The 144,179-nt window shown below is 41.5% G+C and overlaps 1 protein-coding gene across 1 annotated transcript; it reads right to left on the bottom strand.

Annotated features, from left to right (window-relative positions):
- Nucleotides 1-41,509: 41,509 nt before the first annotated feature.
- Nucleotides 41,510-106,512, bottom strand: LOC136885175 (maltase A1). Its single transcript, XM_067157612.2, has 10 exons — nt 106,221-106,512; nt 90,400-90,579; nt 79,076-79,239; nt 67,880-68,005; nt 64,945-65,183; nt 62,216-62,414; nt 56,403-56,658; nt 52,409-52,604; nt 45,257-45,397; nt 41,510-41,706 (listed from the first exon to the last, which is right to left on the bottom strand). Exons 1-10 carry the CDS (start codon nt 106,402-106,404, stop codon nt 41,640-41,642), a joined length of 1,752 nt encoding a protein of 583 aa, XP_067013713.2. The 5' UTR covers nt 106,405-106,512; the 3' UTR covers nt 41,510-41,639.
- Between the last annotated feature and the right edge of the window lie 37,667 nt (nt 106,513-144,179).

The raw sequence follows: 144,179 nt of genomic DNA, 5'->3' as shown, positions 1-144,179 counted from the left end.
ACTGCGCGGTCACAATCAATTTGAGGGAATTTTCGTTACAATGGCATGCCCTCTTTCCTACTTCCAGATACATTACAGTTGAGGAGTTTTTATTATAATGGCAGGCACATTCTGTGCTGCCAGCCAAAACTGAGTTGTGCTGTTATCATTATATTGACAGTCCCCTTTTCCTAATTCCACTCAGCTTACTGCCAGTCACACTCGAGTCGGTGAGGCCACTTTGCCTAATGCCAGTCACATTTTAGATGGGTCAATTTATTTTAATGGTAGGTACCCTTGCCTGCTGACAGACACAATCGGGTAGGGGAGGTTTGAACAAAAATGCATGCTCCCTTGCCTTCTACCAGTCAAATCGAGAAGGAAATTATCCATTACAATGGTAGGCCCTCCTTACTAATGCCAGTTACACAGGAGTTGGAGAAGGACCCGTTTCCTACTGCCAGTCAGTCTATGTGGGAAGTATTTATTATGATAGCAGACGCCCTCCTACTGGTAGTCACTATCGATTTGTAAAGTATTAATTATAACGGCAGATTTCCCCTTTCTTGATCGCTACAAATCGACTTCAGTGAATATATATCGCTCATTGAAGCTGATTCCTGCTCGTTGTGCCCCTGCTAAGGTAGTTGGAATTAAATCTCCATTACTGAACTGAACGTCAGTATTCCAGAAGCACTAAACTAAAGATATACAGATCCAATCATGGGACCTGATAAACGGTTCTTTTCAGAACCTACTCTGACTGTAATATCAGTGAATATCGAAGGCTTGTCATGACCGAAACAACAATTGCTATATGAACTATGCCAAGAACAGAAATGCGATGTTTTATGCATTCAGGAGACTCATAAAGATAACCATCAAAATCGACCATGTATACCAGGCCTGGAGTTAGTTGCAGAAATACCACACCCTAAACATGGTAGTGCCGATTTTGTCAAACCAGAGATCCAAGTTGAGAGTGTCCACTGTACAATCAACCACAACATTGAGATAATCTTCCTAGAACTCAGCAATTGTGTAATCACCTCCGTCTATAAGCCTCCTTCAGAAAGATTCTCCTTTGCCGCACCTAAACATTTCTATTCAGAGAAGACATCTGTGGTAATAGGAGATTTCAATAGGCACAGCCATGTGTGGGGATACACACATGAAGATGAAAACGGAGAAGCTGTTCTTTCCTGGGCTGAAAGTAACCACCTCTCTCTCATCCATGACAGCAAACTACCTCCATCCTTCAATTGTGGAAGATGGCAACGAGGATTTAATCTAGACCTCCTCTTCGTAAGCGAGAGTATAGCACAACATTGTCATAAATATGTGTGCTCACCGATCCCCAAAACATAACATAGACCAATAATGTGTCAGCTACTTCCTGTAATAAGACCTCAAGAAACTCGCTTCAGGCGGCGATACAACTTTAGAAAGGCTAATTGGTCTAAGTTTCCCGAAATGTTGGATGAGAAAGTTCGGACTGTCCCAGCTGTACCTGAAGAATATGAACGTTTTGTTGATGTTGTGAATCTATGCTCTCGGACATGTATTCCAAGAGGCTGTAGGACAAACTATCTCCAAGGGGTAACTGCAGAAACAGCAGTATTACTAGATGAATATTACAAATCATGCAACAAAGACCCATTTAGTGAGGAAACCTCCAACGTTGCAACGCGTATTCTCTCTTCAATCTCTGAGGCAAAGAGAGACCAATGGGAGAAACTGATGGCAGACTGTGATATGAGTAGAAGCAGCCAAGGGGCTTGGAGATTGCTACGGCGCCTAAATAATGAGCGTTCTCAAACAAGTACACATGCAAATCTCAAAGCCGATGAAATTGCAGACCAGCTCATCGAAAATGGGAAAACTACTGGAACCATCAAGACTAGTAAAAAGACATTTGAGAGAAAACCTGATCAAGAAACTAGCATTATATATCAACCTTTCACTCAGGCTGAGCTTGATTATGCATTGAGCAAAACCGAGAATGGTAAAGCTGCTGGCCTTGACGATATAAGAGTTGAGCAAAATTAAAAAACTTCGATCCAGCCACAAAACACTGGCTAATAGAGCTGATGAACAACTGTATCCAATCATGCAAGATCCCGAAATTATGGAGGAAAGCCAGAGTTATAGCTATTCGTAAGCCAGGTAAGGATCCAAATGATCCAAAGAGTTATCGGCCTATCTCGCTCCTTTGTCATCTGTGCAAGATCCTTGAAAGACTCATACTACACAGGCTAACGGAGAAGTTAGAGGCAATCTTCATACCACAGCAAGCTGGATTCAGAACTGGGAAGAGCTTTACATCTCAAGTGTTGAAGCTAACGCAGCATATCGAAAATGGTTTCGAAAGGAAACAGATCACTGGAGCTGTATTTGTCGACCTTACAGCTGCTTATGATACCGTCAACCATAGACGACTCCTTATGAAACTATACAATGCTACTAATGACTACCAGCTTACATGTTTCATTAGGAACCTGCTTGAAAATAGATTTTTTGTTAAATTTCAGGGGAAAAGAAGCAGATGGAGATCACAGAGGAATGTATTACCTCAGGGAAGTGTGCTCTCTACGTCATTGTTCAACATCTACACCAATGACCAGCCGCTACCCGAAGGAACACAGAGCTTTATCTATGCAGATGACTGTGCCATTACCACTGAAGACACCTGCTTTGACGCTATTGAGCGGAAATTATCTAATGCATTTTCAGTGCCGTCTGCTTATTACAAGGAGAATCATCTGAGACCGAACCCCAGTAAAACTCAGACTTGTGCCTTCAGCCTCAAAAATAAAATGGCAAACAGAATTCTCAAAATCACTTGGGAAGGAACCACATTAGAACACTGCATCACACCAAAATATCTTGGAGTTACCCTTGATAGCGCTCTCACTTACCAGACACACTGCTCGAACACAAAGCAAAAAGTGGCAGCCAGAAATAACATTATAAGGAAGATAACGGGTACTATCCGGGGGGCACATCCCAATACTGTGAGAACCTCTTCCATTGCTCTATGTTACTCTGCAGAGGAATATGCATGCCCAGTATGGTACAAGTCAAGTCATGCCAGGAAGGTGGATGTTGCTCTAAACGATACCTGTCGCATCATTACCGGCTGTCTAAAACCTACTCCGTTGAACAAATTGTGTAGTCTTTCTGGTATTGCCCCTCCTGATATCCGTCGAGAGGTTGCAGCAAAAAACGAGAGAAAGAAGACGGAACAATGTGAAGCTCACCCTCTGTATGGATACAGGCCAGTTACTCCAAGACTCAAATCAAGGAAAAGTTTCCTCAGAACAACAGAGGCTTTTAATGGGACACCTCAGCAATTCCGAATTGATATGTGGCGCGCAAGCTGCACTCGCTCCGAAGAATGGTTGACACCAAGTGAAGAATTACCACCTGGTCACATGGAGAAATGGAGTACTTGGAGATCACTGAACAGATTACGGGCAGGCGTGACAAGATGTAAAAGCAACCTGCAGAAGTGGGGTTTCAATATCGAGTCATCATTGTGTGAGTGTGGTGCAATCCAGACGACGTCTCATTTGTTGCAGTGTAGTAAGTGCCCTAAAACATGCACAGTACAATATCTACTTCAGGCAACAGAAAATGCACTGGATGTCGCCAATTTCTGGGCAAAAGTAGTATAGACTTTTTCTTATAAGTGTTACTTTGTATATAATGTATATAATTCAATAATAGTAAATATGTATTTATAGTATTAATGCTTCTGATACGAATAAATAAATAAATAAATTAAATACAACAACGTGATAACTCAAAAACAGCCAGTTTTGAGTTATGCATACCAGTGTAGGTGTTATCGCATGCACTTTTAACTGGCAGAACGTCATAATCTGAAGTTCAATGACGCGGCTAGGGAGGGCAGTTGTGTCGTTATTTCCCCTTCTTGCTTTGGTCCTTGAGCGCGCAGCAATAACGTACCATTTGAGTTCAGACCTTGGCGCTCTGTGGAAGGCATGCGCTTGTGGTTGTGCAAGAGTGACATATTTGGAGTTGTGACACCCTTGCCGTGAGGAAGGTTAGTATATTACGTTATATAATTTCCCATGTCCGGCTCCATGGCTAAATGGTTAGCGTGCTGGCCTTTGGTCACAGGGGTCTCGGGTTCGATTCCCGGTAGGGTCGGGAATTTTAACCAACATTGGTTAATTTCGCTGGCACTGGGGCTGGGCGTATGTGTCGTCTTCATCATCATTTCATCCTCATCACGACGCGCAGGTCACCTACGGATGTCAAGTCAAATGACCTGCACCTGGCGAGCAGAACATGTCCTCGGACACTCCCGGCACTAAAAGCCATACGCCATTTCATTTTTCATTTCCCATGCATAACGTATTATTTAGACTTAATGCAGTATGCACTGCAAATCAACCAATGTTATGTGTGTATTATAAAATATGACCATCTTGCTCCCAGAAATAGTTATTTTATTTGTACTATTTCCACATTGTGACATTATTGCTACAAATCAAAGACATCATTTCGGGTAGAAATCTATCTGTCTTAATCTGTTTACCCTCCAGGGTTGGCTTTTCCCTCGGACTCGGCGAGGGATCCCACCTCTACCGCCTCAAGGGCAGTGTCCTGGAGTTTCAGACTTTTGGGTCGGGTACAACTGGGGAGAATGACCAGTACCACGCCCAGGCGGCCGCACCTGCTATGCTGAACAGGGGCCTTGTGGAGGGATGGGAAGATTGGAAGGGATAGACAAGGAAGAGGGAAGGAAGCGGCCGTGGCCTTAAGTGAGGTACCATCCCGGCATTTGCCTGGAGGAGAAGTGGGAAACCACGGAAAACCACTTCCAGGATGGCTGAGGTGGGAATCGAACCCACCTCTACTCAGTTGACCTCCCGAGGCTGAGTGGACCCCGTTCCAGCCCTCGTACCACTTTTCAAATTTCGTGGCAGAGCCGGGAATCGAACCCGGACCTCCGGGGGTGGCAGCTAATCACGCTAACCACTACACCACAGAGGCGGACTCGGGTAGAAATAAAGGTACTAAATGCTATTATGTCGTTCTTGCTACGAAGACTGTCCAGTTATGCCGTTATTGTTAGAATAAGTTGTAACCGGTGCTCAGATAGTTTAATGTTATTCTTTATAATCACCACTGAATCTCCCTCGCTGATATGGAATGTACTGAAACAAAGGAGGCAATTGCGAAGGGACCGGATGTATAATGAGCCTGTCGTTTCGACATCGTTAGCGGAACCAGGTGTACAGTGCTCTTAATAAGCACCATCTTCGTAGCTATAGTGCAGTGTTCATATTTTGTCGAGTTATTAATTAGTAAACTTTTAAAGTATTTAGTAGTGTTATTCCTTTCTCTGTTTTGATCCAAGAACTTCGAGTTGCCCGATTCCTGCATCTGAAGCTTCGACAAGGTAGTCAAGTTCTCGTACCAGATCTTCATCTTCCTGTACTTCGTCATCAAATACATCATCAAGTAGCACATCTTCTGAAGACTGCGATGACGTGTTTAATGACAAAACGAATTCTCCCAAGGATGATGGTGGACATGATAGTGAGGACAGTTTTGATACTGCTATTTCTGATGTGCCTGAAATCCCTGGAAATCCCAGCTGAAATATCTCCAGTAACAAACACTACGTCCTCTTCCACTGACGTTAACAGTGGTTCAATAACCGACGTGCAGGTAACATCGACCACCATATTAGCGATTCCTTCAAAGAAAGGTGTGAAACGGCAGAGAAATGATGCGAAGCGGAAGAGGAACCTTTTGAAGGAAGCAATAAATACTGGACAGGCATATGAAACCATACACAAAGTAAAAAGATACGATCCCAGAGGCAGATGAAGGCAGGGTGTAAGGAGCATTGCAAGCTTCAATGCTCATTTAAGTTCAGTTCAGTAATGAGTGTCGACTGCAACTGTTTTCGGCCTACTGGTCATTAGGTGATGTAGATCTCCAGCGGCAATTCATGACCAGTTCAATGAAGCCTATTGTTCCTAGGTATCGCTATACTCGTGCTGGAGGAAGCAGACTTCCACGGTAACATAAATATGCATTTTATTTTTGCCTGAATGATGAACAAGTTCGTGTTTGTAAACCATTTTTAAGAACATCCTCAATATTAATGATCGGTCAATCAGAACAGTTCTGGAGAAAGGTAATAAGGTCGCGGAGACAATACTTGTGGCAGATAAATGAGAAAACATGGCAAACAGAAAACACTGGATCCATGTATACATGCTGGTATTCAGCAGCATATTGAAGGTATACCTAAAATTGAAAGCCATTACACCCGGGTGAACACTTCAAGGCAATTTATAGATGGAAGCAGGTCACAGAGATTATGTTGCCGTCTGCGAAACAAGAAAAAAAAACCTCATGCAAACTATACAATGTTTCATCGTGTGTTCACGTAAGAGTACAATTTACCTTCTTTTATGCCTAACAAGGATTTATGTGTAACATGCGTTGCCTACGAAAACTCTGATGATCAAGAAAAGGGACATCTGAAAGCGAAATATGATGAACATTCGGTTGAGAAAAATTTGTCCAGAGCAGAAAATAAATATGACAACGTCGATGGTATAGTAGGAGTGTATGACCATTAGGCTGTTGTACAGTTACCAAAAGGTGATGTTCCCATATTTTATTATAAATCAGAACTGAATGTCGTAAACTTTATTATATATGACCTCAAGACAAATTCATGTGATTGCTATGTGAGGGATGAGTCAAACGGTAATCGGGGAGTGAATGAATTAGGTTCAATCAATCAATCAATCAATCAATCAATCAATCAATCAATCAATCAATCAATCAATCAATCAATCAATCAATCAATCAATCAATCAATCAATCAATCAATCAATCAATCAATCAATCAATCAATCAATCAATCAATCAATCAATCAATCAATCAATCAATCAATCAATCAATCAATCAATCTGCATTTAGGGCAGTCGCCTAGGTGGCAGATTCCCTATCTGTTGTTTCCCTCGCGTTTTCTTAAATGATTGCAAAGAAATTGGAAATTTATTGAAAATCTCCCTTGCTAAATTATTCCAATCCCTAACACCCCTTCCTTTAAACGAATATTTGCCCAAATTCGTCCTCTTGAATTACGACTTTACCTTCATATTGTGAACTTTCCTACTTTTAAAGACACCACTCAAACTTATCCATCTACTGATGTCATTTTATGCCATCTTTCCACTGACAGCTCGGAACATACCACTTAGTCGAGCAGCTCGTCTACTTTCTCCCTAGTCTTCCCAGCCCAAACTTTGTAACATTTTTGTAACACTACTCTTTTGTCGGAAATCACCCAAAACAAAAAGAGCTACTTTTCTTTGGATTTTTTCCAGTTCTTGAATCAAGTAATCCTGGTTTATGCGTGTTAATGCATTTAAAAATGAAAGGTAACTCAAGTGATGATACTCTGATAACTGTGCCGGCCAACAAAAAAAAAGTTGGGCCTGTATGTTTATGCTGTTAGTTCTCTTGGAATAAATTTCATAACCCACAGTCAGAATGAAGGAGACTCGGCTTATTCTCTGACTGAGAGACAGATCGAACGCCAATTGAGGGGTGGACCTATCTATACCAATGAACAGTTTATAGCTGCTATTCGAGCTGCAAAGAAACAGGGTGAACCTTTTCATGTGCACGAATTGTGCCATGAAGATTTCTCTGATGTGAAAAACATTGTTTCTATGGTCGGTCTTAATCTGACCGCAGTGAAACTGACAGATGTGAAAGTTGTTAATGTTATGAGTGATTCTCCATATTCTATATTTGCGAAGAAGTCCTACAGTGAGGATCTTCAAGAAATAAGTGTAATTTAGGAAAGGGAGAACATTGCAGGCTGCAGCATTTCTTTGGGAACGAGGAGTAGCTCCTAAGAAGAAAAAAGACCTTAAAGATTTCACTTCTGATGACCCTCAGCAGATGCCTATGTTTCGTTGTACTGCATGATACTATTTCAGTATGTTACGAGACATGGACGCCGGTGACATAACTATCGCCAATATGATTCCAATTTCTGTCAAGAATATCACATTTTGATTTATGTCGTACTTTAAGCTTAATTTTTGTAGCAACAGTGATATAAGTGCGCATGGAGTCTACTCTTAGGCTCATATTGTCGTTTTTGGTAACCGTTAAAATAAATCTGACACACCCATAATTATTGCAATCGTTTACTTTGTCACATATTCAAACATGATGTTTGTAAATATATTTGTCTTGAAATGGCAGCCCTTTAAAATCATTCAAATACTTCTCCTGAAAATTAACTGTTTTTTTGTTTGACGTTGTTGTATTTAATGAGCTATATATAGATCAACATACGAAATTATATGCAGTTTACAATATCGTAGAACTTCATTTACATATTAACTGACCGGGCGAGTTGGCCATGCGGTTAGGGGCGCCCTGAAGGTGGTTTTCCGTAGTTTCCGATTTTCACACCAGGAAAATGCTGGGGCTGTACCTTAATTAAGGCCACGGTCGCTTCCTTCCAACTCCTAGGCCTTTCTTATCACATCGTCGCCATAAGACCTATCTGTGTCGGTGCGACGTAAAGCCACTAGCAAAAAGCAGATTAACTGCTGCTAAACAGTACGTCGTATCGACTAATAGATTGCACCATAAGACGCCACTTTTAGTGGTCTAAGGGGTTGATCCTATGAAATTTTCCCGTATCTACTCTATGGGTTAAATTGAGTTAGTAACGATGAATAGGGTATATATGTGACAGATAGAAACATAGAATTTACCTCACATACCTCACATACCTCACATACCTCACATACGGCCATTGGGTGGACCAGTGTGCGTGATGAATTTGATGATTCTATCCTGACTATAAACGTGTCAAACTATGAATTATACAAGTAAAAAGTACAAAATGTTCGCACAATCGAGAAATACAGCCAAATCTAACGTATAAGGGATAGAGATACGACAAACATTCATAGGACCAAAGTTGTAGATCACTCCAAATTGAACCGAGATTCCGTTAGCCATTCTGTGATAGGAGTTACCGTTTAGCCACGAAATACCTCGAAACGAAGGTCTGCACCGTCATTAAAATTGCCTCCGTATTTCGACATTCTTTGGGGATAGAAAGTGAAAAATTTAAAGATCTTGGAAATTTTCCGTAGGTTACAGGCTAAAAGCTAGAATTTTGCCAAATGTCAATATTTTAGCTCGTCTGGCAGATTATGCCGCCATCTTGATTTGGGGGAGGGGGTAAAAAATTAGGACTTTCAGGAAACTTTTAAGCCCATGAAACCTACAGGTTATCGTTTTGGATAAATATAACCGACTGCGTCCTTAAGCTGGGCTCCAAATTTGAAACTCCCAGCATAGCCCCCTCAGGGAATTTTCAGAATTATCGACTTGTCTAGGGATCCTGAAGTCGTCAGCTTCTCTGGTACCAAGTTTTAAGTTTCTAAGATGCAGGGAGTGCGTCATTAATTCACGTCTAATTTCATTTTTATACCTTAATTCATATAAATACTGTACAGTATTGTGACCGTGAGGCCACAGAGGAGTGAACAGGTGTTGGTGCGGCTTGTGTTCGCTTGTCGGCGAGATGGGGTGCGCGCGACCTTGGACAAGGGCGAGAACGAGTTTTTTTGTGCGGAGAGCGGCCGGCTGGCTAACGGAATAAAAAAAAAAATGAAGGTTGGCGAGTGAAAGAAGGAGGCCAGCGCGTGTCACCTGTAATTGCGAGGAACGAAATGAATGAAATATTTGTAATATCTTTGGTGGCGACGTGCATAATTACGGAAGGCTCAAGGGCTAAATTAAAATAAACTGGATAAAAGAATAGCACATTTAGAGGATATAAATTAAAAACTGAAATTTTGAAATAATTTGCACGACCTTGTGGCTAAAATGGTGATGAAGTTGTAGATGCGTACAGTAGAAGAATTTAGTGTCTAAATTGACTTTACTTCCGTGCATGTGCACCAGACATGATATTTAAGTCATGTGATACGAATACTCATTCTCACACACACTCTGGCGTGTCTTGGACTATCACCTTCAGTCGCTCAGCGTGGAACGTCGTGAATACTGGCTTAACTCCTGTGCTCTACGCCTCCGATAATTGGATACAAGTTAGGACAGTGCTGTGATCAGACGTCGAATGTGCAGATATTAATCCCTTAAGTACGTGTCATTTCCAAAATACAGTTACGTGTGTGTTTGGAGCCTACTCTAAAGCATTTTGTGTAAGTTTCAGCTTTCTTACGAGTGGACGCGGAAGACGTGGACGTGAATATTTCCAGAAGAGGACGGAATCTCACATCATGGATTACCAGTGCTTCACCATGAAGTTCTAAACCTTTGACCATCGTTGGCGGCGTCGGGATGCAGATTCTTTCATCCTGGCATGGCTGATTGAGAACCCAGACTTCCAGACATGAAGATTTCTCTATAAGTTAAGTCGATTACGTCTCATTTATATCTGTTCTATGTAGTTTTGTTCTATTCTTTCTTTCTTCTTAGTAAGCTATTTTGACACATTTTGTGGTTGTTTATTTGCTGGAATACGTCGTAAAACTGACACATGTGATTACTTAATGACCATGTGGCCATGGATTTGACAGTGAGGGTTCTGATAGAGTTATCCATGTGTTATCGACACCATCTTTGCTTATTGAGTAAATTTCGTCACGAATATGAATTAATTTATGTCCGATGGATTTAATGGTAGGATATTTCGTCCACATTTTCTATATTTTCCTTGTAATGGAACTTCTACTTGTACCTCGTGTCTGAGACAACGTGTCATCGGGATATTGAGTCCGAATTCTATGTACGAATTTAATGTGAACATGTGCATTGGGAGCATGTGATAATTAGTTGGAGTAATTAATCATCGAGACACTTTTAAGTGGATATTATGTATTTGTAGGACGTTGGTAGGTCCTGATATTTCATGACTACACATATTTGAGATTAGGATGCGACAAGTTAGGGTCGTCATTGTGGTACACTGTACGTGTAGAGTATATGGAATAATTGTGCATGGCACGAATCTTCGTGAAACTGAGCTTTTCACATGTTAATGGATTATTCGCGATAAATGCAGTGTAGTCTAATGTTAGTGTCTTCAGATGAAGAAAATGAAAGTCCATGTTAATCGATGTAATTTTTAATTCGTGGGAATATCCCAAATTTTCTCAAGTAATCCAGTAATTTCAAGCTCAAGGTACAGATGAATGTTCGAGAAGGCCTTAGGTCTAAAGAACAGGTCTTCGACGAAATATCTAAATAATATCTGATTCGTGACTATATCAGCTCATTCGTTGATGCAATTTTTCGCTCTCATGTGATAACTCAATCTTGCTGTAACTCAATAAATTCGTTAACAGGAGAGTAATACGGTTAATCGACACTCGTCGACGTGTACATAGTGTAGATATTTTCTTCTTGGTACTTACAGTCTTCTTGACAATTTCCGTAGTTAGCTGTAGAAGTAGTTATTTGTTAGTATTTAGAGGATTATTTTTTTTTATGTGTTCTGTTCTGAAATATGTGACACTGATATTATCGATTGATAGTGGACAGGATTTCCACATGGATGGTATTCTCCCCATTTACTTACGTTTGCAAGCCCAGGAGGAGTTTTATTTTGTTTAATTATTGGTCAAATACTTAACGTTCAGTATAATTCTCACGGAAAGAGATGTGAGACGACGTGAACAGGTATATCCGACGTCTCGGATTAACTTAGAGAAAACCAAGGCAAATTCAACTTTTCATTTTATTGTTAAGACAACGACTGTAAATTTTATTTTTGCTATGAGTGTTAACTTTTGAATCTTGGATATTTCTTTATTATACTCGTTCTTACAATTACTGCATTTTTTCCAGATTATCGATGAAGGCTTGGCCCAGACCTCATTTTTCTGAATGAAAATTTTAATTCAACTTTAAACCAATAATTTAATAACTTTAAAGACGAGAAAAAAAATTTTTCACAATGTAAATACTCTGTTAGAATGTCAGGGAAATAACTGTCGTGTACCATCCCATCTGATTGTGCCTAGGTTTGTTACATCAAGAGCCATATTAAATTCCATAACGTAACGATCATAATCATAATCACAGATTTCAGGATGGCCAATATTGCATTTAATTAAATAAAAGTGTCACATTTGTTCTATACTTGGAACGTGCTTATTTGATGAACCCTATGATAATCCTGCCACATTCATTTATTTTATAAGCCTACAGCCACCGAACTGAGCACCCCTGGGGTGTCTCGTGTTCGCAGACTGACTAGGACGGGCACAGTATATTATATAGATCGCTCCAAACCGACTTCCATTAATATAGATTATACTTCGCTCCCTTCCCTAGGGGTTCTAGGAGCGTCTTGCCTCCACAGTATTTCTTCCGGATTAGTAGGTAATATTTGTACGGCCCCCCACCCCAACCGAAGTTGTACTTTAAAAATATATGGAGTGTTACTACTTATCTCAATGATCCCGAAAACTATGGATTCGACACTACGATTATTCTTATGTCTCACTGCCCCCTAGCCCCCACCCAAAAAGAGGCTGAACTTAGACTTTAAAAAATCCGGAGTGTCACTATTCATCTCAGCGATCCCGAAGGATTCAACACCCCTAGAAGTGCTAGGGATGGCTTACCCCCACAGTTCTCGTCTCCAGATAGTAAGTCATAAGTGTACCAAGTTTGGTTGAAATTGCTCCAGTGGTTTAGGGGGAGATGTCTCATTTGCACACACACACACACACACACATACACTTTTATATATATACTAGCAAGATACCCGTGCTTCGCAACGGTGTTATACTGAAATATGTAATTGAATGCTTAACGTTTTATATATAATCCTCCGGAATTCGCGATCTGACTCGTTTACTGAGAGAATCCGCCAAAATTCGCGATCTGACTCGTTTTCTGAGAGATTACGGCAAAGTTCCTCAAATTTTTCAATCTTTCTTTCCAGCAATCGATTTCGTACTTCCCGGGCTAGGTATTCCACGCGGTCAGTTGGGTCCCAAAATCTTTGCCATCCTTTCCTATACGCATTTTTAGTGTGGATCAAATCCTGAAGGAGATCCGGCGTGGTGTCGTCTTGGGTGCATTGGCGGTACTGAACCCGCGGCCGGACTATATTCGAAGTCACTACCAGGCCAGGACCCGTTTCCAGCGCGGTCCGCACAATTTGACGACGGTCCAGAACATTATTATTATTATTATTATTATTATTATTATTATTATTATTATTATTATTATTATTATTATTATTAGATGTTCTGGACCCCACAGCAAGATGCAAGAATGACATACTTCCGTGCATTATTGACCTTATTATAGAGGTGAACAATTTGACGGTCAATCTCATTCCTATCGTTTATTTCAAATGTGTTTACATTTTTATTTATATGCCAGGAGAGTCTACTGTAATCTAAGAACGTTCTCCGAAGAAAAAATGTCTGTTGAAATCGAAACCAGGAAAGATTAAAAATTATCGGTTTACGATCAGAATAAGTACATCGAAACTCTACAGCCTGTTTCCAGTCATTCGATAGGGTCAGGAATGGAAATGAATAAAGCCCCATCTAGCGGCGACAATAGGAATTGTGCCGGCTGCCGAAGCACTCCTCTGGGGGCAATGATCGATGAATGACAAATGAAATAAAATATTGGACAGTATTGCTGGAATGAATGATGGCAGGGAAAACCGGAGTATCCGGAGAGAAAACTGTCCCGCCTCCGTTTTGTCCAGCACGAATGTCACATGGAGTGAAAGGGATTTGAACCACGGAACCCAGCTGTGACAGGCCGGCGCCCTGCCACCTGAGCAACGGAGGCTCCTGATAAGTACATTATGAACAGTAAAATCAATTGGACTCACCTCCTATTACACCCCACCGCCGTTAAGTTTATTTACACCCCCCCCAAAAAAAAATTAAAAGAAGGCGTGTTTCTTTATGTTTAAAGGAGATTCCAAACACCAATGTTCACGTCTATTAACTTCAGTTTTGAGATATAAGAATCCCCATAAAAATAATTCACTTTTTTCACTTCCTTTCACACTCCCCCCCCACCCTAAGTGAAATATCCGGCAAAAAATACTTGTTTCTTTAATAGTAAATGATCTTCTAAATACCAATTATCACGACTCTAACTTTTTCAGTTTTTGATTTATGTGTCCCCGTGAAAGGTCAATTCCTTTTCACTCCCGTCTCGCAAGATGGTTCTTCCCCTCCCGCCCCCCCAAAAAACAACCTTTTTCTTTGTTTTTAAACGAAATCCAAATACCAATTTTCACGCCTGTAACAACTTTATTTTTATTGGATGCATGTAGCCTATTCTTATACAATTAAGTCAATTAATTTATCAATTCTTTCAGCCCCTCCGCCTTCATTGGATTTTCCGAAAATATGTGTTTCCTTACTTTTAAGGCAGATTCCAAATATCAAATTTCACGTCTGTAACATCTTCATTTTTGAGATATCAGTAGCCTAATTAAAAGGAACCAACACCATTTTCAGTCACTTTTACCCCCCCCCCTCCACCCAAGTATTATTTCCGAAAACCAAAAATACACGTTCCTTTATTTTTAACAGAGATAAAAAATACCATTTTTCACTTCTGTAACATGTTAAGTTTTTTTGATATATACTGTAGATATTCTCATTTTAAAATTTCACCCCTTTTCATTTCCCCTTAAGGGGAGTTTTCAAAAACAAAGCACCTATGTTTCTTTACATTTAGAGGAAATTCCAAATACCCACTTTTTACGCTTGTAACATTTTACGTTTCTCACATATTCTGTAGATATAGTCTTTCGAAAAATTCACCCCAATATGTCACTCCTGTTTAATCGCCATTAATTGGATTTTCCAAAAAACAAAAAAATACGTGTTTCTTTATTTTTAAAGGATTTCCCATATTACAAATTTTCAGTTCTGTAATATTTTCAGCTTCTGAGATATGTGTATCCTCATTAAAGGCATTCAACCCTTTTATACCCCTCCCATTGGGATTTACAGAAAACAAAAAAATACGTGTTCCTTTATTTTTAAGGGAGATTCTAAATACCAATTTTTACATCTGTAAACTTTTAAAGTTTTAAGATGTAGACACACTCATTTTAAAAATTCACCCCCCATTAGTTGGATTTTCCAAAAACGAAAAAATACCTGCTTCTTTATCTTTAAAGTAGATCCCAAATACCAATTTTCAGGTCTGTAATATCTGCAGGTTCTGAAACATGAGTAGCCTCATTAAAGGCATTCAACCCATTTTTCACCCTATTCCACCCTTCCTTAGAATTTTCCGAAAACAAAAATTACGCGTTTCTTCATTTCTAAAGGAGATTCTAAATACCAATTTATACATCTATAAACTTCAAAAGTTTTTGAGATATAGATGCACTCATTTTAAAATCCACCCCCCTTTTCACCCTCCCATTAATTGGATTTTCCAAAATCAAGAAAAAACTTTTTTCTTTATTTTTAAAAGAGATCAAATGTACCAATTTTCAGGTCTGTAATATCTTAAATAACTGAGATATAAGTATCCTCCTTAAAGGCATTCAGCCCATTTTTCACCGCTTTTCACCCCTCCTTTTGGGATTTTCCATAAACAAAAAAATACGTGTTTCTTTATTTTTAATGAAGATTTTAAGTACCAATTTTTACATCTGTAAACATTAAAAGTTTTGGGATATAGATGCACTCATTTAAAAAATAACCCCCTTTTCACCCTCCCATTAATTGGATTTTCCAAAAACAAAAAAATACGGTTTTCTTTATTTTTAAAAAATATCAAATGTACCAATTTTCAGGTCTGTAATATCTTCAGTTTCTGAGATATAAGTACCGGTATCCCGATTAAAGGCATTCAACCCCTTTTCCACAGTTTTTCACCCCTACTATTGGGATTTTCTGAAAACTAAAAGTACGTGTTTCCTTATTTTTAATGAAGATTCTAAATATCAATTTTTACATCTGTAAACTTTTAAAGTTTTGAGATATAGATACACACATTTTAAAATTTCAACCTCCCTTTTCACCCCCTTAGCGAAAGAATATCCAAAAATCCTCTCTTAGCGAGCACCTACATCTTAATATGAATCTATGCCCAAAATTTTATTTCTTTATGTCTAGTAGTTTTGGCTCGGCGATGATGAATCAGTCAGTCAGTCAGTCAGGACAGGTTATTATATATATACTAGCAAGGTACCCGTGCTTCGCTACGGTATTATACTGAAATTTATAATTGAATGCTTATTCTTTTAGATATATCATCCGCCGAAATTCGCGATCTGACACGTTTTCAGCGAGAATCCACCAAAATTCCCGATCTGACTCGTTTTCTGTTAGATTACGGCACGTTTCCTCCCATTTTTCAATCTTCCTTTCCAGCAATCGATTTCGTACTTCCCGGGCTAGCCTCAGGTATTCTTCCCGGTCAGTTGGGTCCGTAAATCTTTGCCATACCGTATTTTCCTATAATCATTTTTAATCTGGATAAAATCCTTCAGGAGATCCGGCGTGGTGTCATATTGGGTGCCTTGGCGGCACTGAACCCGCGGCCGGACTGCATTCTTAGTCATTACGCGTCCAGGAGCCGTTTCCAGCGCGGTCCGCACATTTGACGACGGTCCGGAACATTATTATTATTATTATTATTATTATTATTATTATTATTATTATTATTATTAATGTTATTCTTATTCTTATTATTATTATTACTATTATGTGTTGCTGGGATGAATGATGACAGGGAAAACCGGAGTATCCGGAGAAAAACCTGTCCCGCCTCCGTTTTGTCCAGCACGAATGTCACATGGATTGACCGGGATTTGAACCACGGAACCCAGCTGTGAGAGGCCGGCGCGCTGCCGCCTGAGCAACGGAGGATCCTTATAAGTACATTAAAAACAGTAAAATCAATTGGTCTCACCTCCTTTTACACCCCACCGCCGTTAGTTTTTACTGCCACCCCCCCCCCCAAAAAAATTGAAAGAAGGCGTGTTCCTTTATGTTTAAGGGAGATTCCAAACACCAATGTTCACGTCTATTACCTTCAGTTTTGAGATATAAGTATCCCCATAAATATAATTTACTTTTGTCACTTCATTTCAAACTACCCCCCCCCCCCACTAAGTGAATTTTCCCGCAAAAAATACTTGTTTCTTTAATAGTGAAGGATCTTCTAAATACCAATTATCACGACTCTAACTTCTTCACTTTTTGATTTATGTGTCCTCCTGAAAGGAATTCAACTCCTTTACACTCCCGCCCCCCAAGATGGTTTCCCCCCAAAACGCGTTTTTCTTTGTTTTTAAAGGAGATCCAAATACGAATTTTCACGTCTGTGACAACTTTAGTTTTTATTAGATGTATATATTCTCATAAAATTAAGGTCAATTAATTTTTCAATTCTTTCACCCCCCTCCCCCCGCTTCATTGAATTTTCCGAGAATACGTGTTTCTTTACTTTTAAAGCAGATTGCAAATATCAAATTTCACGTCTGTAACATCTTCATTTTTAAGATATCAGTAGCCTGATTTAAAAAATTCAACACAATTTTCAGTCACTTTCACCCCCCTCCACCAAAGTGGTATTTCCCAAATTAAAAATACACGTTTCTTTATGTTTAATAGAGATAAAAATACCATTTTTCACTTGTGTAACATGTTAAGTTTTTTTAGATATATTGTAAAAATTCCCATTTTAAAATTTCAACCCTTTTCGGTTCCCCTTAAGTGGAGTTTCCAAAAACAAATCACCTATGTTTCTTTACATTTACAGGAGATTCCAAACACCCACTTTTTACGTCTGTAACATTTTACGTTTCCAAGATAATCTTTCAAAAAATTCGCCCCAATTTGTCACTTCTGTTTAACCGCCATTAATAGGATTTTCCAAAAACTAAAAAATACGTGTTTCTTCATTTTTAAAGGAGATCCCATATACAAATTTTCAGTTCTGTAATATCTTCCGTTTCTGAGATATATGTATCCTCATTAAAGGCATTCAACCCATTTTTCACCCTTTTACACCCTTCCTATTGGGATTTACAGGAAACAAAAAATACGTGTTCCTTTATTTTTAGTGGAGATTCTAACTACCAATTTTTACATCTGTAAATTTTAACGTTTTAAGATGTAGACACATTCATTTTAAAAAATTCACCCCCCTTTTCACCCCTCAATATTTAGATTTTCCAAAAACAAAAAAATGCGTATTTCTTTACATTTAAAGTAGATCCCAAATACCAATTTTCAGGTCTGTAATATCTTCAGGTTCTGAAATATAAGTAGCCTCATTAAAGGCATACAACCCATTATTCATCCTTTTACACCCTTCCTATTGGGATTTTCCGAAAACAAAAGAATACGTGTTTCTTCATTTTTAAAGGAGATTCTAAATACCAATTTTTACATCTATAAACTGTAACAGTTTTGAGATATGGATACACTCATTTTAAAAAATCACCCCCTTTTCACCCCCCCCCCATTAATTGGATTTTCCAAAAACAAAAAAATACGTGTTTCTTTATTTTTAAGGGAGATCCCAAACACCAATTTTCAGGTCTGTAATATCTTCAGTTTCTGAAATATAAGTAGCCTCATCAAAGGCATTCAACCCCTTTTTCACCCCTTTTCACCTCTTTTCACCCCTCCTATTGCGATTTTCCGAAAACAAAAAAATACGTGTTTCTTTATGTTTAATGTGATTCTAAATACCAATTTTCACATCTGCAAACTTTCAAACTTTGGAGATATAGATCCACTCATTTTAAAAATTTACCCCCTTTTCACCCTCCCATTAATTGGATTTTCCAAAAACAAAAAAATATGTGTTTCCTTATTTTTAAAAGAGATCAAAAGTACCAATTTTCAGGTTTATAATATCTTCAGTTTCTGAGATATAAGTACTGGTATCCTGATTAAGGGCATTCAACTCATTTTCCCCATTTTCACCCCTTTTCACCCCTCCTATTGGGATTTTCTGAAGACAAAAAAAAGTGTTTCCTTATTTTTAAAGAAGATTCTAAATACCAATTTTTACATCTGTAAACTTTTAAACTTTCGGGATATAGACACACTCATTTTAAAATTTCACCCCTCTTTTCACCCCTTTAGCGAAGGAATATCCAAAAATCCTCTCTTAGCGAGCACCTACATCTTAATATGAATATATCCCCAAAATTTCATTTCTTTACGTCCAGTAGTTTTGGCTCTGCGATGATGAATCAGTCAGTCAGTCAGTCAGTCAGTCAGTCAGTCAGTCAGTCAGTCAGTCAGGACAGCAAGATACCCGTGCTTCGCTACGGTATTATACTGAAATTTATAATTGAATGCTTATTGTTTTAGATATATAATCCGCCGAAATTCGCGGTCTGACTCGTTTTCTGCGAGAACCCACCAAACTTCCCGATCTGACTCGTTTTCTATTGATTACGGCATGTTTCCTCCCATTTTTCAATCTTCTTTTCCAGCAATCGATTTCGTACTTCCCGGGCTAGGCTCAGGTATTCCTCCCGGTCAGTTGGGTCCGTAAATCTTTGCCATCTTTTCCTATAATCATTTTTAATATGGATAAAATCCTTCAGGAGATCCGGCCTGGTGTCATATTGGGTTCCTAGAAGGCACTGAACCCGCGGCCGGACTGCATTCTTAGTCATTACCCGCTCAGGAGCCGTTTCCAGCGCGGTCCGCACATTTGACGACGGTCCGGAACATTATTATTATTATTATTATTATTATTATTATTATTATTATTATTATTATTATTATTATTATTATTATTATTATTATTATTATTATGTGTTGCTGGAATGGATGATGACAGGAAAACCGGAGTATCCGGAAGAAAACCTGTCCCGCCTCCGTTTTGTCCAGCACGAATGTCGCATGGAGTGACCGGGATTTGAACCACGGAACCCAGCTGTGAGAGGCCGGCGCGCTGCCGAGGATCCTTATAAGTACATTAAGAACAGTAAAATCAATTGGTCTCACCTCCTTCTACGCCCCACCGCCGTTAAGTTTATTTACCGCCACCCCCCCCCCCTCCACAAAAAAATTAAAAGAAGGCTTGTTTCTTATGTTTAAAGAAGATTCCAAACACCAATGTTCACGTCTATTACCTTCAGTTTTGAGATATAAGTATCCCTATAAAAATAATTTACTTTTTTCACTTCATTTCATACTACTCCCCCCCTTCCCTAAGTGAATTTTCCCGCAAAAAAATACTTGTTTCTTTAATAGTAAAGGATTTTCTAAATACCAATTATCACGACTCTAACTTCTTCAGTTTTTGATTTATGTGTCCTCATGAAAGGAATTCAACTCCTTTACACTCCTGCCCTCCGAGATGGTTTCCCCCCAAAACGCGTTTTTCTTTGTTTTTAAAGGAGATCCAAATACGAATTTTCACGTCTGTAAAAACTTTAGTTTTTATTATATGTATGTATTCTCATTCAATTAAGTCAATTAATTTTTCAATTCTTTCACCCCCCACCCCTTCATTGGATTTTCCGAGAATATGTGATTCTTTATTTTTAAAGCAGATTGCAAATATCAAATTTCACGTCTGTAACATCTTCATTTTTGAGATATCAGTAGCCTAATTAAAAGAATTCAACACCATTTTCAGTCTACCCAAGTGGTATTTCCGAAAACTAAAAATACACGTTTCTTTATGTTTAATAGAGATAAAAAATACCATTTTTCACTTCTGTAACATGTTAGGTTTTTTGAGATAAACTGTAAAAATTCTCATTTTAAAATTTCACCCCTTTTGAGTTCCCCTTAAGTGGAGTTTCCAAACACAAATCATCTATGTTTCTTTAGATTTACAGGAGATTACAAACACAAACTTTTTACGTCTGTAACATTTTACGTTTCCAAGATATTCTGTAGATATAGTCTTTCAAAAATTCACCCAATTTGTCACTCCTGTTTAACCGCCATTAATTGGATTTTCCAAAACTAAAAAAATACGTGTTTCTTTATTTTTAAAGGAGATCCCATATATAAATTTTCAGTTCTGTAATGTCTTTCGTTTCTGAGATATATGTATCCTCATTAAAGGCATTCAACCCATTTTTCACCCTTTTACACCCCTCCTATTGGGATTTACAGGAAACAAAAAATACGTGTTCCTTTATTTTTAGAGGAGATTCTAACTACCAATTTTTACATCTGTAAGTTTTAAAGTTTTAAGATGTATACACACTCATTTTAAAAAGTTTACCCTCCCCCCTTTTTACCCCCCAATATTTGGATTTTCCAAAAACGAAAAAATACGTGTGTTTATTTATTTTTAAAGGAGATTCTAAATACCAATTTTCACATATATAACCTTGAAAAATTTTGAATTAGATACACTCATTTTAAAACATTACTGCCTTTTCACCCCCCCCCCTAAATTGGATTTTCCAGAAACAAGAAATACGTGTTTCTTTATTTTTAACGGAGATCCCAAACACCAATTTTCAGGTCTGTAATATCTTCAGTTTCTGATATATAAGTAGCCTCATTAAAGGCATTCAACCACTTTTTAGCCCATTTTCACTCCTCCTATTGCGATTTTCCGAAAACAAAAAGATACGTGTCCCTTTATTTTTAATGAAGATTCTAAATACCAATATTTACATCTGCAAACTTTAAAAGTTTGGTTATATAGATTCACTCATTTTAAAAATTCACCCCCTTTTCAGCCTCCCATTAATTGGATTTTCCAAAAACAAAAAATTACGTGTTTCTTTATTTTTAAAAGAGATCAAAAGTACCAATTTTCAGGTCTGTAATATCTTTAGTTTCTGAGATATAGGTACCGGTATCCTGATTAAATCCATTCAACCCATTTTTCCCCATTTTCACCCTTTTTCACCCCTCCTATTGGGATTTTCTGAAAACAAAAAAAAAAAAAAATACGTGTTTCCTTATTTTTAAAGAAGATTCTAAATACCAATTTTTACATCTGTAAACTTTTAAAGTTTTGAGATATAGAGCAACTCATTTTAAAATTTCACCCCCGTTTTCACCCCCTTAGCGAAGGAATATCCAAAAATCCTCTCTTAGCGAGCACCTACGTCTTAATATGAATATATTACCAAAATTTCATTTCTTTATGTCCAGTAGTTTTGGCTCGGCGATGATGAATCAGTCAGTCAGTCAGTCAGGACAAGTTATTTTATATATATAGATTGTAAGATATATTAATGAAATAATTTTATATTTGGTACATTTTGGCCCGGTCTAGAAAGCCAAGAATAACGGCCGAGAGGATTCGTCGTGCTGACAACACGACACCTCGTAATCTGCAGACATTCGGGCTGAGCAGCGGTCTCTTGGTAGGCCAAGGCCCTTCGAGGGCTGTTACACCATGGGGTTTGAGGGGGGTTGGTACATTTTGGAAACAAAGGTAGGATTTGGTACATTTTGACATTTAAATGAACACTTGTAGAAGACGTACCATTCCACTTAAAAAAGCATGTTGAAGTGAAAATGGTATTTGCTATGTTACACAATAGGAAGTATTCCCAATAAAGATGCATTATTTCAATGTTTGTTTGTTTGTTTGTTTGTTTGTTTGTTTGTTTGTTTGTTAGGTTATAAGCTCAGAGACTGATAGGATCCTCAAGTAGTACCACGAAAGGTTTTGCGGTTGTGGGGTAACAGCAAAAACCGAAGGTAGCGCCAAAATGGGGCGTGCTAGGTAAGATGGGCAGTGATGTAGTTTGTATTTGCTTTCCCCACTGAGCCAGAAAATGCAATAATAATAATAATAATAATAATAATAATAATAATAATAATAATAATAATAATAATAATAATAATAATAATAATAATTTCGTGTTTCTATTTCCAGCCTGGTGGAGCCCTTGTAAGGCAGACCCTCGGAGGAAGGAGGGACGCATCTGCCGTGAATAGCAAAAACTTCGTGTTAGTTATTTTACTGGAGGATAGCAGCACACCGGTCGTACTCCAAATGTCATCACTCAGCACCACCCACACCTCAGCAGCTTCCATATTGTCACAGCCATGGATGAGACTGGGACTTCAATGGAAGCTAAACTTTGCTCTGGCCTGTGCCAAGAGGGAGAGATGCAAAAGTACTGCCTGCATCCATCAAGAAATGGCGGTAGGAGGATTACTTCAATTTAAGTTTACAGTTTCTGTTCACACAATCTTTTCCATGTGTTACGGGGATTTTCGTAGGTTGCAGCAGAGATGTAAGAAGGTCTGGGCTTGAATGGGTGAAGAGAGAAAAGACGAGAGTATAATTTAAAACACTAAAATTAGAAACTTCCTTTCCTTTCTTTTTTCTGACTTTACGATATTTTGCTTTACGTCGCACCGACACAGATATTCTTACGGCGACGATGGGGTAGGAAAGGCCTAGGAAGTTGAAGTAAGCGGCCGTGGCCTTAATTAAGGTACAGCCCCGGCATTTGCCTGGAGTGAAAATGGGAAACCACGGAAAACCATCTTCAGGGCTGCCGACAGTGGGGCTCGAACCCACTATCTCCCGATTATTTTCTGACTTTAAAACTGATGAACAACAACAAATAACAGCTGAATAGACAAATGGTGAGCTCGTCAGCTCTGATCACAACATTGACTTAAGATCGAAATTCAGTTACAATAATTTACAAAATGAGCTTGTAGCTCCAAAGCGACACTTTTTCAAAGAGCACCTTCGCTCCACTCAATTTACACTGTAGGAGACTGAGCTCCAAACTTCAAGACATTCTAGCCTCTCAGAAACACAAGTTTCTAATCCAAATTTTACATTCGATTGCTTTGAACACAATATTCACTGTCATTTCAGCTCAACAGTCTATTATACACACTCATCTATAATTAATACCACTTTAAACAGAGACATTAAGTGCCCATTCTAAATGGCCTTAGTAGTCAAAAGAAAAGGTTTAAGAAATAGGCCATAAACAAAATGCTAGGAGGCGAATCGCTTGCACTCCTTTTTAAATACACCTGAAAACACTTAAAATCCTATCTGGGCTTATGGCCCGAAGTTACAGCGGCTAAGCCTCTACTACAGAGGTGACTAGATGGTGACAAATATTAAGTTCCAAAACAGAGTTAAAATTTAAAGTTTTAGAAAATCATATTTACCCCAATAGCAAGTTGAATGGAAATTAAAAGAGGGTAAACACTCTTTATTCCCTGGATTACATCTTTCCCAGCAGGGATTTAAGTAAAGTCCTTAGACTTGCTTAAAAAGTTACATTTAAAGGATGCTATTAAACTTTAGAAATTTACATTAAGAATGAATCTTTAAACACTCCCCTCCAGTCAGCTTTCTGAAGCTATCACATTTTAAAAGATGTCTGCCATTACCTTGAGCTGGTGGGCCTTCCGACGGCAAGCAAGGCTTTCCCCTACCTTCACTAACGTATGCACTCTAGACTGGAGCGATGAAGAAGAAAGCTCCCAGCTTTTATAGCGGAGGGGAAGTTCCAGAACTCTCTAGGCCGATGGCCTGTACACACCCCCAATTTTGATTGGCTAACAAAATAAATACCAAAATCTCTGACAGGCTAATAATTTCAGGAAGATGAAGGCTATATAGTGCTGACAACTTCAGCACATGCAAAAATTACAAACACTTCAGGTTAACAAACATCGAAAATTCAACATTCCTTTGACAATTAACTGTCCGTCCTCTAACCAGAGGTGGCACATAAGTCGACAGTAGAGACATCTGAAGATTAAAGTTCCAAACTTCTTCCAGTACACAGTTCAAGGTTTACAACACAGATGGCCTTCTAAAAGCCGCTCAGTCTAAATGCACGGAGAAGGTGTACCTCCGGCACACCATATACAACTTCTTTCTTTCTTTCTTTCTTTCTTTCTTTCTTTCTTTCTTTCTTAATCTGTTTACTTCCAGCATTGGTTTCCTTCCTCGGACTCAGCATGCGATCCCACCTTTACCGTCTCAAGGGTCGTGTTCTGGAGCGTCAGACTTTGGGTCGGGACGATACTACGGGGGAGGAGTACCAGTACCTAGCCCAGGTGGCCTCACCTGCTATATTGAACAGGGGCCTTGTGGGGGGATGGGAAGATCAGAGTGGGTAGACAAGGAGGAGGGAAGGAAGCGGCCGTGGCCGTAAGCTAGATACCATCCCGGCATTTGCCTGGAGGATAAGTGAGAAACCACGGAAAACCACTTCAAAGATGGCTGAAGTGGGAATCGAACCACCCCTCTACTCAGTTGACCTCGCGAAGCTGAGTGGACGCTGTTCCAGCCCTCGTACCACTTTTCAAATTTCGTGGCAGGGCCGAAAATCGAACCTGGGCTTCCGGGGGTGGCAGCTAATCACACTAACGACTGCACCACAGAGGCGGTCAATAAGACAACATCTTATTAAATTTGTCTATTAGCAGCATTCATTTGTGGACAGATTCGACGATAGTTCTTTGATGAACTGCAGCATCTCCTACAGCACATCGACTGCAGATTGGAAGCACGTTCCTTCAGGAGATAATCCTGCGGATCTGATTTCACGGGGACCCACCCCAGACGCCCTTTTCGCTAAATAACTTTGGTAGATTGGACCTCCATGGCTTGTGGAGGATACTCTGTCATTGCCTGACTTAATCCCTTCTGTGGAGACTCAGGACATCCCAGAACAGCGGAAGCCAGTGGTAAGTTTTGTGGCGCTTCAACCTGAGGATGAATTCATGAAGCGGTTCTCTAAGCTTGCACGACCGCAGAGGGTGACAGCATACTGCTTCAGATTTGCCGCAAACGCCAAATTTCGTGCTACGGAAAGGAAGATTGGTGAAATAGACCTTCAAGAGTTACGTTCTGGACTATATGAATGTATCAGCAGCATCCAAGCATCAGCATATGGTGCAGAGATTCATGTCCTTCGGAATACAAAGGCGATTAGTAAAAAGAGCAAGCTAATATCCCTTGATCCATTCCTCTGAAGCAAGGACGTCTTTGAGTTGGTGGCAGATTACAACAATCTGAGCTCCCTTAATCCATTCCTCTGAGAGCAAGGACTTCTTTGAGTTGGTGGCAGATTACAACAATCTGAGCTCCCTTTCAACTAAACACATCAGATAACCTTGCCCCCAAGTCACCATCTAACTAAATTAATTATTGAGAACGAACATCGACGAATGTTACGTGCTGGGTGCCAATTGCTACTCTCTTCTCTTCGCCAGCAATACTGGATACCAAATGGAAAGAATACCATTCGGAAAAATCATTCACCATTGCTTCATTTGCCACAAGATCAATGCAAAAAATGTCCAGCAAATAATGGGTCATTTGCCAAACTACAGAGTATCATCTGCCAATACATTATTAGATTCCGAGATTGATTTATCATCATCATCATATTCTAAAGGCTAAGCCTTGTCGCTGCAGCCACAGTTGTCTATCTCGAGCCAGTCTTTTCAACTCAGCGTAGGTCTTGCACTTCATCTTCAGAAGCAGGTTCTTGAAGTAAGACACTCTGTGTCGTCCTCTTCCTCTTTTTCCAGCAAATTTTCCTTCAATGATATTACAAAGGAACTCCTCATGCCGCAGAATGTGACCAATGAATTTTATTTTCCGTTTTTCAATTTCGGTTATCAGACTCCGTTCTTCTCTTATCTCTCTGAGGACTTCGGTATTGCTCTTCATTTCCGTCCAACTTATCCTCTGCATTCTTCTCCAGATCCACATTTCAACTGCCTCTATTTTTTCTTTTCTTGCATTCCTAATGCCCAGCTTTCGCAACCATACAGAAGCACGCTCCATACGAAGGCCTTCTGAGTATGAATATCTATATGTTTGTTGGCCAGCAGATGCCTTTTATCTTGGAATGCTCTCTTTGCCATGGCTATCCTCTTCGTGACTTCTGATATGCTCCGATTATCACTCGTGATCAGGGTTCCTAGGTAGCAAAACTGTTTCACTTGTTCTATTTTATCAGGGCCAATTTTTAAGTGTGTTACAGGTGTTTTCTTGTCTTTACATATTGTCATGGTTTTTGTTTTCCTTGTATTAATTTTGAGGTTCCATTTGCCTAAAGTTTCTGCTAATATATTGATCATTCTCTGCATACTTTTAACTCTTTCTGCTAGTATGGCAATATCATCAGCAAATCTTGTAGAGTGTACTTGTTTGCCATTAATTTTGATCCCCGTTGTTTTCTCCTTCATGACTGCGATGGCTTCTTCGATGAACATATTGAAGAGATAAGGAGACAGTGGACATCCTTGCCTAACTCCTCTTCTTATTTTGGCATTTTTCTTTGTCCCACTGATTTCTAAATCAGTGTTCTGCATTCTGTATAAATTTAGTATGAGGCGTCTATCCTTCCAATCAATTCCTGCTTTTTTTATGGTAAGGAAAAGTTGTTCCCGTCTACTCGATCAAAAGCTTTCTCTAAGTCGACAAAGGTCACGTATACTTTCCTATTCTTCTCAATTCTTCTCTCCAGAATCAAACGTAATGCCAGAATTGCTTCCCTAGTACCCCTCCCTGATCGAAATCCAAACTGGTCATTATCGATATAGTGTTCTAACTTCCCTTTAATTCTACTCTTGATGATGTTGAGCAGTATTTTTGAAGCATGAGACAGGAGAGTGACAGTTCGATAATCTGAACAGTCCGTGGCATTCCTCTTTTTTGTATTGCAACAGTTCTGGTTTTACTAAAGTCAGGTGGAACTACGCCATTCTCATAGCAATGGGACACCAGCTGAAAAAGGTAACGTTTCATATCGTCACCCAAGTGTTTCAGAAGTTCTGCTGGAATGTTATCTGGACCGGGTGCTTTCTTTTCCTGGAGACTGTGTAGTGCTGCATTAAACTCTGAAGATGTGATTGAGGGACCCTTTCTGCATTCGTCTATCTCGTGTTCTTTTTCAATGTAGCTGGTTTTATTATTTACATCGTTTCCTTGGTACAGGTCTTCAATGTATTCTTTCCAACGTTCACAGATTTCTTCGGTGTTGAACAGGAGATTTCCCATTTTATCTCTGACTATGGAGCTTCTGGTTTTTGGTTTGTGTTGTAGGGTTCTGATACTGAAATATGCCTTTTCCACCTGTCCTCTGATCATGTCCTTTTCTGTAATCTCGCTTGTCTCCTTCATTCAGTTCTCCTTTGCTTCGCGACACTTTGTTGCGATCTGATTTCTAATTTCTTTGTACCGTTCTTTATTCCCTACTCTCTTCTCCTTATTCTTATCGCGAATAAGGTTTATGATTTCATCAGTCATCCATGGCTTCCTCGGCTGTAACTGTCTTCTTCCCAGCACTTCCTCAGCAGCTTCAGTTATACCATTCCTTATTTCCTCCCATTTTGCACTTTCATGAAAAGTCTCTGCTAACTGATTAGTTTTCATTTTGTATGCCTTTTGTATACCAGTGTTCTTTAAACTTTGTGTGTTCCATTTGTGCTGGGTCAATTTCATATTCTTTTTTAGCTTAATGTCACACTTGGCTAACACAAGATTGTGGTTACTGTCCACATCAGGTTCTGGATAGCTGTGGCTGGATTTAATCTGGTTTCGATAACGCTGTCTGACTAATATATAATCAATCTGATATCGTGCTTTATCTCCAGGTGCTTTCCATGTGTATCTTCTTCGGACAGGTACTTCAAAGAATGTGTTTGTTATAACCATATCATGCTGTTCACAAAATTCTAAAAGTCTCTGACCTGTTTTTTTTTTCATGTTCCCTAGTCCGAATTTACCAGCATATTTCAAGTTGCTATGTGAACCAACAGATGCATTGAAATCGCCCATTATGACCACATTATCTTTATTTCCTATGAGTTCCAACAAGCTTTCCATTTGCTCGTAGACTGTCTCTATCTCTTCATCGGAACTGTTAGAAGTTGGGCTGTATACCTGAATGATCACTAGATCAACTGGGGTGGCTTTCACTTTGATCATCATCAATCTGTCACTTACGTGATATGTGTTGATCACGTGACTGGACCATTTTCTTCGCAAGACAATAGCCACTTCATTCATTCCCGGCTTTTCACTTCCACTGTAAATTATTCTAAATTCGTCTGAACAGAAGTCCCCATTTCCTGACCAACCTTTTTCACATATTCCTAAAATATCAAGTGCTGTTTCTTGCATTGCGATTTTGATTTCTTCTAGTTTTCCTGTTCTTAGCAACGTTTTCACATTCCAAGTTCCTACATTGAATTTATTACGCACTTTCCTGCAAGGATTTCGTTGGATGACGACCTGAGAGGCCTTGCAGCCATCCCCTCTCCTGCCGGATCTTGGGTTCCGAAGCCCATGATCAGTATTTACAGTTTCGCTCAAGCTTTTATCCATGACTGCTAATCTTGGGATTTTGCTTGTGCAGTGGTTTCCCGTTGCCTTCTGCACATTGATTGATTACTGTATATAAAATCACGCTCTCATAACAACAGCGCAAAGCGGAAATGTTATGTATCACTTTTTAAATGTTTGGCTACTAGGGCTATTCACCCGGAAATTGTTAGCAGCATGACTACCCAGGCCTTTCTTGCTGCTCTCAAACACTTTATCTCACGACGAGGGAGACATGCGCACATATATTCGGAAAATGGCAGAAACTTCGTAGGCACTGACTTCGGGTACTGCAGAGATTGTTCACCGAAGACCATCATCAACGAGAGAAGTTAACCTTCGCTAGTACTGAAGGCATTCATTGGCACTTCATTCCGACTCAGGCTACACACTTCGGAGGCATTTGTGAGGCTGGCGTCAAATCATTCGACGAGGTATGGAAACGGCATACCTTACCTTCGAAGAACTGGCAACAATCACAACACAAATCGTAACATGTCTAAACTCTAGACCTCTAGTCTTCATATCAGATGATCCCGACGATCTAGTTTCAATCACTCCAGATCACTTTCTAATTGGAAGACCTATCACTACACTTCCCGAACGAGATCTGAGTAGCGTACGCCTCTATGTACTCTCTAGATGGCAGCGACTACAATGGCAACTCCAAGGATTCTGGAAAGCGTTGTCAACAGACCACCTCTCCCACCTGCAGCAGAGGAGTAAGTTAGCACTATCAAACAATAATATGCAACCAGGCACAGACAAGGCAGACAACACCCCCCCCCCCCCCTCCTCGCCACAGTGTTGAAAACTCGCGGTAATTGATCAAGTAAACCCTTGTGCATGGACTATTACGCGTCGCCACTACTTCTTCTGCAGTATTTAAAAGGCCCATTGTAAAACTTTGTCCACTTCCAACTTTTCAAGGAAACGATATCTGAACGTTGAATGTTTTGTATTGTAGCTGTCTGCATGTTTGTTCGTTTTTTGTGTGTGTAAAAACAGTGTTTAAACCTTTTTTGGCGGGTGCCATGTTTGATCACCAGACTTAACTTTTCCGCTTTTCTTTTACTTTAATTTTAGCAAGCACTCACCTGAGGTTAGATTAGAACAGTACTCCTTTGTAATACTGTCCACCAGGAGGGGGTAGCTACCTGTCACTTCCTGCCGCCACACTTAATGAGTGAGTCTGTGAGCTGGAGCGGTGTCAGTTGTTCGCGTGATGTAAGAAGATGATATAGTCAGTGCAACTCGCATATTCGGAGCTCTTATGTGTGTGTAAATATGTATAGGAAGTGTTCTTTATTATCACGTGTGTATTTAAGTTGTCTAAATATATCTATATTAATAATTCCACAGGAATCCAGTGATATGAATCAGCTACCTACCTCGTGTCCTATACCTACAGTCCAGTCCACTACTTTCCTCGTTCTATCCTTAGCTAAACTTTGTACACATCCTGCCTCAATCAATTCAGACTTGTCTATATCCCTACCCCACCTCATTTCAGTACCAATTGATTCCATGCTTCACTGTCTTAAATTTTAATCCGATTCAAGTAGCAAAACTCGGTCTACCCTAAAACGTTCATTTCTATAAAGAAAAATACGTCCAGCTGCAGCAAGCTTTTATCAGATGGTCGTATTGGCCAAATTATGAATAAGACAGTAATTTTAATTATATCTCCTTTGATATATTTGGAAGCCCTCAGAATATCAAATCACCGGGCGAGATGGCCGTGCGATTAGGGGCGCGCGGCTGTGAACTTGCATCCGGGAGATAGTGGGTTCGAATCCCGCTGCCGGCAGCCCTGAAGATGGTTTTCCGTGGTTTAACATTTTCACACCAAGAAGTTAATATAAAGAACCACCTAATCGATACTTTATTTTTTGCCTCTGGCAAAATTGAATATATATTAACACTTACAGAACATCATCATCAGCTGTATAAAGAACAAACTAAGATGAAGAAACATTTATTGTGATTAAAGAACCTATGTTTAGTGTTATTGTTGGTGGGGAAAGCTACTTTGGTGTTGTGTTTCTTGAATAAGTTGGTGATCTCATAAATCCTCGGTTTATTAAAGGTGAATTTGACGTATACCTTTGCCTTTCCTGATTGCTGTTTAAGTTTAATTTATTGTTGATATTTAAACTTAGTAATGATTTTATTGATGAATTTCAAACTAAAACCGTTATGTAGGGCTTGCTGATGAATGAAAGATAGTTCCTTCTCTCTGTCTGTTTCTGTTAGTGGTATTTCAAAGACTCTGTTGACGAAACTATGGTAAGCAGATTTCTTTTGTGAGATGGGATGTAAAGAATCGCACTTGATTGTGGTCGGTGTAAAGGTGGGTTTCCGGTATATTATAAACTGGAAATGGTTGTATTTCCGAATTGTTTGGATATCTAGAAAATTAAATATACCTTTCTCTACTTTTTCAGCTGTAAATTTTATGTTAGGATCTAAATTATTTAAAGTATTTAGAATACTAAGACTGTCATTGATATCCTTATTAATTATGGCATAAGTATCGTCAATATAGCGTAGCCAGAGATCAAGTCCTTTAATGTGGCCTATTATCCGAGTGTGTTCCAAATAATCGAGGTATATGTTAGCTAAAATTCCAGAAGCCGGCGTTCCCATTGGAAGTCCATCTTGCTGATATATGTTATTATTAAAAGAAAAGAAATTATGGTTCAAAGAAATATGGTTCAAAACGAATTCCAAGGTAGTCATAAAGTTCTCTATTTCGGGTATACTGATGCGTTTGTGAACTAATAAATTCGTTTTAATAATCTCAATCGTGTCTTTAATAGGAATGTTCGTGTACATGTCCTCGGTGTCAAATTAATCACCCTGTATTTTCTGAGGGATTATAATATCAGGGGTAGAATATTCTAGGCAATCAACTTTATTTATGTTAAAACTCTTTAGGCCTTTTCAATACAGAAAATTCCAGTGGTCGGCGGTCGCAGAGTGGGCTTAGGCCTACAGGTGGCCACGGCTGCTCCGTGGATCGATGGCTCTGCACTCCGACCGATCAACCGAGCAGAGCAAGGGTCGCCGGGCTCTGCCGTGGCTCGAAGTCCCTGCGTTCCGGAGACAGAGAGGGGCTGGTCACCACCGTCGGCTGTCCTAAGAATGGTTTTTCGTGGTTTTCCATTCTCCTGCACCGAGGCAAAAACCGGGATAGTTCCTAATATAGGCTACGGCCGCCACACACCTCACCTTCTGCGAACACCTCTCTCAGCGTTTCACATCTCCCTGACCTGAAATGAAATGACATATGGCTTTTAGTGCCGGGAGATCCCAGGACGGGTTCGGCTCGCCAGGTGCAGGTCATTTTATTTGACTCCCGTAAGCGACCTGCGCGTCGTGATGAGGGTGAAATGATGTTGAAGACAACACATACACCCAGCCCCCGTGACAGGGAAATTAACTAACGATGGTTAAAAATTTCGACCCTGCCGGGACTCGAACCCGGGACCCCTGTGACCAAACACCAGCACGCTAACCATTTAGCCATGGGACCGGACTCCCTGACCTGAGAGACGGCGTTACCGTCTGAGAGGCACGAAACGAAAACTTTTCAGTAGTAATTACCAGCGCTTTACCTCAGCGTATCAGTGGGCTCATCAGCTGGATTGCCAAGACGCAGGCGGCTAGTGCGCCGTTGAGACACCACTGCAAGCTTCCTTCGTAGGACAATGCAGTGACGACGTACTATTGGATGTATGCATAAATGGTGTGGATTTCTTTTTTTTTTTTACAAGTTGCTTTGCGTCGCACCGACACAGATAGGTCTTATGGCGACGATGGGACAGGAAATGGCTAGGAGTGGGAAGGAAGCGGCCGTGGACTTATTTAAGGTACAGCCCCAGAATTTGCCTGGTGTGAAAATGGGAAACCACGGAAAACCATCTTCAGGGCTACCGACAGTGGGGCTCGAACACACTATCTTCCGAATACTGGATACTGGTCGCACTTAAGCGACTGCAGCTATCGAGCTCGGTGGATTTCTTCTAGCCCAAATCAGTACAATCTAGTGTTGTTAAATGGTAACTGGTGAAACTTTCGACTACGTCTATTTGGTTTGAAATCGTGGTTAGCCGATTCGAGGCCAGTAGGTCGAAAATATTTCGCCATCAGAATGTTGGCCGGAGGGTAGGAAAAGTATTGGTAAACAGTTTCGAGTCACTCGATTGCGCGCCAAAGTCCTGGATTAAATTCCAAACCTCTCCACAGTATTCATATGGATTGAGAGCATATGACACTGTTGATGATGATTCGTATATCGAATGGAGACGTTAAGCCCCTTGGTGCTATTCGATAGGAGTAGGCTATATACCGGCACCGGGTTTCACCCTCTTCCTTCCTACTATTATATATCACGTCATTCATTTCATCCCATTTACTCCTCTGCCTCTGTGGATCAGCGGTAGAGTGTCGGCCTCCGGATCCCAAGATAGCGGGTTCAAACCCGGCAGAGGTAGTCGGATTTTTGAAGGGCGGAAAAAAGTCCATTCGACACTCCATGTCGTACAATGTCGGCATGTAAAAGATCTCTGGTGACGCATTTGGTGTTTACCCGACCAAATTCATTAAATCTCAGCCATAGACGCCCAAGACAGTTTCGGTTTACTCGGTCTGCCATCTAGTGGAGGCCTAGAGTAAAACGGAACGTCGAAATTGACGAGCAGACAGCCAGATGGCGTCAAATTGAAATGTCTGCACACGGTAGCTGAGGCCATACGATTATTATTATTATTATTACTCCTCTGGTTAAGTTGACGTTAAAAAGGGCATTTCGAGTTGACTCCCATGGGCAACCTGCACACCTAGGATGAAATCAAATGCTGAAGACGACACACTACCCAGTCCACGAGCTGGAGGAATTAACCAATGAAAGGTAAAAGCCGGACACACATAGGCAATTTGTATGCCAAGATAAAAAGCAAAGTGATAAAAAAAATGGTTCTGCATGTCAAGTGCAATCACAAAACGGAACGCCTTGAGTGAACTGTTATCTTCACCGAGTTCCAAGAAAACATTTGCTCGTCAAGACTTCTAACGTGACAGCGCACGTGACAGTAGATCATGGCTACCCTCCATAGTTAACTCGTCAACATCTTTGTCCGTGACTCTGGAGGCCCTGGAATGAACTATATTTCTAACAGGGTCACTCTATCTTGAGTCTGGTTACTATGGAGTGACAGTTGCCATTTTGCTTTGTTACTGCTCTGAAAACGATCCTCTTCGCAGGATTGAAACGCGTCAGCTGATAATTAATATTAACACGACCTAATATCCCCAAATAATTATCATAATGTAATATAGTCACTGTTTACCGCACAAAAGTCCGAGCTTAAGCTTGAAGGAGTCCTACACGGATGCAGCACAGATGAAATTTAAGAAAGCGGAGATTGTTATCAGTGGAATTCTGTGTAGGAGGGATACTAACTGGAGGGTGATTGGGGATTTAAAGGAGACTATGGAGTGGGTATGTGAGAAACTGGGGGTGAAATTTCTAGATCCTAATGGGTGGGTGGAAGGTAGGGATCTGCGCTCAGATGGCCTTCACTTAAACCGCAGTGGTATGTATAAGTTAGGATTTTTTTTTGGAAGGGTAATTGGGAGGTACATTCAGGGAAACGGGGTCGCCTAGGGAGAGGTGTTACGGTAACAGGGAACTGGAAGTCAAGTAGGGATGACATAAAAATGTTAGTGTTGAACTGTAGAGGTATTGTAAAGAAAGGAATAGAATTAAGTAATTTAATAGATATATATTTACCAGATATTGTAATAGGAGTTGAATCATGGCTGAGAAATGATATAATGGACGCAGAAATTTTTTCACGGAACTGGAGAGTGTATCGTAGAGATAGGATAGGAATGGTGGGAGGGGGAGTTTTCATTCTGGTGAAAGAAGAATTTTTAAGCTACGAAATAGTTAAAGATGAGACACATGAAATTCTAGGTGTAAGGCTCAATTCTAAAGATAATAGGCAACTTGATGTCTTTGGAGTGTACAGACCGCGAAAGGGTAGCGCTGACACGGATTCAGAATTATTTGATATGATAATCAGCTATGTGGGAAACGACATGGAAAGGAATGTGATTGTAGCGGGGGATCTGAATTTACCAAATGTCAGTTGAGAAAGAAATGCGAACGACAGGAAGCATGACCAACAAATGGCAAATAAGTTAATATGGAAAGGGCAGCTGATTCATAAAGTGATGGAACCAACCAGAGGGAAAAATATCCTGGACGTGGTGCTAGTAAAACCAGATGAGCTCTATAGAGAAACCGAAGTAATAGATGGCATTAGTGATCATGAGGTTTTTTTGTCGTAGTTAAAAATAAATGTGTTAGAAAGGAAGGTCTTAAAAGTAGGACTATTAGGCAGTACCATATGGCTGATAAAGCAGGCATGAGGCAGTTTCAAAAAGTAACTATGATTGGTGGAAAACGGTAAATAAAAATGTAAACAGACTCTGGGATGGGTTTAAAGTAATTGTTGAGGAATGTGAAAACAGGTTTGTACCTTTAAAACGCAAAGCAATGTCACCTCCGTACAGGCCATGAAGGCCCTTGGAGGAGTGGAAGGTAAAGGCTTCCACCATTGTTAATCTCGGCACGTGATGGGGTAGAGTGGTTAGGTTTACGCCCGGCCGCTTTTGCCCCCAGGAATTAACCTGGTACTTATTTTTCGTGTAGGCTGAGTGAACCTCAGGGCCAGATGCACCTCCGGAAGTGCAAATCTCGTTTCTTAAATTTTGCGACTTCCTGATGGGGATTCAAACCCACGTCCTTTCGGGCGGACCGAGCACGTCTTTACCGCCTCGGCCAGGCAGCCCCTATGCCCTGTTCCGTAGTGGAGAATAATCCTCAGCAAATCTTTCGTTGTTGTATAGTCATCAAAACTAGTACGGTATTTACGAACATGACCACTGATTATCAACAGTGTTTGCGGATTCGCCAATCTGAACTGAAAAATAATACAGTTATCGAGATCTTGCTTAAATTGTGAGAGAGATTCACTGCTTATAACTTCGACCATGTTAAAATATATTTATCTTAATCATTTTACCATCCTGATATAGTTTATTCTTCTTGATGATGATCTTTGAGACCTAATAGGATGTTTCGTTTTCTACTCACTCTTGTCCGTTAACTTTCAATAAATGTTTGTTGTCGAATTAACAGCCTTCTCAGTTGATGAACTTCCTCCTTCTTCACTTAGTAGCACTGTTATCCGTGAAATGAGGAGGCTTATAATGTTAGAGGTTACCTTTCTTCCCTTTAACCACACTCGCAGTTACACAACTAACAGATGTTCTGTCTAATGAAAATCTTCGACCCGTTTCCAGTCATTCGACCGGATCAGGAATGGAATGAATGAAGCCTCCATCTAGCGGCAAGGATAGGAAGTGTGCCGGCTGCCGAAGCTTGATGCACTCCTCTGGGGCAATGATTATTTTCTTTACGTCGCACCGACACAGATAGGTCTTATGGTGACGATGAGATAGGAAAATGCTAGGAGTGGGAAGGAAGCGACTGTGGCCATAAAAACGGCACAGCCCCAGCATTTGCCTGGTGTGAAAATAGGAAACCACGGAAAACCATCTTCAGGGCAGCCGGTAGTGGGGTTCGAAAGCATTATGTCCCGAATGCAAGCTGGTAGCTACGTATACCAAACAGCGTGACTACTTGCTCCGTGGGGGCAATGATTAATAACTGACAGATAAGATGAAATGATATTGGGTAGTGTTGCTGGAATGACATATGACAGGGAAAACCGAAGTAACGGGAGAAAAACCTGTCCAGCCTCCTCTTTGTCCAGTAGGAATCTCACATAGAGTGACCGGAATTTGAACCACGGAACCAAGCGGTGAGAGACAGGCTCGTTTCCACCTGAGCCATGGAGGCTCACAGATTTTATTTATACCCCTTTTATAATAGTAGGTACAGTGCTCAAAAATGTTTTACACATTGGAATTTCACATGTTATATGCCACGCTACCTCAAATTATAGTATGCCCTGTACGTCAGTGTCTGAGTCCCACACTGACGCTAAACGCAGATCAGGTTATATTTTTATCTGATAAGGGACCATTAATCCCGTCAGTCAGTTTAACAACATCGTTTGTAATGTCGGTGGTGTATAGGGAGCACGTGTGGCTCTGAAGAAAACATTGCATTTGAACTGTGGCATTGTTGAACGAAGGATGCCGACAAGTGGATATTGCCGCTCGTGTTGGAGTGTCAGAGTGGTATCTCCAGCGTTTGTACAAGGTTCAGGCATCACAGCCATAGAGGTAAAAGCAAAGCAAAGTCATCTCCGTACAGGCCATGAAGGACCTTGGAGGAGTGGAAGGTAAAGGCTTCCACTATCCGTAACCTCGGCACTTGATGGGGTAGAGTGGTTAGCTTTACGTCCGGCCGCCTTTGCCCCCAGGAATTAACCTGGTACTCATTTTTGGTGTAGGCTGAGTGAACCTCAGGGCCATGTGCACCTCCGGAAGTGGAAATCTCGTTTTTTAAATTTTACGACTTTCTGACGGGGAATAGAACCCACGTCCTTCCGGGCGAGCCGAGCACGCCTTTACCGCATCGGCCAGGCAGCCCCTACCCTATGGCAGAGGTATCCAACACAACGAATATGTTGACCTGCTCGCTAGACCAGCAACGCATTCGGGCCAACTCCAAAGCCTGGATTCTTCTTCATCTATTTACCCTCCAGGGTCGGTTTTTCCCTCGGACTCAGCGAGGGATCCCATCTCTACCGCCTCAAGGGCAGTGTCCCGGGGCTTCAGACTTAAGTTAGGGTATACAACTGGGGAGAATGGCCAGTACCTCGCCCAGGCGGCCTCACCTGCTATGCTGATCAGGGGCCTTGGTGGGGGATGGGAAGTTTGGAAGGTATAGACAAGGAAGAGGGAAGGAAGCGGCTGAGGCCTTAAGTTAGGTACCATCCCGGCATTTGGCTGGAGGAGAAGTGGGAAACCACGAAAAACCACTTCCAGGATGGCTGAGGTGGGAATCGAACCCACCTCTACTTAGTTGACCTCCCGAGGCTGAGTGGATCCCGTTCCAGCCCTAGTACCACTTTTCAAATTTCGTGGCAGAGGCGGGAATCGAACCCGGGCCTCCGGGGGTGGCAGCTAATCACACTAACCACTACACCACAGAGGCGGACGCCTAGATTCGCTAGACCCAATTCGAGACTACATGCCAAGTATCAAGCAGCGTTCCCGAACGCAAATGGAAGAAGTTTGGAATTTCGTAAACCATCTCTACCTGAAAGGAGTCCTACACTCTCCTTACTGTTCCTGTGATCGCCAAGCAATCGCGGACCTCAATCACATCTTCTTCTCATGCCAGAGTTATCATGTGCGGCGGAAAAAATTAATGACAACTTTACTTTCGATCAACTTCCACTTAAGATTCAGTGCATTTTATTGTCCCTGCAACCAGACGCGTATAAAGCAGTTGCCAACTTCTTATAAGACACCGATTTTCTGATGGGGTTACCATAAACTTTCACCTGTACAGCAACAGCTTTGGAATCTGGAGACGATCCGGCAAGTGATGGAACGAGCCCTTCATCTTAGAGTGCCATCAGCAGCAAGATTTGAATGTTTGAAGTTCTTCAATATCGAAAAAACAAAAAAACAAAAAAACTTAACAGTCTATAGCTGCAGCGTTTAAATGTCTTCTTTCTTTCTCTCTGTGTGTAAGCATTATGTAAGGACTAAGAACTATTACGAGTAAAACTACGAAATCCAAGTACCGCTACACTATTATACGTGTATGGTATCGTAAGTGTATGTTTACTGTTCATACTTGTTTATTCCAATGTATTTTTAGCTGGCTGTTTGGGTTGTTAACTAAAGCCAATAAAAGAAAAGTTCATGGAGGCACAAATGTTTGTTGATCGAAAATGGAGGGGACGTTCACAAAATACAATCAGCAGGGAGGATCGGTATTTGTTGCTTTCAGCTCGCCGTAGGACCACTGCTACTGCCAACTCGTTTCGTCAGGATCTTCGGAGGGACTGCACAGTGAAACTATTCGTAATGGAGGACTGATATGAAAGAGGCCTGTGCCAAAAGCTTCTATAAAACTACACGTTAGGACAGCTTGTGTTAGGTGGGCAACAATAATTCATTGTCAGCAATGATCAAATGTTTTACGGGTAACGTAACAGGGAAGGCGCAGTTGTCACATTAGACCGTAATCTAAGCTTTGCATGGATATGAAGAAATTGGGGAGGCTGTTTGAGGAGAGCTCTGCATACACCTTCTCTTCATTATTTTTGATTCGGCCGGGTGACGTCACAACTTTACCATCGCACCCAGCCGATCCAACAAGCATATCGGCCAGACGCCTAGTTGGAAGTCGGCTATAGACAATGTTCACCTGTATTGTCCTGGACGTCCACCATTCCATCTCGGAAGAAACCATCCTCTCCGACCTCCGCAAGACGGGAGTGTAAAGTGCAACCAGACTCTACGAAGGCTCCGCTCCAGCACCAGATATCCTTCTATTTCTCACCTCTCCGACCGACCGTGACCATCTTCTCGCCACTGGTGCCCATATTCGCAGCCGTCTTCTACGCGTGGAACCCACTCCTAGCCAAGTTCTTGAACAATTACCGGACTACTCATCTGATCTTCCTGCATCTGATGCTTCTACTGCTGCTTCTACGTCATCTCCCTACCCCACCCCGCCACAACCATTGTCCTTCTCTGCATCGCTTCTACCGCCACGATCACCACCACCACTATTACCACCACCATCTCCTCTGTTCATAACCCCATCACAAACTCTCTCACCACTTCGGTTACTACCCATCCCACCCCTATAATGATAACTACTGTCACCTCCCCTCCCAACCTTACCCCATCAATCCAACAAGCAGCATCTGAAACTGCCACCGACACGACGCCATCATTATCGCCAGCTTACACCTGCGTCATTCGAGGAGTGGACCCGCTCTTATCCACGGATACCATCGTCCAAGCCCTTCGCCAGACCGGAACACCAGTGCGCCGAGCAACCCGGATCTTCAATGCCTCAGGACCTACGTACCTTGTTCGACTTCATCTACCGACTCCGGACACTGCCCAACACCTCATCGACAACGGAATTCATCTCCACGGCCGCCTTCATCAGATTGAACCCTCTCGTTCTCTCCAAACTTCCACCCGACCTCCCACACCTCGTCGCCGTCCCCGGCCAGCGCCACCTTTCCTTCCACCGAGTCTACACATCCGTTTTTACCCGCCTCCACCCGTTCTCTCTCCCCCACCACCATCCCTATCAAACCCCCTCCATATCTTACTTCACTGCATCATTTCTCTTGTATCTTCCACAACCTAGCCCATTCTTTCACCCCTCTCACACACCCCTCACTAGTCTCACAGCCTCTGCATTCTTTCTTTACCCCACCATGCTTCCCTACATGTTTATAATGCAGTGCATAATCTTTGTAACATGCCACAACCGAAATTGTAAATCTGTAATACCGCTGTTGAAAATTGTCTGTACTTCCTATTGTAAACCCCTTGATATAATAAAGCACCTCGCCATCTCCTACACATTCACATCCTATACCCACCTCCTTCTTCCGTCACATCTTCCCTTCAGGGTGGGGAATGGAAGCATTTGATAGATAGATAGCTGTTTGACCCTGTATGCAGTATCATCAAAGAGGCCTGATCAGACGTATTACGAGATTTTAAGTCATTTTACCTTATAATTTGTCTAGTAATAGCTTCCAATTAGAACTCAAAGTCAGAACTCTTATATTCTGATTCTACGAATGTACGATATGCTGTAGTATAGTATATAGCATCAACTCAGTATACACTGATTCTTCTTATCGAATAAACTATATATCTTTGATCTTCGAACATAAATAGTACCGTACTGAAAGGTATTAACATTATACTCACTGGTTAAGGGATGAGCTAACAATTTTCACAACAAAAATGCCTTAGATATGTCATGGACTGGATTGTGGAATTACTGCACTGTCTTCGAATTTCATGATTTTAATTGTACTTACATATTTTAACTGAATTGTTTAAAATCTAATATTCCTAGCTCTTTATGATACAGGAAGAGAAATATTAAGAAAAATTAAATTAATATAGGTTTTGTACGAACAATGCAATATATTTATTCATTTACGTATTGATTTTCAGTATGTACACTATTATACAATATCAACCAATTATTACAACATAAATAACAGAATTTGAACTTTAAACACATATCTTTTCAGGCTGTAAGGAGGACAACACCGTCCTTTGGGCCTAGACGTACGGCTTTAGGATCCACTTTGTCTCTGCAAAGAAAGAAAAATTGCAAATCAGTTCAATCACTGGTTAGTTAAAGGGCAGTTCGGTTTCATACCGGAACTAAAAGGTTCCTTATCGATACTTGTTTTAGGATAATGCAGACATCGTGCTCATATACAGATCGTATTATTGTTATTATGGGGTTTGTTGTTATCTGTCTACTGTATGTATCAGTCTATGAAATGAGGGCGCATTTGTAGGATGAGGACTGCCGCTATATAAAATAACGTTCACTAAGGTACTGTGTAGAGATGAGAAGAATGCAAGAGTGAGGAATGTGGCCTGCAAGCACGAACTTCCTGTTCTGCCCAGACAGATCGGCTCTTATCTGCTCTTATCTGCTACACGAAAACATTGACTCACACTTCGCAGTTTGCTGGATTACAACTGACAAGAGCGAAGAGCTGCCAGTAGAAGACAATATAAAGTCGTCTGGGCAGTAGCGGAGTTGCTATAGTAACCATTGCATCACTGGCTCTGCTGGTGAAAACCCCTTCGCCCCGTGCCTCACCGGGTGTGTGCATTCTTCTGATCTCCCAACAATAGCACGTAGCAGCCTCGGATCATCAGAGGTAGAATGTACGTCTAATGATTCCAAGGTAGCCGATATTTGGAGGATGGAGAAAAATATTGTCCTTCGATGTCGTAATTGTTAACATGTTAAAGACCATTGGAGGTACACTCTGCATCTACCTAACAAAACTCATCTGTCAATACCATCCAGTAGGATTTGCTGTCAGTAAATCCCCCACTGTAGTTCGGGGCAATAGAATGGTGATGAGTATTGTTTTAAGAGTAAGTACAGCAGGGCAACTATACTTCTTAACACAAATCAGAGGAAAAATGGAAAAGGTCCAGCTCATCGAAGAATGGAGGTATCGGAAAAGGAAAGGAGAGGTCACAATAAAAAGTCCCTACGTTTCGCAAACATAATACCCTCGGGGTCGGAAGAGAACCAAAGAAGACCAAGGAAGACCGAATGGAAAACAGAAAGTAAGGAGCTTGTTGAAAGTGAAAGAAATGCCAAGCTCGGCGAGGGACCCCGTGGTCACCGAACCACACTCCCAAGATCAGAGCCCCTGAGGTTCTCATCTGAAAGGAAACCCCATAGAAGCTCTCGTCTTGAAAGCTTGTGTGGGTGATCATGGGTCGCCTAGCTGATTCTAGCATTGCCTACAATTACTTGCTCTAGCTTCCTCCTATTCACCTTTATACAACTTTCCTTGGTCGACTCTTGTTCTCCTCTGACACCGCAGGCATGAGGTTTGCGAGGCCTAGGGAGTCGTTATGTTGCCAATACCGTTATTCTTCGAAAGTGGGACATCTTATATTTTTCTTCCGATCAGTGTTAATAGAGCATTGTTGTCCAGTTGTATTTCTCCTTAAAACAGTAATTACTACCACTTACCACATGCCAGGAACTACTACTACTACTACTACTACTACTACTACTACTACTACTACTATTATTATTATTATTATTGATGCACCTGGACACTAGAGATACGTAAAAATATGGAAGAAGCCAACATTCGACAGACAGACATACAGAACAGACTAAGATTCAAACAACAACTCAAAAAGTGGAAGGGTTTCCAGGAATCTGCGGATAGAAACCACATCTGGAATGAGGAGAGGAAAAGACTAGCAAGTGAAAAGATGAAGAAATGGTGGAGGAAGAAGAAAGCTAACATAGTTGTTTGACGTGGTTCTTAAATGGCCGGTGCCTAACTAATAATAATAATAGTAATAATAATAATAATAATAATAATAATAATGAAGCCTCCGTGGCTCAGGCGGCAGAGCGCCGGTCTTTCACCACTGGGTTCCGCGGTTCCCCTGTCACTTCATGTGAGATTTGTGCTGGACCAAGCGGAGGCGGAACAGGTTATCTCTGGGTACTCCGCTTTTCCCTGACACCTTTCATTCCAGCAAAACTCTTAAAAATCGTTTCATTTCATCTGTCAGCTATTAATCATTACCCCAGTGAAGTGCGACAGGCTTCGGCAGCTGGCAAAATTCATATCATCACCGCTAGATGAGGGTTTCATTCATTCCATTCCTGACCTGGTTGAATGACTGGAAACGGGTTGTGGATTTTCATTTTCAATAATAATAATAATAATAATAATAATAATAATAATAATAATAATAATAATAATAATAATAATAATAATAATAATAATAATAATAATAATAATAATAATAATGATAATAATAATAACATTCTATATTTCACTTTTACGATTTTCGTTGACGTGGCAGTAAAAACAGATTGCCAAAATTGGCAGAGGCCGCCGAAATGGTACCACTTTCGAAAACCTGAAACCCAATGGCTGATACCATAGGATTATTAATTCTTCTTCTTTCTTTTCCTTACCGCTTTTCCCCCATGTATGTATGTATGTATGTATGTATGTATGTATGTATGTATGTATGTATGCATGCATGTATGTATGTATGTATGTATGTATGTATGTATGTATGTATGTATGTATGTATGTATGTATGTATGTATGTATGTATGTATGTAGTTTTGGTCCTGTTTTACGACCAGATGCCCTTCCTGACGCCAACACTATATGGAGGGATGTAAGGACTTTTGCGTGTTTCTCTGGTGGTTAGTAGTGTGGTATGTTGTCCGTAGGATTATTATTATTATTATTATTATTATTATTATTATTATTATTATTATTATTATTATTATTATTATTAAACGCGTGTCATCCCGATGTGGTGCAGCTCTTTTCAGGGACACCCCCCAATGGAGGTGGCTGCATGTGCCATTCTAACCACAATTCAGCCCTCCTGCCATGCTGTTAGATATAAGGAGGTTCCGTTTGTTGTTAAAGATGGCTACCCTAAAGGATGAGCCTTACATCATCATTATTTGAACCACCGTACAATGTGACCTGACTCCCCAGGTAAGCGAAGAACTAACACCTGGCCTCCATGCCATTTCTGCTGACTACCAAAACCTTAATGACTGAGAAGTTCTTTGAGCTGGATGATATGGTATATTTGTCAACCCCCTTCGTCCTGTTTCTTGAAAGGAGGTCCGGGATGAGATAATATGAATTTACATGGCATGTTTTTTACGAGCGGATGCCCTTCCTGTCACCAACCTCAGTTGAGGAGCTAACGAAAATGAAATGAATGATGGTGAATGAAAATGGATAGGAAATGGAAGGAATCAGCTGTGGTGTATGAGCTGCAACTGTCCCTGTATTTGACTGGACGTGAAAATGGGAAACCACAGAAAACCATTCTCAGAACAGCCGACCGTGGGGTTAGAACCCACGCGTCCCCCAATGCAGAACTTGGCGTCACGCGCGGCTACGGTATAAATATATCATGGATAAGTAGATATACAGAAACATACACACCTGCATATTATTACTGATTGTGAGCCTACAGTTCACATTGTCTTTGTTCATTCGTTAAAGTCATTAGGATCCAGCACCACGCAACAAAAATTGATTTCTGTAGCCAATATTATGTATTAAGAAAACAGTGAAATATTCATACGGTACTTACCCCTCATTGAGATCAGACTCTATGCTGACAGTGTACACTTCGAGAGTTTCTGACACACCTTTTAGACTGGTAACATCCACAGTTTCAGAATCAGACCCCATGTTGACTGCCACTATGACTGAAGGCTCAGATGATAAGTACCTGAAATACAAAAAGAAAATTATGATTATCCCTGTATGATTGTCAGGTAGTACCACACATGTGAGACGTCGTTCATTCTTATGAAAGTGTATTCTGGTAGAACTTAGTGTGGATATTTCGAATCCCTTTATAATTATCTGCCACAGGTCTTAAGAATGTGAAGTAGGCTAGTTAAAGAATCCGTTCCCCGCTACGGTAACACAATAGACCGTAAAGCCAGTAGCTCTATGTAGAGTGTCGGTAAGTAAACCCGACTCTGTAGAACGGTTGTGATGTTTGGAACATCACAGCATGTTATAAATTATTGAACTGTGTAAATTAATTGATAGTAGGTATATATTTAATCACTGGTAGATCATTTTTAAATTAATATGTATATATAGGGTTTTAATAATCCATTTCACATCATCATTTCATTTCTTTGTATCGCGGCTATAACGTATTCTGAACGAACAAATAATTGTGTAAAATATTTCAACATCATATGTAATAATAGCTTGGAGTAAATTTTCCAATAGTCGTATTGAGGTGACCAGAGTCAGCAGGCTAATTTCATCCCATTTACAGGAAAAATACGTCATCAAGGTTACGAGAGACCTTACCCTCCCCATCTTATGAAGAGACAGTTGAAACATTATGAACGCCTACTTTTCGAAGTTCGCTACCTGACGCTTTGATTTCGCGGGAAAGTTCAGCCTATGTGAATGGACGTAATGAAGCAACGTGATGGATTCATAGCAATACATAGGAGAAGGGATGAGACCTCAAATCTTACTGGACCATGTGATATGGTTGATGGAGGGAGATTTTGACGGCTATATACCCGCCGACAAGAGCTGGAGAGGACATTCCTCTTATTCACATTCAGATTCAGATTGTGATTCGTACTAGTACTCTTGGAAGACACTCTTACGACGATTCTACGTCTGCACATCGGAGAAGATTTTAACTTAGTTCACTTCGCATGTGAGTATATACTACTCAAAAGTTACTCTCATTGGGACCTGTTATCTCAATGACGAGAGGTAAAGTCAACGGGAGGCCGGTTTTGACTAGTATAAGGGAGGAGAGCTTTTATTATGAATTTAGTTACGCTACTGTTCCGTAATACGGAAGAATACAAGTGTATTCTCTCCATGAGCATAACCCATGGTCGTTTTGCATTTAAAATTAGGACTCATTACGACTTTATGTAAGGAGTACAGTAGGAAGTGTTAACGGCAGGAAAAGCAGAAGTAGGACTGGAATCCAACAACAGATGACGCAGCCGGTACGAGAGATCCATCAATCATCAGCTTCAAGATAACAGAGTCTACAGATGGTGAGCTAATGGCATAAGTTACTGCAAATCTTCGCGCAACAGTTCATTTTCTTAGGGTTAATTTCATTCAATTTTTTCTTTTGCTGCCGTAAGTTCAGATTTCGTTAATACGCCGTTACGCCACGTTTTTCATCCTAATAAATAGCTGTTTTAATTTGTATTTTCTAAAATTATTATTAATGATCCTTAAATTCCAAGTTAGTGTACTTAATGATTTGTGTTCCGTTACCCCACCCCTGGGAGTTTTTTGAGTCTCATTACGTATCATTACGTATTATTATTATTATTATTATTATTAATTATCAACTATCGTTTGAAGGCTGGCGCCAATAGGATATTGTTTATGGAGAAACAATGTGATATCATTTATTTATACTAATATTAAGGTGACCTGCCACGTCATAAATTTGTCACACATCTGTGGGCCGAGTGGGTATGTCACACGGTTTCAGGCTGAGAAGTCCTTTCGGATGACAAGATGGCGCTCTGAGAGAACGAAATTCCATTTGCATCCATCATTCATCGTCGTTCTCCATTTTAGGGTGGCTTATGACTCCTAGTTGCAGTAGCTGAAAATTTCCTTTAATGATGGAAACTTCATTGATACTAACGAACTTTAAATTAATGAAACTACAATGTAACCTCTTACAATTCTAAAACGACTCCCATAAGCAACGCACAACTTCTTCTTGAATTGGTCTATTAGGGGAACTGTAATAAGTGGGCGAATCAGTAACTGACATCAAGACGGAGATTATAAATATCCTAGAACTGAAAGGTAAGACTTACAATAATTTATTTAAAAGGTAAGACAAGATAACATGGAGGAGAGGAATGTCTGGGCGCTAGGATTGAGTGAAACAAAGCGGAAAGGAAAAGGGAAGAAGATAAGTCAGAGATGAACACGTTCTATAATGAATTAGATGAAGTGGGGGCAAAAATGTCGTGGAAATATTTTACTCCACTGGCGTTCGGAAAATGAGAGCATAGACTTTATATCCTCCAGATATATACAACTTTGATAGCAAATATTTACGAAGGTACAGAAGAACTTAACGATATAGCAAAGAATACAGCAGCCATAGCTGCTGGAAATCAAGATGTAAATGGGATCTAAGACAAGCAATCACCACTTGTCTGTATTTAAGGCTGTTGCGCAGGTGGCATATTCCCTATCTGTTGTTTACCTAGTATTCTCTTAAATAATTTCAAGGACCGGGCGAGTTGGCCGTGCGGTTAGAGGAGCGCGGCTCTGAGCTTGCATCCGGGAGATAGTGGGTTCGAATCCCACTGTCGTCAGCCCTCAAGATGGTTTTCCGTGGTTTCCAATTTTCACAGCAGACAAATGCTGGGGCTGTACCTTAATTAAGACCACGACCGTTTCCTTCCAACTCCTAGGACTTTCCTCTCCCATCGTCGCCATAAGACCTACGTGTCGGTGCGACGTAAAGCCTTTAACAAAAAAAAAAATCAAGGAATTTGGAAATTTATTGAATGGTTTTCTTCAGAAAATTATTCCAAACCTTAATTCCTCTTCCTACAAACGAATATTTGCCTCAATTTGTCGTCTTGAATTCTGGCTTTATCTTCATATTGTGATCCTTCCTATTTTTAAAAACTTCATTCAAGCTTATTCGTCTACTAATGTCATTCCAAGCTGACAGCTCGGAACATACCACTTTGTTGAAAAGCTCGTCCCCTTACTCCAAAGTCTCCCCAGCCTGAAGTTTGTAACATTTTCGTAACACTACTCCTTTGTCGGCAATCAGTCAGAACAAATTGTGCTGCTTTTCTTTGGATCTATTCGAGTCCTCAAACCGAGTAATCCTGGTGAGGATCCCCTGCACTAGAATCATACTCTGATTGGGATCTTACCATTGATTTATACGCCCGTACTTTCATATTCTTACTGCAAACCCTAAATACTTTCATATTCATATGAAGAGATCTGTCATTTTTATTTACATCCCGTTAGTAAGAATACCCCAATGAAGATCTTTCTTGTGCTCAGAGTAATCCCTACGAGGTACCACAACTCCTCTTCTCTTGGTGAAACTGAACCTGACTTGTCACTCCGTTTACCACCATAGCATTGTCTGTCGTATATCTCACAACATTGTCGAACGAGGTAAAAGCAAGTTTAAGAAAGCAAGATCTGGCTGTAAAAGTGTGATGGCGCCAAAGGATATGTCAATCAGCAGTTGCGGCGATTGGGAATTAAATGTGCGGGGGCAAAAACATGTATACAGACAACAAACAGCACCCGTGTTTGTGGGATATAGCGGAAACGCCAAAACTAAAATAAAGGCTACAAAATGGTATTTTAATGTCCTCTCAGCGAATCTAGACAGAGAGGTAAAGATTGAGAGTTCATCAACTTAAGTGTGGCAATAATAGTTTTTTGAGATGTTGATTCAGTACTGTAAAATAAAACTTTCAACAAAGAAACAATATTTCACATTTATTACAATTCAAAAGAAATAGGGCGTGATTACACAATTAAAATAATTTAGTATATGACTACACACTCAAAAACTAACAGTCATTAAAGAGACGAATGCGCCCGGCAAGCGGGTAGATCATACCTCAGTGTCCATGGCCTTAGAAAAAAAGATACCCCTGCTACCCTTTCTCACATGCCATGGCGCTATACAAATCGGTTAGCCGGGACGAACGACATTTTGTGTGTATTTCCATTAAAATTTTTGTTTGTGATTAAAGAAAAACAAGGAAAGAATTGGCTGATAAGACAACGGGGTTTGTACAAATTGCGTTTTTTTTATAATTACTAGTTTTATCCGGCTAAACTGGAATAAAAATGTGATAGTTTTTCCACAAATTGGGGGAGGGGGAACTGCCCCCCCCCCACCACACCTCACCACCACCAATCGCCGCTACTGTGTCAGTGAGATGTGACAGATGCTATGCTAGGAAAAAATCCACGTCTCGCGATGTTGTTCATGTCAGCATGGAGTTGTTGTACTAGACTACTAGTAACGTTAACTACAGTGGAGACATGTGAGCAAGATACAAACTTTGAAACTGACCCACCCAGGTGACATTTACTTAGAAGAATTGCGTTCACTTAGCTGTCTTATAAATTATTATTATTATTATTCGAACATGTCCTCGGACACTCCCGGCACTAAAAGCCATACACCATTTCATTTCCATTTTATTATTATTATTATTATTATTATTATTATTATTATTATTATTATTATTATTATTATTATTATTATGGAATGCCTGGCCGAGGCCCTAAAGGCGAGTTCAGTTCGCCCGGAGGGATGTGGTTCGAATCCCCGTCAGGAAGTCGTAAATTTAAGAAATGAAGTTTCCACTTCCGGAGGTGCACATGGCTCTGAGATTCACTCAGTCTGCACCAAAAGTTGAGTACCAGGTTAATTCCTGGGGGCAAAGGCGGCCGGGTATAGAGCTAACCACTCTTCCCCATCAAGTGCCGAGGTTACCAATAGCGGAAGCCTTTACCTTCCACCCTTCCGAGAGCCCTCATGGCCTGTACGGAGATGACTTTGCTTTGCTATTATTATTATTATTATTATTATTATTATTACACTGACTGACAGAGCAAATGCAACACCAAGAAGGAGTGGTCAGAACTTTATGCCAATTGCAGGGTAGACTGGCGTCACTGAGGTATGCTCATGATGTGAAATGCGCCGCTGTGCTGCGCACGTAGCGAACGATAAATGGGACACGGCGTTGGCGAATGACCCCCTTCGTACCGTGATTTCTCAGCCGACAGTCATTGTAGAACGTGTTGTCGTGTGCCACAGGACACGTGTATAGCTAAGAATGCCAGGCCGCCGTCAACGGAGGCATTTCCAGCAGACAGACGACTTTACGAGGGGTATGGTGATCGGGCTGAGAAGGGCAGGTTGGTCGCTTCGTCAAATCGCAGCCGATACCCATAGGGATGTATCCACGGTGCAGCGCCTGTGGCGAAGATGGTTGGCGCAGGGACATGTGGCACGTGCGAGGGGTCCAGGCGCAGCCCGAGTGACGTCAGCACGCGAGGATCGGCGCATCCGCCGCCAAGCGGTGGCAGCCCCGCACGCCACGTCAACCGCCATTCTTCAGCATGTGCAAGACACCCTGGCTGTTCCAATATCGACCAGAACAATTTCCCGTCGATTGGTTGAAGGAGGCCTGCACTCCCGGCGTCCGCTCAGAAGACTACCATTGACTCCACAGCATAGACGTGCACGCCTGGCATGGTGCCGGGCTAGAGCGACTTGGATGAGGGAATGGCGGAACGTCGTGTTCTCCGATGAGTCACGCTTCTGTTCTGTCAGTGATAGTAACAGCAGATGAGTGTGGCGTCGGCGTGGAGAAAGGTCAAATCCGGCAGTAACTGTGGAGCGCCCTACCGCTAGACAACGCGGCATCATGGTTTGGGGCGCTATTGTGTATGATTCCACGTCACCTCTAGTGCGTATTCAAGGCACGTTAAATGCCCACCGCTACGTGCAGCATGTGCTGCGGCCGGTGGCACTCGCGTACCTTCAGGGGCTGCCCAATGCTCTGTTTCAGCAGGATAATGCCCGCCCACACACTGCTCGCATCTCCCAATAGGCTCTACGAGGTGTACAGATGCTTCCGTGGCCAGCGTACTCTCCGGATCTCTCACCAATCGAACACGTGTGGGATCTCATTGGACGCCGTTTGCAAACTCTGCCCCAGCCTCGTACGGACGACCAACTGTGGCAAATGGTTGACAGAGAATGGAGAACCATCCCTCAGGACACCATCCGCACTCTTATTGACTCTGTACCTCGACGTGTTTCTGCGTGCATCGCCGCTCGCGGTGGTCCTACATCCTACTGAGTCGATGCCGTGCGCATTGTGCAACCTGCATATCGGTTTGAAATAAACATCAATTATTCTTCCGTGCCGACTCTGTTTTTTCCCCAACTTTCATCCCTTTCGAACCACTCCTCCTTGGTGTTGCATTTGCTCTGTCAGTCAGTGTATTATTATTATTATTATTATTATTATTATTATTATTATTATTATTAAAGTAATAATTCCAGTGTACTGTATTTTCTAGTACAGGCTAGAATAAATTAGCCCACTGGTACACTGGGGCGAAACACCGGTAATTTCGCGATGGAAAATGACTAAAGTCTTAAATATTTTTAAATTTCGCAATCGATGAAATGAAATTATGGTCTCCTTCTGGGAACTTAATTTTTGATAGAATAAACTTGCTATTCTCATTGATCTATTTAGGTCTCAATTTTGGGTTTAACATTATGAAATAACTGATGTATGAGCGACACTAGTTATACCATTCCTTGTGTCGCCAGTCCCTGTTATGGATGATGTGAAGGTGTCACTCATAGAATCGGTTAGTGAAAACATTACAGTGGGCTTGGCAGACTGATATGTGACACCACCGTTTAGTTCGAAAAGCAATAAGAAACTATCTCACTTCTCATAGTCTCTACTACGTCACTATGACAAACGTTGGTGTAATTGGGGATACAACCAGCGTTAGGACCGAGAACTCAACATACATTATTATTATTATTATTATTATTATTATTATTATTATTATTATTATTATTATTATTATTATTATTCACTTAAAACGCTAATGCAATTTATGATCGTTACATCGCATCCAGGTACTGTTAGCTTTGTGTAGTACACATGAAACTTACCTGCTCAAGATGACAACGTTACTGCCAGCAGCCTGTATATCAAGAGCTCCTGTCTGGATGGCGTTCAGGTTTCGGAGCTTTACTAGTTTCTGGTAGACCTTGTAGTGGCTTTCAGTGGCTTCCCTTTCATTCTCGAGGTTCAGTGTCTTGTAGTTAGAGTTCACTGGTAACCAGGTTGTTTCACTCTGGGAGAATCCTGTAATAAATAAATGGGTACGTTGTGCAACCATTGGGATTATTAGTGATATTAATTATGAATCAATCAGCCACCAATGATTCGCATTTAGGGCTGTTGCCCATGTGGCTGGATCCATATCATTGGTTTACCTCGGTGTTTCTTAAATTATTTCAAAGAAGTAGGAAATGTACCAAACGTCTCCTTTGGTAAATTATTCCAGTCCCTAATTCCTTTCTGCGACAAACGATGGTGCAATTTCAAACCTAACAATCCTATGCCATGTTGATCAGATAATGCCGGCCCCATGGTCTAGCGGTAGTGTGCTTGCCTCGCACGCAGAGGCGTCGTGTTTCATGTCAGGGATTTTTACCTGCATCTGAGGGCTGGTTCGAGGTCCACTCAGCCTACGTGATTACAATTGAGGAGCTATCTGAGGTTAAGACGGCGACTCCTGTCTAGAAACCGAAGAATAACGGCCGAGATGGTTCTTCACACTGATCATGACCGGGCTGACTGACTCAGACGGCTGAGGCGCTGGCCTTCTGACCCCAACTTGGTAGGTTCGATCCTGGCTCATTCCAGTGGTATTTGAAGGTGCTCAAACACGTCAGCCTCGTGTCAGTAAATTTACTGGCACGTAAAAGAACTCCTGCGAGACCAAATTCCGGCACCTCGGCGTCTTCGAAAACTGAAAAAGTAGTTAGTGGGACGTAAAACAAATAACATTATTATTACACTGATCATGCGTCACCTCACAGGCCTTCAGACTGAGCAGCAGTTGCTTGGTAGTGTTGTGTGTGTCCTCCACGCCTACAATCTCCGCAGCCCGCCCGACACATGTATGTTTCCAGAGACCACGAGGTAGACTGAAGTGCGCTGACGTGATCGTCGGTGACGTCAGCCAGCGCTATAAAAGGAGCAACATTTCTCGACCCTTACCACCCGATTACACCACTATTGATATCCACCACCACATCTGGCCTGGTAACATGTTGAGCATGGGGACAGGTAGATACTCCTGTAGTATCACTTCCCACTCTACCCAGCTATCTCTTTTCTTCTTAGAAACTAATAGCACGTCGGAGGCCATGTAGATTGAGTCGATGGTCACGGCGGGGGAGCGGGCTACGGGGGCCCCCCGTAAGAAAAAAAAAACAAAAAAAAAACGCCTCTCCAGGACTCCTACAGTGTCCAAGGATCAGACTACACCGAAAGTCAGACACGGAGGTATCCTCTTAAAAATGTGTTCTGAACAGGTGGACTGATTCCTGGCCGTGATGTTTCACCTCTGGACATTGCCTCATTCATCCTGCATCCCGTAGCCACGTCGAGCACCCATCCAAGCATTCTGCTACTCACTCAAGTCCTCTACAGTGCTCCGACTCCAATCATAGCATTCTGCTATATATGAACATTAGACGCAAGTTCCTCCTGTTAGCATTCTGCTAATACGAACTCTCTCTACAAGTTCCACTTGACCGATAGTTTTCGACTATCAAGAACATTCTCTCATTTGAACAGACTGTCTCATCAAGACAAGATCGAATGTATATAGGAATCTCAATTCCCTCGTATGTAAACATTATTCAGGCCCTCAGCCTACTACCTTATATTAACATTAAACGTGTGCAACCCAACAAGCTTCAAGAAAAGTTTCGTTCTATTTCATGTACATATTGTATAAATGTGTTGAAGCAATAAACTTTTATGTTGTGCCTTGTATACAACAGGTAGACCAAGGCCCATCTGGGCTGTAGCGTCACGGGGCTGGTTTGTTGATCAAATAATAAAAACAGTAAGGACACGTTAGACTGTTATATAGGAAAATGCATCGAGTAAGTGGCTGTGCGGTTTGGGTCACGCTGCTATCAACTTGTAATCGGGCGATAATGGGTTCGAACCTCACTGTCGGCAGCCCTGAAGATGGTTTTCCGTGGTTTTGCATTTTAACACCAGGCAAACGCTGGGGCCGTACCTTAATTAAGGCCACGGTCGTCTTCTTCCCACTCCTAGCCCTTTCCTATCCCATCGTCGCCAAAAGATCTACCTGTATCAGTGCGACGGAAAAGTAGATTGTAAAAAAAACATAACAATAATATTGGTTTTATGTTCCACTAAGTTTTACAGTTTTCAGAGACAACGAGTTGCCAGAATTTCGCCCTGCCGGAATTCGTTTACGGACCGGTAAATCTACCTACACGAGGCTAGCTATTTGATTACCTTCCAGTACCACGAAGCTGAGTCAGGATTGAACCCACCAACTTGGACTCAGGAAGCCAGTAATCTACCTTCCGAGCCATTCACCTCGGTAGAAAAAAGGAATAAAAGAACATGATGAATTATACTGATATTAGGCACGCTATTCTCATGTTACTCGGTTGATCACAAACCAAAATTTGCTTTCCTTGGTGAAGCCAGGGATGCAATTGGAGACCTCAAGTTTAGAGACAGAGAAGTAAATCTTTGCCATGGAGCCAGAAAATCACGTAAATGAAAAAAATCCACAGCCTGTTTCCAGTCATTCGACCGGTTCAGGGATGGAATGAATAAAGCCTCCATCTAGTGGTGGGAATAGGAATTGTGGCACCTGCCGAAGCCTGTCGCACTCCTCCGGAACAATAATTAATGACTGACAAATGAAATGATAGTGAAAAGTGTTTCCGGAAAGAATTATTACAGGGCAAACAGGAGTACCCGGAGAACATCCTGTCCAGCCTCCGTTTTGTCCAGCACAAATCTCACATGAAGTGACAGGAATTTGAACCACGGAACCTAGCGGTGAGAGGCCAGACCACCTGAGCCACGGAGGCTCTAGAAAATCTTGAATAAATATAGAAAATTCTGTATCGAGAGAAGTCAGTATTTCTCTCTCGTATGTTGACAGTCCTAACTGAACAGGTTTATCCAGAGTAGAGAAAAGCAAAGCAAAGCCACCCCTGTCCAGGCCCTTGTAAAGGTGAAAGGTACAAAACTGTACGAAGCAGCAAGTGGGACAGAGTGGTTAGCTCTATGCTCGACCGCCTTTAGGCTTTAACTGATACTTATTACTGGAGTACGCTGAGTGAACCCCAGGCAATCTGCCACTCCAGAAGCGAAGTCTCTCTTCTAAATTTTTCGACTTCATCATGGGGAATCGAACTCATGTCCTTCCAATTGAACCGAGAACGCCTTTGCCGCCTCAGCGCGACACCCTCAAGTCGGTTTAGCAACTCATCCAGAAAGTTGCTAGTTGCTTTACGTCGCACCGACACAGATGGGTCTTATGGCGACGATGGGACAGGGAAGGGCTAGGAGTGGGAAGGAAGCGGCCGTGGCCTTAATTAAGGTACAGCCCCAGCATTTGCCTGGTGTGAAAATGGGAAACCACGGAAAACCATTTTCAGGGCTGCCGACAGTGGGGTTCGAACCTACTATCTCCCGAATACTGGATGCTGGCCGCACTTTAGCGACTGCAGCTATCGAGCTCGGTTCCAGAAAGTTGAGTATTCGTGTTTGAATCTTGAGGACGGTCGTATTTTCAGTTTCTTACAATATTTAACAGTTGAAAGAATTCCTCTACAGGAAGTAACTACGTAATATCTGAAGAAAATGTAAACGATACCCGATTCTTTTCATTATTTTCTTACAAATTGCGTATGATACGTAGGTTGATTGTTCGGGGCAAATATACAATTGATAAAAACTCTCAAATCTGAAACCTACAAAGGGCTTTTTTTTAATGGACGCGATGGAATAAAACTGCACCCCTTATACTCATCAAACTCCCTACATGTTCCTCCAGTACTCTAAACCAAGGAGATACAATGGGATACTAACCAGCGCTCGTCGAGTCGTCCCATTGGAAGGGTGTCCTTTCGGGGTCTCTGGTGAAGAGTGTGTAGCGGTCAGGCCCAGCGTTGAGAGCTATCGGGTCCTTGGACTGCTCCCAGCTAATGAATGTGTCCTCCATGCCGATCTCTTCACCATTATACGTTACTGCCGAGCCGGGCAGCAGCTGAATCAACATGTTGATGCCATCTGTGAGTTGTGGGCCGAACCTGCTAGCTACTCGGTGGTTGTCATGGTTACCAACCTGCACATCAGATACATCACACTCAGATTATTTCAAGTAGGTCGAAAACACTTCGGTACAAAGACAAGTTTTAACTCATCCCTTTTGTTACTTATGGTTGAACGAGGTCAGGTCTTATGGATCTTTCGGGGGTTTTAGTTTAGATACAGTCTATTTACATCCAAGGTTATTTTCCAGGGAGTAAAGAACACAGGGAGCTGCCCGCTACACTACTCTCTGTGGCTATCGCTTGAAGCCAACGGCCACGCCCCCCGTGGTTAGCAAAACATGGCAATTCTTACGCTGTGGATATATAAAAACTAAGACATTTTCTCGGGAGTAGGGACATTTCGAATCGCTCATTTAAGTGCAATCGTTTTCAAAATAACACGGCGATTAACTGTAACAAAATTTTTTGGCAAACAGAACTATTAATGCTTTTTTTTTACTAAGCTCTAAGGAAGCGTTTCTCATAACCCACAGCATTAAATCTACTCTCTCGCTAGTTGACTATCGGTAATATAAACCGAGAATTTTAAAAACAAGAGATGCAAAACTTCACCAGATATCAGTAAAGATAAGGATTAGGCTATTGAAATGAAATGGCGTATGGCATTTAGTGCCGGGAGTGTCCGAGGACAATTAGGCTATTAATAACGGCATACTGCAATCTGAATGCTTAAGCCGAATGCGCAATAAATCACCAAACTGGGCTTAACAACATTGCTTACTACATGTCTTGGAGTGATGGTGGTGATTATTGTTTTAATAGGAAGTAAAACCATCAAGGAAACCATCCTCTGGCACAAGTGGAAACAATGCAGGACTCAGTTAAGGAGCCCTTGGATGTCAACCCACACACCGAAGTTAAGAGCCCCTTAGGCCCTTAATCGCCTTTTACGACACGTGGTGGAGATTATTGTTTTAAGAGGGAGTACAACTAAGCAACCAAACTCTATTAACACTAATCAGAGAGAAATGAAGATATCGGCCAAAGAAAGACAAGGGACATGAAGGGCAAGAAAATAAGACTCTCTAGCCCTCAAATCCTCTTATAGCCTCGGGGTCGGAGAAGAACAAGAGTTGACCATCGGAGGTCGGACATGATAGATTAAAATTAGCCTGGCACAAGTAAGTGGAACCAATGCCAGGACTCAGGTAACGGCCCTGTTGTTGCCAACCCATGCTCCTAAATTGAGAGCACCTGTGGCCCCTTTCAGTCGCCTCTTACGAGAAGCAGGTTATGCTGTGGGTGTTGTTCTACTACCCCCACCTCCACAGGGACTTCTACGTCAGACAGGGGGTACCGTGGGCCTCATTCTACCGTCCTCACCCATAGGGGGATACATATTTTAGAGGTGATGGTAGTGATTATTGTTTTAAGAGGAAGTACAACTTGGCAACCATCCTCTATTAACACTAATTAAGAGGGAAAATGGAAGGGATCCGACACTTCGAAAAATGAAGGTATCGGCCAAAGGAAGACAAGGGCCACGAAGGGTGTGAAAATGAAAAACTCCCTACGCCTCGAGTGCTCTAATTCTGTAGGTGAGAAGGGAATGCTTCAAAATAGTAGGTACTGCATTCTCCTTCAAAACAACTTTCTTCATCGACCGGTCAAACAATTCCGGTTTGAAATGTACTGAACATATCCTGGTGTAAGGAGAAGGTATCCAAGTTTCCCTTCTAATGGCCTTAGTCCACTCTGCTCTCCTTTCTTCATGAACAGGAAACCTAAGGAAAAATTGACGATAAACAACAAGTCTAACCTAAAAATTCTTACGAAAAGTTGACGGTGCTTCTGAGACTCCGAAATACTAGCTCAATAACAATGGAAATAATATACTGTACTACATTTTACAAGCCATGTTATTCCAGGAATATTTTTCGATTTCCGATTCGTGCAACCGTATGCATAACACGACAACACGCTACAACATCAACTAAATATTAGTAGGCCTCTCTCTTATAGCCTACGTTTTAGCGTGTCGTACAGTGTTTGTATCTGAAAATTCCCGCAATTACAATTTGCGTTCACCGAGCTCGATAGCTGCAGTCGCTTAAGTGCGGCCAGTATCCAGTAATCGGGAGATAGTGGGTTCGAGCCCCACTGTCGGCAGCCCTGAAGATGGTTTTCCGTGGTTTCCCATTTTCACACCAGGCAAATGCTGGGGCTGTACCTTAATTAAGGCCACGGTCGCTTCCTTCCCATTCCTAGGCCTTTCCTATCACATCGTCGCCATAAGACATATCTGTGTCGGTGCGACGTAAAGCAAAATAACAAAAAAAAAAAAAAACAATAACAATTTGCGTTCACCGTATTCACTTCAATTAGCTGTGAAAGATTTGACTATCAACATCATTGGGCTTCACTCTCAGAGCTCCCTGTATTCTTTACTCCCTGTTCTTTTCTTTATTTATTTCTTTCGTTCCTTCTTTCTTATCCGTTTAACCTCCAGGGTTGGATTTTCCCTCGGACTCGGCGAGTGATCCCACCTCTACCGCCTCAATGTCAGTGTTCTAGAGCGTGAGACTTTGGGTCGGGGATACAACTGAGGAGGAGGACCAGTACCTCGCCCAGTTGGCCACACTTGCTACGATGAACAGGGACCTTGTTGGGGAGGGGGTAGGATGAGAATATTGGAAGGGATAGACAAGGGAGAAGGAAGGAAGTGGCCGTGGCCTTAAGTTAGGTACCATCCTGGCATTTGCCTGGAGGAGAAGTGGGAAACCACAGAAAACCAGTTCGAGAATAGCTGAGGTGGGAATCGAACTCCCTCTACTCAGTTGACCTCCCGAGGCTGAGTGGACCCCGTTCCAGCCCTCGTACCACCTTTCAAATTTTGTGGCGGAGCCGGAATCGAACCCGGGCCTCCGGGGTTGGCAGCTAATCACACTAACCACCACACCACAGAGGCGGCCCCAAGGTTTCTGTGACATCAAAATATCAAGTTCAGGGTCCATTATGCTTTAGTTGTTAACACGTAATAATCGGTCCATTCTCCATCATCATTCCATGGTCAGCTAACGACGCCGCTGCTGTGAACGTTTGTGAGTACAAGAGTGTCTTTCGATTTTTCTTTCGCTTTTCTTTCTCGTTGTTACTCGAGTGAACAAGGCGCCACGATTTCTTCTTCTAGAAGCTTATGTTGTACATCATTAAGTCCCCGTAACCCTTATGGCTTTATCAATCAATCAATCAATCAATCAATCAATCAATCAATCAATCAATCAATCAATCAATCAATCAATCAATCAATCAATCAATCAATCAATCAATCAATCAATCAATCAATCAATCAATCAATCAATCAATCAATCAATCAATCAATCAATCAATCAATCAATCAATCAATCAATCAATCAATCAATCAATCAATCAATCAATCAATCAATCAATCAATCAATCAATCAATCAATCAATCAATCAATCTATCTATCTATCTATCTATGATCAGTACGTTGTACAAAGATTGGTAAAATCGCAATTTTCCAAATCAGTCATGTATTAACTAGTAGACTATTAAGACCGATTCTCTAAGAATTTCGCTGCATCTTTCTAACGCATTCAGTTCTGATTCATAGAACTCGCACTGGGCGAGTTGGCCGTGTGGTTAGGGGCGCGCAGCTGTGAGCTTGCATATGGGAGATAGTGGGTTCGAACCCCACTGTCGGCAGCCTCGAAGATGGTTTTCCGTGGTTTCCCATTTTCACACCAGGAAAATGCTGGGGCTGTACCTTAATTAAGGCTACTGCAGCTTCCTTCCCACTCCTAGGCCATTCCTATCCCATCGTCGCCATAAGACTTCTCTGTGTCGGTGCGACGTAAAGCAAATAGCATAGAACTCGCAATGGTTATTTCAAATAATCCCCACAGACTTTGTGTTATAATTATGTATATGGTATGCATACTCACTCCAAATAGAATGAGGGCATGGTATTGTAGGTTCCTCGCATTTAATATTTATCAGACTGATTTTAATTATTATCAAAATATAATTCTCCTATCATTTACATTCAACCCTGTGGACAAAACAAACATATCTACAGGTTCAATTGTTTGTGAGAAAAGTGTACCTGCGAGGAACTTGTATAATATTATGCGTGTTTTCTTTTTTAAGTGACTTCCTGACACCGAAAGTGAGCGAACTCTCGTTCAGAAGAGTCAGTGTCAAACTTCGTAAACAATAAAATTATATTGTAATTGTTATCAAAATATAATTCTCCTATCATTTACATTCAACCCTGTGGACAAAACAAACATATCTACAGGTTCAATTGTTTGTGAGAAAAGTGTACCTGCGAGGAACTTGTATAATATTATGAGTGTTTTCTTTTTTAAGTGACTTCCTGACACCGAAAGTGAGCGAACTCTCGTTCAGAAGAGTCATTGTCAAACTTCGTAAACAATAAAATTATATTCCTGTGCTGAAAGCTTCGTTCTCTGAACAGATTTCAGCCAGACTATAATTAAATCAAATAGTTGATCACTTGTAGCCGTGCGTTTGTGGAAGAGATTAACTTATTATTTTTCTACTGTTCAGTTATATAAAGAGTAGAATCTGAGTGAAACAAGCATTAAGACTGATAAGTATGTGTTCTGTAGAAGCAAAAGTTGGGGTATTATTGTTCGTAACCTCATCACTAATAGGGTTAGCTCTATAGTCTATCCAGTTTATAGTCTATTTGGTGTTATTAGATTTTTTTTTGCTAGTTGCTTTACGTCGTACCGACACAGATAGGTCTTATGGCGTCGATGGGACAGGAAAGGGCTAGGAGTGGGAAGGAAGCGGCCGTGGCCTTAATTAAGGTACAGCCCCAGAATTTGCCTGGTGTGAAAATGGGAGACCACGGAAAACCATCTTCAGGCCTGCCGACAGTGGGGTTCGAACCTACTATCTCCCGAATACTGGATACTGTGTTTTTAGATTGTGTGAATCCCAGGATTATGCGTGTCTCAAGAAGTCATGTTCCTATATCTTGATGGGAAATCGAACACACACCCTTTCGAATGAACCAAAAACACTTTCGCCAACTCAGCAAGACAGGCCCCTATTGAGGGAGTCAAGTTAGCAGTATTTTGCATCGTCTATCATCTATGAGCCAGACAATTTACCGGTGGTACCTATTCACTTTATACCAGATTCCAAGCTCACAAAATCTTACAGTATATATGTCAAATACGTGCTAAGAAGATGTTCAGGAGGAATATATTTGGTAATGGTGGGTTCGTGACACTCCGTCGGCATCCAAGAAGACGGTTTTCCGTAGTTTCCCATTTTTAAAACAAGCGAATGAGGGGGCTATACCTTAATTAAGTCTTCGGTCACCACCTTCCCTGTCCTGGACCTTCCCATAAAGTAACGTATATAATTTAACATTTCTACGTTAAAATAATTTTCAGAACTTCCAACGCCAAAATAAAATGAATTCCTAGAAGGACAGTGAAGACGAGGCTTTGTGTAGCTAGACTAAGATTACCATATATTATATTAAACTGTGATGTGCTGGAGGTTATTACCGTATTATAACGAAATGAAACCCATAGTAAAAATGAATCAAAGTTCCGTGTACTCACCACCCAGTTAGACCAAGCCCACGATGGTTTGTTCTGCTCCCACTGCAGTACGTAGTCTCTCACATCTTGACCTGTGGACGCATTATTCAGGTAGCTGATGAATTGAAAATTGAAAGGGAAGTGAGCTCCGGGCTTCTCGGGAGTTCCATAGTACTTCATCGTCTCTGTTAAGTTGGCGTAAGCTTCGACCATCATCACTCTGCAATAGAATAGTATTAGATTATGGTTATCACATTTTTAAACGAGATTTCCATTTTCGGAGGTGCAATTTGCCCTTAGGTTCACTCAGGTTATTTCCTGGGGGACAAAGGCGGCCGAGCGTAGAGCTAACCACTCTACCCCAGTAAGCTCCGAGGTTACGGATGGTAGTACTGGCCTTCAAGGCCTGCACGGAGACGACTTTTCTGTTTTTAAAATCACGTCTTAAAGCTTCGTATGGATCCATTTATGTGCTATTTAAAACATTTTGACAGACTAAAACCCTAAATGTATTGTACAGTACTGTATGCGCAATGAGTTCATTTATTTGTTTGAACCAATCTAAGTTACTTTGGCGTAATACTGTGGTAATCAACGAACGAACGGATTAGCTTGGTGCGTTGCGGCACAGTCAGTTTCTAGCCGCTATCTCTGTACTCAGGAGACAAGTGGGTTCGAATACCACGGTGGCAATCCTCGGAATGGTTTTCTGTGGTTTCCCATTTCAATTCCAGGCAAGTCTCGACAAAAAAACCCATATGCTAGAGAAAAATGATTATGGTCATTGAGCAAACCAGAAATAAGGCCAGGAAGCAGAAAAAAGACTACAGTTACACGAAAAGTTCTCAAAAACTTCCCAAAAATGTAAGCAAACATTATAATAGTTATTACATTTAAAAATGAGAAATTAAAACCCGGCACAGACAGTCCATTTAGGACATAGTTCTGTCAAAATGAGGCTGTCCAGTTTGAAAATTAGGAGTATTCGAGCATTGTGGTCTTTGGGCAGAGGCAGACATTGGTACCCCCTGCATCACAGAGTTGCCATTTAGAAATGATGATCGTTTGAATAATAATAATAATAATAATAATAATAATAATAATAATAATAATAATAATAATAATAATAATAATAATAATAATAATAATAATAATAATATTAATAATAATAATATGTCTTTTTCAAACCTGGATGTTGGTAACCTAGTCATTGCTACCAACGAAGACGAGTGTCAATAATCAGATATCCTGAGTCAAAGTTTACTCTTGGAAGGATGGTTGGTCCCTTCTAAACAAAAGAACATGGGCTACCTGTCCAACTGGTGACCACGCCCAATGTTCTTTAACTTCGCAGATTTCTTGAGATCTGATGTTTCAATATAGCTTACGCCATTAACATTTTACTGTTCATAAATAGTGTGACTCGTCGATATAAAATAGCCGCTGGATAATAAATAGTATCACATTACGGTATGTTAATATTTTCGTAGTTTTTTAGGCGACTTGATAAATCATTGTTCCCACGCTTAGAATAAGATTTCATAAAACTTCGAACAAACTGATTTGTCCCGGGATTGTCATTGTTTCCTTCTAATAATAATTTTACGTCTCTCGAACTACTTTTACATTTTTTGGACACGCTAATTTTGTGTCCCGGGTGTTATTCTACGATCCAGTAAATCTACCAACACAAGGCTGGCAAATTTTAGCACCTTCAAATTCCACTGGATTGAACCGAGATTGAAACCACAAACTTAACTCAGAAGGCTAGTGCACTACCATCTGGGCCACCATGCTCGGCTGCTTTTCCTTTTGTATTGATGTCATATACGGCCAGGTAATGCAATTATGTTTATGGATACTCTTTTAAGATCTAAGAAAGCATATGCAGGCTCTCAATCCGAATTCACACATCTACATGTCTCTCTCTCTCTCTCTCTCTCTCTCTCTCTCTGTCTCTGACACGTTTCTATTTCACAAGCCCTTCAGCATTCGAACTTATATATTTCGTATATCAAGTGGATATAAAACAGAGGAGTGGATTGAAGAGACTTCTATTACACCTTATATATAATTTAATTTCGTGTGGCTATTTCTAGCCGAGTGCAGCCCTTGTAAGGCAGACCCTCCGATGAGGGTGGGCGTCATCTGCCATGCGTAGGTAACTGCGTGTTATTGTGGTGAAGGATAGTGTTATGTGTGGTGTGTGAGTTGCAGGGATGTTGGGGACAGCACAAACACCCAACCCCTGGGCCATTGGAATTAATCAATGAAGGTTCAAATCCCCGACCCGGCCGGGAATCGAACCTGGGACCCTCTGAACCGAAGGCCAGTACGCTGACCATTCAGCCAATGAGTCAACACCTAATCTTAGCAGACTGGTTAGCTCTGTGCCCAGTTGTCTTTGTACCCATGAATTAACAACAATCTGATAATAGTATCATGAGGCTATTACTCGTATATTTCCCAGCAACCATGGGCGCCCGCAGGATCTTTTCCAGGGGGGGGGGGGGGGCGGGCACATTAACAATTGTCTTGAATATAAAAACCAATATAACGTCAGCAATATTAAATTGTTTACAGAAACTTCCAGTTATAACATATGCTAGATGACTGTCAGTAATTTCAATTTATGAAATAATCTGGTATGATATTAAACAATTGAACATCAACATCTTTAGAATTCCAGGGGGGGGGGCAAATGCCCCCCTCCCTTGCCCCCCCCCCCCCTTGCGGGCGCCAAGACTCACCTCGTGTGTCCATCCCTTGCCTTGTACTCGTCCACCACAGCTCGGAATTGTGAAATCATGTCGAATGTTTCCGGTTGGTTTTGAGTGTAGATGTGAAGTAAGTATTTTTCTTCATTAGGCTTAGCATTGGGATCACCAGATTTAGGCTCGTCAGGCAAGTCTTCTCTTTCGAAGAGGTACGGTACGGCGTCCACTCTGAAGCCATCCACTCCGATATCCAACCAGTACCTGAGGACGTTCTGCAAGATAAACAACAGTACTTTAGTATTATACTTTCAGGATGGTTGCCGTGCTGTGCTTATGGAACCACATTTACTTTCATAGACTAAAAATTGAACTAACGTGAAATATAATAAATTAAGTATACTCTTCAGTAGAACCGTTTCGAAACTCCTATAAGTCTGAAAACGCACAATGAGAGCCAACATGAAGAACGGTTAAAGTACTATAATAATAATAATAATAATAATAATAATAATAATAATAATAATAATAATAATAATAATAATAATAATAATAATAATAATAATAATATCCTATTTTATCCTCATGTATCTCAATAAAGAATGGCGTAAGCTTACTGACTAGTAGGATATAGGTTCAATTCTCAATAAAATAGAGAATTACAAACTTCTGCTCACCTTCAAAGCAGTTTCTGGTCCATTTATTCATTTTTTAAATCCGCAATTATTTTAATTGCATCTGTAATATAAACCTTCAGTAACGTCAAATATACCGTACGCTGCTGCCGTCTGAAAGTTGATGTATCCGAGGTACGTGTATTTAAATATATGGTCGGTTAAGGACATAAATCGCAAGTGCTCATTGTAGGTTTATTAGAACTACTAGTATACAGTGCAATTATAATATCGAACTGTTCCCACATTCCTAAGAAATATGTGCATAATTCTGTATGGGATTGTCTCAGTCTAGACAACGAGTCCGTGAGATATACAGGATGAAGCGAAATTCGCGTACTCGGGTGTCGCAGCGCGATTCCTCACATCCCAGCAATAAAAAAAAATATCTCACAAAAGTTCGTCCTGTGAGTACATCATCATCATCATCATCATCTGTTTACCCTCCAGGTTCGGTTTTTCCCTCGGACTCAGCGAGGGATCCCACTTCTACCGCCTCAAGGGCAGTGTCCTGGAGCTTCAGACTCTTGGTCGGGGGATACAACTGGGGAGTATGACCAGTACCTCGCCCAGGCGGCCTTACCTGCTGTGCTGAACAGGGGCCTTGTGGAGGGATGGGAAGAGTGGAAGGATAGGCAAAGAAGAGGGAAGGAAGCGGCCGTGGCCTTAAGTTAGGTACCATTCGCCTGGAGGAGAAGTGGGAAACCACGGAAAACCACTTCGAGGATGGCTGAGGTGGGAATCGAACCCACCTCTACTCAGTTGACCTCCCGAGGCTGAGTGGACCCCGTTCCAGCCCTCGTACCACTTTTAAATTTTCGTGGCAGAGCCGGGAATCGAACCCGGGCCTCCGGGGGTGGCAGCTAATCACGCTAACCACTACACCACAGAGGCGGACCCTGTGAGTACATTCCGCAGAAAAAAAGGACGTTGATGAGCGGCAATCTGGCAACACTGTAACCATATGTAGGGCAAATACCTCTGTCAGCACATGCTAGTCGTGTTGTACAGTTTGTGCAGTGGATAGAGTTTTGGGTTAGCATGCAGGAGGTTGAAGGTTCGATCCTGGGTTGAACCGCAATTTTTTTATTTGCTAATTTCCATCGGACATTACATACTGTAATACAGTAAGACACTGTTTCTTAGGTCACATGTATCTTACATTTACAACATTTTGGAACGCCGAACACGTTGTAACGCATCTAGTAGATGAAGTGGTGCGAATAAATTCACGCCCACAATGTGGAAAGGGCGTCTTTCAAAGCCGACCAATGAAAACGATTGTTCGTCCATTTCTAGGATCGTAGTACTATCTGCGCACTTTTTAGCGATAGATTTGTGTACGGGTTTGAGGAGTAAGGAGGGTGCACTTCCGGTTCCGTTAGTACTGCCAACTGAATGGAAATGGAATCTGAATTGAATTGATGATATGATCGATCGATATGAATTTTCTAAACCTTTGTTATTTTAAGGCAACAACTGTGTCACACACACATTGTATAACATTTCTCGATGCGAATCTTATTCCTAGAGTGAATTCTATAGCTTGGCTTTGCTGTGCAAATAACAACAGTACTAGAACGTAAAGTGTACGCCAGACGTCGCACAGCGATGCATAAGCGATTCATAGTTTGTGTTTCAACGATTGCCAGTACGAGTCTCGAAGTTTGCCGAGGTCGACCGCTTCGGCACTATCGCTAAAAAGTGCGCAGATAGTATGTAAATGCAAATGGTTTCTAGAGCACCCGCTACAATCGCTGTTGACGATTAAGATGCCAGATACCATACCACCTGGACTACATTTACGAAATAAAAAACATACTCCTCAACCGAGGATCGACCCCTCGACCTTCTGCATGCTAACCCAAAACGTTACCAACTGTACCAACTGTAATGTACGTTTAAAACATGCTGGCAAAGGTAGTTACCCTACCTGTGGTTACAGTGTTGCCAGACTGCCACTCTTCAACTTCCTTCTTTTGCTGGATATAATCGCAGGACGAACTTTTGTGAGAGACAATTTTTTATTGCTGGCATGTGAGGAGTAACGCTGCGACGCCCGAGTGCGCGAATTTCGCTTCATCCTATATAGTCATGAACTTATTTCACTACTCTTTGTAATAAAGGTTATTCTAAGTAATTTAAGAGGGAAATGTGAATAAAATGAATATGTGTGTTTACAAGGATTCACATTTGGGGCATTGTAGTACATTGATATGAGTTTTAGGCAGTTCAAGCTTTAGTCACATGTTAAATTATAATACCAAACTGTATGTGCTCTGACTTCATAACTTTACCTTCATCTCCTCGACCAGGACAGGATTGCGGTAGTTGAGATCAGGTTGACCTGCAGCGAACTGGTGAAGGTAAAACTGTCCTCTCTCTTCGTTCCACTCCCACGCAGATCCTCCGAAGTTGCTCAGCTACAAAATATTCAGACTCTTAGGACAAGAAGAAAAAGAGCAAAGTAAGCTTTTTGGTTTACATGATTGTTGATATCGTGATCATAGCCAAAAGGAATTCAGGTACACGTAGAAACCAAACCATAGTAACGCCAATTTCATTGGGTGTGCGTGTACAGAAGCGTACGTTGCCTATAAGGCGTCAGTTCGAAAGACCTGCACCGGACGTCTCCGGGGAGCACGCGTCATTATTATATTTCAAAAGGATGGGATTCGAATCACGACCATCATGGTGAGAAACCAGTGACGATGAACAGGTAGAGTATGCTTAATTTGAATTATGAATATAAAAATAGCTTTGTTTAGTAAATGACTTAATTTCCACGAACGACTTGAATGTTTCCTGGAAAACGTAAGGGATGTTATAGACAACCCATGGCATCTAAGTTGGAAATCTTGCAACGATGTGATTTGGCGGAAGAATTTGTCTGTGCCTTAAAGTGCGCTATTTTAGGAGCCACGTACTATTGTAGTCTTTCATCATACACTGACTGACAGAGCTAATGCAACACCAAGAAGGAGTGGTCAGAACTTTATGCCAATTGCAGGGTAGACTGACGTCACTGAGGTATGCTCATGATGTGAAATGCGCCGCTGTGCTGCGCACGTAGCGAACGATAAATGGGACACGGCGTTGGCGAATGGCCCACTTCGTACCGTGATTTCTCAGCCGACAGTCATTGTAGAACGTGTTGTCGTGTGCCACAGGACACGTGTATAGCTAAGAATGCCAGGCCGCCGTCAACGGAGGCATTTCCAGCAGACAGACGACTTTACGAGGGGTATGGTGATCGGGCTGAGAAGGGCAGGTTGGTCGCTTCGTCAAATCGCAGCCGATACCCATAGGGATGTGTCCACGGTGCAGCGCCTGTGGCGAAGATGGTTGGCGCAGGGACATGAGGCACGTGACACGTGCGAGGGGTCCAGGCGCAGCCCGAGTGACGTCAGCACGCGAGGATCGGCGCATCCGCCGCCAAGGGGTGGCAGCCCCGCACGCGACGTCAACCGCCATTCTTCAGCATGTGCAAGACACCCTGGCTGTTCCAATATCGACCAGAACAATTTCCCGTCGATTGGTTGAAGGAGGCCTGCACTCCCGGCGTCCGCTCAGAAGACTACCATTGACTCCACAGCATAGACGTGCACGCCTGGCATGGTGCCGGGCTAGAGCGACTTGGATGAGGGAATGGCGGAACGTCGTGTTCTCCGATGAGTCACGCTTCTGTTCTGTCAGTGATAGTCACCGCAGACGAGTGTGGCGTCGGCATGGAGAAAGGTCAAATCCGGCAGTAACTGTGGAGCGCCCTACCGCTAGACAATGCGGCATCATGGTTTGGGGCGCTATTGCGTATGATTCCACGTCACCTCTAGTGCGTATTCAAGGCACGTTAAATGCGCACCGCTACGTGCAGCATGTGCTGCGGCCGGTGGCACTCCCGTACCTTCAGGGGCTGCCCAATGTTCTGTTTCAGCAGGATAATGCCCGCCCACACACTGCTCGCATCTCCCAACAAGCTCTACGAGGTGTACAGATGCTTCCGTGGCCAGCGTACTCTCCGGATCTCTCACCAATCGAACACGTGTGGGATCTCATTGGACGCCGTTTGCAAACTCTGCCCCAGCCTCGTACGGACGACCAACTGTGGCAAATGGTTGACAGAGAATGGAGAACCATCCCTCAGGACACCATCCGCACTCTTATTGACTCTGTACCTCGACGTGTTTCTGCGTGCATCGCCGCTCGCGGTGGTCCTACATCCTACTGAGTCGATGCCGTGCGCATTGTGTAACCTGCATATCGGTTTGAAATAAACATCAATTATTCGTCCGTGCCGTCTCTGTTTTTTCCCCAACTTTCATCCTTTCAAACCACTCCTTCTTGGTGTTGCATTTGCTCTGTCAGTCAGTGTATTTGTTCACTTTATCGTGCATGAATTTCTTACTGAAAGCCACCCTGGAATGCAATTGGGTGGACATTATGTATTTATATATAATATGGCTATGCTAATAGATTTAGTCTAAAACTAGCATATTCATGTGTAGGAAGCTGAAAATTGTAAATACTATTACGAACAATTAAATGTAAGTAAATGTAGTACTAACCGACGATAAAAGAGACGTTCACAATCAATGTAAATTATTGTCTACATCAAGCGAATTCGGTAGCTAACTAATTTAACCGTCGACTGTACGTATACATTCTGATTTGCATGAAATGTCTCTCCGTTTACTTAAATAACAATCTAGTAGTTTCTGAATTACAATGGCGATCTGAGTTCCTTTAAAATATAGTAGAACCTCATTAATCCGGACTAATTGAGACTCTAGGTTGTCCGAATTTATGAAAGTCTGGATTAAATAAAATAACTTATTAAATGAGCCATGGTACATATTTAAACACTCTATTCAATAAAAGTACGTGCACAGTACAGTATTTTAAATTTTAGAAATACAAAGCTTATTTAGTAAACACTATATATCGCAATGCAGTATTAAAATCAAAGCAAAGTAAAGCTAAGTCATCTCGGTACAAGCTATGAAGGCCCTTGGAGGGGTGGAAGGTAAAGGCTTCCACCATTCGTAACCTCGGCACGCGATGAGGTAGAGTGGTTAGCTCTACGCCTGGCCGCAATACAGTACGGAAGATAGTGGGTTCAAGCCCTTCTGTCGGCAGCCCTAAATATGGTTTTCTGTGGTTTCCCATTTTCACACCAGGCAAATTCTGGGGCTGTACCTTAATTAAGGACACGGTCGCTTCCTTCCCACTCCTAGACCTTTCCTATCCCATCGTCGCCATATGATCTATCTGTGTCGATGCGACGTAAAGCCAGTTGTAAAAAAAGTACCACCTGCTTCATCCTGGTCATATTCATCCGTTTCAGGGCTTTCTGCAGCGATCACACTTTCAACGATCTCCTCCTGCGTTGTTCACAGCACTGCGTTCGTAACTCAGTTTTATATTGTAATTGCATTTAGGGTATTATTGTTATTAAACGGCTGTCCAGATTAAGCGAATTCCGAACTAATGGGGTCCGGATTAATGAGGTTCTACTCTAATGATAATCGTGCGAATAACATTTGTCTTTCATACAGATGATGAAGTGCAGATATGAAGGGTAAGAAACATACAGATTAACACCTGTTACCATAGTTAAAAGATCACAATGCCCCTAATGACCAGTTTTTCTGTCCAGATTTCCTTCTTCTTAATCTGCTTACCCTCCAGGGTCGGTTTTTTCCTCGGACTCAGCGAGGGATCCCACCTCTACCGCCTCAAGGGCAGTGTCCTGGAGCTTCAGACATTAGGTCGGGGGATAGAACTGGGGAGAATGACCAGTAACTCGCCTCACCTGCTATGCTATGCTGAACAGGGACCTTGTTGAGGGATGAGAAGATTGGATGGGACAGGCAGGGAAGAGGGAAGGAAGCGGCCGTGGCCTTAAGTTAGGTACCATCCCGGCGTTTGCCTGGAGGAGAAGTGGGAAACCACGGAAAACCACTTCCGAGATGGCTGAGGTGGGAATCGAACCCACCTCTACTCAGTTGATCTTCCGAGGCTGAGTGGATCCCGTTCCAGCCCTCGTACCACTTTCCAAATTTCGTGGCAGAGCCGGGAATCGAACCCGGGCCTCCGGGGGTGGCAGCTAATCACACTAACCACTACACCACAGAGGCGGAGCTCCAGATTTCCTTCGGTGTCATACAGCTGTGACCGTATCGGCACAATTAGTATTTATTTCAAGTGATATGCTTGGTAAGGAAGCAGGCAGTAAGCTTTCTTTGTGTAGATGTTGGGAGTATCATCAGGTTGTGCAATAGGACGCCCGCCAGAGAGGCGCCCTCACCCGCCCACTGGGTGGCTTAAAGAATCCCCGAACTAGGCACACGTCATAGAAGTAGCAGGAGAAGAACACTATTTAGCGACTCCATATTGGAAAACAAATGCGAGCGTACAGCGATGCCAAAGCGATCGGGCTAAATTTAATGCATTTTCGGCGTAAATAAGGCTTGATTAGCAAAACTGCACCCGTCAGAGCAGTGTGCTGAATTTTGGTGGAATTATAAAGTCAGGAGTTCTGATAGAAAATACTCTCCAAGCGAAAGGCGTTGGTAAACAACTTATATAACTCCGTTAGCGTACGTACGCCTAGTGAAAAACCAGATGCCTTCGGGGACTCCCTACTTCCCCATCCAAGCTGATAAATTAATTACTGCAGATCCGCCGAACATATTCAACTCCGCATATCATAGCGTACTTGTGCATAACCAAGTCACACAGTCTAGCGTATTGCTAATTTCGACAGGCTGGTTTATCCAGGAGCAGTCGAAATAAGAGTGGGGGATGAACTCATTAAACCGCCCCTACCGCCGGGGCCAGTATAAGTTTTCTGCACTTCCAGGGAGCTTCAGCATTCGTTGAGGAGCTTTCGACGGGAAACGACGGCCGGTCCGCTATCGAATTACCGCTCCATTGTATACTGTGTGAACAAAGCGGGAGTGAAATCTTTCAGTTTTTTCGATTATAATTTGTGATAGGCAACAGAAGATTACGGTAATGAGATGTACTTTGGATCTCGGTTGCAAAGTAGACTAAGACTTCGTGAAATATGAAGTAGGATTTTGTATAGCAACAACTACTTGATAGTACGCAGAATTTCTATAGGAGAACAAAGAACTGTATAAATCCACGCTGTTTCTGAACAAAGCGCAGGTCAGATTATTAACTGATTAACAGGTAGTGAGGAGTGTTCCTGAACTATTAAACCATACAGAAGATAGGGATAGAAAATTCTGCATCTTGCGGATGCTGGGAACGCCCGGCTTAACAGTGTAATAGACTAGCTGAAAGTAGCCGATATAGTCATCTCCATGCAACTGTCAGTGGGTAGACAACGAAGTAATAGGAGTGAAGGGTGACACGTGAGCAAGAAATCGATAAATTGTGTAAATTACAATCTAATTTCAGTGATCCGTGTGCTACAAAAATGGATTACGCGAGACAAGATATGGAACTTCTGAACTCCAGGACTCCAGGATCCAGCATCATGGAGTAATCCAACATGGGTAGGCCTCCGGAGCTTTCGGAGGGGGCCGAAGACATCAACCGTTGAGTACAAAGTTATGTTTCTATCCCAATGCTAGTATTTCCCTTTGTAAATAACAGTCATGAAGTATAGGATTATAAATAACATTAGTAAATAGGCTAAATCCGCCTCAGAATGGTCGGGAATCCTTTTATTCACCTTTGTTTTGATTAATTAGATATGGGAAGGGAGTGATCCTATGTGAGTGTATAGAATATGGGACCCCTTTTTAGTGACTATATTTGCATGTTATCATATTTTGTTTATTTAGTGCTGAGAAGGAATTGAGGGGGAAAGGAGTAGAATGCTATGTAAATTAATGATGTAGATCTCATCCGAGCAATTGCCTAAGTTACGCAGGGATTAGCGAGGTGACAGAGTCATCAATAAGTGCCCGTATAAAAGAAAAGGCTTGGGCTAGAATCAGCACTATGTTCGTAAAGATAGAGTTTGTTGCATGATAATATAAGTTGTGGCTGTACCGGAAGATGTTCAAGGAATGGAGTGCCGAGGTTTGAACCCCTGTCCCCCCCTACACTAATGAGGTTACACGTAGGTCGTCTGTTAGTGTTTTGGCAGGATTTTATAATTTTAATTAATTTTGATTATTATTATTATTATTATGATTATTTTCTTAATGTAATTTGATCAGTGTTTTGATACCGATACATTTCAAGCAAAAGGTTAGAGGGTTATTATTATTATTATTATTATTATTATTATTGTTATTATTTTACCAAAGGTATTTTGATTGATGATTTATACCGATAGATTTCGAGCAATAGGGTAGTATCTGATAGGTACACACTCTCGCCTCAGAGGCGGAGAAATAGGAGTATTGCTGTGGTCAGTGGCTAACGGATGGTGGACTTTTGGAAGGAGAGAAGATACGAGTCGAACTCCAGACCTCCAGAGATATGAGAGAATGAAATGTGAATTAACGGTCGAATTTCAGAAATGATTCTCGTGTACTGAGGGTATGTGGGCTGGCCCGAGCATTGAATGAAATGTGCCAGTTTTCTAATGAATTAATTTGATGGACACAGAAAGAAAAATCCTAGCGGGAAGCAGGTTAAATAGTGTCTTTAGTCTCCGGACCGTGGGACAAGTGTCAGCCGTGAATTTATGGCTGAGAGGGGGAGAATCTGGAACAGGGAGGAATAGATACAAACAGAAAGGTTGGTCGGACCAACAGTCTGTTTTCTTTTGAGAATAAAGACAGCAAGTTCTTTAATTGCCACGCCGTAGACCATGACCCACAGAGCAATATAGATGTTTATTTTTGTTATGACTGTTCGATACATGATTAGGTTAATTAAGGCTTGATTACAGTACCCTGGATGGAGACGACCAGAGTCTCAGGTTCAAACCTCGTGTGAGCACAGCAGGGATCAACAGCTCGCTAAGACAGCGGGTTACAACGGGTTAATTACAGCCATTGTCTTTATTGATACATGTGTTTGATATATTTTCTTTATCAGGATGTGTTTTTGTTTACTTATAATCGATGTCGATTTGAATCTAGACTTCGTGAAAGTCCACTGGTAGTGATTGCAAGTGATAGTTCGTTGTTCAAGTCTGTGTTTAATTTTATATGGAAGACTTGAGTCCATTTTTTTTCTTCTCCGTGACTTAGTGACGGATTTCTGATATGGTCCGAATGTTCGGATTAATTATGTTTTAATATTTACTTTAATGATTCCTAGAGTTAGCCGACCATTCAAAAAGCGGACATTTTTCTTTTGTGTAAATAGAGTCTAATGTCTAATACGGGATTCAGTCCCATGGAATACTCGCATTGGGGGAACATGGCTTGTTTTGTTTTGCTTTTTTGTGAATGTGGTAGGGTACTCAGTGGTTTATGCTAAACCGGGTGATAGCACGCACAAAACAATCGCGATAATACACAAAACAATTTGTGTAGCATACATCCAAACTAATGTAATAGTTATGTAAGCAATATAGAACACAGGCAATTCAAAGTGATAGTATGTGAAAAAGTGAGATCATATTAACAACCTCTCGGTTATTCTCTGTTTTGGTAGAGAGGGATATGGATATTAACGCCTGTGTCAAAAAGGAAAATTTATTGGATTAGAGAGTAACAGCTAACGTTGCCGTTCACATAGATTTTGTCTGTGGAATGTGGAGGTAACAGCGGATGTCAATGGCAGTACGGATTTTTCCGCTGCTGGAATAAGTGATTGCTTATATCAATTGTGTAAGAAGTATCAAGAGTGTATGTAAATTTTGTATATTTCACCGAGTGAATAGTAAATTGTTCCAAACGATTTTGCGCCTATCTATACCGAAAAACATGCATCCAGAATCCTCTTCCGTTCATTGTAGGCCTTTAAGATAGTTTATGTTTGATAGCCTCTATATGCCGCGAATGGTCTTCGGCCCTGAGGAGTCCGTGTTCAGACCTCAGGAACGGGAGAGTAGCTTTGATCTAGCTGAGTCGTATGGCCGATAACCTTTCATGTGAGTGGATTAAGTATACAATCCCAATGAGGGGAAATCGGCACAGACCAAAAAGATCCCTTGACTATCGACTTCCGTGGAGCATGGTCCCATGTGTTCGTGACCCGAAAGGGTTGGTTTGTTGTCACATGGTCCCATGAGTCATGGGGGACGGTGGGAAAGGTTCCACAGCCTCATTCTTAAAAGAAAGAAGAAATACATATTTCCAAATATAATGACAGAATTGAGGATAACAAACTAAATTCTCTTGCCATTATTTCTACTGAATGTGAAACCTTGAAATTAAAAAAAAAGTCCTTTTGAGATTATCTGACTGATTTCATTGCAAAATAGTAAGCGAAAAGAATATTTAAAGTGATGTTAGTTAGTTGTCCGCCTCTGTGGTGTAGTGGTTAGTGTGATTAGCTGCCACCCCCGGAGGTCCGGGTTCGATTCCCGGCTCTGCCACGACATTTTTGAAAAAGTGGTACGAGGGCTGGAACGGGGTCCACTCAGCCTCGGGAGGTCAACTGAGTAGAGGTGGGTTCGATTCCCACCTCAGCCATCCTAGAAGTGGTTTTCCGTGATTTCCCACTTCTCCTCCAGGCGAATGCCGGGATGGTACCTAACTTAAGGCCACGGCCGCTTCCTTCCCTCTTCCTTGCCTATCCCTTCCAATCTTCCCATCTCTACGCAAGGCCCCTGTTCAGCTTAGCAGTTGAGGCCGCCTAGGCGAGGTACTGGTCATTCTCCCCAGTTGTATCCTCCGACCAAGAGTCTGAAGCTCCAGGACACGCTCTTGAGGCGGTAGAGGTGGGATCCCTCGCTGTGTCCGAGGGAAAAGCCGACCCTGGAGGGTAAACAGATGATGATGATGATGATGTTAGTTAGTTTAGATATAACATGTTCTTTTCTGTTTTGTAATGCTGTATTATACCAGTCCTACTCATTGGCTGGTCATTGTTGAGGCCTTCGGTTCGGACCGTCTCGGGTTCGCTTCCCGGCCAGGTCGGGGATTTTAATAGCGTCTGAGGCCTGGGTGTTTAAGTTTGTTCCAACACTTTCCTCTTCTTATTCAGACATCACACCACACTACCAACCACAACAGAAACATGCAGTAGTCATTACATCCCTCCATACAGGGTTGCCGTGAGGAAGGGCATCCGGCCATAAAACAGGACCAAATCCACATGTGCGACACAGTTCGCACCCGCGATCCTACAGGCGTGAGAAAATCGGTAGAAGAAGTGCTGTATTATATTGCTTAACCATGTTCTTCTTCTTCCACCGCTTTTCCAATCTCTGTGGGGTCGCGGGTGCGAAGTGTGTCGCATATGTGGATTTGACCCTGTTTTACGACCGGATGCCCTTCCTGACACCAACCCGATATGGAGGGATGTAATTACTGTTGCGTGTTTCTGTGGGGGCTGGTAGTGTAGTGTGTTGTCTGAATATGAAGAGGAAAGTGTTGGAAGAAACACAAACATCCAGTACCCGGGCCAGAAGAATTAATTAGACGCGATTAAAATTCCTGACCTGGCCATAAATCGAACCCAGGATCCTCTAAACCGTAGGCCTCAACGCTGACCATTCAACCAATGAGTCGGACGTTGCTTAACCATGTTAATACTGTGTAATACTGTTTCCCTTTAAAGTAACTGGATTGTAATACACTGACTGACAGTGACAATGCAACACCAAGGAGGAGTGGTTCGAAAGGGATGAAAGTTGGGAAAAAAACAGAGACGGCACGGACGAATAATTGATGTTTATTTCAAACCGATATGCAGGTTACACAATGCGCACGGCATCGACTCAGTAGGATGTAGGACCACCGCGAGCGGCGATGCACGCAGAAACACGTCGAGGTACAGAGTCAATAAGAGTGCGGATGGTGTCCTGAGGGATGGTTCTCCATTCTCTGTCAACCATTTGCCACAGTTGGTCGTCCGTACGAGGCTGGGGCAGATTTTGCAAACGGCGTCCACTGAGATCCCACACGTGTTCGATTGGTGAGAGATCCGGAGAGTACGCTGGCCACGCAAGCATCTGTACACCTCGTAGAGCCTGTTGGGAGATGCAAGCAGTGTGTGGGCGGGCATTATCCTGCTGAAACAGAGCATTGGGCAGCCCCTGAAGGTACGGGAGTGCCACCGGCCGCAGCACATGCTGCACGTAGCGGTGGGCATTTAACGTGCCTTGAATACGCACTAGAGGTGACGTGGAATCATACGCAATAGCGCCCCAAACCATGATGCCGCGTTGTCTAGCGGTAGGGCGCTCCACAGTTACTGCCGGATTTAACCTTTCTCCACGCCGACGCCACACTCGTCTGCGGTGACTATCACTGACAGAACAGAAGCGTAACTCATCGGAGAACACGACGTTCCGCCATTCCCTCATCCAAGTCGCTCTAGCCCGGCACCATGCCAGGCGTGCACGTCTATGCTGTGGAGTCAATGGTAGTCTTCTGAGCGGACGCCGGGTGTGCAGGCCTCCTTCAACCAATCGACGGGAAATTGTTCTGGTCGATATTGAAACAGCCAGGGTGTCTTGCACATGCTGAAGAATGGCGGTTGACGTGGCGTGCGGGGCTGCCACCGCTTGGCGGCGGATGCGCCGATCCTCGCGTGCTGACGTCACTCGGGCTGCGCCTGGACCCCTCGCACGTGCCACGTGCCACATGTCCCTGCGCCAACCATCTTCGCCACAGGGGCTGCACCGTGGACACATCCCTATGGGTATCGGCTGCGATTTGTCGAAGCGACCAACCTGCCCTTCTCAGCCCGATCACCATACCCCTCGTAAAGTCGTCTGTCTGCTGGAAATGCCTCCGTTGACGGCGGCCTGGCATTCTTAGCTATACACGTGTCCTGTGGCACACGACAACACGTTCTACAATGACTGTCGGCTGAGAAATCACGGTACGAAGTGGGCCATTCGCCAACGCCGTGTCCCATTTATCGTTCGCTACGTGCGCAGCACAGCGACGCATTTCACATCATGAGCATACCTCAGTGACGTCAGTCTACCCTGCAATTGGCATAAAGTTCTGACCACTCCTTCTTGGTGTTGCATTTGCTCTGTCAGTCAGTGTATAAACTGAATGATATGATAATATTTGACTTTGTTGCCTATTGTACTGTATTTTATTAAAATTTGGTGATGAAATCAAATACTTGATCGGAGTTATTAATCAAGGGGACCCCGGAGAGTTCAACTGCCCATAGGCCCATATAGGGGTTTCATCCGGCTCTGATCGGTCCTGCGGAAATATCACCGATGACCGCTTCACGACGCAATGAAGCTACGCACACGATGTCAAGAAATCTCTGCAGTATTATAAAATAAAGGTTATGAGATTAAAACCCAAAATTTTACAGAGGAAAAATTACTTTTTATTCGTTTACATATGTATGCCTTACGAGTAATGGCCTGTAACTTTTATCGTAAATGATAAAGCGAATAGAGTGTGAAGACTTACCCAATTATTAGGGGGATCCATCTTGGAAGGATCATCTGCATTAGGTTTGCCGTCAACCCACACGTAGTAATCTGTGTATGGATCAATCTTCTTAACAGAATTTTGGAACCACTCACTAAGGTTACTGGAGTGATTAGGCACGAAGTCCAGAATAAGTTTAATTCCTAGAAGAACAGGATACGCATATACTCACTTTTAACGAAAATTACACGTCTACATATATAAGGGTGACATACAGCGTTAGAAATACATCCTTCATAGGTTCATATAGATTCTGAAATGTTAAATGTTAACATTATTCCTTGCCTGTTGTTATTTCCTAATGGAAGCAATACTTTAGATTTTGTATATTGGTACACAAAATCACATTGGAAAAGTATAGAAATATTATAGAGATGTGAATTTACAAAATGTAACCTTGTTACAGCGTTGGGGAAGAGAAACAAGCCAATCATTGTCAAACGGCGTATAAATATAAAAATTATGGGGTGTGCTACAGTAGTATGGAGTGTAGGTTGTAGGAGTAATTTACTTAGTTATTCTACAGAGAAGATATTTCTAAGCTGAAATTTCAAGTTTAATTGTAGCTATAACTTAGAGAGAGATGCCAAAATGCATTTAGTAGACTAACTTTAGCTTCTGTCCGCTTCTGTGGTGTAGTGGTTAGCGTGATTAGCTGTCACCTAAAGAGGCCCGGGTTCGATTCCCGGCTCTGCCACGAAATTTGAAAAGTGGTACGAGGACTGGAACGGGGTCCACTCAGCCTCATGGGGGGGATCAACTGAGTAGACGGGGTGTCGATTCCCACTTCAGCCATCCTCGAAGTGGTTTCTCACTTCTCCTCCAGGCAAATGCCGGTATGGTACCTAACTTAAGGCCACGGCCGCTTCCTTGTCTATCCTTTCCAATCTTTCCATCTCAGCATAAGCAGGTGAGGCTGCCTGGGCGAGATACTGGTCTTTCTCCCCAGTTGTATCCCACGACCCAATGTCTCTGCCCTTGAGGCGGTAGAGGTTGGATCCCTCACTGATTCCGAGGGAAAAACCAACCCTGGAGGGTAAACAGATTAAGAAGGAACTTTGGCTTTTCAGATGATACCAATAATAATAATAATAATAATAATAATAATAATAATAATAATAATAATAATAATAATAATAATAATAATAATAATAATAATAATAATAATAAAGAAGAAGAAGAAGCAGAAGAATCATACTGTGTCAGCTAACATATGCAGACATTTGGATTAGCCCCTGTTTACGCTGCCTGTGAGTCTATTTCGACACCCTGTTTTACTCTAAGAAATGGCAGTTTGTAGTGTTTCGAGATGCATACTTGTTCATATTTCATTGTAAACAAGTTAGCTTTAGTTTTACACCATGGCCACGGGACCTCCAGTTTTACGTTGGATCCTTTACACAGGGAAGAGACTTCTGTTTCGAAAATTCCTTTCATTGGCCAGGTATCGAAACGCGGCTAATATATGCATGTCTCTTCGAGCGAGAAAGTTGGTTTCGCGGTATGACTCGTGTAGCTAAGAGCATACTGTCCATTTAGGAGGCGAATGGTTCTAATTTTGCCGTCGGCAGCCTTGAAGATAGTTTTTCGTAGTTCCACATTTTCACAGAAAATAAATGACCGGGCTGTAACCTACTTAACTCTGTGTGGCATACCTGTCACAAATTATTAGAATTTACAAGAGGCTCTATTACAAACCACTGTGATAAATTTCTTACACAACTGTAACCAGCATCTGCTGGAATGTATTTTATGTTCACTCTTAGGTAATTCCTGCCAATTTTTTGATGGAGACTGACATTTTCTGAAAATATAATTCTTTGCTATAAATATATCCCGTGGTGTAGGGGTAGCGTGGCTGCCTCTTACCCGGAGGCCCCGAGTTCGATTTCCGGCCAGATCAGGGAATTTTACCTGGATTTGAGGGCTGGTTCGAGGTCCACTCAGCCTACGTGATTAGAATTGAGGAGCTGGCTGACGGTAAGATAGAGGCCCCGGTCTAGAAAGCCAAGAATAACGACCACACGACACCTCGTATATGCAGGCCTCGGGCTGAGCAGCGGTCGCTTGGTAGGCCAAGGCCCTTCAGGGCTGTAGTGCTATGGGGGGAGGGGGCTATAATTATATCAGAAAGAACCCATCTATCAATGAAAAATGAAAATGTACTATTGGTCATAAGATCGCAGGTTCAAACTCGGACAAGTTGGTTAGATTTTGAAGGGTGGAAAGAAGTCCATTCAACACACCGTGACGTATGTTGTCGGCATGTAAAAGAACTCTGGTGACAAATTTGATGTTTCTTCTTCTTAATCTGTTTACCCTCCACGGTCGGTTTTTCCCTCGGACTCAGCGAGGGATCCCACCTCTACCACCTCAAGGGCAGTGTCCTGGAGCTTCAGACTTTGGGTCGGGGATACAACTGGGGAGGAGGGCCAGTACCTCGCCCAGGCGGGCTCACCTGCTATGCTGAACAGGGGCCTTGTGGGGGGTGGGTTTTTTGAAGGAATATACAAGGAATAGGGAAGGAAGCGGCCGTGGCCTTAAGTTAGGTACCATCCCGGCATTTGCCTGGAGGGGAAGTGGGAAACCACGGAAAACCACTTCCAGGATGGCTGAGGAGGGAATCGAACACCCCTCTACTCAGTTGACCTCGCGAGGCTGAGTGGACCCTGTTCCAGCCCTCGTACCACTTTTCAATTTTTGTGATGGAGCCGGGAATCGAACCCGGGCCTCCGGGGGTGACAACTAATCACACTAACCACTGCACCACAGAGGCGGACACATTTGATGTTTACCGGGCAAAATTAATTAAAATCAAAGATTTGCTTTCGTCTGCCATATGTTGGAGTTTTTTTTTTTTTGCTATTTGTTTTAGGTCGCACCGACACAGTTATGTCTTATAGCGACGATGGGCTAGGAAAGGCCTAGGAATTGGAAGGAAGCGGCCGTGGCCTTAATTAAGGTACAGCCCCGGCATTTGCCTGGTGTGAAAATAGGAAACCACGGAAAACCATCTTCAGGGCTGCCGACAGTGGGGCTCGAACCCACTATCTCCCGATTACTGGATACTGGTCACACTTGAGCGACTGCAGCTATCGAGCTCCGTATATGTTGGAGTAAAATGGAATATTGAAATCGACGCGCAGGCAGCCAAAGACCTCAAATAAATGCCTGCACAAGGTAGCGGTGGCTTTACGATTACTATTTATTATTATTATTATTATTATTATTATTATTATTATTATTATTATTATTATTATTATTATTATTACAAATATTGTATTTGACATCCAAACCGCAAATGTTCCATCAAATATAAGAGTATAAGGGAATAAACTGTCGTAATAGGAAAGGGTTATAATGAAATACAAATTTTATAGCACAACTTAATTATTCCGGGGATAAAAGGGTTAAGGCAATGCTCGTTACCTTCGCAATCGCTTTCCTATTCCATCCCAGTGTCGCCAAAAATCTACGTATTAGTGCGATATTTAGGCACTAGCAATTGAAAAATTTCTCTTCCAGCCGCTTAACTTATCTTTTATTCTGGGCCGTCTATTTCATCCGTCACACTCATGTGTGTTTTTCGTTTCAGTTTCTAGTTAACAATGTAAATAATTGACTTTATTTATTCCATTTTCTGTTTCTACCTAGCGAGTGTTTTTACAGAATTGTACTGATCAACTGCCCAAACTTAATTTGCGAATTTATTATGTGTTTACAAACTGAATCATTATCATATGGTCATCATCATCATCATCATCCGGTTATCAACTATAAGGTTGCTTTACAGCAGTAGAAGCAAAAGTAACTATCCTCCATACATTTCTGCCTTCAGCTAGTCGTTTCATGTCTTAATTCTTCGTGCAGGGAACATCATTTTGAATACTTTGATCTTAGTCTTCCTCTGCTATTTTTTCCTTCGTGTCGTCTCTCTAGTGTGGCCAGTAAGATCCCTCTGTGTCTCAGTAAATATTATGTCCTACTAGGCTGGATCTTCGTAGGACAATGTTTTTCCACAGCTCCGTTCTTCTTGTATTTGCACGGCGACTCGTTCGTTTGTCATATTTTCTGTCCGGATAACTGTAAACATTCGCTTGTAACACTAGAGCTGGAAAGCTTAAAGCCTGCACTTTTCATATTTCTTCACTGTCGAAGTCTCACATCCGTAAAAAGCTATGCTCCGTATGTTTTAAAGAACTTTTCTCAGACCTCAGTACTCAAGCTGTTGAATGTTAAGTGAATTTTCTTTTTGCTTGCAAGATTCGACTATTATTATTATTATTATTATTATTATTGCTAGTTGCTTTACGTCGCACCGACACAGATAGGTCTTATGGCGACGATGGGACAGGGAAGGGCTAGGAGTGGGAAGGAAGTGGCCGTGGCCTTAATTAAGGTTCAGCCCCAGCATTTGCCTGCTGTGAAAATGGGAAACCACGGAAAATCATTTTCAGGGCTGCCGACAGTGGGGTTCGAACCTACTATCTCCCGAATACTGGATACTGGCCGCACTTAAGCGACTGCAGCTATCGAGCTCGGTCGACTATTACTATCAGCCTTGCTTCTTCCATCAGGTGGTGGTGGTGGTGATTATAGTTTTAAGAAGAAGTAGAACTAGGCAACCCTCCTCTATATAACAGTAATCAAAGAGAAGAGAAAACGAGGGTCCGACATCTCGAAAAATGAAGGTATCCGCCAAAGAAAGACAAGGGCTATGGAGCGCGTTAAAATGAAAGACTCCCTAGGCCTGAACCTAATACCATTGGGATATGTAAAGAACAAGAGTTGATCAAGGGATGTCGGATAGGATGGATGAAAGTGAGGAGCCTGGCACAAGTAATTGGAAGCAATGTAAGGACTCAGCTAAGGGCCCTTTGGTCGCCAAAACACACTCCCAATTTGAGAGCCCTTGGGGCCTCCCGTCAGATAACGCAAGTTCTGCACCTCTTCAAGATCATTTTTTAAATTTATTGCCGGTATCGCATTTCTGCCAAAGACCATTACCTTAGTTGTATTAGCATTAATTTTTATGAAGTAAATGGAGAATATCCCGATCTAGAAAGCCAAGAATAACAGCCGAGAGGATTCGTCGTGCTGACCACACGACACATCGTAATTTGCAGGCCTTCGGGCTGAGCAGCGGTCGCTTGGTAGGCCAAGGTCCTTCAAGGGCTGTAGTGTCATGGGGTTTGGTTTGCTTTTAGATGGAGAATATGACTTTTATATTCGATAAAACTAACTTGGGGTTATCTTTATTTTCTGTTGTTAGTGCTATGTTATCAGAATACCTCAGTATATCAAATTTTTCACCTTGGAACGTAAGTCCCACACTGACTTCCTCTCGAAGTTCATTCAATGCTGCTTGTACGCATGCATTGAATATCAATGGAGACATCAAACAACTCTACCTAACGCCTGTCCTGATCTTTGCCTCTGTTGTTTCATTACCTCTTTTAACTTTTAATAATGGGCAGCTGGTCCTTATACACTCTAGTTCGCATATGAGAACTCTCTCCGGTTCTAATTCTGATCTTTTTCCGGTTATAGTGAACCCATAATTCTACGATGAGAAAAATATTTTTTATTTTTCTCAATATTTATTTAAAATAACAAGCTACTTTTATTTTTGAGAGCAGCCATGTTGCACTTCCAGAGTCTCGCTGTCGCGTGGGAACGATCTCACCCACGGCAAGCTCGTGAAATACCGTGACACCTCGGTGGACTTCGAGTACACAACAATTCTTCAAATTCACGGAATTCTGCGTAACGAGAGATTTTGGCAACACAGTAAATACAGAAATAAATAATCTAAATTATTCTTAAACCCTACGTGAAGACAGAGCCCCCAGGGTAAAATATAAATGCAGTTAAGCCTAAGTGCAAATCAGCGTCAGATCCGAGGACTAGCTCCACGTGCCAAGGTCAATGGATGAAGAAAACCCTCGAAACGCCCGGGCAGAAATAATTTATTTCACCTGTTGCGAATGTGGTAAAATTATAAGATTGACATCTAAATAAATCACAAGTCTGTCCGGAATTCTGGAACAAGTTTAATGAAAATCGGTCTATTGGACGCGAAATTAGCAGATTACGCAATCAAGCTTAGTGGCGTGAGTAGCGTCACTACTAAGACTATAAAAGAAACCCCCAGTTCGCCTGATATGCTAGGGGATGCGTAATACGACCCAGTTTTCCGCCCGACAATAGATTTAGGACGTCACATGTTATCCTTGGAGTATACTGATGATGAGACGTCCTAGTTCACGCTCGACGACAGAATTAGGAAGGTATCGTGTACATAGAGATTAGTGTTAGGATGTACAGATTTTAAGTGAGCCCGACGATAGGTCTGGGATGTCAGCTGTACATACTCAAGTCTCAGATTAGATGTATTTTTTTGCTTTTTTGTTTTTGCGAAGTGACCTGGGCGAAGGTAGCATCTACAGTAAAATATGAAATCTGAAGAGGGTTAGATCGGCAATAATGAGGCCAGCTTGTGCGCAGTTCCAACAGCTGGAAGGTTCTCCCTAAGATATGGGACCGTTATCGGTGAATGAGGGTTGCCCAACATTGGATTTCTTCTGAATGGTGATGGTATATTTTACTGCAATTCTCCATGCGTGTCGAGTTTAAATGACTTCGATATTTTATTTTATTTTACGGACTTAATTGTTTTGTCGTTCTGACGTCTGTTCCGTTTGGATAGTGTGCATATTGACACTCAATGTATTAGTGTGAGACTTGAGCTGCGAATGTGGTTTCGATTCGCCAGCCAGTAATATTATTTTAATTTCAATCTTTGTCGTTCTTTCATTTATATACGTAGTTGAGTTCGATTAAATGATAACTTGGTAAGTAATGTGTTGGGACAAACAATAAGTAGATGGACCTGTAATGGTAGTCATTGTTTTCAAAGGAAAGAATTCCGTAAGTTTGTTGTATTTTTCCATGTGGACTGGTAATTTTGTTAAGCGTAACATAACCATTTCTAACCTGATAATCGGTTTGATAATAATACTTTTCAAGTGATTTACCACTTTTTAATTAACTTCAGTGTTTGGCATTTCTTCTAAATGCGTGATGAATAAGTGTTTCCAGCATTTCGCAGTTTTGTTCCTTCAGAACGACGTAACGTAAGATCCTCGTGGATCATGTTGTTGTTGGTTCCTTCCGAACAGTTGTTTGGGTGATGCACATTTAGCATCGGGATTATTTTATCACTTAAGGGTGTCATGAATGACAAATACATGGTGGAATTTTATTTCAATTGTGAATGATGCTGTTAACTCGTAGTGAACACCATGCTTTCCCATAATATTTCGCAACCTATCCAAAGCAACTGATAGTCAATTTGGTTCGATTAAGGGTCCATTCGGCGGGTGTTCCGTATCCGTAAAGGGTATTCGACTGGTGGATAACCTTAATTGAGAGGAAATCAGGCGTTCTACTTGTTGAAATTCAGATTTTCCACGGATCGTGTGGATTAATTCTCAGTTCTCGTTTGGAGTAATAGGTGCCCGGTTTTCAGGTCTTTCCTTTTTCAGTTTTTCAGTTTCGCTATCCACTAATTTATTACTTTCTCCGAAGCAACTCTTCGATATTCTGAGAAATAAATCAACGCTATGCAATGTGACTGCGTTTGAAACATTCAATAATAAATGATTTATAATGTTTTTATTTCAAGGATTTATATTAAAATAACAATGTTGTCGTGCCATTTCGAATTTAATAAAAGTTAGTAAGCACATATTTGCTCCTCATTTCAAGTAATTAGGCTCTCTTCTGAACCCCATCGTTTGGTTAAGATCGTGACCGAATTTCTTCCCGCAGCGACCCATGATTTAAGAGTTCTATATTGCTCTACTGTAGCAGCTGTGTCCGACCAACGATGGAATGGTAAGTTCAAGGGTTCAATAGAATATTTTACCCCAGTGAAAATTGTCAAATGCCTTTTCTAAATTATTATTTTTGGTTGTATGTCCTTCAAGTGATCGGCATGAAGTACAGAACTATTAGTTAACACAATGTATGGAGCTGGTAGTGGTGATTGTTGCAATTTGTCCTCCAAACAACGAACACCATCATCACTACCACTTATCGTATTTCCTTTCTGAGTCTAAGAATATGATATAATGATCATAATGATAACTGCTCTTTTTAGGGATCTAACTTCGAGGCACTCGGCCTAACAATCACGCCAATCAGGGATAAAAGCATTAATCGATTTGCACTTTGCATTTTTCGTTAGGTAGTACTGTTCGCAACTGTTTCAGAGGTTATGCATTGCATTTCCAACTCAGTGTATCGAATGTCCAGGCAGTTGGGGAATAAACCTCTCTTCAATAGTACACGCGTGCACATACATTGTGTCCCGACGTGAACAATCAACAATGTCCCACTTCAGTACTGAAAAGGAGGGGATGGAGTGAAGGCGTAGTGTTAAAGGCTACTCCAGTACCGAAAAGGAGGAGAAGGTATTGAACGGGTAGTGCTGAAGGCATAGTGTGTGTACTCCGTGGTGGCCTACATTTCGTTATATTGTAAGACTGTAAGATGGCTCCTACCTTATCACAAGTGAATCGAGGCCATACTCTTGGCATGTGGGAGGCTCACATTGTCCCCCAAGCTATAGCTCAAGAAATTCAAGAGAGTTCGGGGATGGGTAGAAATATCGCAAGAACGAGGTGAAGAGGGATTGGTAGATCACAGGACACATAACAGGGCTCCTATAAGAACTACTCCGGAATAGGATGCTGATATCGTTCAAACTATGGAAATTCTCCGTTTGTGACTATCGATAATGCGATTGTCGCATTGGAATTGCCAGTAAACCGGACTACCGTTAATCGCCGACTCCACGCTGCAGGTATTCAAATCGCCGAGCTGTGAAGAAAAGACGACTTCTTCGTATCCACAGAGAACTTCGCTTAGGGTTTTCACTACAAGAAAGTGTTACTCCACGACAGGAATAGGAAATTACAATTTGGTTGGAGGAAAAGGCATTTTGCTCCAATCTCCAGGTAAACAGCTGAAGTGCTGGCGTTCACTTGGAAAGCGTTATGATGAGCCCTTTGTCCAGGTAACTAATCAGTCTTGTACGCGTCACATTGGCTTATTGGGGTGGATAAGTGGTGCTGTTCCAGGAACTCCACACATGACTGTTTGTGAATATGTGGACATTTTAGAAGGTGCTGTTCTTCCTAGTGTTCGAGCTATTTACCCTGTAGAAGAAGTTCCCATTATCAGGTTTGTGCAATATAATTGCTCTGTTCACAGTGCACATGTAACCGCAGCTTTCTTCAAACGTTCACGTGCTTGACTGGCACCCAAGTTGGCTGACTGAAACACAATACGAGTAGAACATGTTTGGGCAAGAATGGTAAACACGTGGGTTCCAGGTCAGAAGCGGACAAGAGCAGCTCTGTTAATGCACTGCCATCGAATTTGGGCGAATCTGAGGAATAAACAAGACTTTTTCCAACATCTAATAAATTCCATTCCCAAGCGGCTAGAGCAATTGATAAACAGGAACGGGCCATGGACTGATTATTAATGTTCTGGTACAGAGGAGGAACTCGTCACTTACACTTGTATTTGACACAACTCTTTAGTTATTTTATACCCATTTCACAATTAGTTTTATGTTTTCAATGCTATTTTTTTCGGAGCGTCGATCTATAGAGATCTTTTGCCCCTATTTGCACCATATTATATGAACCTGCGTGTAATTGTAATTGCGGAAGTGTAGAGTGTTGAATTTGAGGAAAGGAACGTTAAGGACGGCACAAACACCCACTCCCAAGGCTCCTTAAAGAGGATAGGCTTGCTGTCTTGCGCGTAAAAAGTAAGGTTAACTCCCTCCAAGATAGCGTCTGTGAGGTTAAGCTCACTCTCTTAGGCGCCAGGAAGGGCATCTGACCGTAAAAGTGAGGTGAGGCCTCTCCATGATGTTAGCCTTGCTCTCTTACGCGTAAAAAGTAAGGTTAAGCCCCTCCAAGATGGCGGATGTATCTTTAGCATATTAATTTTTTACTTATAGAATTTATCATAATTCTTTATCCGAGGTGGTAAATGATGATGACATATCTTCAGTAAAGTCCAGAACGAAGTTATGAACCAGTAAATGATGTTTTTACCGAGCTCAATAGCTGCAGTCGCTTAAGTGCGGCCAGTATCCTGTATTCGGGAGATGGTTAAGCATGCAGTCTTAGTCAGCATAGCAATGACCTTGCCAGAGATTAATGCGGTGGAGGCCTCTGCCGGGGACCAGCGGTGGCGGTGGCGGCCAGACTGTCGACTTTTATCTACTTCAGATGTATTTTCTTATTGTTCAAGAAGTAAAATGTATCTTCAGTCATTTTTATAATGAAATGCTTACACAGTTAAAATACATTATACATCATCATCTTATTTTAGCATATTAATTTTCTATTTATAGAATTTATCGTAATTCTTTATCCGAGGTGGTAAATGATGATGATATATCTTCAGTAAAGTCCAGAACGAAGTTATGAACCAGTAAATGATGTTTTCACCGAGCTCAATAGCTGCAGTCGCTTAAGTGCGGCCAGTACCCTGTATTCGAGAGATAGTGAGTTCGAACCCCACTGTCGGCAGCCCTGAAGATGGTTTTCCGTGGTTTCCCATTTCCACACCAGGAAAATGCTGGGGCTGTTCCTTAATTAAGGTCACGGCTGCTTCCTTCCCACTCCTAGACCTTTCCTGTCCCATCGTCGCCATAAGACCTATCTGTGTCAGTGCGACGTAAAACAAGTTGCAAAAAAATGATGTTTTCAAATTATGACCCGATATAACGTAGCTGCAAAATATTCCTAAATATTATCAAATAATTTTTGGTTAAAAACATCAATTATCAGAGTAGGTTACCTAGTACTGTACTTCAATGCATCCGCGACTGTGCCCATTTCAATCATAACAAAGTCTTGTAGCGGGCTGTCTACATGCAGCAATGCGTTAAGCGAGAATGTGGGTCACTGAGTCTTCGGCACTACCCCTCTACTCCCTTCTCTCCTATTTTGTACTGGAGTGGCCTTCAACACTGCCCCTTCACTCCCTACCCTGGTTTTCAGTATTGGAGTGGGGAAGTGTTGATTGTTTATGTCGGGACACCATTTATGTGCACGCGTGTACATATGGTTGAGGTCCGCCCACGGTTACCATAATACGAATGAGTGCAATGTGGATCGTACTGACTGGTATACCACCTCCTACAACCTGCAATTCAATATGTGCTCTTCAGTTTGGAAATTAACAAGTAAATGTAGATGTAAACTGCTTACCAAGATTCGTCATTTTTTCCTTCAGCTCCTTGAAGTCATCGATAGTTCCGAATAATGGTTCAATGGCTTTGAAATCCGCAATGTCGTAACCAAAGTCCACCATCGGAGACTTGAAAATCGGTGAAAGCCAAGCGGCCCCAATTCCAGCATCCTTCAAGTGTTCCATCTTCGACGTGATTCCTGGAAAGAGAATGGTTGTTAGTCTCAGGTCGGGATTTTGGCTCAGTTAGAATTGACTTTCCCAGCAATAAAGTAGCTACGCTGTTGTACTGATTATGGCTGTGGATCATATTACGGTCATCAGCCTCATGTACCTCGTGCAAGGAAGTTTGTCTCGTAACCTGTGTGTTTGTTATGTGTGTACTGGGATATGTATTTGTAACCAGTTGGAGCAGCAACAGCGAAGATTGGGAATTAGGAGTCGGGGCGGGGGGGATGAACGGAAAACGAAAAGTACCTGGGTTCGTGAGATATAGCCGTGGGGGGGGGGGGGGTTATACATCAAAACTGAAGACAAAGAACGCTACAAAATGGTAAGTTTTTTGATGCTGTCTGACCAAATTTCGAAAAATACGTACAGGTTGAGGGTTTACCAACTGAAGTGTGATAATAATAGCTTGAGGATTGCATTACAATTAAATAGAATTACGGAGTGATTATACAATTAAAAAAGTAGATATACACCTGCTACCCTTCTTCACAGCACATTCAAAGTCTCCATTACCTGCTGCGGTGCTATGCAAATCGTTGGCCGCGGCGAGGGACTTTTTGTACTTATTTGCGCTAATGATTTTGTTAATGATTAAGGAAAATAAAGGAAAGAATTAATCGATAAGACAACAGGGCTTGTACAATTTTTTTTCTTAATAATTCCTAGTTTCGGCCGGCTAAAATATAATGTTTACTTCAGAAAGTGGAAGGGCGGGGTGGGGAGAGGTGGGTGTAATCGCTCCTACCGAGTTGGAGTGAGGATTGGACGGAAATGGCCGTGGTCCAAATATTACGAACCAACCCAAAACCACAGTAAAAAGTTTCTAGGAAGATCTTGGTAGAGAATTTAACCAAGTTCTCTATTCAAATGTATTCCTGACACGAGTACACTCCATTTCAGACCTTCAAAATGGTAGAGACAAATTTCTATCTTGGACTAGCCAAGAGGTCCCAGGAGGTGCCAAAATCAGGGTGAATGCAAATTACACTGAGCTAGTTGTGCCGACAGTTGTTGCTCTAAAGGGATGTAGAGAGAGATGAGGCAGTTGTGATTATTGCTGTTTTAAGAAGTGAAATTAGGTAACCATCTTCTGTTAACACTAATCAGAAGGAAATCGAAAGACGTCTGATACTTCGAAGCATTAAGGTATCATCAAAAGAAAGGGAAAGGCTACGGAGGGCTTCGTAACCTCGGAAACCTAATACCGTAGCGTTCGGAAAAGAACTAGAGTTGGCCAAGGGAGGTCGGATAGGATAGATGAAGGAGAGTAGCCTGACACAAATAATGCCAGGCTCGGCTAGAATACCTATTGTCACTAACCTACGCTCCCAAGTTGAAAGCCTGGAAATCCCCTTTTAGTCGCCATTTACGGCACGCTGGAGATACCGCCTCAACCCACAGGGGGTCCTCACAGCGAGATTAGCAGTCTGTGCAAACTTAATTAAATTGAAACAGAAGCTCTTAATTAAGGGACCAGCAAGATTAAAACAGAAAAGCATTTTTGGATGCGTTCGCTTTGCACGAGAAAGACAAATGTAGCTCGCGGGCGGACTGATGAAATCAGGTGCGAATTTGTTTAGAATGTGAGTCGAAACAGAGTAATTAGGTGTTAATATAAGGAAAGATCTTCGTTGGGATAATCACATTAATGACATGGTTACAGACGGGTTACACATCTCTTCATATAGTTATGAGGGTTTTATTATTATTATTATTATTATTATTATTATTATTATTATTATTATTATTATTATTATTATTATTATTTATTTTCCTTAAATTGTACATGTACAATTTAGGGGTGGTATATGGAGAAAGGCGTTGGAGTAAGAATGTAGAGGAAAGAACGTGTAAGTCTCTGGTAAGACCCCAGCGAATGACACTTATACCAGGATTACTTGATACGTGAACTAGAACAGATTCAAATAAAAGCAGCATGATTTGTTCTGGGTGATTTCCGACAAAAGAACAGTGTCACGAAAATGTTGCAAACTTTGAGTCGGGCTGGGAAGACTTGGGAGTAACGAGATGAACAGCTCGACATAGCGGCAAGATCCGAGCTGTCAGTGGAGAGATGGCGTGGAATGACGTCAGTAGACGAATAACTTTGAGTGGTGTCTTTAAAAGTAGGAAAGATCACAATATGAAGATAAAGCTGGTATTGAAGAGGACAAATTGGGGCACCGCTGCGTTGCGTGGTTTAAATCCCGCTCACTCCATGTGAGATTTGTGCTGGACAAAGCGGAGGCGGGACAGTTTTTTCTCCGGGTACTCTGGTTTTCTCTGTCATCTTTCATTCGAGCAGCATTTGTTAGTCAATAATCATTGCCCCAGAGGAGTACGGCAGGCACAATTCCTATCCTCCCCGCTAGAATAGGGCTTCATTCATTCATTCCATTCCTGACCCGGTCGAATAACTGAAAACAGGCCGTGGATTTTCATTTCAATTGGAATTCAAAAGGATAAATTGGGGTAAAATATTAATTTGTAGGAGGAGGAATTAGCTAATTGAATAAATTATCAAGGGAAATATTCCATACATTTCCAAGTTCTTTGAAGTCATCTAAGAAAAAAGCTAGGTTGGTTTTCCATTCTCCTGAACTAAGCCGAATGCCGGGACATTTGCTAGTATAGGCCACGGCCGCCAACCCCCTCACCTTCTTCGTACATCTCCTTCACCGTAACAAATCTCCTGGCCTGTGAGAGAGCATCACCGTCTAAGAGGCCCGCCTCCCCCTTCAGCGGAGGAATGAAAATATTTTAATAGTAGTAGTAGTAGTAGTAGTAGTGGAAAACAGCCCTAAATGCAGATCATTCATAACTGATCGAACAGCAGAACCCAGATGAGCCTTATGCTCCTTTTTTCTTGCTTGTGACAGGTTCCTCTAACGAAATATGATCTCTTTACCGACATTGGAAAGCACTTCGTCTAAATGTCATGTTACTTCAGAAATTCACACTTGCTGGTGTCCCACGTGATATTTTGCTCACCAAGTATTCTTGCATGCCAACTTGCAGCTTCCTAGGGCTACTAGAGTTTGTAAATTTTTCGTTCATTTCTTGGACTGCCCCAATTCCGCTCCATAATGAATCTTTGTTTGCAAACTGCGCAGGTACATTTCCTAAAAGAGGGGTCAATGAATGAAAATAGGGAGCGCTTTTACCATAATGGAAAATATATTAGTTGTAATTTCATCCTCCTCCCCAAGGAAAATTCCCCCTTTTTAAAATTCCTGTGGGAATTTTCGGTTACCAAGTATTCATACGCTCATAAGGGTTACAGGCTACTTCCATGCAAATAGACTCGTAAATATCCTACATACGCATATACGTCATCATTATACCTTTCAGCGTTCAGTCTGCAAGCCTCTGTGACTTAACTAAACGTCGCCACAATCCGCTATTTGCAACTAGTGCTGTGGCCTCATTTAGTTCCATACCTCTTATCTTTAAAAAATACCTACGCCCCGAATTTCATACGTCGGTTAAAAATAACGTTGTTTGCTGGTACTGCTAGTGATTGAGTGGTAAAACCTAGTGGTATCTGCTGTGCATAGTTGTAATAGCAAATGTACGACACCAAAACTCAACTTATTAAACAATTATGTAATTAAAACTTTCCATGTCACTTTTCAGAAAACAATGATTTTATATCATTCTGTAGAATATCGAGATAATAAACTGTATTGAAATAATAGTTTGTACAGTACACAATATTTCAGGGCTGAGGGGGATTAAGGTGGTGTAGGGGTAGCGTGCCTGTCTCTTATCCGGAGGCCCCGGGTTCGATTCCCGGCCAGGTCAGGGATTTTTACCTGGACCTGAGGGCTGGTTCGAGGTCCACTCAGCCTACGTGATTAGAATTGAGGAGCTATCTGACAGTGAGATAGCGGCCCCGGTCTAGAAAGCCAAGAATACCGGTCGAGAGGATTCGTCGTGCTGACTACACGACACCTCGTAATCTGCAGGCCTTCGGGCTGAGCAGCGGTCGCTTGGTAGGCCAAGGCCCTTCAAGGGCTGTAGTGCCATGGGGTTTCGGGGGTAGGAGGGGGATTAAGTTAATTTCAGTGATAATGTTGTGCGTCTTCGTAGAGTAACGGTTAGTGCTATTAGCTGCCGGGTTCTATTCCCGATACTACCATAGGTTTTAGAAAGATAGGAGGGCTGGTATGTGTTTAGAATGGTACATGCAGCTCAACCTTAATTGGGGGTGTGCTTGAAAAGAGCTGTACCACCTTAGGACGAGTTTACTTTTTTATTGGAATTGCTGTTGTTGTTGTATTTTGGTATTGTGACCGTTCACCATTATGCCATGGAGGTGTTAGGAGGTCTGGCTAATTATATATGCCGTTTTCCGCAACATCCTGTGACAAATAACGCAGTAGTTAGCATTCTGTATGCTTAACCGGGGTATGATCCGCGACGCGCCAGTCCGGAGGGAGCAGTTTCCCTACGCTGTGACGAGAAGAAGACAGCGCAGTATGGTTAACCTTGAAACCGCGCTCTCTTTCTGAGCGAGTGAGGAGAGATGATGACGCTACGCACGGAGATGGAGGTTTGTTGAGACCGGGCCGAATTAAGGTGTGTTAACCGTTGAAAAATAAATGCCCACTATAAATTCAACACCGCATTCATTAGTACCACTTCACCATAATTTATGAAAAAGAGGAAGAAGAAGAATACTTCTACATGAAATAATTTTCCTAAATTTATAAATCAGGTCCTATTCGAACCAGTGTATTTTATGCTGACTGTCAATGCATATAAACACAATACTTTAAATATGGATCAGTAATGACGCCTATTATACAGTAGTACGCAGATCAGAGGCGACTACTGAAATCCGGCAACATGTGGAAAAAAGTGGGAGATATTGCATGATGAAACATGACGCATGATTTTCCAAAAGGACGCTTTGGAAATTATGAATAACCTACTGATCGCTTTGGTTTCACAGATGTTCAGTAGAAAGTAGAGGTCATGAGCTTTAATTCGATTGTTATCACGTCGCTCAAAAGCTTCGATTACCGGACCCATATTTTCAGCAGCGACATATTTCACTTCCCCCCTGACCATTTTTCCGAAGGTTATAAATATAGCCTGGACCGAGACACTGTATCTCATTCTCATCCGAGTAGCTGCAGTGGTAACACGTTACTTAATTGTCGTCTGTATAGTGGCAGCTCAACATATCAGAAGCGGACTTGGATATCAGTTACTTGGATATCAGTGTATCAAGTGTTGTGCCATTGAAGAAACACATCAATGTGATTTAATATTTTTACGGAATAAGCCGTGTGGTACAAGTTAATGTACATAATTGCCGAATAGAAGCCTTAATTTGGCATTTTCAACATCATAATCGTCGAAGTTAGTTAATTATGACTTATGGTGCAATCACCAACGGAAGGCAAACACTTCAGGTTATTTAGCGTGGTGAGACAGTTAACTAATATATGCAAGGGCTAATTATTACAGCTCCTGAGCATTTAAGAACGAGTGACATTTAGCAAAAATTAAATAACTGTTCTTGACAAAATTAATATTCGCATCCTCCAGGGACATTCGTTGTGATAGTCTGTCTGACGGTTAGGGAATGAACAGTGATTTTTACAAACGTATCATTACTTGTGTTAATCTGTTTGAACTTAAGAGTGGATCTTGTTACAAGTAGGCCCCCTTTGAAAGTGCATAAACAGTATTTGATAACTTATTCTCCATTTTTCTGTATGTTCGTGAGTGGTCGTCGAACCCAAGACTCGGAGCCTACAAGAGTCGCGCCTCAGTGCCTGCAATCAGCTTTACAAGGATCATCCCGAAATTCAACTGAGAAAACAGCAGTTCGAGTCATGGATCGTCGTATGAAGAAAAACCAAGGACTGCTAGGAACAATGATATTCATCATGTTCGTTTAAAGATCTAAGATGTACCCCAGATGACAGCAAGCCTTACTCACCAAATGTTAAGTACATACTTCAATATACCCTAAACACGAGATATGCATGCCAACAAATATAATATTTGTAAATATTATAATGTTATAATTAAATATTAAATATGTAGGGAACATTATGCGCGTATGATTGGGAAAGATTTATTACTATTAGTTAGGATCATCAAATGATTTTTAAGATAATCATTGATATTTAACAAAATTCATTTGCATGAATTATTATATAGATTTCAAAGTTCTTAGCTTATATGAATTATCTTTGGGAAGAACGGCAAGTTAGCTAGATTTATATTTCTTCGTCTGGTAAAGATCTTCAGAGTAGTTTGGATATAAATGATACTTGGAGATTCGGGTAGTTGTAATCCCGGATAATATTAGATAATGATTGGAGTTGATCTAAATCGAGGCGTAATTAATTTATAATCATATATGAAATTGTGAGAATAATTAACCTGAAATAATGGGTTTTCTCTGTGAATTAATTGAATTGATTGAGATACGATGTTAAGACATGAGAGGGCGAAGCTATAACATGTTTTGTTGTTGGAGTGATAAGGAAGAATAAATAATTATAGCTGTTGAGAGATATAAAATTGGGCTGAATATATAGCCAGATAACGAGTAATAAGAAATAATGGCCTTCAAGTGAATGCATACTTGACAATGAGCCGAGAGGATATGTAAGAGAATTGAAAGGGAGAGTGATGGGTGATTGATTTATGGTATCTTACCCAGGACTAGTCACAGCTGTTATTGTGATGAAAAGGTAAATGCTGGCCGACCGTACGCCAAGCGAAATCTGCAGTCTCTAGCAAACGATGTTAATGTGCCAAGCTCTTTTCATTTACCAGAGTAATCTCAATCCCATTCTAATTATACGTTGCAAGTGACACGGATAATTTCCGGATTTTGTGAAGGATAGATCCCTTCTCGTACTAAGTATTAATTTAGCCTCTGATTGGAGTCCAAAAAGTTGTACCTTGGAATCCGAAGCCCGTCGGTTCGAATGATGCTGGAGCGAAGATTTAACCAGATATTATGGCTTGGTTAAGCCATATCTTCAAGATGTGTTGTGTAAATATATTTGATATTTATATATATATATGTTTCTGTGTGTTTTATTATTTCCCAGTGATATGGTGATGGGTTTGATTCCAGCTTTGACTGATTTTCTTTAAATGTTAACTTGTTAGGTAAACCCAGGATACGCACATATATGTTCAGAGTGTATGTTCATCGTAGTGTTCAATGTAAATATACATTTGTCGTGGTCAAATGGATCACATGTTCGATACACGGCAATGCAATCTCGTGTGTATATCAGATGTGCTTATATTGTGTTATAATTTCTTTTCTCCAAATCATGACGGTAGACAAAGGACACTATTTAATATCCAGTTATGATTAACATATGAAGGATATCTGGTTCTCACCCAGGAATCTCGAGTTCGATCCTCGGTACCGGAACCATATTTAATATCCATTTGTGACGAGAGCTTAACAAATGAATTCAGTATCCATTCTTTTTAATATCATGTATCAGTGTATGTTGATCGAATGGTGTACATCAAGAATTAAGTATGCCAAGACAATTTCAAGAAAAGAAGGCATACAGTGTATATAATGTTATCAGTTTATTTGTTTCTTTTATTCATATGTTGAGATACAACATTATTTGTGTGGTTCGTATCATTATAATAAATATGTTTAGAATGCAAGCATTGAACGGAGATTCTTCTCATTTAACAAATATTAGCATATTCCTCTCATATTATAGAATCCTACTTTCATTATTTTAGATAGTGCCTATTTTATTTCTTTATCGGACATTCCATTACCCATATTGCTCTACGAATTCAGCCGGTGATCTTATGAAAGTAGGGAGGATGAGACTTCAAGCCTGGTAAGTGACTTCTGGCGGTTCTCATCGGAATGTTCCATCTGTACGTCTGTTTGTGAAACCAAATTAAGTAATATTGCCTTGATATACCTAATGTAAGCCTTATTTTTGTTGCCCAATTTTTGGGGCCAGTTTCATTTTGTCGCCCAATGTGTTCAGAGCTGGTTCATACTTAATTTGGTGCGACGACTAATGCCCATGGCACGGTTGCATTTTTTTAACGCCCTAACGGTTGCATTATGAATAAGAAGATGACACCGTGGAATGGTCCGTGACAGGGAACATAGTGACATGTTTGACATCCAATCAATTTTGACCTTTTGTTTTGATGGAAACAAATATGAAATTTGTCAGATACCCATCCGCTGTTCACGAAAAATTAAAGTGAAGGTTAGCGTTAACATTTTGTTTGACTCTTACGGACGTCCTGCAGCCTAATAACGGTCCCCCAATGAGTCTATGGACCCCAAGTTAAGAAGGCCTGCACTAGTAACAATGGTGACTCACACTTTATAATAATGTCACTATTAGCTTCACCGGGCGAGTTGGCCGTGCGCGTAGAGGCGCGCGGCTGTGAGCTTGCATCCGGGAGATAGTAGGTTCGAATCCCACTATCGGCAGCCCTGAAGATGGTTTTCCGTGGTTTCCCCATTTTCACACCAGGCAAATGCTGGGGTTGTACCTTAATTGAGGCATGGCCGCTTCCTTCCAACTCATAGGCCTTTCCTATCCCATCGTCGCCATACGACCTATCTGTGTCGGTGCGACGTAAAGCCCCTAGCAAAAAAAGAAAATAAAAAAACTATTAGCTTCACGATCACAAAACCTGGTGCTTTGCTATGATTTCATTGTTAATCCACTCCTATGTCATAAGATTTATACTCATCAGAATATTACCCTGATGTGACGTTCGTAACCTTACGATCACTAAATTTTTGTACCACTCAGAAGCTGTTGCGTTTAACTTATGATAATCACGAAGTTATCACACTCTTATGTCCGGCTCCATGGCTAAATGGTTAGCGTGCTGGCCTTTGGTTACAGAGGTCCCGGGTTCGATTCCCGGCAGGGTCGGGAATTTTAACCATCATTAGTTAATTTCACTGGCACTGGGGCTGGGTGTATGTGTCGTCTTCATCATCATTTCATCCTCATCACGACGCGCAGGTCACTTACGGGTGTCAAATTGAAAGACCTGCACCTGGCGAGCCGAACATGTCCTCGGACACTCCCGGCACTAAAAGCCATACGCCATTTCATTTCATCACACTCTTACGCTAGAGCTTTATGGTCCCTATGTGCGTGCTATTAGCATTATAATAACTATTTCTATGTCATTAGCTTTACGGCCACTATGTCCATGTCATTAGCTTTACGATCACTATTTCCATACCATTAGCTTTCCGGTCACTATTTCCAAGCTAGTAGCTTTACTACTACTACTTCCGTGCTATTGGCTTTACAGTCGCTTTTTCCATACTACTATCTTCACAATCATTATTACTACACTAATGTAGGCCTATCACATTTACGGTCAATGTTTCCATAACATCAACTTCACGGTTTTATTATATTTCCCCTTTCACCTGTGGTTCAGCTCAAGTTTCACTTCCTTTTCAAATGCATCATGAAACTACTACTACTAAAATATTTTCCTTTCTCCCTTGAAGGGGGAGACGGGCCTCTTAGATGGTGACGCCATCTCTCAAGCCGGGAGATTTGTTTCGGTGAAGGAGATGCTCGGAGAAGCCGAATGGGTTGGCGACCGTGGCCTATACTAGGAACTGTTCCGGCATTCGCCTTAGTGCAGGAGAATGGAAAACCACGGATAACCATTTTCAGGACTGCCGACGGTTGGAGCCAAACGTGAGGTCCAGTCCTTTCCCCTCTCCAGAATGCAGAGGTGTACAGCCACGGTAGAGCCGTGGCCACCCCTCCTCTGCTCGGTTGGTCGATCAGAGTGCAGAGCCGTTGGACCACGGATCAGCCGTGGACACTTACGGGCCGAGACCCACTCTGCATCTACCGACACCAAATAGCTTAATATGATAATAGTGGAAACTCTCCTCACTTAGCACGCAGAGCAGCGGCGACAGCACGTAGTGCTGCCATCTAGCGGCTCGCAGGGAACACTAACATAACGCGCTATTCAAACACTACACATTTCGACTTCCAACCCAACGAAATACAGATTTTAAGACGTTTGCGTCGTTCTTGTAACATAATATAGGGAAGGAAATGGTGGATGTTGATCTGAATGAACCAGTGATAAGAATAAAACAAATTTAATATCCAATTAAAACATTAGATCGTCGTGTTATGACTAGGGCCTACAGTCTTCAAGAGCAAATCACACATGCAATATATTTTTCAACTTGGCATTTTTACAGGCAATATTTTTCACTGTTGAGTCATTGGTTCTATTCACATATAAGGACTTTGAAATACTTGTTTGTCAGTCAGTAATTTTACACAGCTGTTACATAAGCCTACACTGCATTCATTCAATGACAAAAACCTGTCATTTAGTTTTCTTCTAATTCCATCTTTGCTTCCTAACAAAAACTTTTAAAAACCTATCTTCAAATGTTCTTGATATTTTAGCATCTAACTTTTCCCCACAAATATTTGGAAACATAATTTTAGATTTGTCATACTTTTTCATTTCTAAGTGCAAGTTTCCCATGCTATAATCATTATCAAAAGATGACAATACATCCCTACACCCAGCATGGGGAAATTTGCTACATGCCCAGCCCATGACATAATTGTCTGCATTTTTCTGCATTATAACATGTCATAATCAGTTACCTGATCACTTAACTCACACTGTCGAGAGACATTAGCATCAAAATTGCACTTCATCATCATTATGAGTCAGTAGAAAGTCTGCAACATCATATTCACAATTGCTGTCATCAGAAGCACAGAGCAATTGATTTATCATAACACTCCTTATGGCACTGCGAAATTTTGTTGCATCTGGGATTACATTGTTACCTTCTCTTGCTCTGATGATGGAAAAAATGTTTTCAATGCAGTCCTGTGTGAGCCTCCTTGTTAGCAAATAATGAAAACCATAATAACTAAATAATTCAGACCACAATAATATCAGTGCAGAAATATTGTCTATCCAACCCTGAATACAGAGAGGGTTGCCTGTGCGGTTATTCAAAACTTTGAGTTGTTTTAGACAATCACAAATTTCATCCAGCTTTTTCATATGTCCTAAGTAATTGCTTAAAGGTCTCCTGTACTCTTTGGGGCTACTGAGACTTGAAGAATTAAAAATATCAGATAAAGTATCACACATTTCTATAAACTCTGCAGCGTTTGCAGCACTTGATTGCAAAGAATTGAATGACACATAAACTAGCATTCCAGAAGCTACAGAATGGCTGAGGACTCTGGTGGCTAAACATACCCTCATACCTTTCATCTAAATCTGCCGTTCTGCTCTTCACCCACTGAGTACACCTAAAAATCGATTAAATGCATAGGTTTAATCATAACAATATTTTAAAGAAAGTATGTTCTCATAGATAGAAAAAAAAAATACCGGAACGTAAACATTAACAGGTAGGCCTATACTCACAGCACTTTGTTGTTAGGAAATCTGTAAAATGGCTTGCGATTACTTTGTCTTCCGTACTGAAAATACCCATGCATAGCACAAATAACTCCTCTTCCTGCCATTTCCAAAATCGTGATACATAACAAGCATAAAACTATCTGAAGTACAAATAAGACACTTCTGGCATACACAGCTGACAGCCGTAGCAAGAGTAGTTAGCCTCTCGAGCCGCTAGATGGCACACAGAAGCGGTGTCGCCAGTTTCTCGCAGGAGTTTCCACTATTATCATATTAAGCTATTTGCCGACACATCATGAAACTTCCGAACAATATAGTCTATTGAAGATGTTTGGCTACGTGACAAACGTAAGGTGCAACGACTATTAACTTTGGAGGAATTGCTAGTACGGCCGCGTTGACTATTGTTATATAAGAATCTCGTAGTTGTACTTCATCAGGAGAAAGGACAGAATTGAGAGTTCTATCTCAAGAAGATTGAACATTCGAATGCCCATATTATCACCAATCACCCAGAGTCTGGTTATGTGCTAGTGCCTTCCAGGTTCATTCTACGGAAACGTTAGTCCATACTACTATCCTACTGTGAGGGAATGACAGACTTTGAAAGCAGCAGCTTGCGACAGCTGTTGAGGTTGATGTGAACTAACGAGTCATGGATATTCATTTGTGTGTATAGTGATGACGTTCCTGATAGCAGTGAAGACGCGAGCGCGCGTGTGTGTTACCACGCCTGTTATTCACTACACCTACTACCGGAATTCATTCCACAAACCTTGATCCAAATAACTTAGTACAGTAACACTATTGTAAGTATCACAATAGCACATGATTTTAGACAGATTTGATGCTTGCTGTTTTAAGGGGCCTAACATCGAGGTCATCGGCCCCATTAGACAGATTTTTTGCTAATGAATTATATAGATGCAGAGTGGGTCTCGGCCCACAAGTGGCCACGACTGGTGCGTGGTCGAACGGATCTGCACTCCGACCGGCCAACTGAGCAGAGGAGGGGTGGCCACGGCTCAACCGTGGCTCTACTCCTCTGCATTCGGGAGAGGGGAAAGGACTGGACCTCACGGCTGGCTCCAACCATCGGCTGTCCTGAAAATGGTTTTCCGTGGTTTTCCATTCTCCTGCACTTAGGCGAATGCCGGGACAGTTCCTGGTATAGGCCACGGCCACCAAATCCCTCACCTGCTACGAGCACCTCCTTCACCGTAACAAATCTTCCGGCCTGAGAAATGGCCTAACCGTCTAAGAGGCCCGCCTTCCCCTTCAGGGAAGATATGAAAACATTTTAGTAGTAGTAGTAGTAGTAGTAGTAGTAGTAGTAGGCGCAACCTACTAGATGGCCCACCCCTCCCCTTCAGGGAGGGAATAAAAGCTTGTATGTAAGTAAGTAAGTAAGTAAGTAAGTACGTAAGTAAGTAAGTAAGTAAGTAAGTAAGTAAGTAAGTAAGTAAGTAAGTAAGTAAGTAAGTAGTGAATTATTAACGCATTACATAACTGCTCATCAAGAAGAGTTATCCCTCAAATAATTTCCTCCTCTAATCATTCTAATCATTCACTCATGCATACTCTTATCACCCCTTTCCTGAAGTCACACATTCATTTTCTTATTTATCTCCACATGAAATCTCAATCATTCATTTATATATCATAACTCATCAGAAAAAAAACTAAAGAAAAACAACAAAGACAACAAGCTTCCAGTTATTGACCCACTCATACCGCCTTCATTATTTACATCGCTCCCAAGCGCCTCCTTCAACCCTTCACCTATCCATCTAACAGCCCGAATCTCTTAGCCAGAGAGAGAGAGAGAGAGAGAGAGAGAGAGAGAGAGGGCGTAACCCTCTGAGTGGCCCGCCTCCCAACTCAGGGGAGGAATGCAAACAATGTATGTTAATGTGAAATTAATCAGCAATATTATTATTACTATTATTTAACCAATACGGGTCATGTAGTTGTAAGTTTGCATTCAGAAGGAGGTGGGTTCGAATCACACCATTAGCAGTCCCGAAGATGGTTTTCTCACCTGGAAAATGTTGGGACAGTACTTAAATTGCTCCTACGACCCATATCTTCATAGTGGTAGGGGTAGTGATTATTGTTTTAGAGGAAGTACAGCGGGCAAACATCCTCTGAAGAGGTCCGACACCCCGAATATTGAAGGCGGCAAAAGAAAGGGAGGGTCAAAACGGGCGTGAAAATGAAGGACTCCCTAGACCTCACAACCTAATACCGTCAATCTGTAAAATTCTTAATGAAAAATTCCACCTTTAAAATACTGTTAGTTGTTTTATTCTTCAAGTCATCTTAAAATATGCTGAATCGGGCCATGTTTCGTTCACCTTGTGGACATCTTCAGTTCATACACAGCAGATAAGTTAAAATACAACGAGGATATTAACACATTAAAAGAATAAAGTGTGATTCGGTTGTCAAATACGTCAAGTAAACTGCGACATTTTTTCAAGGTAATTTCAATGTTTTAATGATGTTTTAAACATAATGATGATGATCACATCATCACCTATTTTTACAGTTTTAAAAATTCTTATTTTGACATTTTCTTGAAAAAATGTATTCGACAACCGAATTATATTGTATTCTTTTAATGTGTTAGTAATATCCTTATTATATTTTAAGTTTCTTTCGTATATCAGCTCAAGATGTCCACAAGGTGGATGGAACATGCCCCGAAATAGCGTATTTTGACTTTTAGAATAAAACAACTAACAGTATTGTAAAGGTGGATGTTTAATGAAGAATCTTAAAGATTATACTGTTGAAAATAGGGGCTTAAAATGAAATTAATTTCTTGCAATAACACCGTCAAGGTTGGAAGAGAACATAAGTTAACCAAGGAGGATCAGACAGGAAAGAGGAAAGCAAGGAGTCTGCCACTAGTAAGTGAAAGCAATGCCAGATACAGCTAGCGGAATCATAGTCGTCAAGCCACGCTCCCAGGTTGGAAACCCTCGGTCCCCCTTTAGGTCGCCCCTCACGATAGAAAGAAGATGCCTTGAGGGTATACTAATTTCCCCACCCACAGGCGGCATAACTCCTTTCTTACCCCTGTATCACCGAAAATCAGCTGTGTTCGTGCAACGTTAAATGAGTTGCACCCAGCAAGTTGGCCGCATGTTCGGGTCTCGTAGGTGTGATTTTGTATTCGGGAGATGGCGTGTTTGAGTCCCTCAATTTACAAGTTTCAAGATGCTTTTCCGTGGTTTCCCGCTTTCACATCAGGCAAATCTTGGAGTTGTTCCATAATTAAGGCCACGGCTACTACCTTTCTAGTTTTACCCTTTTCCAATCCTTGGTTCGCCGAAAACCTTCAATATGTTAGTGTAATGTAAGAAAAGGTAAGAAAAGAAAAGAAACCGCTTTCCACTTTGCGAAAATCAAATGATAATTATGTCTCGAGTTGGCCGTGTGGTTAGGGCGCTGCTGTGAGCTTATATTCGGGAGATAGTGGGTTCGAGCACCACTGCCGGCAGCCCTGAAGATGGTTTTCCACGTTTCCCCATTTTCACACCAGGCAAATGCTGGGGATGTATCTCAATTAAAGCCACGGCAGATTCCTTCCCACTCCTAGCCCTTTCCTATCCCATTGTCGCCAAAAGACCGATCTGTGTCGGTGCGACGTAAAGCAACTTGTACTTAGATAAAATATGACTCTCGGTCGTGGCTGCTAATTTCAGATAATCACCAGCCATAAGACACAGCCTGCATGGTTGCTAGGGTTACACTTCTGTCACACTGTTTTTACAAGTTGCTTTACGTCGCACCGACGTCTCGACGATGTGATAGGAAAGGCCTAGGAGTTGGAAGGAAGCGTCCATGGTCTTAATTAAAAATACCGCCCCAGTATTTGCCTGGTGTGAAAATGGGAAAGCACGGAAAACCCCCTTCAGGGCTGCCGACACTGGGGTTCGAACTCACTATCTCCCGAATACAAGCTCACAACTGCGCGCCCCTAACCACACGGCCAACTCGCTCGGTGTCACATTTTGTGACGCTAACTCCCGTAACGCAAATTTTCAGATGGGCCCGAGCCATAAGACATATTTATTTCAAAAATGGGTTGCAGAACGGAATCTCAAGAAAAACTGTGGTTTAACACAAAGTAATCACCAGTATAGCAGTGACTTACCCTTGAGATCACCAACGCCATCTCCATCGCTATCTTTGAAGGATCTTGGATAGATCTGGTAGAAGACTGTTGTCTGCCACCAGTCGAGCGTGTCCTCTGCCGCTGTGGTAAATGCTGCCACTGCAAGTATCGCCACCAGGTACGGTGTAGCAATCATGATGAAGTGATGGTATTCCAGCAGCATCCACTTGTCTTATAAAGGAGTTGTGCAAGGTAGCACGCGATAGGAGACACCAAGTCTGACGTAGCCCCCAGGTTACCAACCAATCAGAACTTGACAAAATAGACACGGTTCTTGGATCAAGGACTCTCATGAGCAATAACAAACATGTCAATAATTGTTGTGATTTGATAACACATCCTATTAAGACCCACTCTTAAGCTATCAGAAAGAAAAGAACAAATCTAATCTCCTGTCCTAACACAGTGATACTTGATCAGAAATTGCAGTGATTACTCTACGTTATTGTAAAATTTAGTCGAGTTCATTCTCAAATTGTTTCATCACTAATAGTTTGATGAAAATAATATTAGCAATATTTAATTATTATTATTATTATTATTATTATTATTATTATTATTATTATTATTATTATTATTATTATTATTATTATTATTATTTTTACAGCTGGAGCAGTACCTTAATTAAGGCCACGGCCGCTTCCTTCCCCACTCCCAGCCTTTCCCCGTCCGATCGTCGCCATAAGACTTTTCTGTGTCGGTGCGACGTAAAACAACTACAAAAAAAAAAAAAGAAGACAATTGCAGGTTGGTTTGCGTCACACCGATACAGATAAGTCATATAACGACGATGGGATAGGGGAGGGCTAGGAGTGGGAAGGAAGCGGCCACGCCACGGCCTTATTTAAGGCAGGACTATCGCCCCACCACTTGCCTGGTGTGAAAATGGGAAATCACTGGAAACTATCTTCAGGGCTGCCGACAGTGGGGTTAGAACCCACTATCCCCCGAATGCAAGCTGACTATTATATTATTATTATTATTATTATTATTATTATTATTATTATTATTATTATTATTATTATTATTATAAACCGAGGGAGTTGGCGGTATAGTTCGGGCCTGTAACTGTTAGCTTGAATTTTGGAGATTATTGGTTCTAAATCCACTGCCGGCAGTCCTATGTATGGTTTTCCGTGGTTTTTCATTTTCACACCAGGCAAATACTGGCGCCGTACCTTAATAATTATTGTCACGATCCCTTCCATCCCAGTCCTAGCCCTGTCTTGTTTGAGTCGGTGAGACGTAATGCCATAATAATAATAATAATAATAATAATAATAATAATAATAATAATAATAATAATAATAATAATAATAATAATAATAATAATCATATACCGAGCGAGTTGGCCGTGCGGTTAGGGTCGCGTTGCTATCAGCTTGCATTCGGGAAAAATGGGTTCGAACCGCACTGTCGGCAGCCCTGAAGATGGTTTTCCGTGGTTTCCCATTTTCACACCACACAGCAGGCAAATGCTGTAACTTAATTAAGGCCAGAGGCTGCACCTTTGGCATTCATAGCACTCTACCATACCATCGCAGCCATAAGGCCAATCTGTGTTGGTGCGATGTAAAGCAAATTGTATAATAATAATAATAATAATAATAATAATAATAATAATAATAATAATAATAATAATAATAATAATAATAATAATAATAATAATAACATGGGAGGAGCCATACGATATTTAGATGGACAAACTTTGATAACTAAATTCGGCGAAATTTATCAAGTAAACAAGTTTAAATACCTAGGAGAATTCGTTCAACCCACTGAGTTAAACCGTGAGACAAATAAAGAGAATATCTCTAAATTTCAAAAAGCCTACCGAATCACCTGGAATTCATATAACAAAAAATCAGTATCTAGGAAAGCAAAACTAAGACGTTATACTACTGTAATCAAACCCGAAGCATTATATGCATCGGAAACCTTACCCATGGGTGACAGATCATTGATAAAAGACAGAAAAGCGAGGAAGGAAAATTCTACGGAATTTCTTCGGCCCAGTTTTAAAGATGGAATCTGGATGAAGAGGAAATCTCAGGAAATATATTTCATGCCAAAAATATCTCGCACACCTTCAGAAAAAGGCGATTGCAATGGGCATATTCCTAGAATGAGTGAGGAAGAAGTGCCCTTTCATTAAAAACCAAGGACAACTGGTTTAGTGAAATTTAAACAGACCTCCAGGAAATCAACTTCACCGAGGAAGTTATATGGGATGGTTGTACATTCCGAACACTAATCGATAATCGCCAATTTGCAGACAAAACCAACACCAGAACCACTAACACCTGGACAGAATAATGCAGGGAGAAACGTACTGAGAGGATGAAGAGATTTTGGGAGATGAAGATAGCACGACGCTCCTTAGCCGGCAATAACGATGTAAATAATAATAATATAAATACTACTACTACTACTACTACTACTACTACTACTACTACTACTACTACTACTAATAATAATAATAATAATAATAATAATAACAATAATAATAATTGAGATAGAATCACGAATGAAGAGATACTGAATCGAATAGGTGAGAGGATCGATTTGGCTAAATTTGACGAGAAGAAGAGATAGAATGATAGAACACATCTTAAGACACCCAGGATTTGTTCAGTTGGTTTTTGAAAGAAGTGTAGACGGTAAGTTTTTTTTTTGCTAGTTGCTTTACGTCGCACCGACACAGATAGGTCTTATGGCGACGATAGGACAGGGAAGGGCTAGGAGTGGGAAGGAAGCGGCCGTGGCCTTAATTAAGGTACAGCCCCAGCATTTGCCTGGTGTGAAAATGGGAAACCACGGAAAACCATTTTCAGGGCTGCCGACAGTGGAGTTCGAACCTACTATCTTCCGAATACTGGATACTGGCCGCACTTAAGCGACTGCAGCTATCGAGCTCGGTGTAGGCGGTAAGAAGGGTAGGGGTAGACCAAGGTATGAATATGATAAGCAGATTAGAGCAGATGTAGGATTCAACAGTTACGTCGAAATGAAAAGGTTAGCACAGTATAGGGTGGCACGGAGGGATGCATCAAACCCGTCTATGGACTAATGACTCAAACAACAACAAGGAAATTTCATGGATCACAGATCGAAAAGAAGAAGCGTTAGGGTCGAATGACTGGACAAGGAATGAACTAGAGCAGAACTTAAACAAATTTTGGAATTTTTTTTCTTTCCTTTTCTTTCTAGTTTAAAATTTGATAAATAGAACATCAGAATAACAATAATGTTAATGAGCTCGTCAGCTCTAACGATATAAGGGACTTGGTAATCCGAACATCGGTTGGCCTCAATTAAAGTATTTGTTCACAGGTGCCCCGATGTGGGCTTATCTATTGCTCAACAGCTATATAAATCACTGTTCCCAAAGGGAACTAACACCAAAAGCAATTACCGAATAAACAGGGGCAGGATTGCCCAAACTAAATGGCCTTAATGACAAAAGAAAAAGATTGGCTGTAACCAGCCATAAACAAAATGCAAGGAGGTGAAACACCTGCACTCCTTTGAGAAATGGGTAAAATCCTAAGTGGGCTTACGGGCCGAAGATACAGAGGCCAGTCCTATACTACACCGGAGTGACTAAATGAGAAAAGTTAATGCCAAATAAGTTTCCTAAAATGTAGAGGGTTAAAAACTTTAATCACCCTATACCAAGTTGAATGGGAATCAACAGAGTGTAATCACCCTTCTTCTTCTTCTTCTTCTTCATTATTATTATTATTATTATTATTATTATTATTATTTTACCAGGGGTACACCTACCCCGGCTATTTAAACTGCGTACATTCTCTACGACCATCGATGCCGATGGACTTGAACTTTTAAACTTCCAGAAACTTTCTTCTTCGATGGTGAGAAGGCTCTGGTGGACTAAAAACAGTTGCCAGAGAAATGTTGGTTTTGGTAGTTGGTAAACCCTCTTTTTGAGGATTTTTTTTATGTACCGAAGTTGTCAACACGTCAGCTGGTTCCTCCTCTATTGTAATTTACGTATCACATGCTTGTAGCTATGTTCTATAGCCAATCAAACCCGGGGGTGCATATGGAAATTCAGCCTGTCAGCATATTGTAGTTTAATTTAATCTGGGACTTTCCCCTACGGAACTATATATGTAAGGCACTTTAGGGCCGTCTTTTCTGGATTTCTCCAGTACTTGAGAGGGCGAATTGACGGAGGCCATGGAGAGCTAGTGAGGCAGGGGCACGGCCTGCTTGAAGAAGAACCAGCGATACAAGGTAATGGCAGAATTTACCTAAATATATGATCGATCGTCCCTGCGGGTAGTTCGAGGGGAAGTTTCCAGCCGTTTTCAATGTAATTTTGTATTTTGGTGATTTAAATGTAGGACCTTCTGCGCAGTCTTCGTACTCTAGTTCTATTTCCTACTGGGAAATGTTCAATGTAAGGGAACCCGAGTGGTGACCCTCAGTCGCCTCCCCTTCAAATGTTGAATTGGGTAACTAAAGTTTTCAATCTCTAAATTTTGAAAGTCTTGTATCGGCCTTTAATATTCCTCCTTTAGTCACCCTCTTTAGTATGGGAATAGCCCTATACCACTGGACCTTTGCCCACTTAGGTTCTCGTCCTTCCAGAAATTTCTTATAAGAAGTGCTGGTGTTTCACCTCCTTGCCTTTTGTTAATGGCGTACTATGTGTAACCTTTTCTTTTCATCCATAAGGCCTTGTAGTATGGGTAATTATACCTCTCTGTATTCTGAACTATTCTTAGGGTAACTGTGTCTCCGTTTTGGTTCCCTTTGGGAACAGTGATTAATATTATTGTGGAGCATAGCAATAAGCCCATCTTGGGGCAAACGTGTATGAACACTTTGAAGTGGGGTCACCCTGAGCATTGCCCAGTGTAATTAACTGTGTCAAAAGCAACTGACAGCCTGTTCGAGTCTAGACCCTTGAGTATTGGCGTTGAGGCTCCTATGAGGTATACCTGCTCGGAGCAAACCTTGCTCTTTCACAAAATTGTACCTGTCAGGAGCAATTAGGTCCTTTCATATGTATTTTAACGACTGGGAGTACCTGATTTAGGACTTACAAATCCAAGGCATTGATAGAGCTGACGAGTTCCTTGTTAACATTTTCATTTGTTCTTTGCTAAATTTTATATCTCTCAATTTTAAGACAGGAAAGAAATAATATTTCTACATTTGTTATACTAAAAGTTGCTCTAAGTAATCCTTTGTCCAGCCATACAACCCAGGCACTTCCTATTCTACTGTGAACCATGGAAACTCCGGAACAATTATGATAATAATAATAATAATAATAATAATAATAATAATAATAATAATAATAATAATAATAATAATATTCTATTAGGATATTTCAATGCCCAAATTGGTAGGGAAAAGAAATTCAGGACCATTGTAATACTATATCCAGCGCACAATAGAACTAATAAAATGGAAAAAGATTAATTGATTTTTGAAAAAAAATTATGTCAAATTAATGTCAACACATTTCCGGGCGCTTCCACACAAGAAAACAACCTGGAGATTCCCAAATTTTCATTTGGGAGATTTTCAATTACACCATGTGGCTATTTCCAAGAAAATCAAAAAGAAATTATGAATGTTAAAGTTAAAAAAGGGATCATTGAATCTGACCACCATCTATCCGTAATCAAGGTCAAATTTTAACCAAACAGGTCCAAACCCAGAATAACAAAAAACCTGCGTGTCGATTCGGAATTTATTAAACAGAACACTAGTACTTTCATTGAAACTATTCCTACTCACAGTCCTTCAAACTGGTTAGAACTCAAAGACATACTTTTGAAGGCTGCTCGAAATGTTGGCACACCACCCAAAAAAACGCAAACATAGGTGGTGGAATGAAACCTGCGACAAGGCCATAAACTTTAGAACTAAAGCCTGGCAGAATTGGAATTCTCATAAAGCTGAACAAACCTGGCAGGAATTCACCAAAATACAGAAACAAACATAAAAAATTATCAGGTCTGAAAAACGCAAATACGAACACTACGGATTGGCAGAAATTGAACAAGATTTTACAAAAAACAATACACGAAACTTCTACAAAACTTTTAGAGAAGAATTATCAAATTATCAGAAACGTGGTCTTTGCTTCAAACGCCCAGATGGGACATTGGAAACAAATAATCAAGAGAACTGCAAACTTCTAGCAGCTTATTTCCAGGATCTTTTAAACTGTGAATCCCCTAAAGAACAACTCACCTTTGAAAAACCCTTATCTAACCAAGATTCAGAACCCCCAACACTGGAAGAAGTCAAAGAAATAATCCATGGACTCAAAAATAATAAAGCCCCGGGGGAAGATGGTATAATTGCCGAAATGCTGAAGATAGGAGGTGACAGCGTATCCCGGAAAATCCACTCGATTCTTGAGAACATCTGGATCACTGAAGAAATTCCGGAAGATTGGAAATGTGCGCTAGTCCATCCACTACACAAGAAAGGGGATAAAACGAACATCAATAATTATAGAGGAATTAGCTTGATACCAGTTGCTTACAAAATTTTTTCCAAGCCTTGCTCACTAGACTTGAGAAACAAACAGACCATCTAATTGGTGAATACCAGGCAGGTTTCCGAAAAGGAAGATCTTGTACAGAACAAATCCTTAATCTCAAAACTATCCTCCAAATGCGCAAAACCAGACAAACAGTCATTACTTTTGTAGATTTCAGAAAAGCATATGACTCTATAGACCGTCAAATACTTTTCAATACTCTAGAAGAATTTCAAGTGGATAAAAAATAAGAGAATTAATCAAACAAACATTGACTGGCACAACTTCAAAAGTTAAATTCCTAGGCGAAATATCTGAGCCTTTTCCTGTTAACACCGGGGTCCGTCAAGGGGATGGTTTATCGCCGTTACTGAAATCGCCATCAAAACGGGACTTCAAATTTCATATGAGAAAACTGAGTACTTTGAAGGAGCCTCACGATACTTAGATGGACAACCTATGATAACTAAATTCGGCAAAATTGTTCAAGTGAACCAATTTAAATATTTGGGAGAAAGTATTCAGCCCTCTGGTTTAAACCGCGAAGCAAATAAAGAAAGAATTTCCAAATTACAGAAAGCATACAGGATCACTTGGAACAGGTATAATAAAAAATTATATCTCGGAATGCAAAACTTAGACACTATAATACAGTGATCAAACCTGAAGCGTTATATGCCTCAGAAACCTTAATCACTGGTGGCGGATCTTTAACCAAAGACATTGAGAAACAAGAAGAGAAAATTTTACGAAATTTTTTTGGCCCAGTTTGTATAGATGGAATATGGAGAAAAAACCATCCCAGGAGATATATTGTCATTCTGAAAAAAAAATCTCACACTTTTCGAAAAAGACGATTGAAATTTTATGGACACATTATCAGAATGAACACTAACAGGCTAACTAAAAGAATTCTCAACCTGGTCCTTTCGTCTAAAACCAAGAACAGCTGGCTTCGTGAAATTGAAACCGATCTCCAGGAAATCAACATCTCAGAAGACATTGTTCAGGACAGATGTAAATTCAGAACCAAAATCGACAATCACCACTTTGAAGACAAACCCAACACCGGAGCTACTATAACTTGGACAGAAAAACGAAGGAAGAAGCTCAGCGAGAGGATGAAGAGATGTTGGGAGGAAAAGAAGGCCAACACATCAGCTAAGCAAGTTCAACCGTGCTCCTGAGTAGGGCATAACGATGTAAAAAAATAATAATAATACAATATAACGGATGTAAACTGCTTAGCTGAAGTGGAGTTCTAGAATGCCAATAATGACCAGAGGCAATTGATTACCTGTTATGATGTATGGAGTAGAATGCTGAGCCACCAAAGAGGTGCATGAACAACGATTGCAAATAAAGGAAATGACAACGCTTAGATGGGTAGGATGTGCCACCTGAATCAACAAGGTTCATAACGAATACATTGCAGAGAAACTCTAGGAGTGCCGCATGATATGTTACGGTGATGCAATGAGGAGGGATAATTGCTACATCATTCATGAAGTATCATATGCCGCAAAACAAATATTTAACTAGCTGATATACCCGTGCTTCGCTACGGAATTCTCAGGACTGTCTTTGTGGTTTTCCCAACTGAAGTCAACATAGGTCATTACAATGAAGTCAGTAGGAAAGTGGCGATTTAAAGCAATACGCGATCAAATGAAAAACTACATTTTTTTCACTTTTAACGAACAGTATTACGGTGTCGTTCTAACAATTCAAAGTTCCAGTGCTGGAATGAACAGGCCGCAGACAACCGCGAACACTCCTTTGCCATTATTCCGTTGAATGTGCTCGTTGCTCATTCCAATCAGTGCCTCAGAGTAGGGATCGAATAGCAGAAATGCTATGATGAACCAGTGTGTTACGTACCAGCAGTATCAGAAAATCTATGAACGAAAGAAATGACATGTTAAAGAAGAGAGAGATCTAACTCCCCATCTACTTCCCGCCAATATTCAGGCAGGCTGTTATACTCGGTACGCAGTAGTAATTTCGTCTATCGGAAATGAAATGAAATGGCGTATGGCTTTTAGTGCCGGGAGAGTGGGAAGACATGTTCGGCTCGCCAGGTGCAGGTCTTTTGATTTGACTCCCGTAGGCGACCTGCACGTCGTGATGAGGACAAACACGTACACCCAATCCCCGTGCCAGCGAAATTAACCAATGATGGTTAAAATTCCCCACCCTGCCAGGAATCGAACCCGGAACACCTGTGACCAAACGCCAGCACGCTAACCATTTATCCATGGAGCCGAATCCGTCTATCGGAGATGAGTGGCAACAGAAGACACAAAGCACATCATAACAAACAATGGTCAATGTAATGTTATTGTTGATCAATTTTATGAGCTTTCTATATTGTAGGCCTTCTCATGTAGTTACCTTCTAGATCCGTGATATTAGGGCATCTTATAAAATTATTTATAGCGTAGACTATGATTCCTTATTACTCGACTTTACATATCGATTTTCATTAAATTCTGCTTACCCATTTTCTCGTGACTCAGCGCTGGTAAGTACTTAGCAACAACAATCCACATTCATGAATATCTTTGTTATAATAGCGGGTACAGTAAATATTTATAAGACATAAATGACCGTAAATTTAATACTGTATAACTTTAGTTGTGTGGTATTTATCGATAGGACCACTAATAACATAAATATTTGAGAATTAAATTTTAGGTCTTCCCCTAAACTACTATTTCACTCAGCGTGAATAAGATTATTTACGGCTTAGATTGTAGCGACTTATTCCTCGACTTTACAGACCGATTTTCATTATATTCTCTTCAGCCGTTTTCTCGTGATGTGCGTACGCACCTTCGAGCATACGTTTCCGTACGTTTCTACCGGACAAGCGTGGCACCAACATCAAGCTCTGAGCGATCAGCTGATGTAGGGCAAAACAAGGCGGTCTTCCGTAAGAAGAACATTGCGGAATGTTTTTAAATCCCGATTTAAGCATGCTGCTTATGATTAATTGATTTAAACTATTGAAGATGGTGATAAACGCAGTTCCCTAGGAATATTTCCGTTCCCTTTTGTATGAAAAGTGTTAAGTATCATTTTATATGTGTGATATTCTGATGTGTTTATGTATCAGTTAAGCGATACGGTGACGTGAACAGGTCCCACGTTGCCAATCTATTTTAGTTACTTGGCTCCTAATTTCACAAGTTCAATTTTTCTCCGTAATATTCGTCTGAAATAGTGTTTTAAATATTTTCACAATGCTGCAAATAATAAACTCAACAAAACATACCAATAACCTGCCTTTCTAATAATACCGATTTTACACTGGTTAAGCCTTATAAATCAAGAAACACCGGGCGAGTTGGCCGTGCGCGTAGAAGCGCGCGGCTGTGAGCTTGCATCCGGGAGATAGTAGGTTCGAATCCCACTATCGGCAGCCCTGAAGATGGTTTTCCGTGGTTTCCCATTTTCACACCAGGCAAATGCTGGGGCTGTACCTTAATTAAGGCCACGGCCGCTTCCTTCCAACTCCTAGGCCTTTCCTATCCCATCGTCGCCATAAGACCTATCTGTGTCGGTGCGACGTAAAGCCCCCAGCAAAAAAAATCAAGAAACGTGACCGATAGTAATGCAATCGTCCCCAGTGCAACTATAATAATTATCGTCAAAGAAACTTTGAAATTACCTATACTTAATGCAGGTGATAACCTCAAGGTTCTGTCGTTAAAAATAACAGCTATCACCATCATCAAACTTATTCACAGACCTTCACATTTAGTTTATAGATGTACATTTAGGCATGATGATAATTGTTTTATAGGGCCTAACATCTAGGTTATCAGCCACTATCAGATATGAATAAATGCGCACACACACTCATTGTTATTCCCCCTCCCCAAAGATGTATATCTTACATTAAATTCTGTTGTTACTTCATTTGAGTAGCTTGGGTCATATTGGCCATCATCCCTTTATACTTAGGTGTTTGTTGAATTTGATAACCTAGTGTGTGTAACTAGTTTTAAGGTATTTTACTGGAAGGAGTATTGGAAAACCCGGGGAAAATCACTACTGTAAAGATGGCCAGTCAGCACCGGGATTCGAACTTTCTATCTCCGGACATCCGTCCCAGCCGCGTAGTCATGGTGCGCGACTTACTGCTGTGCTTTGAGGTCCAGAAATAAATTTAGGCTACCAGGAAAAACGAGTATGTCAAAAAAGTTCAAAGTAAGATAAGTCCACGGTGTAGTTATAAGTCAGAACTAAACTATATGTACCTAGGCATAATATTTCACTTGGTCTCAACGGTACAAGTAAACATGTTAATATATCTATCTATGGGAGAAGAGTACAAGTAATTTTCTGACTTGTATTCGTTTTCTCTAGCAGCCTAGATACTGTATGAAATCAAGACTGTCTCTTCAGTTACAGAAAAGATATCTTACTCCCCTTTTCAAATATCTGACTGCAATTGGAAGCGGAGCAAGTATGACCATTTTTGCTATATTCTTTCAGACTGGTGTACTTCACTTATCACATCAACGAAAATACATGCTTATTTTTTTTGTAACCCATTAAAATTGCACAGAAAAAGCCTGGTTTGTCGACATTGAATCCTTGAAATCTCCCCGTTTACGCCGATGGCCCGCGCAATTTACGATAGGTGCCCAACATCAGCTGATTTTGTATCTTGGCACCGTGTTCTGCTGGCAGTGCCCTCTCTATCTATTTTTATGCTCGAAGGTAAGCACATACATACGACAGGCAGACTTTATAGATTACGCTGGTACAGTATGTGTTCAAAATGTTTGCCATCACGTGCCACACATTGTTCATAGCGTTCCCGAAGATTATTGAACATGTTGATGAACAAAGGTTTCTGTAAGTTGAAAAAATGACTTTAACATCTCGCGTAATTCGAGAATATCTATCACAGGCGCTGCATGGTATTGTTGCAGTGTTGCACAACTCCCAATAATTTTACATTTCATTTGTCGTCTTTTCTCTTAATTTTTGACTTTAATTTAAACCTAATGTATATTCTAAAATATATTAAAATCAACCGCCTTTGGTCGTTCGATGTACTAATGTTTTCAAAATGGACCAATAAACGCTGCCGGCTTCGAATCAAACTCAAGGGGTTTGCTTTCCTACGACAAATCACAAGCGAACAGCGCGGCGCAACGCCGTTTCATCAGGGACGAGCCAGAGCATCAGGTAGCACGCTCGCCAATATCGGTCCTTGGGTGTTTCATGAGACCAGCAAGCCCCCTGTCAAAAAACAATTCAGAATATCCCCGTTAGATTGCACCACTCTGTGGAGATGACTTCATCCCAGCTTTCTTTCCTCTTGCAACGGTAATTTCTTTCCCATGTCACTAGAGTACGCTATACCAGTCCACCCACAATATTACCAACATTTTTGGAGGGAAAATTTTTCGATTGAAGTGATGAAAGAGTAACTGTAGTTATACTGTATAATTAGCCTCTTATTTCCTGTGATTTAATTACCGGATATATTTCAGTTTTAATATTAATGTTGTTCATTACTTAATGATAATAAAGTTTCTTGTTATTTCTATAAACTTATCATATAAAAATATGACATTGAAAATGTTGGTGCAACATCCAGCTTCATCTACCACCAACCGCCATTGATATTTGTATGTAGGTCATTTCCTGAAAACTAATTATTTCAACATGCCCCAAATGTAAGCATCTGGGGTCGCGAGATCTGGGCAGTAGGAAGAGTACGGTAATGGAGATTCACGAGAAATGAGGCGATCGTCAAAGTGCCATTGTAGACACCCAGTGGTGTGGGCTGTAACTCTAACCTGCTGGAGCCATTGTCATTGGAGGTGTAAGTTTCTGGCGCGACAAAAACTGCGCGAGTCCGTACGAATGGGGCAATAATGAGATCTCTTTAGACTTCCCGGTCCACTGTCTTTAGCTTCTGTTTAGTACCCTCGACGAAATAAGGGCTCAATATCCAATGACCGGACACATAACACCCGTTGAGGAAGTCGTCTTATGATCCTCGATTGTGGTGATGATACTTGAGCGCTTTGTTTTCTCCTTTCGTTGACAAAAGACTAATCCCCTATGATGCAGAAAAAACACTGATCCCGTATGACGGAACTAGTCAACGACAGCTAACATTGATCTGTTATTTGGTTGTGTCCTTATTAAATCGCTCCTCATATTGTTCTTTAACGCGAAGCAAACTCAGCCCATTCTGTCGCCCCACTCCGTATGACAGCAAATAATGTTCCACGATAAACATCTTCGCCTTTGTTCTGAGAACCATACATGCAGAAATCAACACTACACTGAATTCACAATATGTCAAACTACGAATATTATACACTGAGTGACCAAAAGTCATGGGAAGACACTGAATGTGATGTTAATAATGAATTGCTCCTCTGCGAGCCCTCAAAACGGCAGCAATACGTCGAGTCATCGACTCTACAAGGTTTTGGAATCGTTCTGGAGGAATCTGGACACACGAATCTTGCACTGCTGCCCACAATTGGTCTTGTGAAATTGGCGCGGGGTTCATGGAGCATACTCCGTATCGACAGCATCCCACAAGTGCTCGACTGGATTAAGATTGGGAGATCTGGAGGTCCAATCCATGGTCGTAACTTCACTGGAATGCTCATCAACCCTCCTGCGTGCCACCACAGAGCGGTGACATGTTGAAACATGGTATCTCTAGGACCAGAAAGGGATGCAGATGATCTGAAAGAATGTTCACGTAATGTGCACCTGTCAGTGCTCTCTGCAGCTGGACAATGGGGCCTAATTGTGACCATAATAACGCCGCCCAGACCAGAACTGAGCCACCTCTCGCCTGGACACAGTCTTGTTGACACGCAGGATCCATAGTTTTGTGGGGCATACACCACATTCTCATACGCCCATCAGCTCGATACAACTGGAACCGAGATTTATCGGACCATACCACACGCCGCCACTGTTCCATGGTCCATTACAGATGTTCGCGGGCCCATGCACGTCGTTGAGCCCTGTGTCGAGGTGTCAGCAAAGAGACACGAGTTTGTCGTTGGCTGGTGAAGCCTATGCGGTGCAGCTGCCTCCTTACAGTCCTGGTAGAAATGGGATCCTGACTCCCAACATTCAACTGGGCGGTGATCTGACTCACAGTAGCCCGTCGAGCGCCCAGTATGGTTCTGCGGAGACGATGTGATGTCCGTTCGTTAAACACCGGTGGTCGTTCCGTGCGGCGGTTGACGCGGGTGGTAATATTGTCTATGAGATATTGGAGATCCACTCTTGACACTGTTGACCTCGGAAGCCCGAATTCGCGTGTAATCTCCGGAATGCTATGAACCATGCGCCGTGCACCGATGATCATGCCACGTTCAAAGTTGGTTAACTCGCAACTTACTGCCATCTTCACGACACTCGTGTCTGTGACAGACTGCTCAGTTACGCCGCAGCTAGCCGCAACGCTCAGGAGTCATACACGGCACATTTTCTAATGGGACACCCCTTCCCGTGACTTTTGGCCACTCAGTGTATATTATAAATGAATACTTCGTTGTTGGGGAAACGTGGACAGATGAGCAATTATTTACACCCAGAGGAAGAGGCAGGCGATGCAGCCGGACAGAAATTAACCAATAAAGGTTAAATTCCATGACCCGGCCGGGAATATAACCTGTGACTCTCTGGATTAAAATCCAAGACGATAACCATTTAGCCATGGAGACGGACTTTAAAAATATTGTAGTTATACAGAACTATCAGCACAGTTGGACACTTATTATAATGATACGGTTATGTTTATAATGATCAATAACTCATAGTATGGTTCAGTTCGGTGGTATACGAAGGTGCTCAAGTACGCCAGCATAGTGTCGGTAGATTTACCAGCCCGTAAAAAATTCCTGCGTGACATAATTCTGGCACTTTGGCGTCTCTGAAAACCGTAAAAGTAATTAGTGGGACGTAAAGCAAATAACATTATTAGTGTCATAGTATGGTGAGATTTTTTGACTGCCAGTTGTGTATCAAAAGATAAGGCGAATATTGGATGTAGCTAGCCTTTAGGAAAGGATAAAGAAATGTTTTCAAGAAGGACGTGCCAGTCATACAGACGATCGAAGTCCTGGAGAAATCCATCACCTCATTACACCGTTAGCTTAATGCAATCGCCCGACGAGACCGAAGTTGCAGAACTGATGATATGAACTTCGGCAGTTTAAAGTTTCACAAAGCCATGATGTTCTTTCGGAGCCTCAGGGATTATTCACACGAGTTACCCCAGCACTGGGGGTAGCCATTCAAAGTAGAAGGCGGCCGACTTATCTTCATACACACAAACACAAATAAACATTGGACTTGACGGTATAACGTGCAGTAAATTTAACTTGCTCCTCCATCGGCGATGGGGTTTCTGTATGAATTTTCAAACCCAGGAGAACCCAGGAGTTATGTGGGATAGGTAGTCTTGTATATCAATATACTTGAACAAGTGGATATCTTCGGTCAAGTCGAATCTGGAACATGACCGCCCAAAATTTCGGCATCCAACCAGTGGAGAATTATTCCAATGTCACTTACTAGTAGGAGGAATTCAGGAGCAAGCAGATTTATGTGGACGGAGGAAAGAAAGATGGCTCACACACAGAAAATGAAGGAGTGCTGGAAGAGGGGAGAACAGAAGGCCCAAATGACGAATAATAATAATAATAATAATAATAATAATAATAATAATAATAATAATAATAATATACCCTAGGGTGTAAGGGTAGCATACCTGTATCTTATCCGGAGATCCCGGATTCGATTACCGGCCAAGTCATGGAATTTTATCTGGATCTCAGTGCTAGTTCGAGGTCCACTCAGCTACGTGATTACAACTGAGGAACTATCTGACGATGACATAGCGGCGTCGGTCTAGAAAGCAAGAATAGCGGCCCAGAGTATTCGTCTGCTGACAACATGACACCTCGTAATCTAGAGGCCTTCAGGCTGATCAGTGGTCACTTGGCAGACCATGGCTCTTCGGGGCTCTTGCACCATGGGGTTTGGTTTTCACTTGTTGGTTTTTTTTACTATACAGTAGGTTTACCTACCTTACTTCTCTACAATTTTCCATCTTCTACATCTCCCTCACCTAAACTTCATCTAGGTATGCTTCTTCGAGGATCATCCATAAATAGTTCCCTAGGTTTCACCGTTTGTGGATGTCATTAGCTTTCCAATTTAGTATTATCTTGGGAATTCCATTGTTTGTCATCCTTTTAGCGTATTCGAACCATTTTAATCTTATTTCTTCAATCACGACCAACACATTCTAATTTAAATCCATAATTTATCTAGTTTATTTCTTACTTTGTTTTTCTAGTCACTCTCCTCCAAAAATCAATATTTGAATCTAATATTTTGTTTACTCGTCTGCTTGTTATACGTGTTTCTGCCCCGGCCCAATGCTGGGAGGCTATTGATAATACCTATCACAAACAAGGTCAAATGGGGAATAATACCTGTTTAAAATACAACGTTCGTTTGGTCCAGATGATTGTACCATGTAAGGGCCCTTTTCAGGGTACAAAAACGCAGCTGCTTTGTAGTAAGGCGTTCTATCGCCAAACGTCGATCAAAAATATCGTGGTCCACCCGGCTGAGGTTACGGCTATAGGCCACCTTCTCGTCATACGGAAACGACTGACAATCCTGAACGACCCAAACATAATAATAACTAGAGGGCCCGTGCTGCTACCAGCATTTGGTATAAATAGGTCAGATAACTCGTCTGATATGCCTATCGTAGTCATATTGATTTGCCTGCCATTTTCAATGGTTTCATGAACATTTAAAATGAAGCGCGTTGTGGTATGCCGCAGTTCGTAGTCAGAATTCATCCATTCTGATGTCATCATGCCGTCTGTTTGGTAAAAGTATATCTATATATTCGCTTTTTTATCCTACAGTTCTTGATGTAAAGCTTGGTATTGTGTCATAGAGGGCAATGGTATTTTTAATTGTAGTTCTATATAGAACGGTTGTCTTGTGAGCTCATAGATTAGTCTGAAAGGAGCGCTTTTGAAGGCAGATAAATTTTTGCTAGTGGCTTTACGTCGCACCGACACAGATAGGTCTTTTGGCGACGATGGGACAGGAAAGGTTTAGGAGTGGGAAGGAAGCGGCCGTGTCCTTAATTAAGGTACATCCCCAGCATTTTTCTGGTGTGAAAATGAGAAAGCACGGAAAATCATTTTCAGGGCTGCCGGCAGTGGGATTCGAACTCACTATCTCCCGGATGCAAGCTCACAGCTGCGCAGCCCTTAACGCACGGCCAACTCGCCCGGTAGATAACTTTTTAAGATACATGGCCTTCACTCTTTTTAGGGTACCTAGGTTATCCTTCGATAGGTGTTCCCAGATAATGTCTAAGGCATATGTCAGAATGGGGTCTGTTTGTACGTAGTGTACCTTTCACATAGTCACTCCCTAACTCGTTTCGTGTCTGTGAATTTAGGCTTACTGAGTTTTCCTAAATCACTCGATTTCAACGAAATCTCACCCTTACGTCAATAACAAAACTGCCCTCACGTTAGGGCGCCATAAATATCAACTACCGTGGATACAAATGTGCACACCACTGTCAAAACAGCCCTCACGTTGGGACGCCATAAATAAAATGAGAAGTCAGAAAATAAAGGGTGAAACCAAATTTAATAATACAATCGCATGACAAATACAAGTAATAAAAATAAAATTCAAAAACAAGTTTACAAACATTTACACACTAAAACTCGACGTCACGAGTGTGTGTCGCAATATGGGTCTCGAACCCAAATCAAAATGTCGTAAGTGGAGAAAATACGCTGGCATCACGTATTTACGCGGAATATTCAGATGAGTTAATCTACGGATGGCACGAAGCTGCAAGTTAACTGTACACTTCACTATGACATAAAATAATTAGACTCGCTTTGCTCGCCCAAAAGTAACAAATAAAATCCGATCAAGTCGGTGGACATATACATAGAAACAATATCTTGGGACTGACACATATCTCCCAAAAAGCGCTGAATTTAACATCACGGGGTCCAGAAAACCTCGCAAAATCAAATTCCAGCACGCGCTGTATACACACATTTGACCAGCGCAGCATACAAAAACAACAACAAGACTAAACATGAAATTCACATTCAAACGAAATATACAGAGCTGAAAAACCTCCTGAAAGAGAAACATAAAAATATACACTCACTATCGTTGCTTGGTGTCCTGGTCGCACATACGGGATATCATCTCTCGTGCCCTGCCTACAGGGCAAATCGTGGACGTCAAGACAAGAATGATCAGCTGGGCGAAAGAAAGTGAAATCAGCTATAGAAACGGAGCTATAACAGCAGACAAGACCTCCCTTCACCTGGGTTACTACATAACGGTACACGGTGTAGACACAAACTACTACATCACGGGTCGTCGACATTTAGCTTACCTGTATTCCACAGCAAAGTCTTGCCCTCGTGGCGTACAAAACAAGCTCCAGCTGCCCAAACGGCAAAGAAGCAATATAAACAAGCCCTCATTGCATTCAAACAATTCGCGTCACAATAACATCACTTCAGGGCGCACATCAGCCCTTACTTTACATAAATACGCTCATTAGCGCTTCTAGCTTCTAATATCTCAAATATGCTGGTTCAAACCTCGGCTCTTTTCAATTAATCATCAAAGTCTTCACACGACTAAATTCACACCTATTTCGTGGCTGTAGTACACAAATCTCTGGGCACACTCCAGCCTCACAGTTTACCCCCACTGTGTTCATATCTCACCCTCGGCTATGGATCTGTTGGTTGCATAATAAATCTGAAAGATACTGGCTCATCACACGGTGGAAAATTACTTCATTGGTCTGGCTCCAAGTTGAGAACATGCCGCATGCAAATTTGTGCGCTACCTAACCTTAACTATCTGGTATTTGGTCCCGTATTGCCCACATAATCCTAGAGGTGATCTTACCTCCAAATTAAATTGACGATACTGACATCATTAATCTAGGCACCCAAAATGGCGCTAAAGAAACTACATCAAACAATACCGCAATGAAATCCACTAAACTAACATTCCCAACATACCTTACTTAAACAAAGCTAATAAATCACAAGTGCGGATAGTCAGCCCAAAGTTAAATTACTTTAGCCCTAAATAACTAGAAAACATCATGCTTAAGGCATATAATTTATATAATAAAATTATATACAAGATTAAAGAAAAGAAAAAGGGCATTTAGACGAGCCTAATATTACACGTCATGCTTAAAAATTGTACCTTAACTCATCTGATGTGTCATGACCTACATGTCCTGTGAGACGTTCTAGTGGTTGGTCACCGGCCGTTGAAGTTGGCGTACTACCCATCCTGCCGAACGGTCTTGTAGGGAGGTAATTAGGAGGTACGTACTTGGTCCCGGAACTCCCGCAATGAAAAGACTAAGTAAAAGCTACTGTCCTTTATCAATCAGGACGACAACTACTATATACAAGATATATACAAGTTTTCACTATGTTGGTCTGACGGGAGCTTGCTCACTAGCCTACTGCTCTGTGCTACCTTCCGGCACTTTACGTACATCTGTGTCTAGTTCACTGACAAGGGGGTCCGAGTGACTGATCGAGAGAGCCCCTCTGCCATCTTGAATTCGGGTTTTATCTGCCCCCAGTCAAGCCAAGGTCAATCCCTTCCCAGTACTTTAGGGGCTGGGCTCTGGGCGTTTACAAGTCACTTGTCCTGCTAAGTGGTGCCCTCTGGATACTAATATATCCATCTTTTACTCTGTACTCTTGTTTCTCTGTCTTACATCGGAAAATAACTGCACTGAGGATACTAGCTTTGATCCTTTTGTCTTTCGAGACCGAGTGCATTTGTACGGTCTGCTTAGACACTGGTTTGTCAATAACAAACATCCGCTCTCCTAAACATGTTATTGAAGGCGTGTGAAGCAAGCTCTCGTCCTGACTAAGGCTCTTTCTTAATTCTGTCTTACTGAAACATTTCTCCTTCATTCCAACTATTAAAATATAACAGAATTGACTTACAATTATGCCATTAGAAGATGTCCCTTATTACTAACTCATATTCTTATACTGGCTTATTCCTCTTTGATACCCTGGGGTCGAATTCCAGCTGCCGCTTATCTGACAGTCCACCGGTTCGATCTTTGGGGAGGTCGGTATTCACGACAGATGCCTTCCGATATTGTCTCAGGCTGCCAGCTGCGGCTCGTGTGGAATTAGAGCATTATGATGCTGTTGACGTCAAGTGCGGAATCCTGGCTCTCAGTTCCCTGGAACGCCATCACTGTTGCCGTCTGCTTCTCTCTTGATCTTTGCTCGTCTGGAAAGTGGCTGCTACGAAATGAATACACTGCTTCACTGCCTCGTACGTAACTACGCACAATGCTGTGACCTAGGCGAGATCAAATCTCCTACTTCTAAATTATTTCCGTTATAAGTAGTGCCTATTCACGGTGAGAAACCATTCACAGACTAGTTCATCTGGCAGATATATAGCGCGAACCGCACGAAATTCACGAACTCGATCTAGTTCAATAATGTTCAATTCACAGTCAATGCTCGGGTGAACCAGGTACATTCTAGTAAGCGAACTCGAGGTTACTCGCGAACGATACGCACTGCGCACTCGACTATCAATCACTAGGGCTGAGCTACACGGCATCCTTCGTACTTCTCATGTCCACGATCTTTTTCGGCTGGGTGGCGCTCACCTCTTCGCATTCTCAGCCGGCCCAAGAATAAGCAAACGGGCAGACGCCTAGTTGGCTGTTGCCTTTCCTCACCATCAAGAATGTGGACACTACTCATACTCCCTCTGCTATTCGCCAGGCTCTTATAGAAGATGGCGTTGGTGTTCGCGTAGTACTTCGTCTCCAAGATGCTTTGTCCGGCCAACCCTCCCCAGATGTTGTGGCCTTTCTCCATTCTTCGAGCCTAGCGACGCACCTCCTCAAATTCCGTACTCTATTCGTCCTTGGGGCCGAGCGTGAAATCCACCCTACTCCTACACATATTCTGCAACAAGTGGCCTCTGATCCCGATTTCCCTATTAAAGTCGCTTCTCCTTCCATCGCTCCAACAACTACTCCTGCTGCCACTACCGTCACCACTTCTGTTCCTCCCTTTATCACCTTTACTACCACTCCCACCACCACTGTCACCACTTCTGTTCATTTTCCCCGTCCTTCTCTACCTCCACTCATACCTATAGTCATTCATCCCCTATCATGTCAACACCCGCTACATCTTTCGTTACACCTGTCCCCAATTGCCCCCTGCTAACATCGTGGCTGATACCGTTGCAGCTCCGCCCGTCTCCCAAGGCCGTGAAGATTCCTCCACTCCAGCTCAAAAGCCGTTCCTTTCGCCGAGCTGTGTCATCCGTGGGATTGAACCTGCCGTTACTGAACAGGCTATCCTTCAGGAACTGCAACAAGAGGGCGTCCCTGTCCACCGGGTGTTCCGAATCTTCAACACCGACGGTCCGACCTTCATCGTTCGTCTTCGCCTCGCCTCACTTGCCGACGTAGACCATCTCACCGCCACTGGCGTCCGTTTTCGAGGGCGAATCCATCGTGTGGAACACTCTCGCTCCCCACCGCGGCTTGACCGTTCCTCCCGTCTTCCCCCCTCTCCTCCTCCTCCGACCGACCCCCCCCCCCGCCACCCACCCCTTCGTCGCCAACTGTTAACCTACCCGTACCACAATCAAACTTTTTCCTTTCGCCGCTCCCTACTTTCGACCTTCTCCGACTATTTGCCACGTCCATCACGAACATTACCACTACCCTCTACTACCTTCTGTTACAACACTACCCGAACCCTTACTCTACCTTCATGCAGACCGCCAACATTGTACAAGCTTCATCTATGTAATATGCTTATGTAATTCTTTGTATTCTCTTTTCCGGAATGCGCGCCCGAGATACACTACGTCGCTGTAAAGTAAATCGCATTCCCTTCTCCCTCTGGTGTTTGTGGGGGTTTGCTTTTGCGGGGTGTTCTGTGGGTCTTCCCTGGGCCACGGCTTGTTGTGACCGTTACCCCTGCGCCCAATTCACGTACTCTCCTTTATGTATGTACAACACATACATCCTGTGTGTCTCTGTTTTCTTCTTATCATTTCTTATCTTTTCGATGGCCAAAGAGCTGCCCGTTCAGCTGACGGCCCGCCTGCCACTGTTGTGGCAGGAATGAAATAACTTACATCGCATCGCATCGAGCTACACGGCCCCCTCTGCTTTATACAGAAGGGCGGTTTCCGTTACAGGCGGTTCTTCCCCAGTCTCTCTCCAGCCGGTCTTTGTGAAGTGGCGGTTGTTCCTCAACGGTCGTTTGAATTTGAGTAGATAAACATAAGATTTATTTCGATCTCACAGCAATGGTACAATTATCCTTCCAATAATTAAAATGGTATGTTTTATTATACAATGGATGATATTACCGGTGCTCTTGTAGAAATAGCTTGCTCTACTGACTAGCGGTCAGGCCTGGAGTGTTCGTATTTGGCTACGTGGAGTTGGCACAGTTGGCTCCACTTGACAAATTCAAAGTTCTCTGTCACCTTCGTACGATCTCTTTTCTCTCTCGCGCTGGTTGGATGACGCTATCTCCGAGGTGTTTACCAGTAAATTTAAACTGAACGTTCGTTCCATTCCGGGGTCTACACAATCAATCCCACGGTCTCTAACTTGCTCTATGGGGTCTTCTTCCCTTAACTCACGGAGTTCGGGCTCGACATAGCTCTATATTTGAAATATGCTGGCTGATAAAATGATGATAAATTGCATATACAAGTTAATAACCTCAGGATAACTGGACCGTGAACTGGTGATACGGTTCAGTAGGTTTTTCTCTTAGCAGCATGTACGTTATTAGGAACGCTCTGCCATCTGTTGAATATATTTGGAAGCTGGAGAAGGTTAGAGAATCAAAGAATCTCTACCAGGGTAAAGCATTCTTCCGTGATCAGAGGAAGTGTATCCTCTCTGGCTTGACAGGTAATAATCACACATGGCTGCATGCAATGATATTACTAAGGATGAAAATCACATATATCAGAATCAGTGGCGGTTTCTGGTATAGCGCAATGGAGCAATGAACCTCCAGTTTATATCAATTTTTATTCAACTACTTAATATTCATAACTCCCTTGTCAGTCTCGAAGCTCTTGCTTAGCCCATCTATCCGTAATATACTCGTACTGGCCGGCACGTAGACAAGATCAGGATATCGCAGAAACAGATATCCGTGGTTTACGCATGCGCAATATGCCACTGTTAGTCGTGTTGTCGGGGGGGGGGGGTGTTGGGACAAGATCTGTCTATACTGACCTTGTGTTGGGGTAAGTATGTGCCTGCCATCTGTTTCCCTTACAGGAATTCAACTACGTAGTAGAAAATAGTGCACAGAATTAGCGCTAGTGTTGAAGAGCATCATTACTGCCAGCAGTCACATTAAACTGCCAAATTCCAATTGATGTCTTTTCCCAAATACATCAATATTTACTAAACATCTGTTCATTTGCCTTTTTGGAATAATTACCTTTTTGAGAGAAAATTAACTTAAAAATCACCGAGGCAAAAAGTAGCGGGAATGTAATACCAAAGAAAACGCTAATTGCCTAGCCACAGGAGTTCTTAAAATTAAGGTACCAACATTGCGAACATACTCGTACATCTCTAAAGTATACTCTGTTTTTCAAGTGTAATGCTAGTGTTTACAATAGTTTGCAATAGTTATCATAATTCGTAATGTTATTGTACGCTGTGCAAGCGTGTGAGTGTTTTTCTGCACTGTTGTGCCGTTCAGAAACTTAATTTTTAGGACATAAAGAAGTTACAATATTTTCTCCGTGTGTGTATTTTTGTGCACTGTAGTTGCGTCCATAATTTTTGTTCCCAGGAAAGATAAGGAGCTACATAATGAGCTTGAACAGTGATATGATACTTAAGAAGACAAACTTTTCTTCTCTCTCTCTCTCTCTCTCTTGAGCGTAAACTTAAGATTAAGATTAAGGATGCCGGACGCCCAATGCCTTATCTTGATATAACGAGGCATCATAAAAGTAAAAGTAATGAAATCGTGCGTAAATTCAGAATGGATTTATACCGTATAAAAGAATCGAGTGGATCTGTGGGTGCGAGATTACTAACATGTTGATTTGTTTTCCTTTTTTATGATTCATGAGTGATGAAAGTGAAGGGACTTGGACCAAAGTCGGAGTGATAGATATAGGATATTTTTTGTCAAAAAAAATAATAATAAAGAAACACAGAAGTTCTAAATCTCTTATGCTTGCCCAGTTACAATTCAATCTGGGAAGATACGATAACCGTCAGTAATTTGACTGTGCTTACAGGCAGTATGTGTAAAGAGACAACGACCAAGTACGGAAAAGTGTAAAGTTCTGTGGCGCGTTTGAGATGGCATTGCGTAGGCATGGCGAAACAAGTGAATCATCGAATCCTGGCATATTTCAAGGCCTCGTCAATTTTAGTTCTGAAATTCACGTTGCATTAAGAGATCATCTGTCCAAATCTACTGTTTTCAAAGGCACCTTGAAAGACATTCAGAATGATTTGCTTTCGTGCATGTATGAAATCTGTCATGAGAAAAAAAAACCGAAATCACCACAGCGCACTTCATTTCGGTAATCGCAGATGAGACCACCGATATATCAACTACAGCACAATTTGTTATCATTCCTCCCAACGGTAAGCCAGTTGAAAGATTCTGGGGTTTCCTCTACCCTCTAGTCATGATGCTAAGACAATAGCAGAGTGTTTAAAATTTTCTTTGAGCGAAGTTGTTTATAATAGAGATAAGTTGATTTCACAAGGTTACGATGGAGCAAATGTAATGGGTGGTCACCATTCAGGGTGTAAGTTCTCATCAGGGAAGATTTTAGGTATACACATTATGTGCACCGTTATGCCCATTCTCTGAACTTAGTCATGGCACAGGTGACAGGGGAGAGGGAAGATATTGAGGGGGGGGATTTTCCTTCTGTTGAACCCCCCAGTGACGAAAGTCACTGCGCCGCCACTGATCAGAATATTAATGAAATTGATAGTCGCTTAGCAACCTGCTAAGTACAGAATGTATTGCGGGTTAAGCCTTCTCCTGCAATCATTGGAGTGATCATTTAACGATGTGATTTTATGATTACTCAAAGTTGGCTGAACTTAGAGACCTGTCAATATCTCATGGTTCATCGGCAGGTAATTCCGGAGAGAATAAAACAAAAATGAAGCAAATAGGTCCAGTAGAACGGACGGACGGATTTGCCAAAGCTGTTTTTAGTAAACTGTACTAATATACTGTATGTATAATTATAATAATAAGAAGAAGGAGAAGAAGAAAAATAATTATCAAAACAAAATTCTTCCTTAGTTAGTGGAGATTAATAAAGATCTTTTAAAGTATGGAATCTCAAAAATAGACATTCAGCTCCGAGCATCACTCAAACACAAACTTAGACAGCTTCACCTAACTTGAATGAAGCATGTCTGTTCTGATTCATGGAAGAAAGCACACTCCGAAAGGAAGAAAACCTGGTGGGTCCTCAAGAAGACAAACAGTTGAGATCTCGCGGTCCTTAGTGGTCCTAACGAATAAATAATATTAATAATAATAGTAATAATAATAATAATAATAATAATAATAATAATAATAATAATAAATTGGTTTTACGTTCCATTAACTACTTCTGCGATTTTCGAAGACGCCTTGGTCCCGGAATTTTGTCCCTCAGGAGTTCTTTTAAGCGCCAGTAAATCTATTGACACGAGGCTGGCGTATTAAAATATCTTCAAATACCACCGGACTGAATCAGGATTGAACTTGCCAAGTTGGGCCCAGAAGGCCAGCGCTGTGCCTTCTGAGTTACTCAGCTCAGCATTGCCATTTTCGGAGTCGTCGGAAAGCCGGATGCTTTGTTCCTCAGGAGTGCATTTATATATGTTGGTAAATCTTCTTACATGAGCACCTTCAAATATTACCGGACCGAGCCGGGAGCGAACCCTCTACCTTGGGCTCAGAAAGCCAACGCTCTATCTACTGAGCCACTCAGCCCAGCTTACCGCAAATAAATTCCGTCTCTGCGTGCTTTATCAGTGATCCCCTGGGTTAGCTGGAAACACAGATGATACCTGGTACAGCATTGAATCAATTGTACCGCTGAAATCATCGATCTACTCACTGATTTGATGTAGAGTATATCTCAAATTTCCTATATTGTGATAACTGTTTAATCTCTAAGAGAATATGTAGTAGTCTACATATGAATTACTAATCTCTAGATAAGGACTTGTAATACAAACACTGATAGCCAAACCGTGATATAAGAAAGCTGTACACCGGGCGAGTCGGCCGTGTTGTTAGGGCCGCGCAGCTGTGAGCTTGCATTCGGGAATTAGTGGGTTCAAATTCCACTTCGGCAGCCCTGAAGATGGTTTTCAATATTTCCTGTCTTCACACCAGGCAAATACTGGGGCTGTACCGTAATTAAGGACACGGCCGCTACTTTCCCAATCCTAGTCCTTTTCTATACTTCCGTCGCCGAAAACGTTCGATGTGTTAGTGCGATGTTAAACAAGTAGCGATAATAGAAAAATCTATATGGTCCAAAGTTCGAATGTCGGACCTGACTGTGTTTGTCTCAAGTATGTTTTTCCCATTAACCCCACACCCATACCTGACACTTCTGTGCATGTTTGGATAGTTGAAGAAAGGAGGCACTCTCCTCAATTCTTGCACCAAATAATTGCCGTTAAACACACCATTAAAACAATCTTCTTCCGCGCCTTTGTTCACAAGCTGGTCCGGTCCCGGGTGCGGTCTGTAGCGCACTTGTGGACTTGGCTATGTTTTTTAAAACAGCTTAGCCTTCCTGATATAGCCATAAGTGGAAATATGTATTTGCTATTGCATGTTTCTTTTCTGGTTAATAGCATGCTGTGTTGTAGGTATACGAAGAGCTGGATTCTGAGAAAAACACAATTACATAGATTTCGGGGTCCGCCTCTGTGGTGTAGTGGTTAGCGTGATTAGCTACCACCCCCGGAGGCCCGGGTTCGATTCCCGGCTCTGCCACGAAATTTGAAAAGTGGTATGAGGGCTGGAACGGGGTCCACTCAACCTCGGGAGGTCAACTGAGTAGAGGTGGGTTCGATTCCCACCTCAGCCATCCTGGAAGTGGTTTTCCGTGGTTTCTCACTTCTCCTCCAGGCGAATGCCGGGATGGTACCTAACATAAGGCCACAACCGCTTCCTTCCCTCTTCGTTGCCTATCCCTTGCAATCTTCCCATCCCTCCACAACGCCCCTGTTCAGCATAGCAGGTAAGGTCGCCTGGGCGAGGTACTGATCATTCTCCCCAGTTGTATCCCCGACCAAGAGTCTAAGCTCCAGGACACTGCCCTTGAGGCGGTAGAGGTGGGATCCCTCGCTGTGTCCGAGGGAAAAGCCGACCCTTGAGGGTAAACAGATGATGATGATGATGACAGATTTCGGGGCATAGGAATCAACTAGACCTGCCTAAATATCCTCGGCCCAGTGAAGGCGAATTCTGGATGCTCTGAACCGAAGGCCACGACGCTGATCATTCAACAAGGAGCCGAACTCACACAACCACAATAATACAGGTTAACAAATGGTTTATACGTATGACTAATAATAAAAGAAGTGTGGAACACTTCATGTGAAACAACCACCAGAACGGCAGCAAAATTCACGTCAAAAAAAGAGGTGACTCATAAGTCCGTTTTTGTAGTAGTTCAATGTCGCATTAGCACATTGAAGGTTTCAGGCGACGCAAGGATAGGAAAGGGCTAGGATTGGAAAAATAGCGGTCGTGACCTTAATTAAGGCACAGCCGCATTTACTTCGGTGAACCGTGTCTAGCCAAACACGTGTGAGTTGTTTACGTATGTCTCAAGGACGGTTAGGTGGCCGCTGTTGCGCACGTACAGCGCAGCGGTGAGAGAGGGATCGCGTCGCGAGACGGAATGGATATTTTCATATTTTCATCATGTAAGAAATATAACAATCCATAGTTATAAATGTTTATTATATTGTATATAATTTATTTAGAACATTACTGCATATCTTAAGTGGTTATCAACAATCATCTGCGCTCTTGTTATCTGTCATTTTGTTAGTATAACAAATATGTAATAGTTTTGATGCTTCATAAAATTCTTGGCGATTGCTGGCTGGTGAAAGTTATTAAGACTGTTTATTCCTTCTTGGTTCAACTCATCTAATAGAGAATTTTGAAATGCAGGGCATCACTACAACGGGACGAATACAAAAAGCGGTCAGATTGTAAATTTTACAGCTTTATTCACTTCACAGTCCACAACCACAAAGACTACTACTACTAAAATGTCGTCTCTCAGGGAAATTTGTTACGGTGAAGGAGATGCTCGGAGAAGCTGAGGGGGGTTGGCGGACGTGGCCTGTACTAGGAACTGTTCCGGCATTCGCCTTAGTGCAAGAGAATGGAAAACCACAGAAAATCATTCTCAGGACAGCCTACGGTTAGAGACAGCCGTGAAGTCCAGCCCTGTCCCGCCTCCCGAATGCAGAGGCGTAGAGCCACGGTAGAGCCGTGGCCACCCCTCCTCTGCTCGGTTGGCCGGTCCACTGCCTTCGTGAAGTACAGGCCGTACTGTACCTCCGTTGACGTCACACAAAGAGGCGAACTGTTTCCTACGTCTGACCCGTGTAATCCAAAAACAGGATGCGTCTGTACCTTTTGTAATTCTGAATATATTTACAAATGTTGTATTAATATAACAGGTGAGATCACTAAAACCTGTAATCGCATCATAACTCGTAAGTCAGGTCTATGTAATTTTAGGAGAAGTAGGTTTGAAGTGCGATCTACGCGGTCAAAGCTTCAGTGTTTTAGTCGCCAATGTACCCAACAAATAATTATTATGCATTAATACAAATATGGAGACAACAAACGTGAAATAATAAACTTTACTTCCATACCTGTAGATGGCCATAAATACAGTAGCTTTCTTGGTTTTTTTGTTGTTGTTGACACTTCTGGCACTATCCTTTGAAGACTTTCTTGAGACCCTTTCTTCAACTCAAACAGTTGTATCACTTTTTGTTTGGGAATAGCCCCTGCTTTCTCAAATATTAATGCACTGATCAGCCACATCTATTTGTTACTTCCCACATTCGCGGAAACTGCCGAGGGATGGGTTTTACGCGAAGTAAGTTTGGGGAGAAAAGGCAGCGCGTACTCAACATTACGAATCCAAGAAATAACTATATGTAGGTTCCATTGGTTACTGTCCACTTTTATACTTGTTCTGTATCAACAACAAAATGTTCTGCTGTAAATCTGTGTAACAAGAAAGTCAAAAGCAGAACTCATCATCAGCTCTGAAAAATGAGTGAAACATACACCTTTGTTCTTCGTAACAGGTATTTTTTTCGGTTGGGATTTTCGTTTTTCACAAAGATAACTGCCCCCATACGAAGAAAATTAAAATATTAATGTCTATTTACTTGTATAGTTGTAGTTTCGCCGTGGTACGCACAAGATCTTAGCATTGTGGCAACTACGAACTTTCACACACTATATTTAAATTTGTAGCACATTACATTTCCACAAAAAACGTGTTAAACGATAACAATTAAATTAATAAATTACACGAGAAGTATTACGTCCTTTAAATTTACATTAATCCCCACGTGAAGATACCATGCCCAACCTAAACTATGAAGTCTCATTATCTTAATAACAGCTGTTTGCTAAATTCTGATGTGATAAATTTAAAGAAAAACATGTAATATATTTAAATATACATTTTTATCTCTCAACGGTCACAATCATCCTAAAAATGCTCCCAATCCTTATGGATTACATTCACAAGTACAATTTGTAACATTCGCTTAGCTCGCCTTAATTGATCAGCTGATTGGCTTGGCGCGCTTTCTACAGTACGGCCTGTATATTACGAAGGCAGTGGCCGGTCAAAGTGCAGAGCGGTTGGACCACGGACCAGCCACTTATGGGCCGAGACCTACTCTGCATCTACTGACCAATCACAAAGAAAGCAGGTTCTCGTCTCATTTCGCACCAATTGCTGATAATTAGTACCAGCAACCCGCTGTGCAGAAGCATTGCGCAGACTCAAGTTCGCCTGCCTTAAAAATAGATTACACGAATTACTTAGTCCGCGTTATCTCCTTGTTGGTTATGTGTAGACGCAGACTATCGAATTTCAAGCGAAAATGCATAATACTAGCTAAAACTGATAAAGCGGATCCATTCCTCCATGAGCAGGGCTGAATGCGGTGGAAAGGGCCCTTCTACTGCTTACGTGTCCAACAATCACAAGTCCAGCTGAGGTACTGAGATAAAAAATGGGACATGCCACTGAATTGCAGTTTTTAGATATATCAATTTTTGTATACAATTCTGTATAATAATAGTCCTAGACCTTACAGTGAACCCTGCATGCTCATTAGAAACATTAAACTCATAGCCTATTCCAAAATATGTAATCATCATATAATAAAGACACGTACTAGGAAATTGATATAGAAAATGACTGACAAGTACCGTTTTATATTTAAACAACACTCATTTTATCAAACATAAAGGTTAACTCAAAAATTCGTACAATTTTATAGCAAAAGGTGTTTTTAATCATTTAAGCATATTAATGCGCATTTCAAATAAGTGTATAAACATGCGTAACATAAGAAAACATACGTATCAAAATTGACGCTGTCATGTAAAGATAAGTCAACAACCTTTCGGTACCTTTGCTTGTAACATGGAAGGGATAATACAAAATGATTTTCTTACTGAATAACCCAGATTATTTAGTCAGACACCTATGTTCATATTTGATTTGGACACCAGATATCACTCCTGATCACTCTTCCGAACTTCATCTTCACACGACAAAAAATTTCAACGCTGGTTTGGACAAGGAAAGAGATGCTGAACGAGTCCCCTTTTAGCATCAACAGATGCGGAATCTTATAAAGGTACGAACTACAGTAATAACTCATCTACCACCAAAATGTAAATAAACATAAATATGATTGTAATTAAAGGGTAACAGATCTCTGCACATGGTTATGAGGGTATTTAGGGGTTGTAGTAAGAATGTAAAGGAGAGGGCATGTAAGTCTCTGGTAAGACTCCAACTAGAGTATGGTTCCAGTGTATGGGACTCTCACCAGGATTACTTGATTCAAGACCTGGAAAAAATCCAAAGAAAAACAGCTCGATTTTTTCTGGGTGATTTCCGACAAAAGAGTAGCGTTACAAAAATGTTGCAAATTTTGGTGGTAATTTTAATGTAATTTTGTAGTTCATGTGCTAATGTTTATGAATATGTTTATGAGATTGGAATAACTTACAAAAAGAAATGTTCAATGCATTTCCAACTTCTTTGCAATCATTTAAGAAAAGGCTAAGGAAACAATAAATAGGAAGTCAGCCGCCTGGGCGACTGCCCTAAATGCAGGTAAGGAGAGACTGATTGGTCATTATCAATGTTGACTAGTCCCGTTTTTTATCTCAGCGCCTCAATTGTGATCATTAGAGAAGAACTCGAGGTGAATCCAAAACGGTGCCATTCACTAATGCGGAGGCAAAGGAGGTACAAAGAACAGGAAGCGGCGCGTGCAGAAGCCAGCGCGGCCGCTTGCAATCTGGGTTCCGTTTGTGTCGCCTATCTCCGAAGAGATAGGTAATATGAGAGGTACCGATACCGGTGCGCCTTTAGCGCTCCTCTGTCGGTAGTATATTTGTGTGTTATTAGTTAAAGGTTGGTGGTAATTTTAAGGTAATTTGTAGTTTATGTACTAATGTTTATGAATTATAAGTATTTAGGTGTGTTTTAGTGTAAATGTACTGTAGCAGGAAGTCCCGTGTTCGGTGATATGGCTGATACAGTAAATTAGTTGATACGGTGTGGCTGTACTGGATGGTGACCCATTCAGGTATTGGCCACGCCTGATGTAGCACCGTAGTATTTAGCGCGACTTATTCATTTCGTGGTTAACAAGTTATTGCGGATGGAGTTATTATTAAAAGCAGCATTTTAGTTTAGCAGTTTATGGCGCTCCACCTCGGCCGACTACCTCTGTTGCGGTCGATCAACTATGGATGTGGATGTTGTGGATGAGAAGCTAGCTATTGTTTGACGTTATCACGCCAAAAACCGTGTCGGCAAGGGACCCAGCTATATTTTTTTGTCTTGGCATTAATTTATTCTAAACTATAACTACGTGCGGATAGGAGCGCGCATCTGAGAGCTTGCATTCGAGAGATAGTGTTTCGAACCCCACCGTCGGTAGCTCTGAAGATGGTTTTCCGAGGTTTCCCCATTAGCACACCAGGCAGATATGCTGGGGCTGTACCCTAATTAAGGCCACGATCGCTTACTTCACACTCCTAGCCCTTTCCTACGCCATCGACGGTGCCACGTAAAGCCAATTGTAAAAAAATGAAAACGCGCACATTGACACCGATGTAAAATATGAACGCAAGTCAGTTTTGATTTGTATTGGCAATGGAACATAGGAGTGACAACTACAGAGGCATTCCATTTCTAATATAAAAGGGTGAGCTACAAGGAACTTCCATACTTCTCAGATGGTTTGAACAAGAACTGCTTCACAAGGTGGCGATTGTAGTGTCGGTCATGACGACAATGGCATAGCATGAGTCGTGTAGGACTTCAGGTAGACTGATATCGCCAGACTGGATTATTAGCGAAGTTTTTCTACAGTTTTAACAAATTTCTCATATAAAATATTTTCCTAGAAGGGAACCATATTTTTGACATGAAAGCCGAAGAATTTGTCAAGAGGAGGTACTGTACATATAAAAAGTTTCCTAAACCTATGCTTAAAATTAAATATTATTTACTATATTTACAAGCTTTACAAAGTATTTTCAAAATATCCATAGCGTAATAATTACTATTATTTAAAACATATTGGTAAAATAAATTATACTTAGTACCCGCACTATGTGGTGCCACTTTGTACCTACCCTCGGGTTTCCACATAAAATATGCCCTGCTGTTGGGCATTCATCTTTTAATTAACTGATTAATTATACATACAATAACCAGAAATACTAATACAAATACTAATACTAATACCAAAGCCGGGCTAAGTGTCTCAGACGGTGGCGCTGGCCTTCTGACCCCAACTTGGCAGGTTCGATCCTGGCTCATTTCGGTGGTATTTGAAGGTGCTCAAATACGTCAGCCTCGTGTCGGTAGATTTACTTGCACGTAAAAGAACTCCTGCGGGACTAAATTCCGGCACCTCGGCGTCTTCGAAAACCATAAACGAGTAGTTAGTGGGACGTAAAGCAAATAACATTAATTATTAATATTACTAATACCAATACTAATTGATGATGGGCGCCAGCTACAAATAAATGTAACAATTATAGAGCGAGACCCTTGAAATATCTGTATGGTATGGGGTAATAAGCTCACTTCCACAGCATAACAAATAATTGTTTCCGGAAAAAGGATATTGTCGCTTGGTTCCTAACTAGAACTTGGGATTACCTGTTTTACCATGAAGTAAGGCAATTAACTTCACTTGATACTAAATAAATTATATTCTTAAATTTTGAAATGAAATGGTGAGATTTGCTGCGATACTGAAATTAAAATATAAAACTCTGAAATTAAAGCGGAATGAAGCTCTAGGCATTGAATTTAAAATACACTTGGCCGAATATTTGAAATCTTCGTACAGGAAATTTATCCCTCATTGGTTCACGTTACAGTACCTTAGACATTTTAAGTTTTACAGTGACGTATTCCTTGACAATGGCATCAGCTGTAGGTATCTCAAACCAAATTTAGTGACTTATCCTCTTACTTTAACCAACGAAAGATAGCATGGCCTATATTATAAGGCAAACTGCTCATTCAGTTTCATACGTTGTCCACTACACTGTTCGCCTCCATCTCAAAGACACTACCCTCGCCCGTCACAAAGACGAGTTGGCCGTGCGGTTAGGAACGCCCAGCTGTGGGCTCGCACCCGGGAGATAGTGGGTTCGAACCCCACTGTCGGCAGCCTTAAAGATGGTTTCCGTAGTTTCCCACTTTCACACCAGGCAAATGCTGGGGCTGTACCTTAATTAAGGCCACGGCCGCTTCATTCGCATTCCTAGGCCTTTCTTGTCCCAGCATCGCCATAAGACCTATCTGTGTCGGTGCGACGTAAAGCAAATAGCAAAATTAAAAAAAAAAAACCTGGGAACAATCCTTGCTTCTGAATGAATGCAGTGACGTATGGGTAGTAGCATGACTCGACATTAAATGTAACTGTACTGCAACACCTTAAACGTTAGTTCAGATAATAAATTAACCTCTTTCATTACGCAGAAAATCTCGCACTATACAAATGCCCTTAATTCTAACACACACATTCCTATGGTACTTAACAGACGAAATGAAATGGAGCGAGCGATAAATAATTAACAGCGAAATCAGACATACACATACATATGGTACATAATAAATGAAATGAAATGGAGCGAGCGATAATTAATAAATAGCGAAATCAGATGATAGAATTGAATATAATAATAATAATAATAATAATAATAATAATAATAATAATAATAATAATAATAATAATAATAATAAATACTGAGGAATGTGTGTAACGGGATTTGAACCGTTACATTAGTCGTTCACTGCTCATTCATTCTCTCTAGCGACAGTTAGCTAATCAACCATTCATTTACTCATTCGTATACTCTCATATTTCCCTTCACTCTACTAGTTTGCCATGTGACTATTACTCACTGATTTAAAAATATAAAATATATTTAAAGTGAAATTAAAATATTCATGAAAAAAATACTCCATCGTTGGACAATGTACTCACACTTAGTTCTTACCTGATTACTTACATATACAATATTGTCGATGTAGCGATAATAGAATGAGAGTCTTGAATATCTCAAAGTTGTGAGATAATAAGCTTACTTTTGACAGCATAACAAACAGGTTCTGGGAAAAGGAGATTGGCGGTCGGTTTCCCCATTAAAATTTGAGGTTATTTGAGCTACTATAGAAATGAAACAATCAACTGTATTTGGTAATAAACAAAATATATTATTTAAAGATTGACTTTAACGAGTGAGATTTACTGCGATAATACAAAAGAAAATATAAAACTCTGACATTGTAACTGAAGGAAACTGTAGGCATTAAATTTGTACAAGAAATTTATCCCTCAATGGTTCACGTAACAGTACCTTTGAGTTGTTGTCAGTTGTAGGTATCGCAAGTCTAATTTGGTGATGCATCTTTTTGTTTCAGTGACGAGATATACCATGGCTGAAATTAGATTCACACTTGACAATCAACTTTACAAGTAATTCACTGATAACTGTTAGTCTGAACTACGACGACTCAACATTCGGCTGTCACCGCACTGACACAAAAACTCGACCGAACAGATATACGAAACACACTCCGAACTGTTAATCCATATGGTGACTGACGACTGTGACTGCTGTTTCTCCATCTCACTGACCGACCAACTGTGGCCTTACTCTCCATACGACTATTCATCGACCAAGGCTCCATCCATCTGACTGACCGACTGAGGCCTCTCCATCTGACTGCTGTAGAAGACTGGTCCTCGCATATATAGACATTAGTTGTTACACCTACATAATCTCTTAAAATAGCAATGATGTCACGCCCACCTAACTCTTACAGGTTGTGTTGCAATAGCCGGAGGCAAACTAGAGACTCTCTAAATATGAGCTCATTGCTAAATGCATACAATGACAAAGCGATGACTCGACAGTTACGTTAGCAGTATTGCAACATGTGTTGCAATGTTTTAAAGTTATTTCACAAAATATACATCCATATCTGATATTAGGCAGTAATTCTCACTTTACATTCTTTTGATGCTAACAAACACACATATAAATTAAATACCATAAGGCAAGCGATAATTAATTAATACATAGCGAAATCAGATTTTAGAATTGAATCAAACAACAATCATAGAATGATAGTAATAATAATATAATACCCTCTTCAGCGGTAGCCCTCCTGCCTATGTGAGTCCCAGAGCACACTGACCCGGTGTGTAGCATCTGATAAGGGTCCCACCTCAGGGTTACGAGTGAAGCCCTCAACGGAATCTACAGCAGAGAAGATGGACTTCTGAATGGTGGAAATTGCGGAAGAGGCAGCCCAGTACTCAGGGAATAATATGAGTACGCTTGGCATCAGCAGCGTCTGTTTCCCATGTCAGGGGCGGCTGCAAGGGAATCTGTTCCCCATGTAAGGGGCGGCCTAAATAATTGCTGGCAGTAGCTCTAAAATGCCTTTGGGAGTGGCGATCCCACTGTAATCAACGCTCCTGAATAAGAGTCGGAGTGGCCGACCCTGAAGGCGTTTAGTCTTCACCCCTAGTAAATTTCTTTACTAGTTCGCATACGATGATAAACAACGACGCAGATGTCACTACCCCAGGGAGTATCCAATCTCCCGTCACCAATGGTGGCGCATTCAGGCCTTCGGATTCTGGGGAGCCTGACTTCATTTCATCGTGCGGGGAACGTCGGAGTTCCCCAATATCACCAACCTATTGAGACCCAAAACTGTCACACACTTTGGAACCATCAATATTCAAACCCTCTGTAAGACCGGAAAACTCAAGTAATTGACCGACATCCTGCATAAGCGCAAAATTGCAATAACAGCAGTCCAAGAAACCCGATTTACTGATGATGTGGCTTTTGAGTCAGAAGGTTATAGAGTAATTAAGGGGAAACCAGCGTCTAAGAACACACAGGGCTCCAGCGTTTTTGGTACAGCCTTTTTAGTACGACGTGATATAATGGATTCTGTCATCGGATTTACATCAGATAGCGAACACATCTCTGTGTTATCTCTAAGATGTGGCAACAAGGGATACTCTATTGTAAATGCACACGCTCCAGTTAATGATGACAATAAGAAGAACCCTGAAAAGGTCTTAAGTTTCTGGCAGATGCTAGAAGACGAGATCGGTAAGATCCCCGGTCACCATGTCAAAATCCTCGTAGGTGACTTCGACGCTCAACTGGGAAAAGAACGACGGTACCAAGATATACTGGGGCCTTACACAGCACATAGACGAACAAACACCAACGGCAAGCGCTTAATTGAACTGTGTAGATTATATTAGTTGAAGATCATGCCCACAGTTTTCCCGAGAAAGGCAAAATACCATACCACCTGGCTGTCAGCGAACGCAGCTACAGGACCATTCCAAAACGACCACGTTGCAATCATTGTAAAATGCAGGAAAGAGATCATGAATGTCAGAGTTCGTAAATGTTGGAATGTTGATTCTGACCATTTCTTCACACAAATAAAGACCAGATTACTGCCCAAAAGAAAGATACCTTCTACCACAATTCCACCAATGATTGATCCCCAATTCCTGTCGGAGAATAAAGAACGTTTTGCAACTGACATCTTGCAAAAAGATATGAAAGACTGGAACCAACTGAAGTCCACCATATGCGAAACGACCAATAACCTCGGACAACCTCGAAGGAAGAGACGACATAGATGGTGGAATACTGAATGCGATCTTGCAGTTGATGAGCGCGCTGCAGTCTGGACGAAGTGGTACTCGACTAAACGAAAGGAAGACTGCGAAAATTTCAGAATGATGCGGAAACTGTCGAGTAAGAGAATCAGACGTGTGAAAAGATCTTACGATCGGTCAAGACTGGAGAAGTCAGATGAAGAATTCAAAATGAAGAATTCAAAATGTACAACACCAGAAACTTTGATCGGGCCTTCAAAGAGGAACTCTCGGGTTATAAACCACAATGTCTTCACTTTAAGAATACAGACGGGGAATTGGTCACCTGTAAATGCCGGAATGTGGAACTTTTGTCAAACTACTTTGAGCAGTTGCTCAATTGCGAAGAACCCACGGAAAGATTACCTTTTGAAGATCCTCCAGAGATGCATTTCCCATCTAACCCACCAACAATGCAGCAAGTTGCTAATGCCATCGGACATCTTAAGAACTTCAAGGCACCCAGGGAAGATGGCATCATTGCGGAAGCTCTAAAAGCAGGTGGAAATAAGATCACAGAGGCCATACACCAGATCTTGATCGACTGCTGGGAGACTGGCAGGATCCCTGATGACTGGAAATCAGCTATCATACACCCTTTACATAAGAAAAGGTGATGTCAACAACGATTGGTGAATATCAAGGAGAATTTCGGCGGAAACGGTCCTGTACCGAGCAGATCTTCAACCTAAAAACCATTCTCCAACTAAAACAAGTA

This window comes from Anabrus simplex, chromosome 1 (assembly GCF_040414725.1).
Source record: "Anabrus simplex isolate iqAnaSimp1 chromosome 1, ASM4041472v1, whole genome shotgun sequence".
In the NCBI taxonomy this organism is placed as follows: Eukaryota; Metazoa; Arthropoda; class Insecta; order Orthoptera; family Tettigoniidae; genus Anabrus; species Anabrus simplex.
The sequence above is the reverse complement of the archived record's forward strand: the minus strand, read 5'-3'. Positions and strand labels throughout refer to the sequence as shown.

Excerpts from the sequence above, each read along its gene's own strand:
- LOC136885175 (XM_067157612.2), bottom strand. The coding sequence starts at position 106,404 with ATGCTGCTGGAATACCATCACTTCATCATGATTGCTACACCGTACCTG. Across the intron at positions 90,580-106,220 it reads TGGCGTTGGTGATCTCAAGG|GAATCACGTCGAAGATGGAA; the intron begins GTAAGTCACTGC and ends TTCTCTTTCCAG. Across the intron at positions 79,240-90,399 it reads GGAAAAAATGACGAATCTTG|GAATTAAACTTATTCTGGAC; the intron begins GTAAGCAGTTTA and ends CTGTTCTTCTAG.